The sequence below is a fragment of the Lynx rufus genome, unplaced genomic scaffold, assembly GCF_022079265.1.
Source record: "Lynx rufus isolate CCGP_SWC_20201006 ecotype Redwood Valley unplaced genomic scaffold, mLynRuf1.p SCAF_21, whole genome shotgun sequence".
NCBI classification, from domain to species: Eukaryota; Metazoa; Chordata; class Mammalia; order Carnivora; family Felidae; genus Lynx; species Lynx rufus.
In genome coordinates, this window is record NW_025814836.1 from 26,865,651 (window position 1) to 27,006,538 (window position 140,888).

General features: G+C 59.1%; 1 protein-coding gene across 2 annotated transcripts; it reads right to left on the bottom strand.

Moving 5' to 3' along the window:
* Positions 1-10,434: 10,434 nt before the first annotated feature.
* Positions 10,435-113,017, bottom strand: ARNT2 (aryl hydrocarbon receptor nuclear translocator 2). Of its 2 annotated transcripts, none has more exons than XM_047086501.1 (17): positions 112,766-113,017; positions 105,431-105,644; positions 101,907-102,120; positions 77,799-77,901; positions 74,190-74,255; positions 73,858-73,943; positions 42,123-42,199; positions 40,798-40,932; positions 38,317-38,391; positions 33,369-33,520; positions 26,123-26,195; positions 25,228-25,351; positions 22,064-22,163; positions 18,446-18,584; positions 17,960-18,110; positions 12,152-12,288; positions 10,435-10,800 (listed from the first exon to the last, which is right to left on the bottom strand). In XM_047086501.1, the coding sequence occupies exons 1-17, from the start codon at positions 112,810-112,812 to the stop codon at positions 10,702-10,704; spliced, it is 1,992 nt and encodes a 663-aa protein (XP_046942457.1). In that variant the 5' UTR covers positions 112,813-113,017; the 3' UTR covers positions 10,435-10,701. The 2 variants fall into 2 exon arrangements, with proteins under 2 accessions (XP_046942457.1, XP_046942456.1); XM_047086500.1 differs by having other exon boundaries at positions 17,960-18,125; positions 112,766-113,011.
* Positions 113,018-140,888: the final 27,871 nt, after the last annotated feature.

The following is a 140,888-nucleotide window of genomic DNA, read 5'->3' on the forward strand; positions in this document are numbered from 1 at the left end:
GGGGCAGGATGTGACTCTTGATCTCAGGGTTGTGGGTTGAAGCCCCACGTTGGGTGTAGACGTGACCTAAAAAAGTAAAATCTTAAAAAACCAAAACAATGTGTGTCTGGACATTCAAGGAATGATTGCTGCTGAGTTGCTGGGGGCGTAGAGAACCCCTCCCGCCAACTCCTCGCGGGATCTGTGTGGGGCCGGTGCTTGACCTCGGTCATCCCCACAAGCCATGGCCCAGAAGAGCATTCTTCTGTTGCTAAGGCTTCTGGGAAACAAAGCAAGATCCACGTGAACTCCTGGACCCCCTTTCCCTGCCTGTTACCTAAGAATGCAGCTCTGGGCTTCGGGTTATCACGGAAATCCCGTCCGATTTGAGCCATCCGCGGCCTTACGAAATCCTGCCGAGGTCTTCCTTCCTGCCAATGGGCTCTGCCTTCACGGCCAGCAAATGTTGGGGTCCCGGGTGGGTGAGCATGTGGCCTCGTTTTGTTTGCTTTCGGGATGTGGGACTTTCACGGCTACCACGGGGAAAGTCCCGGGTCAACTGGGATGAGCTACTTTCCTGGGGGAAAATTTGGGATCTTTGAGGGCATCATGCTGTCCCATGTCTGGTACCAAAGATCACTGATGATATCCACTTGTTCTCATTGACAGGTAAAGGCTCATTTTTTTTGTATGTATAGCTCTTTTTTTCCTAATGTTTAATTTATTTTTAAGAGACAGAGAGACAGAGCGTGAGCAGGGGAGGGGCAGAGAGAGAGAGACACAGAATCGGAAGCAGGCTCCAGGCTCCGAGCTGTCAGCACAGAGCCCGACGCGGGGCTCGAACCCACGAACCACGAGATCCTGACCTGAGCCCCCCAGGCCCCTGGTACGCATAGCTCTTTAAAAGGCACCTTCTTTGTATGTCGTTTCTGCTAGAACGATGAGGGGTTCACATGTTCTTAATTCTTTGTTTTGCTCCATTCAGGGTGTGAGGTGCTGAGGTTGGCTTTTTTGGAAGCAGAACCTAAGAAAAACGTTCCTGTGACAGTGACTCGAGTGCTGGCAGGGCGGAGCCCGGTGGCCGAGGACAGTCCTAACAGAGACGGAGTCAGAGAGAGCCGGAGAGAGACAGCGGGCAGGGGGGCCGCCCGGTGGCTTGTCCACCAGCGGGATGGAGGTCAGGGGCGCCCGCGGTCTCCTCGGAGGGGTGGCGCCCTCCCAACCCAGCCTGTGTCCTGTGACCTCCTTGTCACCTTCTCCTGTCATCCTGAGGCCCGGTTCTCTGGGAGCCGGGCCGGCCCAGGGTCCTCGGGGACCAGCATTCCCATCGGGGCCCCGGCCACACAGCCTCCTCGCCTGTCTTTCTCTTGCAACTTCAGATTTTCTGTCCCAGGTGCTCCACTGCTCGGCCACTGGCCCAGGCACCGAGGAGCTGTCTTGTCCGGTGACAAGAACGGCCTACACGCTTGGGCGTCCCTGCAGGTCCCTCCCTGGGACAGACTGTGGATCTGGCTCCGGTAGATGCCTTCTCCTCCCCACATACACGACAAGGGAAAACAGATACACGGGGGCAAAGCTCGGAGGTCCCAGAGAGGGGGCGCTTGTGCCCACGACCTCCAGAGCCCGGCCTCTCCCCGGCCTCCCCGGCCTCCCCGGCCACAGGCACATGTGTGCACCCCAACTCCTGCGGCCTTCCCCCGCCCCGTGTCCCAGAACCACGGCCCGCGGAGTCGGGGCTGACCCCTCCCGGAAACCTCTTCTGAGCCCCCACTGGCCACCGTGAACTCACGGGGACAGGGACAGTTTCCGGGGCTGCCTGGCCTGCTGTGGCCCATGCTTGTGGCTCTGCGGCCCAGCTTCCGCTCAGCCACGGCCACAGCGATGACGTGGCAGCCGGATGGCGTGTGGAGGGCCCCGAGACAAGTGAGTGGACGTGGCTCGTGCTGTCGGGAGCTCTCACGCCTCCACGCTGCCACGGGGCAGTGCCGTGTCCCTGCTCGCCAGCCCGGCCCGTGTCCTCTGAGGGCGGCAGACCCGCTCAGGACTTTTAAGGGTCTTGGGCTTGGAGATGAGAACCCATTGTTTCCTGAAAAGGCCGAGCCCACAAGCTGCGATCCCAGCGGGGAGGCTCCCCGGCTGATGGGTCCCCCGTCTGGGCCCTGTTGGTTCGGTCAAGGTCAAGGTCAAGCGAGGCACACCCTTCCATGCTGTTCAGCCCTTCGTGCCAGCTCCGTCTCCCGGTCGGGCGTTGGTGTGGGATGGGGGCCTCTGCCTGAACCCTTAGCACGTTCTGGAATGTCCTATCTGTTTGCTCGTCTCTCTCCCCTAGGACTGGGCTTTCTACGGACAGGGCGCGTCTTCCCCGGGCAGCCCCAGCCCCGTGTCTCGCAGGTGGCCGTTGTCACAAAGGCGTTTACCGAGAACACGCTGGAGAGAGTTTGTGGGAAAACGGTGTCACAACTGTTGGGCCGAAAGTGGTGTTGTTTGCATACGGAGGTGACGCCATTTGTATGTCATGGGAAAGTGTTCCCCAGCTGGGCCATCCATTCGTCTGTCGGGGGCCCTGCCTCCATCTACCACTTTTCTCCCACTGCGAAATACTGTGCCATAAGCGTTCTCACACACACACTTGAGTGTTTCAAGGCTTTTATTTCACCAGGAAGGATGTCGAGAATGGAGACAGCCGGGTCAAAGATGGGTCGATTTTCAAGTAAAGGACACTGTCACTCGGGGTGCCTGGGTGGCTCCGTCGGTTAGGCGTCCGACTTCCGCTCAGGTCATGATCTCCCATGGTTCATGGGTTCGAGCCCCGCGTCGGGCTCTGTGCTGATGCCTCAGAGCCTGGAGCCTGCTTCGGATTCTGTGTCTCCCTCTCCCCCTGCCCCTTCCTTGCTCCCACTCTGTCCCCGCCTCTCTCTCTCCCTCAAAAGCAAACAAACATTAAAAAATATAAAAGACACTGCCACAGTAAGTTGTAAAAACACGTACATTTCTACCAAAAATATGTCAGAAAATTCTTTCCGTGCCTCTGTGCCTGCCACAAGGACGGGTGTTAAGTGTTCTTTTGTGCTTTGGTGGATGCAGCTGGGGCTGAGAAATGCCGTCACGTTGTTACTTTAATTTGCATTTTCCTGAGATGAAGTAGCTGTTTTCACGCTTCCTGATTTATTTGCAATTATTAAATATTTCCATAACACAGCAACTCTGAGAAAAGGGTAACACTGTCCCCCACGCTCAGTGCCAAGACGACACCAGCTGTTGAACAGTTGGCCATAATCCTTCAGATCCTTCTTCCCTTTATTTCTGATCCACGCCACCCTCTCTTTTCTTAATCTGTGTGAAGACGAACTCAACCGTGCAAACTCCACAGTCCCACCAGCTCCTCGCCCTCTCCATCCAGAGTTGCCCCCATCGGTCGGTCCATGAGACTTTTTTTTTTTAAACTCTTTAACTACTTCTCTATTTATGCATAAAACACGCGATGGCCCTGAGTTATAAAAATGTGAATTCAGTGCCCTGTTTGCAAGGAGACCACGTGATGGGCCGAAGCGTATTCCTTTGTGTGACCGAGTGTCCCCCCTGCTCCTCCGAAATACGGTTAGACTGCCTCATTTTTCACCGTCACACACAGCCCCACGGTCTCCTTTTCCCTGTCCTCTCGCGCTGGTGCCGAAGGCTTGGAGTTGGGGTCGCCGACTCGGAGGTCTCCTGCATCTTTGACCTGCAGAGACACTGCCTAACAGTCTCCTGGGCAGCCGCCCCGTCTCCCACCAACAAGGGAAGGCCCCCTCTCCCCCCACGTCCTCAATAACGACTGTGTTGATCAGACTTCGTAAATCTGAGGACGTAACGATCTTGCTTTAATCTCGTGTTTCCCTCAGTTACTAGGGAGGCTCAACTTCTTCTGATGTATTTAATGCCATTTGAGTTTTATGAACGGACAGTTCAAACCTTTTGCTCATGTGCCCGTTGTGTTTTTCTTATCGATTTTAATAAATCCTTCATATATTCTGAATACTCTGCCCAATTACCACTCTGTTGGGCATATAAAATATAAATGGCACGCATTTTCTATAAGTTTATTGGCTGTCTTTTACATTTCTTTAAATGCTTATTTACTTATTTATTTATTTTTATTTTTATTTTTTGAGAGACAGAGCATGAGTAGGGGAGGGGCAGAGACAGAGGGAGACACAGAATCGGAAGCAGGCTCCAGCCTCCGAGCCATCAGCAGAGAGCCTGACGTGGGGCTCGAACCCACGAACCTCGAGATTCTGACCTGAGTAGAAGTCGGACGCCCAACTGACTGAGCCCCCCAGCACCCCTGCATACATCGCCTTCCACCATTCAGGTATTGTCATCCCCGTGGGATTTGTTCTCTGCGAACCGGATTTTGTACGTAGTGAAACACGAGGATAAAATGTCTGCTTCCTGCGGGTTTCCTGCCAGTGTTCCCTGGGAGTCTGCCCGGCCCCCGTGACTCTCCCAAACCACAACCCCCTTCTGAACGTTCTTCCTGATCTGGCCTTCTGTATCCGAGCCAAAGCCACACTTTTCATTATGAAGCCTCCAGGTGGCTGGAAGGCAGAATGCTCTGTTTTCCTCCTCCTCCTCCTCCTCTCCTGCCCTTCTTCAAATGTCTCATTCCTCTCTCAAAAACAAAGAAAATATTTTAAAAAATGAAAAAAAAAAGGGGCGCCTGGGTGGCTCAGTCGGTTAAGCGTCCGACTTCGGCTCAGGTCGTGATCTCACGGTCCGTGAGTTCGAGCCCTGCATCGGGCTCTGTGCTGATGGCTCGGAGCCTGGAGTCTGCTTCAGATTCTGTGCCTCCCTCTCTCTCTGCCCGTCCCCTGCTCACGCTCTGTCTCTGTCTCTCTAAAGAATAAATAAAACATTAAAAAAATAATAATAAATGTCAATGAGATTTATTGGCTATTATTTCTTTTTTTCTTCCGTAGGAAATCTGGGACCACCTTGTCAGATTACACAAAAAACCTCTCCCGCGATTATTTTTATACTAACTTAGACATAACTATACACAACGTAATGAAAGCACCCACCTTCGGTGAAGAGTGAAGGTTTCGTGAGCTGCATAGACCTTTGCGGCCACCGGTCCAATCTAGCGCCTCCCGGTCACCTCCTCTCTTCCTCCCCAGCCCCCCTCCCAGCCCCAGAACCACCGGCCTGCTTCCTGTCCCGTGGAGGAGCCTCTCCCAGAATTTCATATACATGGAATCACGCGGTACATTTGCACCTGGCTTCTTTCACTCCGCGTGCTGTTGACGCGGGTCTCCGTGGTTGCTCGTACCAACACTTCGCTCTGTTTCGTCGCTGGGTAGCGTGCTGCCGTGTGGACATACTCACCCCCACTGGACATCAAGCGGGGTTGTTTTTGGTTCTTAGTACACATACAGCTGCGGTGAAAATTCCTACTGACGTCTCTGTGCGGAAACGTGTTTTCACGTCCCCTAGGCAAGTAAGGACCTAGATGTGGCAAGACCAGGTCATGTGGTGCACGTGTGCGTTAGCTTTATACAAGACTGCCAAACTGTTGTGCAAAGGGGCCGTGGCGCTCGGCACGCATGTGGGGGTGTCTCGGGGCTCCACGCACTGGACGCTTGCTGTCATCAGTCTGTTTAAATTTTAACCATTCTAACGGCCCGGGGGATTGGGATGGCATTTCCCGGATGACTAATGACCCTCGCCATTATTTAGGTTTTTATTTCCCCCCACGTATCTCCTTTGGTGACGTGTCTGTTCAAATTTATTGCCTGTTTTGCACTGACTTGTTTAATTAGTCGTAAGCGTTCTTTACACAGTTGGGATACAAATCCTTTGTCAGATACAGGGCTGGCTTGCACACGTTTCCTCCCCGTCAATGGAGGATCTTTTCACGCTGCCAACAGTGTCCTTGAAAAGCAAAGGTTTTGAATTTTTTATGAAGTCCACTTTATAATTTTATTCTTTTATAGATCGTGCTTTTTAGGTGCGGTATCTAAGAAATCCATGCCTAACTCAAGATCACCAAATCTTCTCCCATTTAGGCCATAAACACATGCAGTTTATTTTGTTATCAATAATCGTTCAATAAAGTTGTAAAAAAAATGGGAACGCTGGATGTCTGATGGAAAAGTTTTAAATGATTTCAGGCTGCCATTTTGCTAGACCCCACACAGTCGTCTCTCAGCAGAGAAAGGTTAGAATGTGTAAGTATTTACTAGAGGCTTGGGTATATTAAAATACTAAAGTTTGGGAGAATTTTATTTTGTTTTTTTTTTAATTTTTTTTTTTCAACGTTTATTTATTTTTGGGACAGAGAGACAGAGCATGAACGGGGGAGGGGCAGAGAGAGAGGGAGACACAGAATCAGAAACAGGCTCCAGGCTCCGAGCCATCAGCCCAGAGCCTGACGCGGGGCTCGAACTCACGGACCGCGAGATCGTGACCTGGCTGAAGTCGGACGCTTAACCGACTGAGCCACCCAGGCGCCCCAAGTTTGGGAGAATTTTAAAAAGCAATAGTGAGTGTCTGGAGAGGACAACGTGTCCAGGGCTCGGAGTGGGGCCTGTGAAATCCTGGGTTTGTCATTTCTTCCCTCGGGTTCTCAGGTACGTCACGTGACTGCTGTCAGCCCAGTTCTGCAATCCACAAACTGGGAGTAATAACCACACAGCACAGGTTTGTAACGAGGAACAAATACACCACTTGCAGACAGGCTTCTAGAAAGCCTCGTCTAACAGGCAAGGAGAGTGGTTCTTTTCCCCTCCTCTCCTAGGTAGCTAAGGCCCCAGGAAGGGTCCCTCCGTAGCACAAAGCTCTCCGGCCCTGTGCCGGCTGTGACACAAACACACCCCTAAGGAAGAGGCGTGACCCCAGGCACGTCCCAACGTCCACGGGAAGGTTCCGCGAACTGCGCAATCACAAAGTTGGCCTGCGCTGTTCACGGTTCAGAGCAAAGTCATTTTTATTGTGATGAAATTTTAAAAGGCAGTTACATTAGTTATACATATACACAACCAACTCAATAACCGTTAGTCATAGAGAACATTCAAGAAATACAAACGATGATTTATCCACAGCACGGCTCACATCCATAAGAAGAAAGGCTACAAGAGAAACGATTAAGTGCTCGACTTGTCCACGGACGCCCGTCTGAGAAGCCCTCGTCTATGAAGGAAAGGCCTGGCCCAGCGAGCCCTGGTCTTCACGGTCGGTGCTATCCACACGGGCTCTGGCCGGTGGCCAGACCGCCGAACCAGCCTTGGCCACCAGACCCAGGCACTCTAGAAGCGGACAGGTGCCTGCCCCGCGGTGCGCTGCCTCTCCACGTTGTCCCAGACCCCCGGCCGTCGATAACAGGTGGACAGCCAGGTGGCTCGTGGCCCCCCAGTACACGAGGCGGGGCGGGGATGTGGCGGAGGGAGGAGACAACGGGCCCCCTTGGCAAGTACTGACCAAACTCGTAGTTTCCGGCACTTCTGTCCTGACTCGTGACTCGCTAGAGCGTCCGCGAGGCAGCAGGCTCGGTCTTGCTCGGAGACGGGTCACAACCATCAGGGAGCAGGCGGGCCAGGGGAGTGGCTGTCGCGGTCCCTGCCCCCAGGTGCTGATGCGCTCGGGGACCGGCACTCACTTTCCTGGGACCTGCCCCATCCCTTGTGTCACATGTGGCTAAATGGGGGAGACACTGTCTCTTTACTGGAGTCCACGCTCCCTGATGTAAGTTCCGACTAAGAGAACCGCCCCCCGCCCCGCCCCCGCCAACTCTCTGCAAGGTATTCACGAAACAGCAAAGTGGCTGGATTGAATACATCGGGAAGTAGAGGAGGAACGTGACGTTTGTGACGGCTCTGTCACTCCCTGACGCCATAGCTAGAAACAAAACCAGCTCCCTAGTGACACATCCATAGTGTTCTAGAACCTCCCTAGCCACGGCCACAGCCACCAGCCAAGTCCCGGTTGAGCCTCGACGTGGCTGCTTCGTGTCCTCCCGCAAGACGCGGGCAGCCACGGCCCGGCCCGCTCCGTGGGTGAGCCCGGGAAGGTCTCACAGGGGAGAGGAGGTGCGAGCGGCAGAGCGAGTCACGGCCGAAGCCCCAGCCCAGGCTGGGCCGCGTCTGCCGCGGGAGAGGCGTCTGGGCCGGGGCCTCGCAGGGTCCCCTGCTGGCTGGGCGGGCCTGTTCCCAAGCGGGACAGTGAGGCCCTGTAGGGCTCCAACTCTTACCCTGGCCGGCCTCAAGAGTCCTTGGGGGAAGAGTCTCTGGGGCACGAGATCCTTCCAGTCCTGTTTTCCCACTGGCCACATGATGGCTTCCAAGAATCACAACCAGAAAGCGGGAGGTGGAGGAGAGAGGACGCAGAGCTCAGGCCGGCCCATCGGACCGCAGTCAGGCTCCCTGTGGGCACCCCTGGGACGATGTGGGATGGGGGGTCGGGGGCGGGGGAGGCCGTGCCTCCTGAGTCATGACATTTTGCATGACACTGGCTTTCAGGCCCCTCTGGCCTTGCCTGCCGGGACCCGGACCGCGGCGGTCTGCAACCCAGGCCCTGGTGTGGGGACAGAAGAGGACGGAAGGCCGCCGGGGCAAGGCTGCTCTGCCTCTCCTGTGTCCCCTCCGCATCCCCTCCGCGTCCAGCGTGGCCCCAGGTCACAGCTGGCGTGCCCCCCTGACGTGCGCAGCCCAGAGAATCCCCTAGTTCCCTCCAGAAAACAGAAGGAACAAATACGAAATTCCCGATTCTGCCAAACTCACAGGCTAAAGGCCACAAAAAAGTCTGTTTTCGTTTCACAGAGCAACCGCTCTTGGATCCAAAAGCCCTTTTTGTGCCTTTCTCAGAAAACATTACACACACACGGCTCGGGGTCGGCTCAGGCTTGGAGGCAGAGGTGGCCCCGGGCAGAGTGAGCCCTGGGAAGCCCCCCACTCCAGTCTGGCACCTGCCCCCCCCCCGAGGTCTGGCACCTGTCCCCATCTCTGGGTCTGGCACGGTGAGGGTGTGTGGAGGGTAAAATGACCCCGGTGTGCCTAAACCCGGCACTCAATCATCAATCACCGCCATACACAAAGGGTTAAAGCTGCTCTAGAAACTGCTGAGTGTGAACCCAGAGTCCAGGAACCAGGATCACCCAGAGTTCGCCAAAGGCATTCTACCCACATCGGACGGTTACAGGTGGAGCTCTCCAAGCAAGACAGGCCACGCGGATCCCCGGCGGACACCGGGCGGGGCTGGCATTTAATGCCCAGCTCGCAGAGGTCAGCACAGACGCTGCTCCCGGCCCCGTCCTGCACGCTGGGCCCACTCTGCTCTCAGGCAGCTGAGACCCTGCTCCACTCGGCCTGGCCTTCCGGAATCCCAGGGGAGGGACACGTGGGTTGTGTCCGAGGCAGATGCCTGAGCAGGGCTGCCTGAGGGACCCTGGGAGGGACGCAGGGCCTTCCCGGGGGCGGGAGTCAGGGGGCCCATGGGACGGCGGGGCCGGGCGTGGCTGTCACGAAGAGGACAGGAGAGGCTCAGAGAGCCTGCCTCTGTGCGCACAGGGCGTGGGAGGGGGCGAGGTCAGTGAAGACGGGGAAACGCAGCCAGCCAGGGACCACGGCTCAGTCAGCCAGCAGAAGTTTCCAGAAGTGGGCTCTTCTTCGCGTCCTGAGACCACCTGAGGAATTCGGGGCCCCGGGGCGAGTGTGGCAGAATCGGAGCGGGAGCCCCAGCCTCCTGCCTCACAGACCTGCACCCCGTCCCTCCCCAGACACCGCGGCCCCCCAGCCGGCCGAGGAGAGAAGGCTCAGGGGCCTGGTGGGACGCGTTCCTGCCCCCGTGGGGGTCCGCACCTGAGCCCCCTCCAGGTCACTGATGCAACGTGGCCGCCAGGGCCGGTCCTGGGGGAGCAGGCCTGCACGGCAGGACACCGGACGAGGGGGCCTGGACGTCCCGCCTCCCCGCTCGCTCCTCCACACAAGGCCCAGGGCTCTGCAGCCCCGGAGGCGCTGGCCTGGAGGGGGGGGACGAGGGCGTGCGCTCACCAGGCAGCCAGGTCCTCGGGGCCTCCTGGAAGAGGAGGGGGCCGCTTCCTCTCAGAAGCCCGGCGCATTAAAGCCAGTGGGCTCCCGGCCAGGACTCCTGGCGAGGCTGTGGAACCGCAGCCGGGCACCGGGACCCCGGGCCAAGCTCGCTCCAGTCGGGGCGCCGCTGAGCTGGGGGCAGGGGAGCTGGCGTCCGGCCCTGGGTCCCCGCCTGCTAGGCCCCAGCGCGGAGAACACAGGCCAGGCGTCCTGCTGGCCTCCCTTCCCCGCACCCGAGTCCGCCCACCCACGGAGGTTAAAGGCGGGAAGAAACCCAATTCCTGAGGCCTGGGCAGGCCCCGGACACTCACTCTGGACTACAGGTGAACGTTTTATAGGCGAAAACCGTCTACTAGGAGATTATTCACAACCAGACTCCCGGCGCCCAGTCGGCTCGCCTCCCAAGCACACACAGATAAAGTACAATAAATACAACGGGCCCCCCGACGGCTACCGGGGCTCCTGGTCGGTGGCCCCGGGCTGGGGGCCAGAGCGGAGAGGCGCTGTGCAGGGGAGGAGCACGGGGGTGAGACGCTTTCTGCTGGGGGGGACCGTGGCGGGGCGGGCGGGGCAAGCAGGGTGCGGGGGGGCCCCGCCCGCGTGGGTGGCGCGGTCACGACAGGAGCCACGCCGCCCAGCGCCAGCCGCACTCTGCCCGCCGCTACTCGGAGAAGGGCGGGAACATGCCCAGGTCCGCGAAGTCCTCGATGTTATAGTTGCCGGTCCCCTGGGTCGGGTCTCCGGGCATGGGCAGCATGTCCTGCGGGAGGGGAGAAGAGAAGGCCGAGGGCGGTCAGCTCACCCTCCTGGGCACCTGCGTGTCCCAGGAGCCCAGCCTGCCGCTCCCCCTCACGCTCACCTTCCTTGGGGCAGCCCAGGGGTCTCAGGGGGGCCTCAGATGTCCACACCCGGAAGCCGCTACCCCCTGGGGGGGTGGGGTCATCCCAGCAGGTAAACCGAGCCTCAGGACATAACCCGCGTTTATGTAAAGCCAGGACGCAGGGCGCACAGGAGCCCATCGGTGGGGTGAACCTATCAGGGCCCGGAGCAAGGCTGTGCGTGTTCCGGGGGCGGGGCCAAATGCCTGCGTCCTGAAGCTTCACTTGTAACAGGCCCTTCAAGTTCGGCCGGCCTCAGAGCGCCCATCCAGACAACGGGCATAGCCAGTATTTCAATCCCCTGTGGAAAATTTCCCAAGGCGTGTTCTCTCAAATTCTTGGCCCGTGAGACACTCTGGGAGAAAAGGACTGTGTGGACGAGCGGTTGTGGGGAACAAGGCATACGCACTCCGCCTACCGCCTAAAATAGCCTCAGTCTTCATTAATATAATAAAAGCCTCTGATAAGTCAAGAAACCGCACAACTTTGCTTAACCCGCGTTTCACGCGCTTATTCGACCAAGAATTCTTTTTAGCCTCGTGACCACGAAGAGCCGGGTTGGGGAGTTGTGCGCCACGCGGCTGCTGTGCGGCGTAAGGACGGAGGAAGGAGGTCAGAACGCTGCCCCTCTGGAGACCTAGAGGGACATCTGGGTTCTAGACCCCTGTCTGCGAAGGTGTCGCTCGGCTAGGTGGGAGAGGCGCTGGGGACGAGGAGAGAGCCCCCTCGGGAGGGGGGTTACGGGCCGGGGGGGGGCCTCAAGTCCCTCCCCCCACGTGCTTCCTGCACATCCGTGCTCTGCAGGGCGGACCTGGAGCTCCGGGCACAACGGAAGGTGCCTCGGTGCTTGTCCCTCGTGCGGGCCCCGTGGGATGGGCCGAGCACTGGGCTCAGGGGGAGTCAATCAGCTCACGCCTCCATCTGGAACCTTCCTCCCGGGGAGACTTGTGGCCGAAGATGGACCCAGAAAAACCCCAAGGGGGCAGAGCACTGGCGCGCGGGGCTAGGGGACGAGGCGTGGCCGGGAGCGTCTCCCACAACGGACGGCCACGTGATGCCCGGGTGTCCCCGACCAGAGAGGGCAGCGGAGGCCCGGGCTCCCGGCCCCCGTCCCCGGGGCTGGGCCAGAACTCAGGTCTCTACGGAGCAGGCGGGGCTGTGGCAGGGGGCAGGGGAAAGGAAGCAGAGAGAAGGTGCCGGTACCTACGACAAGGCGGTGCTCGCTCGATTTACCTGGAACACTTCAGTCTGACCGGGCTGCTGGTGGGGGTGCTGCTCACCGCTCTGCTGCCCGTGGTGCTGGCTCTGCCACTGGGACCAGACCTCCGAGGGCCGCCCTTGGAACTGCCCGCCGCTCTGTCCGCTCTCAGCTGAAAGAGCCCACGCACAGGACACCGCCTTCAGGGCCGAGCCGCGGCTCCGCCGGACCTGCCACGGCCCAGAGGCCCCCGCGTCTGGAAGGCACGCTCCGTCCAGAGCCGGCCGCCGTCCCCTTCCGGCTCGCACCGACCCACGGGTAGCAAGTCAATGCCAACCGCCGGCACTCGGTGCAGGGGGCGGGTCCCCGCGGAGCGCACCGGCAGGGGCACCGGGGGCTCGGTCCTGGAGCCCTCCGTGCCCTCTGGAGCTTTGGTGGGGGGCTTGTCTGCGGGGTCCGGGCCCCCCCCCACCCCGGGCCGCCCCCCTGCAGCCCCGAGAAGGGAGAAGCCATCTCTGCTGCTGCAGCCCCCGGGCTGTTCTCTGAAAAGTCTGGTTCTGCCCGAGGGAGAGTTTCGGCTCAGCGTGCCCTGCCTTCCGCCAACCTCACCGCGCTGAAGCCGCAAGGGCCTTCCACGGGGTCCCCGAGCCACGGCCCCGCTGGCTCGTCCCTGAGTGTTTCCAGGTGGCGTGTGAGCAAAGGCACTGGGGCGCGGCTCAGACCCGGAGATGGGCCTCTTTGCAGGAATCGGCACGTTAATTTGTGTGGAGAGCAGCTTGTCTCCGCCTACACTTTACAACAAACACCCAATGGAAAAACCAAGCAGGAAAAATGAGCAGAAGTCGGTCTAAAATATTTTGAAGATTCAACCTAAGAGGATCAGTTTATCTGGGAGCACGCTAAAAAAAAAAAAAAAACACCTCGAACTTTCTCTCTTGTAAACCATTCGGTGCCGTGTTGCAGGCAATGAGCTCTCCGTCAGGCTCTGGGTAGCAGGACAGGCCCCATCCTGCCCTTTCCAGCGGCCACACTGACCACAGGCGACCCCACAAAGTGTTCAGGGGGGAGGGACCGCGGTTTGGGGGGCCGCAGGACTTTGCCACCACAGTGAGTCCTTGCTGGGGTTCTGCCCGCCGTGAATCAATTCCTTCCACCTTTCCTTCCGGCTACGGCCTTCACCTTGCCCCCCCCACCCCCCATATGCTGGTCCTGAGCTCCTGCCCTGACCCTGGCTCCCTGCAGGTAGGCCCAGGCCAGGAAGCCGGCCCCTCCTGGAGGAGCTCACGGCAGGGCAGGGAGGGGACAGAAAGGCAGGGCCACGCAGTCGGGGGCTGCCGTGACAGGTGCGACAGTGACAAAGCCAGCTCTCGGAGGGCACCTGACCCGTCCCCGCATGCAGGACAAGCTCCCAGGGGCAGGAGCTGGCGGCACAGAGCTCGGAGGCCGAAGAGCGTCCCCGACGCAGGGATCCGTCTGTGCAAAGACGTGGATGTGAGGAGGGCGTGTTGTGCCCGGGGACCCAGTGGCGGCTCTGGGGATAAGGGCCTGAGTGTGACCAGCGGAGGGCAGGCCCAGGCTCGGGTCCCCCGCTGTGCAGGTGGCAGGGAGCCGCGGGGGTTCGCAGGCAGGGAGCGGCCGCACAGCCCCGTGCATCCGGGAGCGCCACCGCCCAGGGCGAGCGCACAGAGAGCAGAGGAGCCCAGATACGAGGCGGCCGCCGTGGCAACGGGTGCACGACGTGAGGGCGCCTGGAGGCGGACGCGGGGCGGAGGGGGCGCAGGCGGAGGCCGCGGGCGGTCAGGACGCCACCCCTGCGTCCGGTGGGTGGACGCGCACAGCCCTGCTTCTCTGGGCTGCGGGATCACCTGCCCGGCCTGGGGGCCACGTCTAAGTCTCCGAGGGGTGCCTCGGGCTCCCTGTGCGAGAATCCAGCTTCTCTCCCCCTCAGAGCCCCCAGGCGGGGAAGGCTCGGCTGTGGGCTCTCTCCTCCGGCTCACGTCCACTCCCCTGCGCCGTCTCCCTGAACGCAGCGCCCGATCGGATGCCAGCCTGCCTGTGGCCTCACGTCACCTCCTGGCGGGGCCGCCACTACGCTGACCCAGCCCCAGGTCACGCGTCACCGAGGGTCCCCCCAGTTCTCGATACTGGAGACTTCCGGACGTATTTGCGGAGGGAAAGAAGAACGGAAAGGAGCGGAAAGAGGGCCGAACCTCCCGTCACCCTCTCCTCCTCCTCCCATTTGAAGCTTCCCGACCACCGTCAGCTTGTGATGAAACCCATGCGCGTTCCTGCGTCAGCCCCGTGACGCCCCGCGGCGGGCCAGGCGGCAGGGGCTGAAGGCTGCAGGACGGTCGGCGTAGTTCTGCTGATGACAGACGCGGGGTTTCAGAATAAACATCCTTAAACTGCCGGGAAGGGAAATGCTCCTTCTTAAACGTTCGCCACAGGAAAAGTCGCTTCGTGTCACTTACTCTTCCCTCTGACCCTAAGACACGGGCCCGTTTCCCGCCTTTGCCACACAAGGAAACCGAGGCTCTAAGGCGCCAGGGAACGAACTGGCCCGACTCATCCGGCTTGTGAATGCCGGAGCCCCGTTCTGACGCGGACGCCCCGTGCATTCGCTTGGTAAACTGAGCGTTTGTATCCAATGCCCACCGTGCACCTGCCGCTGAGCGGAGTGCTGGGGCCACGGTGGTGACCAAGACTGGCCAGTGCCCTGGGGAGGACAGATGAGCGACCAGGCCGCCAGGACCGCCGACAGCTGCAAGGGGAGCCAGGCGGCGTCGGGGGGACGCGGAAGCCGGACCTCCCGTTGCGGGGTCTTCCCGGGGGAGGTCCCTCCCAGGCAGTGACCTGCAGGAGGGACTCACTGCCGTCCGCCAGGAGGCCCGGGGGGAGGACCTTCTTCCAGCCTCTGCCACTGAGACACCGTTTCCCGAGCCGCGCGGGTGACGGGCAGACTCCACGATGCGCCGTGACTACAAGGTGACCCCTCCCGGGTGACGCGGCGCTGGCCGCTCCCAGCCCGCCGGTCCCGCGGTCCAAGGAGAGCGTGCTACGGGCTGCTGCCATCCGGGCAAACGGGTGGGCTTCCAGACCAAACTTCACAACCTTGAGAAGCGCGTGGATTCCTGGGTCGTAGGAGCAACCCGCTTCTCTGAGCGGGAAGCTGGCGCCCACGTTCGCCGCACCTTGTCTTCCTCAGGCCGCGTCTCTCACCGCCTCCTCTTAGTTAAGGATCTTTACACCGAGCGTCCCGGTTCCCGTGGCTGGTGTGGTTTCTGCGTCCTGCCTGGACCCGGACCGCGCCCCTCCCGCTTAGCTCCACAGGGAGGCGACGCTCGCACCTGTCAGCCCCCAGGAAGTGGCTCCAGTTCCGCGTCTGGACCTCCTCGTCGGGCGGGGTGAGACCCAGGCTGAGCAGAAGCTGAAACCAGTTCTGGAAATGCAAACGCATCGGCAGCGCAGCTCAGGGCGCGTCACCAGGCCTGCCAGGGCGGGAGCGCTTTGGGCAGACGCCGGGAAACCCGGGGAGCAAATGAGCATGTGGTTCATAGAAGGTGCCAGAACCCAGAAGGGCCGCTTTCCCGTTCAAGGTCGGAGCTCGGTCCACAGGCTACCCTGAGGAGCCCACTGGAGCGCTGGCCTGTTTGTGCCAGACCTTGGTCATGCCGGCCGCCAGGGGCGCCGGCCGTCAGCTCGCCTGCTCCCGCCGGTGACACAGGGCAGTCGGGACCCCGGTATCTGCTGGCCCCGGGCAACCAGCTGAGCCGGGTACTGTGGGCAGGGGGGCTGCGGGCCTGCGAACCCTCCAGGCCCAACCAGCAGGCCCCGCGCATGGCCGTCCGGCCTGCGCCCTCAGAGGGGGCCCGGGAGCCACTCGGGTCGCACACGGGGCCCGGGAGAGCGTCCACTGCACGGCTAGACGCGGCTGGTTTGTAGTCCTGGGTTCATTCGATGACTGCTGAGTCTGACCTTAGTGGGGGCTGCTCTGTCCCTTCTCCCGCTCTCTTCCCTGCACCCCTCCCACCGTGCTCGGGACCACCCATCCTTGTTCACCAGCCCCTTGAACACCCTCTTCTCTCTGACCCTGCCCGAAGCCCGTCCCCACGGACCCCGTGTCCCCGAAGCCCCTGGAGCACAGCTATGGGTCTCTGACACGTTGCACATTCCCCATCCCCGCCCCGCCCCGCCTGCCCCCAGCCCCCCACACCTGTGCTGGGGCCTCCTGCCCACACCAGCCGCTGGCCGGCCCCTGCGAGCGCCTCGTCTGGATGGTGCTGGCACCCCCCCTCAAGACCAACCCCTGTCCCAAGCTCCCCCTCAGCTTCCTGTCCCCCTCCCCAGGGCCTGGCTTCCAAGCCCGCCACGGCCCCCTCGCTGGCTCACCGTCAGCAAAGGAGGGACAGAGGGAAGGCCACGGGAAACCGCTCTCCACGCACCCGGCCACGGGGGTCCCGGCCCTCTCGTTAACACAGACCAAGAGACCTCTGCAGGGACGCCGATCCCCACCCGATACTAAGGCGCCCTGAACAGCGGATGGGAAGACGCTGGCGAGCAGAGCCCGAGGGGACCTCACCGCGCCTCAGTGTACTTCTCTGTGAAATGGGAGCGATCAGGCATGTCCCCCCTTAGGGCTTCCGGCAGCACTGAAGGATTCTCGCGTGCCGAGTGCCGGGCAGACAGAGCGTCCAGAGTCAGCCGCGGCCGTGACTCCCACTGGGATCGCCGAGGGCAGGAGAGCGTGAGCGCAATGCAGAGGCGCCTGCTGAGCCCGGAGCCCCGTCTGTGTGGGGCTGCTCTTGGCCGTCGAGTCGTGCAGGGGCCTCAGCCCGGGGCCTGTGTCCCTCCCGTGTCTCATCTACGTCTACAGCTCAGAGCCCGCATTTGCCAGGTGGAGATCAGAGCCCAGATCGCCAGGGCAGCACAGGGGCCCCCACTGTTTTTGCTGTGGCCTTGCCAGGACGAGCACCCACTCTCCCCTGACCCTCCAGACCCGGCGGCCCCCCGGGCCTGTGTCACACCGAGGCTGCTGTCCCCAGAGAGCTGCCCTGCCCGTCTCCCGGTGCCCATGCGTCTCCCGGCCTCGATGCCGCACCGAGGGCCAGGCCTCCCGTCTCCCAGGAAGCACCGGGTGCCTGCACGCCTGGTCTGCCCCGGCCCCTTCAGGGCGAGGCGGGTGGACCGCTCCCCAGGGGCCGGAGCCGGAGGCAGAGACCGCCGGGAGGTGAGGGTGAGGGGACCAGGGCCCCTCCCCAGCCCCTCCCGATGTGAAGCGGAGCCCCGGCCCACGCCAGCCACACAAGCCACACAGCAGGAGCAAAGGCCCCCGGGACTTGCACCAGAAGGAGCGGCCACTTAACCCTTTACGGCCTGAGGAGCTGGGAGAGGTGTTCTCACGTGGGAGGGGGCCCCTCTTTGCATATTAACAAGAGAGAGAACGTCACAGTGCCTCTTATTCACACACGACGTCTTTATACAATTGGCCATCCTCACGACTGTTCCCTGGCTGTTGGAAACCAAGGTTATGGTGTTTTTGACGCGGGGCACCTGAATGTCCTTGCCAAGGACCGCAAAGGGCTGAAACAGCGCTCAGAACGCAGCGGCACACAGGAGTATAGTCCCAGGGCCTTGGAAATGCCAGTCACCCCACAAAGCCAAGACCCAAGCAGCCAGTGTCTTAGGAATACCACCGGACCCCCAGAGCTGGACAGGAGGCGCTTGGAAACCTCCAGACCTGCTCCCAGGGCTCTGGGAGCTGGGCGCTCGGTCCCCCGAACTCGGGATGTGCAGAAAGCACTCTGCGGCTCCCCCGGGAACTCCCGCCCTCACGCCCCACCTACCGAACCCCGGAGTCCTGCTGGCGAGACTGGAGTAGGCGTTCCCGCTGGGCGAGGACGTAGCTGGGCTGGAGAGAGGGCTGTAGGAAGAGGGGTCTGCTGGGTACGTGTGGCTCGTTCCGATCCCAAAGGGAGACGACTGAGTCTTGCCGGACTGGGAAGGGATTTGCTACGATCAGGACAAAGCAGAGAGGAGGGCGGTGTCACCAGCAGGCCCCAGGTGGGTCGCTGCCACCCCGGTGGCCGACGGTGACTCCCCGTGGCCCTCCTGGCCAACTGGGCACGAGCCTGGGATCGGGCCAGCGTGCGTGGGCCCAGGGACTGCAGGACTTGGGCCCCGCAGTGAGCGGGGCTCTCGGGGCGCTGGGCTCGGCAGACTCCACAGCGGACACCCGCCTCATGGCGACTCCCGGGGGGCTGGGCGTGTCCCAGGGCCGGGGGCTCCCAGCAGCCTGGCACCCGGGGCAGCGCCCTCACTGAGGCCCGTACCTGTCCGGGAAAGGGCGGCCGGCTCCCTGCCCACGCCACCTGACTCTGGTTCAGCTGTCGGGAGATTTGGGACATGTTCTGGCCCGTTGACGAGGAGGACTGGATGTCATTCACGCCAGGCACGTGGACCACGGAAGAGCTACGAGAGACGAAGTCGCTTTTGTCCCCGGGAGGCCCCTGGCCCGCGGCGCGGGTCCCTGGGCCCTCCTGTTCAACCCCACGTGCGGCCTCTGTCCGTCCGTCCGTCTCTCCAGGGCAGCACGTCACGGGACAAAAAGGCCCCCAGCCCGTCGCCGCTGCACTCTGCCTCTTTGGCCCCGGCAGGGCCCGCTCTCTCTTCCCCGCGGCCCAGACCCCACCCGTGTGTCTCTTGCTCCCCGCAGAAGATTCTGAGGGGGCAGCTCCTTAGAACGAAAATCAGCCTGGCGGCGTGGATGGCTGCTCTGTGCTCTGGTTAATGTGTCCCTTAGGGGACGCCCACGGGGCCGAGGATTCAGCAAACGGGCCACAGGCTGTCGGCTGGTTCCCGTGGAACAGACGAGAGAGAATGTGAGTGAAAGCTTGCGGGGGGGGGGGGGGGGGCTCGCCCAGCCCCCAGAGCACACTTCCCCGCCGCCCCCCTCACTCCTCACGACCCCCCACGCCTGCTGTGTGCGTGTCACAGGGGGCGCATCCCCACGGCCCCAGGGCCCCTGCAGGCAGACGCTGCTGCCCAGAGCTTTTTCCAGCCACACCGATTATACCATAAGCTCATTAAAGACCGGAGGGTGGCCAGAGACTGTTGCCTCCCTTCAGGCCCTTCCTCCTGGCTCCGCTGGGGCCAGAGCGCTGGGGGCCCAGGGGGGAGTCGGGGGAGGGGGACGGGGCTAACCACGGAAGGCTCTGGTGGGTTTTGAAGAAAGGCAGTTTATAGACCAGTAGAGAAGCGAGGGGACAATGTCACTCATGAGTTACAGCCTTTCTTCTATGCCATCCGGTTCCCCTCCGGCCAGGGAGGCCCGGAGAACATCAGAGCCCTCCGGTCCTGGCCGTGACGAGGGGACATCGTTCCCGTCCCCCCAAAAACACTTCGTCACTTCACACACAAGGCGCCTTTCCCAGTCGGCCTCAGAAGGCCTTTTCTGATCACGGTCCTTTACAGGGGCCTCTCCCCCACCCCGCCACCCCCGGGAGGGCGCTGGCAGAGGAGGGCCGGCCCCGCGCCCGGCCCTCCCCAGGGGCCCCTGTCTCGGAACACACGGGCCGGGGCCAAGGCCGGCAGCACCACGGCAGGACTCAGGGTGAGGACACGCTTGGGCATGTGCAACAAGGCCACTGTGCTAGGGCTCAGGGCCACCTCTGACTGCCATTCGCCCCACACTCTTCCCCCTCAAACGAGCGCGGGCCCCTTAGATTTACAGCAAATTCAGCCCATTCCACAGGGTTAAGGCCTCATGAGCACCCATCCAACCCTCCCTCCCTCCCTTCCTCCATCCATCATCCCTCCTTCCCCCCTCCCTCCCTCCTTTCCCTCCCTTCCTCCCTCTATCCATCATCCCTCCCTCCCTCCTTCCCTCCCTCCCTCTCTCCCTCCATCCATCATCCCTTCTTCCCCCCTCCCTCCCTCCTTTCCCTCCCTCCCTCCCTCTATCCATCATCCCTCCACCCCTCCTTCCCTCCCTCCCTCTCCCTCCATCCATCATCCCTCCTTCCCCCCCCTCCTTTCCCTCCCTTCCTCCCTCCCTCCATCCATCATCCCTCCCTCCCTCCTTCCCTCCCTCCCTCTCCCTCCATCCATCATCCCTCCTTCCCCCCCTCCTTTCCCTCCCTTCCTCCCTCCCTCCCTCTATCCATCATCCCTCCATCCCTCCTTCCCTCCCTCCCTCTCCCTCCATCCATCATCCCTCCTTCCCCCCTCCTTTCCCTCCCTTCCTCCCTCCCTCCCTCTATCCATCATCCCTCCATCCCTCCTTCCCTCCCTCCCTCCTTCCCTTCCTCCCTCTCCCTCCATCCATCATCCCTCCACCCCTCCCTCTTTCCCTCCCCCCCTCCATCCATCATCCCTCCATCTCTCCCTCCCTCCCTCCTTCCCTTCCTCTCTCCCTCCATCATCCCTCCCTCCCTCCTTCTTTCCCTTCCTCCCTCCCTCCCTCCCTCCCTCCCTCCCTCCCTCCATCCACCATCCCTCCATCCCTCCTTCCCTCCCTCCCTCTATCCCTTCTTCATCCACCCATCCATCCACTCCATAGATGAGCAGTGAGCAAATGCCTCCCGATGCCAGGCTCTGCACAGGGGCTGGCGCCTTCCCCTGACTCCTTCCCCACACCGCCAGCCTGCCTCTCCTCTGTAACTGCCCTCCAACTTCTGCTTCTATGACAACAGCCTCAGCCTAGCTCAGCGTCTCAAGCTGGACCATCTGTCCTAAGAACCATCTCCAGCCTCACTTTCCGCTCTCCCCCAACACACCGCCCCCGACTTTCTCCCAGACCCATTTCCCCAAGTCTCTCCCCTCCGGCTCCCTAGCATGGTATTCAAGGCCTCCGCGGTCCCCTCCTGTGTCCCCCAGACTCGGAGCCTCTCCCGCCACCCAGGCTTTGCTCGGCACATTCCCGAGGCCCGCGTGCCCCATCACCCCACTGAGTGACAAGCTGACCTCGGCTTCCAGGCTCGGCTCAGGAGCCGGCCGGGCCTTCCCCGGATGTGCTACCTAGGCCTGGCCACTCCTCACCTCTGGCCTCTGCTCCCTCCCCACCGCCCCTTGTACAGAGGGACAGGCAAGTGTCGCCAGGACGCGGTGAGCGCCCGCCCGGGCTGGGAGTGGTGCAGAGCCTGGCACGGAACCGTGGCCGTGTGCCGAGAGCAGGGGGGGCACGTAACCCCGCGGCAGGAGAGGGGTCTGGAGCCTCCTTCACTGTGCCGCGGGGAGGGGCGGCCGGCGCTGACGAGGGCTCAAGAGCAGCTGGCCCGGCCGCCTTCTTGTCCGGACCGGGGAGCTGCTCCCCAGAGCCCCGGAGCGGGCTGCATCCAGAACACCCCGCTGAAGGGCGGGCCGCGGCCACCGCGGGATCTCAGCCTGCTACCCTGGGCTCGGCTCCGAGCTGCTTCTCCAGGTCCGTCCGCGGCCCAGTGGGGAAGCGTGAGCCTGCGCCTCCTTCGTGAGGGCAGGTTCCTGGCAGGGCCCCCTCCCCCGGGGCGGTCAGTCCCACCTGCCCGGTCCCGGTCCCTGCCTGCAGCTGACGCTCCCTTAGGCTCTGGCCAAGTCACCGGTGGCCGGGCTGTACGGGGACCTCTGCCCGCCTGGGCTGGGGCCTGGGACCGTTCTCCTCGAGAGCTGGATGTTTGGTGGGTGCACGTAGGACCCACACACCCTCCTGCGGGCAGCCCGTCTCTCCTCTGGCCGTTCTTCCCAGTCCCCGACCCTCCTTCCCCAGCCGGCGATAGCAACGCATCTGATAGCAACACGTTGGGCGCTCCCGGGGCGGGACCAGAGCCACCAGAACCCCGGCCCGGCCCAGGGCCCAGAGGGCAGCAGCCCCTAACCGGTGTTTGCAGCATTCGCCGCGCACGGGGCCGAGCTCTGAGACCCAGGGCTTCCCTGGTGAGGGGCATCCCCCGCCCCGGCTCCCTCCCAGCACGTACCTGAAGGCCTTCCCCGAGTGCCCGGGGGGGAACGGGCTTCCCTGGGAGTAGATCTGCTGGGTTCCCGCCGCAGAGGCTGAGGTCATCATCTTCTTCTCCGCTAGGAAAGGCAGGGCAAGGTCACGGTCAAGGGCTCCCTGCCCTCCAGACTATGGGAGGCGGGGGGCAGCCGGGGAGCAGGCGAAGGACGGGTGTCCTCGAGCAGGACGCATCCCGGCCGTCCGGCCGCACGCGCCTTCTCTGCGCACGAGGGCACGGGCCGTCCTCCAACACCCGGGCTGGGCCACACGCTGCCAGAGGGCAGGCCCTTCCCGAGGGTCGGGATGATGGAAAGAACCAACAGAAGGAAGCTCCTCCTCGGACACGGTTTCCTCCCAAGCCCACGGAGGAAGCGCGGGGCAGTGGCCCCAACCCCCTGAGCGTGGACCCCAGCGCCGCCCTGCTTGTCACGGGCGTGGCCTTGCACCTGTGACTGAGGGGCTCCTTTCCCTGCAGTCTCGAAACTCCCACACGTGTTATTTCCACACACCTGCCGGCCCACCCACGAGACACCGGGATAAGGGAGGTTAAAGTTAGTTACAGGGCAATTATTTCGTGCCTCGACAGACCCTTCGCCTGTACCCATCTGTGGCCTGGGAGGTGGGGGGGACACGCAGAGTTGGGGGGGTCCCCCACTGGGCGGTCATGAGCAGGGATGGACACGCGGGCTCGTGGACTTGGGGCGGAGAGGGCGAGCTTCCTTGACCACGCGCCGACTACCTCTGTGACGGGCCGATAAACCGAGGCACTGGGCAGCCTCTGGGTCCGTTTCCTTGGCTGCAGCGAAAACCCCACAGCACGGAGGGGCTTGGACTCCTACGTGTGTGCTTCTGACCGGTCCGCAGGCGGAGAGGGGCTAAAGGTTTCAGGAGACAGGTGCCCCAGGGACTTGTGACCATCCACGCAACGTAAGCTGTTATTTTCTTAGGCACTTAGGGGTTTGGGTGGTTTGGGTAAATGAGAAACGCATTTTTTTCCTAAGCGCTCTAAGACATTTGTGGGGTACGAGACTATACGTGGACACAGGTACGTAAAAACGTTCGGTTTTATCATTCAGTCTTCTGCGTCCTTTTTCGCTCTACGGCTTTGACCTGCTTGACCGCTGCAAAATCTGGCTCTGTCAGGACTTTCTCGCGTTCCTACCTATTTTGGTTTTCCCGTGTTCCGAGGCTCATGACACACGTACCTTCGCCTTCGGGTCCCGCTCGTACCTGCGTCGTATCTGTAGAAGTTAACCATCTCAGCGGGGCGCCTGGCTGGCCCCGTCGGTTAGGCATCCGACTTGGTGTCGGCTCAGGTCATGACCTCACGGTTCGTGAGATTGAGCCCCGCGCGGGGCTCTGCGGGGACAGCGTGGAGCCTGCTTGGGATTCTCTGTCTCCCTCTCCCGCCCCCGCGCCCCCAGTCTCTCTCTCTCTTAAAATAAATAAACTTAAAAAAAAGATAACCATATTGGCCCACGGCTCTTAGCTGCCTCCGAGGGCACCACGCCCCCACTCCTCCGGGTTAAAGGGTTTCACGTCATGTCGTTTGGGCTACGGCGTATTTCGGCAGCACGTCAATCAGCAGTTGCTGGTCAGGGGCCCCTGAACACCAGCTTAGTTTACCGCTCGTGATATTCACGCTTCCTTACCAGTTCGCTTTTTTTCTGAGTATCTTGCAATTTGCTAAAAACGTCCTCGTCTTTTGTGAGACTTCCTTCCTGCTTCTCCTTTTCTCCTTTCAAGAGTGGCTATCTTTAGACCCACGGGAAGCTGGGTTTCTCCATTAACGTCAGAGAAAAAAACCCAGCACGTGCCGATGGGAAACGTCTGTGTAGGGCCCCCAACCCAGGACGCACCTAGATCTTTGCTGAACGGGTTCGATTCGGGTTTTTATTTATCCTTTGCGTCTTTTGCACCTTCCGACAATCTTTGCGCCGACTCTCGGCGTGCCTCGTCCTTCACACTCCTGCTTTTTCAACCTGCCGCTTCCGTTCCGGTCTTCTGCATTTCGATTCATGTCGCGAACAAGTGTAGTGTCTGGAAGCCGTCTTCTCGGAAGCCTAGGCAGACGGCCCGTGTCTGAGGAGTCCTTCTGCGGCTTCCGGCTGTGAGCGCAGCCTGGTGGGGGGAGCACTGCATTTCCTGCTTTCCTTCCTTCCCTTTCCTTTTTCCCAGGGGCTCGTGTCCCCCGTTCTGTCATCCTGGTGGGAAGGTGTCCGTGTTTGGGTAACATCACAACCTCACACGGATTCCCTAGGAATATCGTGGGGATCCGGTCAAACATTCCGGCTCCTCGGAGAGGAAGGGGGGCCCTTTGAGACGTGCCGTCTCTGCTCTCGTCCGCGGACGTGGAGAGACAGGGGTGGACGCAGCCGGCGCGTCTGGATGGCCCGCGGGAGCCAACAGCGGAGAGCCTCCTGGTGATGCTAACGGGCGTGCTCTGTGCTGGAGACCGGAGGCCACGCCCCACCCGTGGGTGGTGCTCCGGGGAGGCGGCTCGGGCACCTCCCTGTTCCTTCACGTTTGGTCCACGGCCCAGCGGGAGGACGGCAGGGTCTCCACAGGTGTCGGCGTCCGGAGGACTGGGATTTGCGCGAACGGCCCCGGCTCCTCAGTCCCGTAGGACGCTGTGGGGTCCCTTCCGATGAGCGTTCCCATGCTTCCTTTGGGTGGGCCGGCGGGTTTCTCCCCTCGATGGACCCCAACTGTACTGAATCTTGCAGGAAGTCCTTGACCACAAGAAAATGGGATCCTTTTTCTGAAGTTTGGAATGACGGAGATGTTTCCAGGCTGCTCATCTTAGTGGAAATCTGCCTGGGGGGCGGGGGCGGGAAGCCGAGAATGGCACCCTTCCGTCCGGGAGCGAGGCGGACACAGGCGGGCCCCTGCTGGCCGCCACCGGGTGAACCGTGGACATCCGTGTGCACGTCTATTCCAAACCCTCGAATTCAGCAGATGAGGGGTCCAGGGCCCCAGGCGGCAGGTGAACGAGAGGCAAGGCCAGAAGTCGAGGGGTTCCACTCGGACTCCTGTACTCGGCGCTCATCCACACCCGCTCCCTCGGGATGGCCGCCCCTTGACGGCCCGACGGCGGCCACACGCCCCACAGCCTCGGCACGTAAGCGCTGTTCGGGAACTTACACGCACTGATTCCCGCAAACATCTCAGCAAACCGGGGGTCTCTCTCCTGGGAGAAGATGGCATCGGCCTTCTCCACGGACTTCCCCGCCTCGTGAACGCCGGCCGGGAGGTTGGGGACAGGAACCTGTTGGCACGTGAAAACACAACCACATCCAGAGTGTGAGACACGGAGCACGTGTCTGCAGTCCCGTCGGGTCCCCTCCCCCCCACTCGCTGGCAGTTCAGGCTGTGTGGTTTTACTGAGGTGGGGGGCTCGTCTGGAGACCGGGAGGTGCGGTGTGGGCCGGGGACCGCAGAGTGGCACGGATCCCTTACAGAGAGATAACCGATAATCAACCATCCTAAACACCAGAAGCGTGGACTTGAAGTCAACGTGGGTGACAGGCCCAGCCCCGAGGCACCTTGTGATTTCTCTACACGGCCGTCGGAAGCAGCGGGAGAAAGGCAGAAGGAAGAGGAGGGACAGAGGGGAAGGGAGGAGGGAGGGAGGCTGCGTGGACAGAGTGGGGACCCGGTGCAGGGCAGGACAGACGGCCGGGAAGGGGACGGGTGACACGGCTCAGAACTGCCTCTGTCGGCTTCCGCGTCTGCTGGTCCGGTCCTTGGGCTCACGTAGAGCCCCCGCAGCTCCCAGTCGCCCCCGGACACTCCCCATACGGGCAGCTCGGGCCCTACTCGGCCGCCCGGTCCTCACGTGTCCTCTACCCTCCATGGCCCAGCCCTGCAGGAGGGTCCCAGGACACCCCCGGGTGGGACCTGCGTCTCTGCACTCGGTGGGTGGACAGAGCACCAGCACCTGCTGGGCTGAGGGCGTCAAGCTAAGGGTTGAACTTAGCCCCCCCGACCCTTGGCCCGGAGACAGCTCCAACTGGGAAAGAACCTTCCAGAAGTTCACCTGCGACAGGTCGTATGACGACAGCCCATCTCTCTGGTGCACCTCCAACTCTGCCTGCTGCTGCTGGAGCTGCCTGTGGAACGAGAGGTCAACAGAGTCATGATGAGGTCATGACGTGGTGGCCGCGGGGCCGGACTAGAACCTTCCCCCAACCCAGAGGGACGGTGGGTGGCACCCAATGGGCCTCTAAGTGGTTTTCAATTTTTACTTGTTTTAGTTTACGACTTTTTAAAGTTTATTTTGAGAGCATGAGCAGGGGAGGGGCAGAGAGAGAGAGAGAGGGAGAGAAGGAGAGAGTCCCACGCAGGCTCCATGGGGTCAGCACAGAGGCTGACGCGGGGCTGGAACCCAAAAACTGTGAGATCGTGACCTCAGCCGATAACAAGAGTCGGACGCTTGACCAACTGACCCTCCCAGGCGCCCCTTGTGATTATTTTTTAATGCCCCAAATCAAGACTCCAAGCCCTGTATTTTAAGTTTAGGTTGCCAACGTTTAGGAAACGCATCTTGGTTAACGATTTCATGTCATGCAGGGTAAGAAGACACCACGTGAAAACAAACAGTTACGGCAAAGTTCCGATCAACACGGAAAGAAGAAACCCTTGGCCTGACAACCTGTAAGCTGGATGGGGGGGGGGGGCGTGACCTCATGTCCCCCCCTCCAGCCCTCACGCTGGACTCTCACAGCGTTACCTGACCTCACGCCCAGTACAAAGAGGCTTCCCGGGTGGTGGCCTCGCGGCCAGGACCTGACCTGATGCCCCGGTCCCCGCTCTGTGCTCTGCAGGCCCCCCCACCCCGCCCCGTTCGGGACAGAAAACGACTCCTTACAGGAAATGGCTGCTTTACAAAGTTTCAGAAGGTGGAAACTGGGTCACATTCCCGGGACAGTGAGCCCCACAGCTCAGAGCCTAACGATGGGGCAGGATGAGAGCATCTTTTTCCAGTCCACACACGGGCAAGAACGCCAGGCAAACGTGGTTAGACTGCTGACCCGAACCACACGCCCAGGAGTCAGCCTAAGGGACACGGACAATTCAGGCACAAACGTACGCGTGACACGCACAGCACATGTACGTTCACAGTAAGCAGGGAAACGCTTTCAGCCTTAAATAAACAGAGTGAGTGCAAATTAGGACGAACCTGGAGGGCAATCAATTCTTCGACTATGCAGTGGGTAACAACACAGCACGGCGGCTTGCGCAGAAAGTTCCAGCGCGGGGGAGATGCCCACGGCAGAGTTCCACACGGAGGACGCCGGTGCCCTCCGCGCGCCCCAGGCCCCTGCGCTCACTGCGACCCACGCCGGGCTCACAAAGGGAGCCGCTACTGCTCCAAGTGGGTGGTTTCTGAACTCCCTTCACGGCGGAGCGCGCCGAGGCCCCGAGACGCCAGGCGTCTGCAGAAGAGAGACCGTGCCCTGGGGAGCGGGTGACGAAAGAGGGTTTGGGGCAGGGGCTATTTCACAGCGTTAGGGACACCCACCTGGGAAGGCCTGGGCCACTGCAGGTGACCGGACCCAGTGGGTGAGGCCCGCCAGGAGCCCGGCCTCAGAGCCCAGTTGCCACCCCAGAGCAGGGGGGTGTCACTGAAGTCTTGCCCTGCGGCCCCCCACCAGTCCCTCTACTGGCCCCCCAGCTGGAAGCTTGAGAGCAAGGAGCTCATGCTGTCCTGTCCACGGAGGCGAACGTCGGCCCGTCCCTGGCAAACAGGCCGGGCCACCAGACTGGCGGGCGGTGTAGACGGAGCGTGGCTAGGGTGCCTCGGTCCACGTGCAGGCTGTTTGGGTCACACTGACCAAGACCCCCCCCTCCCCCCGCTCACTGACCACTTCCGCTCCTGGGGGCAGAGTCAGCAGAGGCGGTGTGGTCCACAGCCCCCCACCAAGACAGGGACGGCACAGGTCGCTGCCGGTCTCTGTTCCCCCTTTTCTCTTTTTTAGAGAGAGAGAGAGAGAGAGAGAGAGAGAGCGAGCGCAAGGGAGGGGCAGAGGGAGGAGGGGAGAGAATCCCACGCGGGCTCTGGGCTCAGCGCAGAGCCTGATGCCGGGCTCAAGCCCGTGGCTCTGGGATCATGACCCGAGCCGAAGTCAAGCGTCGACGCTCAGCCGACTGAGCCGCCGGGCGCCCTCTCTGCTGGGGACCCGCCGCTTCTCCAGGCAGCCTGCTCCATCGCGGAGGGAAGCAATCACAACAAGTCTGTCCCCGAGACAGCCCAGACCTACTTCCTTCCAAGTCCCATTTTGAGTTCCCATCCTGCGGCCCAAGAAACGGGACAAACTGAATTCTTCTCAGCAGCCAGAGAGATGCACGTCTGAACCCCACTCACCTGCGGCCGTGCCCTTCACGTGGGCCTGGGCGTGTGTCCCCACCCCCCAACCGCCAAGGGAAGACCACGTAGAAGAGAGCCCCGTTGGGGGACCAGCGACCAGCTTATTGAGAAGCCAGCCCAGACCGGCCCCGTCCCAGGAAGCGTCCTGGACCGTCTCCACCAGGCTCCGTGCTAGATCCGGGGAATGACGGGGCCAGCCCCACGGGGTCTGGGTGGTCACGGTGTGGACATTCTCCACGGGAGGACAGAGGAGTCCGCAAGCCCAGGGTGCTGACGTCAGAGACAGGACGCGGGAAGAAAGAACCCGCGGCTGGTCTCCAGATCCGGGTGCGAGAGCCCAGGGGAAAGGTGAGCCATAAAACGTGGGATTTCCCCCCAGGAGTCTGTACCTGCACCCACAACACCGGGAAACAGCAGCACTAAAATCAGGTTTTTAAACAATTGCTATTTCAAAACATGGAAAAAGAATCAATCTAACGATCCGCAGAAACACCCTAACTGTCCGTATCGCCCTACTCGTCTCTTACGGCTCTGCCAATTCGCCTGCACCCTGCGGGCCCCTGGGCAGCCGGGGCCTCTCCCTGCCTGCGCTGCGGTGCCCCTGCGGTCTCCCCATTTCACAGACGCACACAGAGCCTCAAGGTCTGCGTGGCCTCCCTGCGCCAGGGATGTCGGGATGCCGTCGATCCACGTGGGACACTCCCCGGACAGAGCAAGCGAGCGGCCACGAGGGGGGCCGTCGGACCTCTGGGAGAGCCGGGATCTGGTGAGGAGGCACGGGGGCTCCACGGGCTCGGCCGACCCGGGTGGGGCTACCAGTGCCCCCCACGGGCGGAGTGCCGTCTGCATGCCCGTGGGGAAGGACTCCGAACGCCCCTCACGGGGTCCGCGGCTGCCTCCGTCCAGAAGCAGGGGCGTGCTCTACGGAGAGGGCTCCTCGGGGCGGGACGGAAGGCAGGGGGAGCTGCTCGGAAAGAGGAGGGACGTCCCCTGAGACTGGGCGGCGGCCTCATCAGGGCACAGGGGAAGAGGCAGGGAGGGAGGACATGAGTCCCAGGAGAGACGCTGTGGGGCCCTCTTCTCCACCAGGCTGTCTGCAGCAGGGGCGCGGGAGGGCGGGACGCAGGACGAGCCCCAGGCCGGGGCCTGCTGACCGAGCCTCACCCCTCCCGGGCCCTAAGCTCTGCAGAGGCGAGGTCGGCCCCTTGCTCTCGCTCCCCACTCCCGCCCCCACTCCTGCCCCCGGGACACAGGGCGGTTAAGGACCTTTCCGCGGAGTCTGCCGCTGCTGGCCGAGTCCAGCCAGAGGCAGGAACGCGGGGAGGGCCGGAGGGCTGGCGGTCGTCACTGCCCTCTGCTGCCCACGGCGAACAGCTCCCGCCGTCCCCGCCCAGGGAGGGCCGCTGTCCCCTTGGCTGTCAGCTCCTCCCGCCGGCGGTCTCCTCCCCGCTGCCCCCAAAGGGCTGTCAAGAGCAACACGTGGGGCCACACCCCGCAGGGAACGTGCGTCCTGTCGTGTCGGACAGCCGGACTCAGACCCAGAGATCACACGTCTGCGGGGGAGGGAGGGAGTCAAAAGCCCTCAACGTGACCAAGTTTACCCTATTGCAACTAGACCGTCTCAGATACGGGAGAGAATAAGGGAGCGTGCTGTTTCTGCAGCACAGATCGACTCCCGTTTGCAAGCAAGAGGTCACACGGCCTGGGGTCAGAGGGCAGGAGGTCACACGACCCGGGGACAGAGGGCAGGAGGTCACACGACCCGGGGACAGAGGGCAGGAGGCCACGCAGCCCGGGGACAGAGGGCAGGAGGCCACGTGGCCCGGGGACAGAGGGCAGGAGGCCACATAGCCTGGGGACAGAGAACAGGAGGTCACACGGCCCGGGGACAGAGGGCAGGAGTCCACACGGCCCGGGGACAGAGAACAGGAGGTCACACGGCCCGGGGACAGAGGGCAGGAGGCCACACGGCCCGGGGACAGAGAACAGGAGGTCACACGGCCTGGGGTCAGAGGGCAGGAGGCCACACGGCCTGGGAACAGAGGGCAGGAGGTCACATGGCCCGGGGACAGAGGGCAGGAGGCCACACGGCCCGGGGACAGAGAACAGGAGGTCACACGGCCCGGGGACAGAGGGCAGGAGTCCACACGGCCCGGGGACAGAGAACAGGAGGTCACACGGCCTGGGGTCAGAGGGCAGGAGGCCACACGGCCTGGGAACAGAGGGCAGGAGGTCACACGGTCCGGGGACAGAGAGCAGGAGGTCATATGGCCCGGGGACAGAGAACAGTAGGTCACACGGCCCAGGGACAGAAGACAGGAGGCCACACAGCCCGGGGTCAGAGAGCAGGAAGTCACACGGCCCAGGGACAGAGAGCAGGAGGTCACACGGCCCGGGGACAGAGAACAGGAGGTCACACGGCCTGGGGTCAGAGAGCAGGAGGTCACACGGCCCGGGGACAGAGAGCAGGAGGCCACGCGGCCCGGGGACAGAGGGCAGGAGGCCACGCGGCCCGGGGACAGAGGGCAGGAGGTCACACGACCCGGGGACAGAGGGCAGGAGGCCACGCGGCCCGGGGACAGAGGGCAGGAGGCCACACGGCCCGGGGACAGAGGGCAGGAGGCCACACGGCCCGGGGACAGAGGGCAGGAGGTCACACGGCCTGGGGTCAGAGGGCAGGAGGCCACGTGGCCCGGGGACAGAGGGCAGGAGGCCACGTGGCCCGGGGACAGAGGGCAGGAGGCCACGTGGCCCGGGGACAGAGGGCAGGAGGCCACACGGCCCGGGGACAGAGAACAGGAGGTCACACGGTCCGGGGACAGAGAGCAGGAGGTCATATGGCCCGGGGACAGAGAACAGTAGGTCACACGGCCCAGGGACAGAAGACAGGAGGCCACACAGCCCGGGGTCAGAGAGCAGGAAGTCACACGGCCCAGGGACAGAGAGCAGGAGGTCACACGGCCCGGGGACAGAGAACAGGAGGTCACACGGCCTGGGGTCAGAGAGCAGGAGGTCACACGGCCCGGGGACAGAGAGCAGGAGGCCACGCGGCCCGGGGACAGAGGGCAGGAGGCCACGCGGCCCGGGGACAGAGGGCAGGAGGTCACACGACCCGGGGACAGAGGGCAGGAGGCCACGCGGCCCGGGGACAGAGGGCAGGAGGTCACTCGGCCTGGGGATAGAGGGCAGGAGGCCACGCAGCCCGGGGACAGAAAGCATTGAGAGCGAGTTGCTGACACCAGTCCCCCCCCCATCCCCCCCCCCCCGTCCCCGTGGCTGCAGAGAAAGGCAGACAGAAGTGGGAGCAAATGCCAGGCTGTGAGGGGTTACGACGGGATGGACGGCCGAGGGGGGCTCCCGACAGAGAGCTGGGCAGAGAAAGTTCTGGAAGACCAGAAAGCCCGGGGTCTTCAATGTTCAGGAAGCGGGTGCCCGTCCGAGAGTCTCAGGAAGAGCCCGTGGCAGGGGTGGACAAGGAGTGTGGCCCACGGGAGACGGAGGATGCGCTGGGAGGGCCCCGGAGGGGGAAGGAGCGGGAGGAGAGGAGGGGACGCTGAGCCCCCCGGTCCCTCCGACGGGAGGAGGTTCGTGCACGGGCGCTGCTTCTCGGTTCACCGCCAGGCAGGAAGCGGCCGGGAGGAGCCAGCAGGACGGCTCACGCCAGGGCCCCAGAGCGGACGGCGGGCAGGTGGCAGAGGGGATCCCGCGGCCCCAACACCGTCTGCGGCAACTGAGGCGGACCCCACCCCACCGACCGGCCCGCTCCGGCTCGCTGTCCCGCCCGCCTGCTTCACACACGCCGGCTGCACGCGGGACCCGAGGTCACCTGACAGACGTGCCGGGCGGGGGCCACGCGGAAACCCAGGTCAGCCGCCGGGAGGGACCTCGAGCGGGTGGCCCGGCCCGGCCGGCTCCGTGCCTTGTGGGCGAGGAGCAGGGCTGAGGCTGAGGCACAGGGTGGGGCTTCCCAGAAGGACGCCCTGAGGGGGGCTCCAAGGGGAACGCCCCAATCCAGGTAGCGGGCAGGGGACACAATGGGGCCAGAGCACCGAGCGAGCGAGCCAGGAGGCCACGGCCGCTGCCTGGGGGCGGCATCGCCGGGACGGCCGTCGGGAGCTGGAAGGGGGAGCAGACCCCACCAGCTCAGTGCGGAGCCGGGGAAAACGGGACAGGGGTGCCACTGGCCAGCGCGGGCACTCAGGGACTGTTCCCCCCCTGCCAGCTCACCCCGCGCCTCTGCCGTAGTGCCCGCAGACGCTGGGACCGCCCTGGCCTTTGTTCACGCTGCTTCTTTGACCTTGCATTTCCTCGAGAATAACAGGGAGGAGGCATGACCTGGTCCCGGCCGGGAGCCCGGCCCCACTCACTCCCCGCAGCAACCCAGGGGAGAGGCCTTATCGCCCCATTGCGCAAACGGGAAAGCGAGGGCTGTGGAGTAACGAGACACGCAACTCGAGGTACAGGAAGCCGGGTGTCCAGACCGGGGCCCAGGTGTGCGTGCCCAGGCGCGTGGGGTACAGGGTGAAGCCGGGGGTGGTCCGGGGACTGCGGAGCCTTGAGCAGGAGGGACATGTCCAGGGAAACCGTGTGTCCCTGCAGCGCCACCCCCAGCCCCCTGCCCCGGGGCCCTGGAGCTGCCAGGGCCTTAGCCTCGCTCCCCTGCCCGGCTTCAGAAGGGCCCGGAAACCAGGCACAGGCGGCCGGCGCACCAGGCAGGGAACCAGGGAGGCCTGGGGAGAGAAGGGGGACGGAAGCATGGGGGGGGCAGAGGACGCAGCGAGGGGCCCACAGGGACCGACCGCCAGCTGCAGGGGTGGAGAGCCTATGGGGGGAAAGGGCCCGGGGTAAGGTCACCAGCCCTCGACTCGGGGAGGGCACCCGGACCCAGCAGGGCTGGGGCGAGGCGAGCACGTACTTGACGTTGGTGTTGGTGCAGATGACGTACTCTATCTCGTCGGAGTAGGGGTTCTGGAACGTGAAGCTGCTGGTGCGGATCAACAGCCACTCTCGGTTCTTGGTGCGGAGCCGGTACATGACCGACAGCACCTGGCCCTTCAGTTTGACCACCTGAGGAAACAATCGGAGGAGGAAGGGAGTCAGGGGGAGGCAGGGCTCAGAACGGAGCGCCGCGGCAAAGACACCCCGAGGGGACGGCCAGAGAGCAAGGCTGGGCCGAGGGGGCCTCTCCCCCTGAAGCAGGCACTGTCCTCTGTCACGTTCTCTGAAACACCTGTTTTCTACCAGGACTTCTCAGCTCTTCCAAATCGGGCCACAAAACTCTATAAGCCAAGTGTTTCCCTTTTCGCCGGGGCTGCTAGGGTACTCTGGGTTTGCAACTAGTGCCCCGTCCCCGCCCCCCCCCCCAAGAAATGATCTCACTCGGGTGTAGAGTTACATCATAGCAGTGGATTTATTGCTTCCCACGTCGCATTACAAAAATCCTTAAGCTCCGTTTAACGCTGCTAATCGGGTCACGTACGCTCTCCGGGAGGAAGGGTAACGAAATGATAAATTCATGTGCGTTATCTGTGCGCGCGCGGATCTGTTACTGCTTTTACGCTGCGGTACGGCTTCCAAACTACCTCCAAACGCACGTCCTCACAGGAGGCTGGTAAGGTGGGTCTCACTCTGGGTAGCGCTTTAATACCGAGTCTCGGACAAGTTAAGTAAGCTGCCGGAGATCAGACGACTCTGGGGGGAAAAGCTCGGCCGGGAAGCAAGGTCTCACTGCCAAACCACGAGTGCCCGCTCCTGTGCTCCGTGTACACGCACAATGTGTGCACAAGCAGAGACACAGAGCTGTGAGCGTGCTCACACGGCCCTCGCGACCAGCTCCCGCGGCTACGGCATAAACAGGAGAAAGCCCAGGAACAAAGCCAGGCGGACGGCATGCCTCTCCGCAGGCCTGTGTCCCCAGATCCTGGGGCTGGTCGGGGCAGAGAAGGCTCTGGACCCGGGGAAGCCGGCCTGGCTTGACCACGAGACCAGAGTGTGATCAGAGATGAGAACGGGGACCTGGTCCCAGGGTCGCGGAGGGCCCGGCCCCTCTTCCTTACCTGCCCCCACTTGTACTTTGTTCCTGGTTGGATGTCTGTGCACAGCCTGGGGACAGGGACCTCTTGGTGACCTGAGTCCCGCCCCCCCGCCCCGCCCTCGCACAGAGCAGGCACATCATCTGAACTTCCTTGATGGGTCTGTTGGCCCCACGCCCTGGGCTGACGCGCCTGAGCGACCACCCCTGGGGAACCCAGACGAATGAAACCTGAGAGGGCTGGACGCCCTGGTGGGAAACCCTGAGTGATCCAGAAACCAGAACAATGTCCAGGGGGGCGGTGACCCTTCCTGGCACCGAGCTCGAGGAGGCAGACGCGGGGTCAGGCAAGACCCCGACCCTCAGGGGTCACTGCCCGTCAGCGGGTCCCAGCAGCAAGCTGGCTCTTTCCCCACAGGACCACAGGTCAAGGCCTCGTGCCCCGGAGGCCGGCACGCTGAGGGGGTCCCGTGGGAGACTCTCTGAATCTGCACAGAACACAGGGAAGAGGGCAGCCACCTCCCACATGTTGAGCCCCGGGTCGTGGCTCCCTGAGGCAGCTGCTGTGCGTCTCTGAACCGAATGCCCGAGATGGGGGGAGAGGTTTTGGCTCCACGGAACAAACACCGGCCAAGGCACCGCCCGGGTGCGAAGCCGGAGAAGGAGCGGAGGGAGGGCGCCGGCAGCCCCCGCCCTCCCCGGGGCCAAGTTCCTGGCTCGGCCTGTGACACCAGCCACCTCGCGTGGCCCTCACGACAGCACCGCGTGGATCTGGAAAGTGAGCCCCAAAGGAGTTAAACATCCCGCCACGGCCTGACGGAGCAGCGCGGAGGCAGGAGGGGGTCCCGGATCCCCCGGCCCCCACCGCCCACTGTGTCTTCATGAACCTCCGAGGCCGAGGCAGAGCCCCTGTCCCAGGACAGGTACGTCAGCGGCGGTAACCAGACCCAGCAGGCCGTGTCGCGTCTCAAAACCGTAGGCTTAGGAGGCACGGGGTCGCCAGGACGCCGTGGGGTCCGCAGAGGGTTCCTGGACGGAGACAGGGCTGGGCTCCCGGACGTACAGCATCGACGTGCACGCTGAGTCCGGCTGCCAGGCTCGCACGGACCACGCAGGCCGGCCACAGCCCCGCCACCCCACACTCGGTGCTCCACCGTGCACGGCGGGCAAGCAGACAGCAGAGGGGGCCGGGGTCCTGGCCCCGGGTCTCTCGGGGTCCCACACTTCCGCCTGACCTCTGGGGGACCTGTAACCCGGCGAGGGTCCGAGAGCAGAGCCGAGGGCAGATGCAGTTGGGGGCCCCTGCGTCGGGCCCCCCAAACCCAAACCGCTCAGGAACCTGGCGGCCCCCTGAGGTCTCACGTCCGGGCCGCTCACACACTTCGGTTTAAATCCAGAGTTCCAGGGCGGACCGTGGGCCGACACAGCCCCCTCTGCGCTTCTGGAAAAACCAGCCGCTTCCTTTGATCAACCTCTGTCCCCCAGCCCGGCCGCCGGTGGCCGGAGCCCAAAGAACATATTCGAGGGGCCGAGGCCAGCGCTCCAGGACGTCCCCGTGGCCACCCGGCTGTGGCCTGCCGAGCGGTGACCGCAGGGCCGCCGGCCCTCAGGCGTGGCTCGGGCTTCGCCTCCTGCCCGCAGGGTGAGCTGGTCGCTCCCGGGGCGAGGGGTCCGTAAGCAGGTGCCGCGCGGGGTCGGGTGTTACGTTCCTCCTGTTTCCGCCCCCAAACCACCGGCTTCCGGCAGCATCCGCGGGGTCACGTCAGCCTGCTGTCGGACGGAGAGGCCTGGGTGCGGTGTGGCGACAGGCAGGACGGGCCGGCAACGGCGTTCTCACCCCCCGGTTAGCGCCGTGCTGTGTGACTTGGGGCCGGCGGCCGAAGCTCTCTGAGTCCTGGCGTCCGCCCTGAAAAGTGGGGCTGCCTACAGACCCCCGTGGGCTGACGATTACCTTAGCCTCTCCTCTCACGTGTTCCCGGAATGAAAGTCACTTGCCACGGGTCGCGGTCCATTCAGACTCTATCAAGAGCCACCCACCCAGGAGGAAGCTCCAGCTCCGCGGTGGACGTGATGGTGACACGCACAGACGTGGAGCCCGACTACAGAAAGCTTATGTTTCAGAGAGGGAATGGGGGGAAGGCAATCAGGGGACAAATAGATAAAACAATTACCAACCGGATCAGCTGTTGTGGAGGAAAAACGAGGGCAGAGGAGGAGGGTGGGGGCTTTCTTGGGTGGCATGGTGGCCATTGACCACACCTCTGAGAGGACAGGAGTTAAAGCCTGATCAGTAAGAAGACCTCGGTCCTGGGAAGAGCGCGGGAACAGCATTCTAGTCGGAGGGAGCATGTGCAAAGGCCCTGAGGTGGGGAACAGCACCCGAAGACCCGTGTGACCGCGTGGCGTGAGCCCGTGAGGATAAGACACGTGGGGCGAGGGCCACGCCGAGCCTGCGGCTGTGGTGCGGAGCTCGGATCTGATTCTGGGTGTGCTGGAAAGCCACCGGCACGGGTAAATAAGGCCACGGCAAAGCCCGATTTGCGTCTTCAGCGGTGTGGAGCGGGCGGGAGTAGAGCGGGGAGACCGGCAAGGCTGCGGCCACAATGGAGAAAGTGAGAGCGGGTGGGGAGGGGGGTGCTGGCCGAGGCGGGCAGGAAGGAGCGGAGGGAGAGGGGACGGCTGTGCACACGTCCCGGGGGGAACAGGACGTGAGCGCCGGGTGTGGCAGCAAAGCCGGAGCAGGGAGGACGCTGTCTGGGCTCCTGGCCTGTGCGGGCGGGGCCGCGGCGGTGCAGGGGGGCGGGCTCGGAGAGCTGAGGGCTGTGGGCGCGGCGCAGGGGCGTGCGAGGTGCCTGGGCGCCCACGGTCGGCGCTGTCGCCTGGACAAAGTCGCTGGGGAGACGCTACGGGGACAGCAAGAGGGAAGGGAGGCAAGGGCCCAGCTCTTGGAGAAGCAGGACCCGGGGGCGTTTGCGAGGAGTGGGGGGGGGGGAGCCGAGACCCGCCCGGCGGCGACACGGGGCGTGAATGGAGCGGTGTCGCAGCCGTGGACGCGGCGAGCGGCCATCCCCCCTAAAGAAGGAACTCGAAGGCCCTCATCCTGGAAAACCCGCGGTTTCCCTTCCTGGGCCGGGACGCCCGCGGCCTGGGAGCAGGAACCTCTTCCCGGCCGCCACGGCTGAGCGCTGGGACACCTGACTCCCACGCATCCACCCTGTGCTCTTAGGAGCCCCTGCTCCCGAGTGGCCCTCTCCTGTCCCCAGATGTGGCCACGCGACGCGCCCGCGACTGTGCAGAAGCGGCCAGCAAGTTGAGCGCGCAGGTCTCCCGCGGAGCCCGGGCCCCACCGGAGCAGGTGCTCAGCCCCAGGCAGCGGACGGCGGGGCCGCGAGATCGTGTGCGACGAGGGCTCCCAGGCTCCCAGAGCGTCCTGAGTCTGTCTCCCCCGCCCTGCCCCTCCCGGGGCGTCCAGAGGCCCCTCCCCACCTGGCACCCCTCACCTGGATGTCCGGCTCCCAGGGCGCCCCCTCCAGGCAGGTGCCCCCACGTTTGCCTTCCTTGCACCCCGGCCGCCAAAACCGTCTCGACTATGCTGCCCCGCGTGCACTCTCGTCGCGGACTCGGGCGGGGGCGGGGGCCTGAACGCCTCACGTGGCCTCGGCAGCCTTCACCCCGGCCCCCCGCCTCCCTGCACATTATTAGCCTCTCTGTCCCCTGCCCTTCTGCCAGTCACGGCTCCCGGCTGGGTCCGCCCTCCCCGCTGGACCTGCCCGACAGGTGCGGGGGCGAACGGGTACCCGGGGCCCATGTCAGCAGCCGGCTCTGGTGGTACCTGCTGGAAGCTCTCGCGCAGGTGGCTCTGATCCTCCGAGTGGCAGAATTCCAAAATGTCCTTTCCGAGGAGATCCTGAATAAAGAGACAAGCTTGAAGAACCCCCGCCCCCCACGAGTGACGCACGACTGCAGAAGCATCTGTCTGCATCCCCCTCCGCCCTGTCCCTCCGCTCACCGCGTCGTAAGGGGGACAGCGGACGCGGGGTGTCCCCCCCGTGCCCACCTCTGTCCCTCTGCACGCTCGGCACCCCTTCTGCATCTGGCTCAGGCCCTCCGTCAGCAGCCCCAGTGCGATTTTACTGGTCCGCCTTGGAGGGGCAAACTGTAATAAACACACTTTAGAACGTTTAAAAATGTTTTAAAAACTTGAGGGACGTCTGCGTGGCTCAGTCGGTGAAGCGTCCGACTTCGGCCCAGGTCGTGATCTCGCGGTTCGTGGGTTCGAGCCCCGCGTCGGGCTGTGTGCTGACGGCTCGGAGCCTGGAGCCTGCTTCCGGATTCCGTGCCTCCCTCTCTCTCTGCCCCTCCCCTGCTCGCGATCTCTCTCTCTCTCTCTCTCTCTCTCTCAAAAATAAATGTTTAAAAAAAGCATGAAAAGAAAGCAAATGGCAGGGCAAGGACGGATGCGCTGCCTATGGAAACCGGAACTGTTTTGGTGCGGACAGCGGCACTCTCTTGTGGCCGCACGCACGCTGGAGTGTGAGATAACTGCACTTGTGAAGGCTGTTTACCGTCTACCTTCACCGTCTGCCTTGTATCCAAAGCACCCAGCACTAACCCGAGACCAAAGCGTGTTTTGCCGCAAAACCCGCCGGTGGAAGACGAGCCGTCACGAGGCAGCTCCTGCGCGTTGTGGGAAAGTGGTCCAGCTGGACGTGGGACGTGTCGTGGGCGGCAAAGGATGGAAGCTAATCCACTGATTGGAACCCGAAGCAGCAAGCGGCCTCAGCGGGAGCTGGCGGGGGGGAGGAAGTCCGCTCTGCGTGCCAAGAAGCATCGAGGTGCTCCTGGAAGGTGCCGGCGGGTGCACGGGTCTGGCTAGGCACATGCCGCCGTCTGAGGTCATGGTGAATTTGGGGACCAGTCAATTTCCTCCCTCGATTCCACCCAAGAACCTCAGGTCTGCAAGAATCTAGAGATGGAAGCTTGTCCGAATGGTTCCAGTATTTCGATTTGGTTTGTGGTTCTAAAATCACAGGTAAGCGAAAGACCCACACCAGCGTACCCCAAATTTCGCTCCTGGAACAGAGGTCTTCTTCGTTCTTTTTTTAAATGCTTTTTATTTCGGAAGACATTAAAATCTATAGAAAAGTCCTTTACCTAGATTGTCACGTCTGCGGTTTTCACTTTCTCTTGCACGTATGGAAACATAAATGCACGAATGAGAAATATGAAAACATGTGTAACGAAACATCTTTCATACCTACACACACACCCTGAAAAAGTTCTTATTAAATCATCTGGAAGCAGCAGACGGAATGACACCTGTCCTAAAGTATGTATCTCAGAAAATGACATCTGACAAAAAAATGAATATTCCGTATGACACCTAAAAACCCCACCGATACTCCACACATATTAATATTTCTTCAATTATCTCCCAGACGTCTTTCTGGCTACGTGTCTCCAGCCTGGGGCCCCACGGAAGGCCTTCCCGCTGCAGACTGTGACGTTTTGTATTTGGTTTCTCTTAATCTAGAATAACTTCTCTTGCCTTTCTGTGTCTCTCATGATGCTGATATTTCTTAAAAAAGGTCTGGGACAAAGACCGGACAATACGCTCCTGTAACAAAAGGTCCCGAATACATTTCAGTAACAAGGGATTAGGCAAAATTAGGTGAACGTCTCTCCTCAAGGCTTCTCCGTCTTGACACTGAGAACATGTTTTTTTTAAGTTCCCAAGAAGATGTCCTGTTTCGTGATCATCCAAGTTAACGGATCCGAGAGCCCCTTTTCCCCAGAGCATCTTGACTCTGGTTTGTGAAAACTCAGCCAGATGGACGGGATGGCGAGGGCCAGAAGCGAAGGGTTAATTTTAAGCCGTGCAGCCGGCCGTGTGCAACGCCTTCCTTGCTTTGGAAGGACATCCCTCTCTCCCGGCAGGAATATGGATTTCTATGCCGTGTTCCCTACACCGTCGTCCTGCTGAATCTCGAACAAAGGACAGAAGGGCTTTTCTTTTTTTTTTTTTTTTTTTTTTAATTTTTTTTTTTTCAACGTTTATTTATTTTTGGGACAGAGAGAGACAGAGCATGAACGGGGGAGGGGCAGAGAGAGAGGGAGACACAGAATCGGAAACAGGCTCCAGGCTCTGAGCCATCAGCCCAGAGCCTGACGCGGGGCTCGAACCCACGGACCGCGAGATCGTGACCTGGCTGAAGTCGGACGCCTAACCGACTGCGCCACCCAGGCGCCCCCAGAAGGGCTTTTCAAGTAAAGGTAAACTTATAACAACCCGCCAGGGCCCCGAGCTACGTACCTGGGGTTGGTAGCCAACCACGCTGATGCACCGGGGGTCCACGAACGTGATGACCCCATCAGAGCTGTGTCGGGATAAGAACTCCGTGGGCACCGACACCCCGCTCATGTCCATGCACACGGGAGAGCTGGTCACCTGCAAGGAGGGATCCGCACTGAGGTGGTCTTGACAGAGACAGGGACAGGGGCGGGAGAGGCAGAGACTGGGAACAACCCACGGGGAGTTAATGTCACAGACGCTTCTGTGTCATCGGTACAGCGGGTCTGAAACGTTCAAAGGGGCGCCTGGGCGGCTCAGTCGGCTGAACGTCCGACTTTGGCTCAGGTCACGATCTCATGGTCTGTGAGTTCGAGCCCCATGTCGGGCTCTGTGCTGACAGCTCAGAGCCTGGAGCCTGCTTCAGATTCTGGGTCTCCCTCTCTCTCTCTCTCTGCCCCTCCCTTGCTCATGCTCTGTCTCTCTTTCTCTCTCAAAAATAAGTGTTAAAAAAAATTTTTTTTTTTTGGATCTCATGTCTTTGCCCCTTCCTCTAAAAAGGAAAATTCTAGGGGCTCCTGGGTGGCTCAGTCGGTTGAGCGGCCGGCTTCGGCTCAGGTCACGATCTCACGGTCCGTGAGTTTGAGCCCCGCGTCGGGCTCTGTGCTGACAGCTTGGAGCCTGGAGCCTGCTTTGGATTCTGGGTCTCCCTCTCTCTCTGCCCCTCCCCCACTCATGCTCTGTCTGTCTCTCTCTCTCAAAAATAAATAAACATTAAAAAAAATTTAACATTCAAAGCGTCCTGGCCTCGCCTTTGACTAATTGTACGCTTGGGCCACCTCACGTTCTGAGCCTCAGTTTCCCCACCGGCCAGTGGGAACAACGAACCCCCTGCGATCTCACAGGGTATGCAGCTGGTGCTCAGAGGTGTTCCTACTCTTCCCTTCCCCACCTTCCCCTGACTCAGGATGGCAAATGGCTGTACGGGACGGGTCAGATGTCTGGAGAGTAGACGCTTGTGGAGCGAATGTTTGCAAGGCTTCACTCTCCACCCCCCCCCGCCTTCCGTGAGGAATAAGCAATGCTTATCACACGTGGATACATGAATGATGCGTCTCAACCACGTGTCTGAAGGCGGTGAGACCTGGGAGCCAGGAGCGCGACAGGCTAGCGTCCCCCGAGCCACGTCTACCGTGGCCCGCGGTCACCGGCAAGGGCTGGCGTCCTGCCGTCCCTGCTCTCTCCCACATCCAGCCTCCGCCCTGCCCGGCGAGGGGCCCGAGCCCTGAGGACGCTCGGCTCGCAGGGCTGGGGGCAGTCACCCACCCGCTCCCGCTGTCCTCCCTCACCTGGAGTCTTCCGATGGCCACGAGGCAGTACTTGCTGCCCTGCCCCACGTCCGCGTCCTCCTCGGGTATAGTCATCCCTGAAACGAGACAAGCGGGCTCGTCCACGCCTGCCCAAGGCGGATGGGAAAGGGCAGAAGCGCCCAGGCACGTACGAGTGCAGCGAAAACCACAGGTGCACGCGGACCACCCAGGGTCTGGGGAGGCGGCGGTGAAGGGACCCGCCCGGCCGGCGTCTCCGGTGGCCTCCCGGGGCCTCCCCCCTGCGTCTGTGGATGGCACGCAAGATCGTGAGGAAGATGAAGGGCAAAGTACCCGTTTGGACATTTGCAAACTTGGCCAGGACGTCCAGCTATAAAAGAAACCTCGGGAAGAAGCGCAAGTGGGCATTTCTGGTGCCGTAAACGTTTCATTTGCACGGACTCGAAAGGAGAAAAGGGGGTGGTTACCGAGCGCTGAGAACCAGAGCTCTCTGGGGCGCCCGGCCGGCTCAGTCGCCAGGGCATCATTAGACTCCGGATCTCGGGGCTGCGAGTTCGAGCCCCACGTTGGGCGCGGGGATCGCCTAAAAATAAAACCTTAAACAACAAACAAAACCCCGGTGCTCTGGAGAGGCAGGACCTGGTGAAAACAACCCTCGTTGTTCTCAGGTCGGAAAAGAGTCTTCTGCCCCGTCCGGCGGGGGTCTGGCAATGAGCGTCGCTCGTGGTGCAAGGTTCCCGCCTTAGCGAAGCAAGCAAGCGTCTCTTACGCCGCGCAACTTATCATAAATACCGCCACACTGGTCACCCCAAAGCTTGCGGGGACGCAACCCCACAAGTACGGGGACAGCCCCTCGCCGCCGACCGCGGCTCTGAGAGCCACAGAAGCGTCGCTCCGTTCCCAGCGCACCGTCCCGTCCGCTCCCGCAGGTAGCCGCTCTCTGAAGTTTCTGCTTCACCCCTGCTGTGTTTCTCTCCTACCCAAAGGAGCAGGTACACGCGTCATTTTCTTACCTCCTCTCCTTTGGACCGGGAAGAGGAGCGCACCTTAGACACCCCCGGGCTTTCGCTCACCTCACCGGACAGCAGGTCCCGGAACGCACGCCCTCGTTATTCCCAGATCGCAGGTACCGGGGCTCATCGACCACTTGCCCGTGTGCGAACGTGCAGGTGTTTCTGACGCTGGGCAATGTCAACGCCTCAGAGAACCACCTTGTGCTCGTGCGTCTTCCAGCAACTGGAAGGAGTGAGCCTGTAGATTCACCCAGAGGACACCCGTCCCAGGGACTGCCGGGTGCAGGCCAGGTGCCGTCCTAGGTTCGGGTGTTGCCAAATTTCCCCCGGGAGGGGCGTGCCGACGAGCGTTCCCACAACGTGTCCGAGAGGCCTGCGTCCCCCCAGTCTCGGCCAGCGGAGTGTGCCGTCACGTACGTGTGAGGACCAGTTTTGGATCCTGCCCTTCCGTGAATTATCTGTTCCGTCTCTTCCCCATTTTCCTCCTGGGATTTTGGTCCTTTGACTCTCAATTTTCTCTTGAATGTTTATTTATTTTGGAGAGAGAGAGAGAGAGAGAGAGAGAGAGTCCAAGCAGGGGAGGGGCAGAGAGGGAGAGAGAGACAGAATCCGAAGCGGGATCCAGGCTCCGAGCTGTCAGCACAGAGCCCGACACGGGGCTCGAACTCACGCACGGCGAGATCATGACCTGAGCCGAAGTCGGTCGCTTAACCTACTGAGCTTCCCAGGCGCCCTTCTGCCTCTCAATACTCAAGAGTTCGTCACATATTAAGGGATTAAGTCCTTGTTGTGAATATGGTCTCCTGGTTGGTGCCGTCTTCTGGCTTTGCGTATGGCGACTGAACAACTTTAGTTTTTATGGAGTCAGATTCATCAATCTTTTCTTTCACCACCATCGTTCTTAAAATACCAGCAAGCTCTTTTATGAAGTTCCGGAAAGCCATTTCCTACACCAAAACTCACCCGTGTTTTCCCCTGATGTATTCATGCTTTCACTTCCCACATTTAGATCCCTAACCTACTGGAAACTATTCTTGTGTGGGGCGTGAGCCACGGGATCTGATCTTATCTCTGTCCGAATGGCTGTCTGTTTGTCCATCCACGTTTATTAACAGTGCAGTGATCTAAGATGTTGCCTTTATCCTACGATAAATTCCCATACACCTTTGGCTCTAATTCTGGGCTTTCTCTTCTGTTCTACTGGCCAGCGGTCTATTAAGCATCAGTCCTGTGTGATTTTAATTATAGAGGCGTTATTGCAGGGTTTAGTATCTGGTAAAGGCTGTTCCTCTTACACTTTTTCAGTGTTTTCTAGGCTATTCTCAGGTATTTACATGAAGCTTAGTACCAACTTACTTCACTCCACAAAATAGCTTGCTGGTTTTCTTATCTGGCCTGCATTAAATGTATCAATTAACTTCACGAGAACAGACATCTTTGTAATGCGGAGTCATCTTCCCCAAGAACGGGGGGCATTTTCCAATTTGTTTGAGCCTGCTTTTGTGTCTTTGGGGGGTGTTTAAAATTTTCCTCACATGTACCTGTACTCTGTACACTTACTAAAGTTATTCCTAAGTCTTTAATCGTCTTCCGTTGCTATTTAAAGGGGGTTCGCTCTACCGTTACGACTTCCGTTTATTATTTACGTATACGGGGACGATTGATTTTGTATGTTAGCACCGCGGTGTGCCATTTCACTGAATTGTGCTACTGTTTCAGTTAGCTTTGTGACTGGCCCACTGGGCTTTTGCAGGTGAACTATCCCAGAATTTAAAAGACGTCATTTTTCCTTCTTCACACATTTAGTTGCCTCTGATTCATCTAAGGGAACGGGCTGGTATCTCTTACGACGCTGAAGAGTGGTAGAGAGATTGGGAAGTCCTGCCTTGTTTCTGATCTTACTGGAAATGCCGGAGATTTCTCGATCACATAAGATACCTTCTTAAAAGAGAAGTTATCCCTGAATCACTTTGGTATTCTTGAAAATCTATCAAATGCCTTCATAGGAGACATCTGGATTCTAACATCTGTTACGCACACAGTCGATTACAACATATTGTTTTACTTGAGGTATGTGAAGAAAATGTGCCCTCACACAGACAGGTAGCCGGAGGAGGGAGAAGTTTTTCTCAGATCATTGTGGATGTTAATCTTTGATGCTTTCCTAAATCTTGACAAGTGGCTGTTTCTCCTTTTTTTTTTTTTTTAATGTTTATTTATTTTTGAGACATAGAGTGTGAGCAGGGAGGGGGGAGCAGAGAGAGAGAGAGAGGGAGACAGAATCGGAAGCAGGCTCCAGGCTCTGAGCCATCAGCACAGAGCCCGACACGGGGCTCGAACCCACGAACCACGAGATCATGACCTGAGCCGAAGTCGGACACTTAACCAACTGAGCCACCCAGGCGCCCTGACAAGTGGTTGTTTCTTTAAGGTCAACTGCAATGTAAAAATAAAAACTGTATCAATGAGTATTTCAGCATTCTGTTACATTATAACAGATTGGCCTAACACTTTGAATGGGCCTTTTACTGATATATGACTGGAACACAATGTATTCATCACTAGGGAAATACTGGTCCATCAAATCACACAGATCTAAATGTTGCCGCATTAGAATACACGATATTTTAAAAATCTGACTTGCTAGTTAATACCATGGCGTATTTCATCAGAAACATTTCTAGGTATTGGTCAAGACCATGGTGGTGGACACAAGTTTCCCAAATTCACATTCTTACTAGAAAGCTTTAATTGTATCACTGACAGCAAATACTATCATTTTCATTGAAGTGACAGGTTCATTTTAATTTTTTACAAAAATATCTGCCGAATACACAAATTTATTTACTTATTTTAACGTTTGTTTTGAGAGAGAGAGAGAGAGTGTGCGCACGCGTGCATGAAAGCCGGGGGGGGGGGGGGGTGGACAGAAAGAGGGAGACAGAGGATCCCAAGCAGCCTGATGTGGGGCTTGAACTCACAAATCAAGAGATCATGATCCGAGCTGAAGTCAGACACTTCACTGACTGAGCCCCCCAAATATGCAAGTTTAAATAAAAACCACAGTTTGTCAGTCATTCTTTCAAGCAAAAAATGGCGTTTCATAAAAAAAGCAACCTGTTGGGCTCACAACTCAAACAACTGCACATGTGCTTCTCCCGGACACAACCGCTATGCTTGGATATGCAGCACAAGTGGCTGTGTGCGTCCTTCCCGTTTCAGGGTCCCATCCGGTCAGTGCTTTTTACAGCCTCATCAAGGACATGCTTACGCGCAACCAGCATTAAAAAAATGTTACACTGTCTTTCACTGCAAGCGTGTGGTGACCACGACGGCGGGTTGGTGGCACTGCCTTGACGCACGCTGAGGCTCCACAAGTGTCTACCCGCCACTGCCGACGCACCACCCGCGCAAAGCGGACGCAGTTTAAAGGTCCAACCACGTCTCAGTGCCCCGGGGAAAGCGTCTCAACTCTGCGCGCCTCTGAGCCGGTCTCCGGACGCCCGGGGTCCACGGAGCAGCCCTGACAGCCGCCACCGCACGTGCTGTCACCCCCCCCCCCCCAAGCCTGGGCCTCCCGGCCTCGTCTCCGCTGATCCTCTCCCCCTGCCTCCACTTCTAGCCACACAGTAACCGGACCCGAGACCGTCCCGACTCGCTTTGCCTCTGGAGCTCCAGGCCCTGACTCCACCTGCCTCCTGGGAAGATTCACCCCTGTCTCACGCCGCCGTCAGACTCAACCCTGCCCCAAATCCTCCTGCCAACGCCCGTTCCCCTGGTCTGCTCTCCTGCAGAGGAAGGCTGGTGACCTCTCCCCCTTCCGCGTCTGTCCCCTCCCCCTTCCGCGTACGTGTACGTCCCCTCCCCCTTCCGCATACACGTACGTCCCCTCCCCCTTCCTCCTGCTTACGCATAGTCCCCTCCCCCTTCCACGCAGGCGTACGTCCCCTCCCCCTCCCACGTACGTCCCCCTCCCCCTTCCATATACACGTACGTCCCCTCCCCCTTCCTCCTGCTTACGCATAGTCCCCTCCCCCTTCCATGCAGGCGTACGTCCCCTCCCCCTCCCGCGTACGTGTACGTCCCCTCCCCCTTCCGTATACACGTACGTCCCCTCCCCCTTCCACGCAGGCGTACGTCCCCTCCCCCTCCCGCGTACGTGTACGTCCCCTCCCCCTTCCGTATACACGTACGTCCCCTCCCCCTTTCTCCTGCTTACGCATAGTCCCCTCCCCCTTCCACGCAGGCGTACGTCCCCTCCCCCTCCCGCGTACGTCCCCTCCCCCTTCCGTATACACGTACATCCCCTCCCCCTTCCTCGTGCTTACGCATAGTCCCCTCCCCCTTCCACACAGGCATACGTCCCCTCCCCCTCCCGCGTACGTGTACGTCCCCTCCCCCTTCCGTATACACGTACGTCCCCTCCCCCTTCCTCCTGCTTACGCATAGTCCCCTCCCCCTTCCACACAGGCGTACGTCCCCTCCCCCTTCCGTATACACGTACGTCCCCTCCCCCTTCCTCCTGTTACGCATAGTCCCCTCCCCCTCCCTCGTATGCATACGTCCCCTCCCCCTCCCGCGTACGTTCCCGCCCCCTTCGTCCCGCGTACGCGTACATCCGCTCCCCCTTCCGTGCCGGCAGAACGCAGGTTTGTTCACAGGGGGCTGTGTCCACCCCGTTGGAGGTGGCGGCGGTCAGGGACGCAGCTCTGGCCTGTGAGGCGTGAGCGGAAGCCCCAAAAAGAGCCTCCTTTTGGGGAGCCCTCGCAGCCATCCTGAATGCAGGAAGCCACGGTCACGTGACAAGGCCTCCAGAGATGGGATGGTCACCGCGTACCTAATGACTGTCTCTTGACTTTTCACCTGCAGGCCCTCGACCTGTCTGCACTCGCCCTTCCGACAGGTAAAGGGTACGCGTTCCCCCAAGTCGGCCAAACATCCTTTTGCTTCAATTTGACCGTTCTTCCTTCAAAAATGGCTCAAGTCTCCCTTCCTCCTTGTCACTCCTCTGAATATGCTTCTGGCCGGGGCATTCCCCTGGAAACGGTTTCCCAGGATGCTCTAGGTATGACCTCGCTTCGTTTATTCTGGACACTACGGAACATGGGTCCCTGGCACAGAAGGCGGGGCACGCAAGGTGTGAGTCACGCTGACAGCCATCCACAATACGCATGCCCACGACTTACACTTCCAGCCGATTTACCTTCCTGCAAGAAACAGCCGGAAACAAACAGATCTAAGAAACAACGGTTTTGGGGACACGTGGGTGGCTTGGTCGGTTCAACGTCTGCCTCTTGATTTCGGCTCAGGTCATGATCTCGCAGTTTGTGGGTTTGGGGCCCGTGTTGGGCTTTGCACTGACAGCATGGAGCCTGCTTGGGATTCATTCTCTCTCTCTCTCCCTCTCCCTCTCTGCCCCTCCCCTGTTCACTCTCTCTCAAAAATAAGTATTAAAAAAAAAAAACAATGATGTTCAAGACACTGTATATGAGACAATAAACAAGAATCATCTGTGAGGTATGGAAAACAAATGTGCCCGACGATCGCCCCAACTTCTCGCCTTAAGAGTCTCCAAGCCGGCAGCTTAAATTTCACAATGTCTACCATCAGATAAAAAATTACCAGGCCTATGGGGCGCCTGGGTGGTGCAGTCGGTTAAGCGTCCGACTTCAGCCAGGTCACGATCTCGCGGTCCGGGAGTTCGAGCCCCGCGTCGGGCTCTGGGCTGATGGCCCAGAGCCTGGAGCCTGTTTCCGATTCTGTGTCTCCCTCGCTCTCTGCCCCTCCCCCGTTCATGCTCTGTCTCTGTCCCAAAAATAAATAAATGTTGAAAAAAAAAAATTACCAGGCCTGGAACGAACCAGGAAAATATAACCTATAAATAAGGGAAAAGATCAACCAGGCAGAACAGACCCAGAAGTGACACAGATCTTAGAATTAGCAAACACACTGAAACTGTTTTTATAACTGCATTCCGTATGTTCAAATAGTTAAGTCGAGCCAAGGGAGATATTTTAAAAAGACCAAAATCAAATTCCTGGAGATGGAAACTATAATGTGTGAGATGAAACGTGTCCTGGATGTATTAATGGCAAAGGAGGGATGTGCTTCAAAGGCACAGCACTGGAAACGATCCCACATTAGAAACAAAATGATCTTTTAGAGAAATGCACACCAGTACGTGAGCCATGGAAACCTCAAGTGCCCTGATACGTGCACCTGGGGTCTCCAAAGAAGGAGAAGGGAGACAGGAAGGATATTTGAACAACTAATGGCTAAACACTTTTAAAATTTACTACAAACTATGAATCTACAGATGCTAGAAGCCTGGCGAACCCCAAGCACAGGAACTATGACAATTTCAGCAGCACACAGCATCACTCGTCGAAAACCAGTGACAAAATCTTCCAAGCATCCAGGGGAAAGGGACACGTTGACCTACAGACAACGAAGATGCGTTTTAGAAGAGTCGATTTTTTTTTTTAATTTTTTTTCAACGTTTATTTATTTTTGGGACAGAGAGAGACAGAGCATGAACAGGCGAGGGGCAGAGAGAGAGGGAGACACAGAATCGGAAACAGGCTCCAGGCTCCGAGCCATCAGCCCAGAGCCCGACGCGGGGCTCGAACTCACGGACCGTGAGATCGTGACCTGGCTGAAGTCGGACGCTTAACCGACTGCGCCACCCAGGCGCCCCGGGAGTGATTTTTTTTTTTTTAACGTTTATTTATTTTTGGGACAGAGAGAGACAGAGCATGAATGGGGGAGGGGCAGAGAGAGAGGGAGACACAGAATCGGAAACAGGCTCCAGGCTCTGGGCCATCAGCCCAGAGCCCGACGCGGGGCTCGAACTCATGGACCGCGAGATCGTGACCTGGCTGAAGTCGGACGCTTAACTGACTGCGCCACTCAGGCGCCCCTAGAAGAGTCGATTTCTTGACAGAAACAATGCAACTGCGTGTATTTTAAAGTATTGAGAGAGAGGGAAAAAAAAACCTGTCTACCTAGAAATCTTTACCAAGTGGAAAGGTCTTTCAGGGCGCCTGGGTGGCTCAGTCGGTTAAGCGTCGGACTTTGGCTCAGGTCATGATCTCGTGGTTCATGGGTTCGAGCCCCCGTGTCGGCTCTGTGTTGACGGCTCGGAGCCTGCTTTGGATTCTGTGTCTCCCTCCCTCTCTGCCCCTCCCCTGCTCATGCTATCTCTCTCTCTCTCTCAAAAAATAAACATTAAAAACTAAAAAAAGAAAGAAAAAAGAAAAGGTCTTTCAAGCTCGAACTATATGCTGCTTAGAAGAAATATATGTTAAGTATAAAGACCTAAGTTCAGGCTTGTTTGAGTCTCATGATGGTTAAACCCTCTTGGGACCCAAGTTCAGGCTTGTTTGAGTCTCATGATGGGTTAAACCCTCTTGGGACCCAAGTTCAGGCTTGTTTGAGTCTCATGATGGTTAAACCCTCTTGGTAGCAAGATCTATATTCTTGGGTTTCACTTCATGGACAGTCTTCTAGAAGTATGTGCCAGTGACAGAACCTGGCACAGAAGCGAAGGCCACGGGGCCACGCGGGACCTTCATCTTAGCCCGAGTCACATCCGATCCGTGTGAGGCCATGACACGCGGCCGGGGAGAGGCCGCCGCACGCCGCGGTGCTCATGAGGGGCACGGCGCCGACTGTCGAGGACGAGTTCCAAAACTTACTCGCAAGGATTCACGTCTTCAGTCGCCGATTGCTCAGGCACGCCTTGACCCACAGCCTCACTTGAGCGCGCGCAGTAAGAGGTGCAGGGGCCGTGGGGTTGTCCCGTGCGCCCTTTAGCCCCCGCTCTCCCGCACCCCCATCGTCTTCCATCGGTTTCGGCCATCAGTGGCGAAGGCTCCGGGGCCGTGTGACGCACGCCGTTCTTCAGGTGTCCCGGACTCAACGCGGTCCCAACCCTAGTTTTTCCCGCAACTGGCCAAGTGAGCATCTTGGTGAGGTTTGTCCCAAATCAGCGCCTGAGGCCAGGACCTCGGTGCGGACGGTTCCTGTGGGAGGCAAGCCGAGGAGGAGGGCGCGAGGAAGGGAGGGGTGTGGCAGAGGGGGAGGCCAGGCGAGGGTTAGCGCCTCCAGGCTCCGGGCTCTGCTGGCGACTGTGCGAGGCGCCATCGCTTCGGGGAAGCCGCTGGTGCGGAAAGTGCTAAGATGCCACACCTCGATGCGGGGCGCTGGCAGCCCGGGCCGGGTCTCCGCTCCCCAGGACCCGTCTGCCGCGGCTGGGGCTGAGACCAGGGCTGGGCGCCCGGGGTGTCCGCGGGAGCGACCCAACGTGACCCTCGGTTCCCGACAGGCGAAAGGGGCGAACGAGCCCCCCTGGCGGGGACGTTGTGAGGGCCGAAGGAGGCCACGTGCGTGAAGCTCCCAGCCCGGGGCCTGGGTCCCGGCCGCCTTCTCTCTTCTCTGCCCTCGCTCTCCAGCTGCTGGGAATCGGTGGGCTTGTGGGCAAGGAAGGCAGTGGGCACAGGCGCGTGTCCGCCACACGTGGGGATCAGGACACAGCGCCACTGGCCGGGGGGGAGCGGAGGGGCCTGTGCGAAGGGCGCTGTGGTGTGGCCGGCGTGAAGGGAAGTGGCTTCAGTTCCAGCCTCTGGGGGGACCCCGCAGGGTCAGGCTCTCCCTGGCCGATACCCGACACCGTCTACGAGAGGTGCTACAATTCGTTGGAGAGTCCGTTCTTCGTCTGACAGGCGCTGACGGAGAACTTTCGCAGAGAAAAAAAATAGCCACAAATTCTCTTCCATGTCCCTTCCGCCGAGGGCTGAAGTTGGCTTCCCTTGTGACGACTCTGACCAATAAAACACAGTGGAAGTGATGCCAGACGGCGGCCCCACGCTCAGTGGGGCGGAGGAAAGCTGTGCTTACCGCACCGCGTCTAAGGTCCTCCCCCACACGCTCCGCGAGCATGAGAACATGCTGGTGGTTCTATGCCAACCAAGGAAAGGAAACGAGTCCTGGTCAGAAGGGGCGTCAGCCTAGACGGGCAGAGGAGGACGTGGGACGGGCCCGAGACACCGGTCCGGGACGCACGCGGAAAGGCGCGCCTGGGAGAATGTCTTTTGGCCAACCAGGTAAAGTCACGCTGAAATAATTCCTTGGCTTTGCAGAAGTGCAGTGCAACCTGCTGCATGAACGGTTTGGGTCTCAATGCGGGCAAGTCGCGGAGGGAATGGGATCCAACGGTGCGTCTGTGAGATTTCCGGAAAGTCTTCAATAACGCCAACCTTCCTGAAGGGACCAGGTTCTTTAGGGGCCTAGGTCTGAAGGATCTCTCAGGACCCTGGGCTCGGCTCCCCCAGGAAAGGGGCAGCAGCGAGGCCGGCGGACCAAACGCTTGTCCGGGCGGCCCTGCCACAGCCCCCACGAGCCCGGGTCTGCCCGCCGGTGCACCTGCAGCCACCCCTCCGGTGACTGGGGCCCAGCGGCTGCGGGTGCCCGCGGGAGGCGGGGCGGCTTCAGGGTGGCCCTCTGTTCCGACGCACCTCGGACACGGCGGTCCTGGGCCATCCTCGGGTTACCCTCCGCGTATCTGGATGGTCTCCGTTTTCCCAGTGTTGCTTCTGCACCGTCCTCAGGTCCCACGGGATCTCGAAGCACGGCTTTCACTCAGTTCCCAGCAATAGAGAGACACGTATTCCCCACTGAAAACGAGCAAGGGGTCTGACGGTTACTCCAAACAAGAAGACGCCCGAGTGAGTAATGAGCACAAGGCACGGCGCTGCCCATCGTGAGCCATTCGGGAAATGCAAGTCAAAACCACCTCGCACCTAGCACGATGACTACAGCTTCGAAAAATGCAATGACAAGTGCTGGTGAAGCTGCGGGGAGATGGGAGCCTCCCACGCCGCCGGCCGGAACGCGAATCGGTGCCAGTGCCTCGGAAAACAGTCTGGCAGCTTCCTCACGAGGCTCAGCACCGAGCTACCATGGGACCGGCGCTCCACGTCTAGGGACACGTCCAAGAGCCATGACACAAGCACTTGTGCGCGAACGGTCGGTCAGAACAGCACTCCTCACGGGGCCCCCACGAGTGTTACCAGCCCTAACACCTAGCACCTGCTGAGGGCACACACGGAAGGGGGCGAATGCAGACAATGCAATCTTACAACAAAGAGGAAGCCGTGACTCGCGCTGTAGCGTGAACCTCGACAACTGTCGGGCTGAGGGAAAGAAGCCAGACACGGGCATCACGTATGGCACGGGTCTGTGGGAAGCGTCCAGAATCGGGAAGCCCGTGGATCTAGAAAGCGGGTGCCTAGAACTGGGGGGACAGGGGGGCTGGCTGTCATCGCGTATGGAATGTCTTGCCGCGGTGGTGAAAATATCCTCAAATTCGCGGTGGGGACAGTTGCAAAACTACGCGAATGCACCAAAATCCAAGAGACTGTACGCTTTAAATGGGTGAATTTTATGATACCTGCATGATATCTCAATCAAGCTGGTGTATAAAAAAAAAAAAAAAAGATTTTGAAACACAAAGAGGTGGAGCTGAAGGGAATAAAAAGCCACTCAAAAGTGCCACCAAAACAGGGGCGCCTGGTGGCTCAGTCGGTTAAGCGTCCGACTTGGGCTCAGGTCACGATCTCGCGGTCCGTGAGTTCGAGCCCCGCGTCGGGCTCTGTGCTGACAGCTCGGAGCCTGGAACCTGCTTCGGATTCTGTGTCTCCCTCTCTCTCTGCCCCTTCCCCACTCATGCTCTGTCTCTCTTTCTCTCTCAAAAATAAATAAACATTAAAAAAAAAAAAACAGTCCCACCAAAGCCAAAAAATATCAAAGGTGACAATTTGGTATACTTTTGTCTTCGTGGGGCATATTTAGAAACGATAGAAAAATAAAAGATAAACGTTAAAATTACCCATAATTACGGGAATAGTCTTTATGCCCTTTACTGTGTATATAATAAAAGGTCTTTTTTTTTTTTCTTTCTTTTTCCCTCAAACTGTTTTGTAACCTGCTTTGGAAACTTCAGAACTCACTGGGAAAACCTCTCGATGTGCTGAAACATCTGTTTGTCGTTTTCCCTTTGTACGGACGGACGGTGATTCGTCGGACCCGAACCCTTCGGTCCTTAGCCATTTGGTGGTCCGGCTTTTTGCTCACTCGATGCTCCCCGCCCCCCGCATCCTTGCAGACAAAGGCTTCCAGCAGATCGAGGACTTCTTTCCTATAGAAGTTCCTAGAAGCGAAACTGCCGGCCCAGAGAACGTAAACGGTACTTCGCTATTGGTTGTATTTGCTGTTCTTTTATTTCATTTGAAAATATATTTATTTTCCATTTGTTCTTTAGGGGACAGCCTGTGCAGACTCTCTGATACCAAAGAGCTCTTGGGGATCTCTTTTTTTTCACGGATTTCCAAATTCTCATTACATGCTAAGAATACACAGGGCTCATACAAGTTACTTTTTAAGTTTATTTTCTAAAGAGTATATTTTTTCTTTTTCTTTTAAATGTTGATGTTTACTTACTTTTGAGAGAGAGAGACAGAGCGTGAGCAGGGGAGGGGCAGAGAGAGGGAGACGCAGAATCTGAAGCAGGCTCCTGGCTCCGAGCCGTCAGCACAGGGACCGACTCAGGGCTCAAACCCATGAGCTGTGAAATCATGACCTGAGCCGAAGTCGGACGCTGAACCTACTGAGCCACCCAGGTGCCCCTTGACTAACTCTATTTTAATGATTAAGTCCATTCTGTTAAGTAAATGCACATGGGAAATATCCCACGTATGGCTCCAATTCAGATCCTGGAGTCTCCACTTGTCTGGTTAGGTTGTTGGTCTGAAGGCTTTCAAGATTCTCTGCAGAGGAAGAAAATGGTCCTGCTTCCTTCTTAGCATTTAGTGTCGATCCTTCTTCCCTAATTAGGAAAAATCTGACGTCTTGCAGAAATGATTGATTCAGTGTATGGCCCCAGAAGATCAAGAAGTTAAATTGAGAATCGCAGGGTCATTTCTAAAGGAAAAGGAATATCTCATTTTGGGTTTAGAGAAATGCACACTGTCCTCTGGACATCGTGAAAATGTCACTTTTTAGACCCCTCTGGCTTTGTTTTTTTTATTTAATGTTTATATTTATTTTTGAGAGAGACAGAGCATGAGTGGGGGAGGGGCAGAGAGAGAGGGGGACACAGAATCCGAAGCAGGCTCCAGGCTCTGAGCTGTCAGCACAGGGCCTGATGCAGGGCTCGAACCCACGAACCGTGAGATCATGACCTGAAATGAAGTCGGACGCTTAACCGACTGAGCCACCCAGGCACCCCAAAAGTATTTTCTTACTGTTCGCACAGAATATCATTAAAGAATAGATGATCAGAATGGTCAGTCTTTACCCTGTAATTTTGGCCTTTGGGGTTCATTCTCTGAAATGACCCCTACCAGGGGCGCCTGGGTGGCTCAGTCGGTTGAGCATCAGACTTCAGCCAGGTCACGATCTCGCGGTCCGTGGGTTCAAGCCCCGCGTCGGGCTCTGTGCTGACAGCTGGGAGCCTGGAGCCTGCTTTGGATTCTGTGTCTCCCTCTCTCTCTGCCCCTCCCCTGCTCGTGCTCTCTCTGTCTCCCCAAAATAAATAAACATTAAAACAAAATTTTTGAAATGACCTCTACCCTAAGGTTATGGAAAATATTTACCTATATTTTCATAGAGTACTTTCAAATTTCGTATTTTGTCTTTAATAAATCTGAAACTTATTTTTGATATGCTTGACATCATGTTTTTCCAAATGATTAGTCAGTTGTCCTCAAACTATGTACTGACCAATTTTTTCCTTTTTCCACTAGCCGAAATGCTTCCCCTCATCACATAGCCCATTTCTAAAAATACTTGGGTCTCTTTTGGGTCTTTTTCTTCAATAACTTGATTTGTACTTTCGTGGCACATTTTAACTATTCAGGTTTTAACACACATATTTTCATATTTGGTACAGAAATTACTCCCCAGCAGTGTATTGAGATTTTATTAGCTATTTTAATATTTATTGGCCTGTATGAATTTGAGAATTAATTTTCATTTACAAGGAATCTCAATGGGGCAACTATTGGGACTGTATCAAATCTCTACACTGGTTTGGAACTAACTGAAATCTTTATAATGCTAAACCTTTGTCTCAAAGACTATGCAGGATGTTCTACTTAGCTAGGTCATTTGTGTCCCTCAGTATTATTTGGTAGTTTAATCCCACGCATTTCTTTTTTTAATGTTTATTTTTATTTATTTTGAGAGAGAAAGAGGGGAGGGACAGAGAAGGAGAGAGAGAATCCCAAGAAGGCCTGTTCTGTCAGTGCAGAGCCCAATGCGGGGCTTGAACCCACAAACTGCGAGGTCATGATCTCAGCTGAAGTCAGACACTTAACTGACTGAGCCCCCCAGGTGTCTCAGTACTCTTACACAGGTCATGTTAATATTTTTAACATGTGTGCTGTAATGTCGCTATCTTCATAAATGGGTATTTTTCATATTGTATTTTTCTAACTGGTACTGATTTTTTTTTTTCCTAGAATTTCCTAAATGGCTCTGTACTCAATCTCCTAAAACATTTTCCGTAGGTTAGATTTGGTTTTTCTGGGAGATCATCACATCCTCTGCAAGTGATGTTAATTTCATCTTACTTTTCTTTCTTTCCTTCCTTTCAAGCAGTAATTGTGCCTTCTTTCCTCTTCTCACGTGATTGCTGGGGGTGGGGGTCTCACAGCAATGCTGTGTGAGGGGGCCGGGGAGCACTGGTCCCTGCAGTGAAGGCCCCGGACCCTTCACTGGGGATGCTTCCGCATCCCGTAAGGTGTTGACGACCGTTTCGTCCATGTTAAGGAAATATGGTTCTTTCATTAGTTTGTAAAGATATCTATTTTTAATATTTGCTAACTGAAATGAATTTCTGTCATACAGCTTTTGTCTTCTGGATAATTAATGACATGAACAGATTTTCTAATGTTAAACCACTCAAGCAACCTTGCAATCATGCATTTGATTTGCTGACCCTTGTATTTAGTGTCTTATATTTACAAATGAAATTGCATTCATACATTTTTTTTTTTAATATGCCCTTACCAGTTTTGTATCAAAGTCGTGCTAACTTTAAAAAACAAAGCGAGCAGTGCACTTTCTATCTCTTCCTATACTCTGGAAGTGTTTAATAATTTGCCCATAAAACCTCCAGGCCTGGTACCATTTAGGGAGCAATTCTTTGTCAGTTTTTTCAATGTCTTGCCTGGCTTTGATCTTTTCTCCCTTCTTAATTCAAATTTAGTTATATATTTTCCCAGAAATTAGCTTTCTTCCTAAAGATTTTAACATGCATCAATCTAAATCACACATGCTATATGTTTATAAGTTTTAACCTTTTTCTGATACATTTCTCCATTCTTAACATCAATTTATTTCCATTCTTTTTATAAAACTAGAATTAGGCTTTCAGAGTTTTTCTCTTCTACACATCTTCACAAAGACCTGTTTATCAATAAGACAATAGTTCTGTTTTCAGATTTAATTTTTTTCATTTTTATTTCATTACTTCCATCTTCTTACTTAGCTCATGGTAATTTGTTATCTTTTCCTTGTTCACAGGTTAAATAAATTCTATTTTCATAAGTTAAATTCCTAGTTTTCCCACATCTGATAATAAAAGCATTTCGAGTCACAGCTTTATTTTTTTAAGATTTTATTTTTAAGTAATCTCTACACCCAACGTGGGGCTCGAACCCACAACCCTGAGATCAAGAGTCACATGCGCTAATGGGGCGCCTGGGTGGCTCAGTCGGTTGGGCGTCCGACTTCGGATCAGGTCATGATCTCACGGGTCGTGAGTTCGAGCCCCGCGTCGGGCTCTGTGCTGACAGCTCAGAGCCTGGAGCTGCTTCGGATTCTGTGTCTCCCTCTCTCTCTCTCTCTCTCTCCCCTGCTCATGCTCTGTCTCTGTCTCAAAAATAATAAACGTTAAAAAAATTTTTTTTTAAAGTGGGCTTTCAAATAAAACCTATCTGCCGTTGCTGTTTTCGTACTTAGTGTTTTATTGTAAAGTTGCATAAATTCTTTCAGTAGCACTGATTAAAGATTTTAAATAGTGACAGCGGTAAATCTGGGTACCTCCTGGATAGAAACTGCGGGGTGTGTAACTGGGAGATGCAGAGAGAGACTCAGGCACCAAACATTCACCAGGCTTCCCGCCGTGTCCGAAGCCCCGTGCTCTGCAGCTTAAATAACACAGAAATGCGCGTGATGTGGCCCCTGCTCTCCAGGAGCAGCACGTACGCGGGGAAAGCAGATGCGAACAAGCTGTCATAACAAGGACAACACGACACAAATAAAGTGGCTTGGAAGTTGTTGGCGGAACGCTGGGGGAGGCTTTAGGGACAAGGGTCTGTGAGAATTGGGTGGGTCAGTGGCGGGACTGGTGGGCACCGCGGACGGAAGGGTCTGGAATGGCGCTGGGGGGAGGGTGCGGCGTGGTGCCACGGAAGTCTGGCACAGTTACACACACGTCCAGGCCCTGTGCCCCCAGGCGACAGGGGGTCCCTCATGCAAGGCGGAAGCCTGCAAAAGCACCTCATCCATCTGGGAAGTACCCGTTATCATCTCGGCAGCCAGAACGACGTTTCCCCGCTCCCCTCACGGATGTTCCAAAGACCATTCGGTATAGTCTATGCGCTCTGCTCTCAGGAAAGGCTGCCAGTCCCCAACTCACAGCCTATTTGATTTCCTCTCACCTGGGATACCAGCAAGTTGGGCTGTTTGATTGCCTCGACCATGAAGGATGACAAACAGCGATTTGTGTCCCCAGATGGGGACAGGATGAAAACAGGCACATGCAAGGGAACAAGCGTCAGCCACCAGCAGGTGGATTTGAGGACAGTGGATCCTATGGAGCGTAAAAGGAAACAACCACCGAAACAAACCGCCAATAAAACAACAGCCACAGGGGAGGCAGCAGTGGGCTGAAAAGCCCTGAGGACATCTTTGAATTGTCACGTGAATTCCTGTCCAGCACTAGAACTCTGTCACAAGAGCTCCGAATCAGCAGAGAGAGATGAGAGTACGTTCTGTGTGCCTCATCCATTCTGTGCGTGAAAAACAATAAATCGGAAGCTAAACATCAGGCTAGAAGAAAATATCTGCAACATACAATAAACAGAGGATTAATATTTATAATGTTATAAAGACCCTCTCTAAGTAAACGAGGAAAACACATCCCCCGACAGGAAACTGGGCGTACGTCATGAACAAGCAACTCACAGGCAAATGCAGATAGATAGTCAATGCACCAAGGAAAGATGCTCAACTTCGCTAATGAAGAAAACTCAATTTAAAATATGTCCTTTCCCCCCAAACCTATCAGACTGGCAAAACTTACCAGAGCATGGAAACATTCTTGGTAAGAGTGTGGAAAAACGGACACACTGGCCTCCAGCTTCGTAAGGTGAACTTGGTAGTATCTACGAAAAGGGGCTTGGATCATCACTCTACCAACGCGGAGACTTCCCTGCAGAAACCCACACTCAAGGGTAAAGAATCGCATACAAGGTCATCCCTCGGCCAGAGCCCTAACCTAGAAACGATCTCAGTGCTGTCATTTGAGGAATGGCCGATGAAATCTGATGCAGCCACTTAAAAGAATGAAAAGAATGGACTAGTGGTGTATGTACCAGCTTGGTAACGTATTCATGAAATCCGTGACCCATTAAAACGTGAGCTGTGTCATAAAATATATAACATGACCTCTGACCGTTTTCTTACATAGAAAAAGACCTAGAAGATGAAGCACGGGGGTGTTCCCAGTTGGTTCTCAGGCATAGGACCAGGGTACGAAGGGAGACTTATTTGTAGGCTTTTAAAACCTTTTAAAAATTAAAAAAAAAATGGATTTGTGGGTGAATTTGACTATATTTTTCAAGATTTTATAGACTTTTTAAATTTCTTTAATGAAGATGGGCTGTTTTTGCGATAGGTGTTTAAAAACTAAGGACAACAGGATAAAAAAAAAGGCAAGCACGTGGTGTCCGATACTTAAAATGGTGGGTTTCACCCACTTGGGAAGTTTTCTTAGGTGGTACCTAAGAGCCAGGACCATGGGTGCCGTGTGCTTAAATCCAGACATCAGAACTCTACCCCGTGGGCGCCTGGGGGCTCAGTCGGTTAAACATCCGACTTCGGCTCAGGTCATGATCTCACAGTTCGTGGGTCCGAGCCCCGCGTTGGGCGCTATGCTGATAACTCAGAGCGGAGCCTGCTTCGAATTCTGTGTCTCCCTCTCTCTCTAACCCTCCCCTGCTCATGCTCTGTCTCTCAAAACTAAAAAACACTAAAAACTAAAATAAAATAAGGACTCTACCCTTTGATCCCCAAATTGAGGGAAAATGCACCCGAGATGGTAGGAGTTTAGTTCGAAAACATCTGGCGGAGATGGAACACCCCTTTTCCAAATTAACTGCCCCTGAATCATGAAAATTAACATACATCTTCTTTCGCCTAAAAGCCAAGTTGTGAACGAGTATTTTCTGTATAAACTTGGACCGAGAGCTTTCTTTCCAATAAATCATAGCCTGTAAACAAAGCACCGGCCGGTAAGGGGCTGTGACACTAACGCCCCACGGAGGTGCAGCGGGGACATCGGGAGGAGGGAGTCGGGGGCACATCGGCCACCCCTCTCCAGGCCTCCACCTCACCACAGGCCTCCCGGGCCCCCGGCCACGTGAGGCCGAGTCCCTGTCACTTTCCCTGACAGGGAGGGGTTTCCACGGACAGCAGTGGGCTGTTTTCCAAGGGAAGAACAGGAACACTGAACCCCCGGTCCTCCGCACGCCCGCGCAGGGGGGACTTCACTGCGATTTTCAGCTCTCGGTTGTGACAAGTTCACAGATAGAGGCACACGTCCCACTAGCTGGCTTCTAGAATCGAAACCCCCAGTGGCGCAGAAGGGGGCTATGGCCGGCAGTCTGTCTGTCCCTGTGCCTGCCTAGGGCTGTGCTCTCACTGCCTCCCCAAAGCACTGCTGCCTTGGGCACCCGAGGGCCCCCCGCCACGGCCGTGACCTGCCCCCCCGGCCGGCTGTCACCCTCCACCCACCACTTCCTGCTCCGTATTCTTCCCCCACGAACGTCAGGCCCCGTTGCCTCCGCTCACCTTCTCGAACTGAGCTCCTTCCACTCAGTCCTTAGAAATGATTCTTTGCCACCCAAGCCCGTGTCCACCTGCCTCTGGCAGGCTCTGTGACCCGGCCGCCTCCAGGACCCTCCGCCCCGTGACCACCGCCCCAGCAGGGGCTGCTCCTTCCTCCAATGGCCCCTGACTGTGGACATCCCCCCCCACCCAGCTGCCCCCCCACAACCGTCCTCCTGCCGCAGCTCTGCAGCCCTCTGCCCACATCCACGCCCGCCCCTCCCCTGCCACCCATCCTGGCCGTGCTCCGCCCTGCACCCCCTGAAAGCGCGGCCCCCACTCGATGTCAAGCCCCCCTTCAAAACACCTACAAGACCCCCCAACTTGGGGGCCATTCGCTCCACCTGTGGGAGCGCATCTCCAAACTGGTTCCGGCAGCTCGCACCCGGAAAACCTGGCCCGTGGGAAGGGGGGGGATGATGCGAAGGGCAGATACTCGAGACAGAAGGACAAAGAACTTTCCGCCCCAGGCTGGCTGAGCTCCACGGTCTCTCCTCACCCTTCGGAGGGCGGCCCGTGGCCTGCCCGTGGCGCAGAAGGCACGTGTGTCCTTCCGGGGGCATATTTCAGGGGGCGGCGGCTGAGCACTGGGGTCACCCCTGGACACGGGGAGGCACGCGTTCTCTTTGTACCCAGAATGCTGGTGACAAGGATGTCAGCCTCCCAGCGAGGGCACCGAGCGGCAAACCTGGCCCCGGGAAAGAAGGCCTTCAAGGGAGCGTGGTCACCATGGCTGACACCAGCTTCGACAGGAGACAAGTCTTGGGAACACAGTGGTCTTGCTGGGGACAAAGGCCCCCCAGCGGCGGTGACAGGAGTCCTGACTTGGGAATCTGAGGTCCACCCCGTACTGACTGCAAAGCGCCTAGCCTCTCAGAGCCTCAGAAGACGGGACCATGACAGTTGTGATCTGTACAATGGGAAGTGCAGGGGCACAGGGCGACGAAGCGTGAAGGGGGCATGGGGCAACGCAGTATGTATTAAGCATCTGGCACAGTGCCCAGCATGGGCAACTGGACACAACCGGCTCTCACCCTCACTGTGACACGGGAAGTGCCATCCCTAGACTGGTCACAGAGGTGCCCTCATGCGGTGGCTGGGCTCTGCCCGGCTGCAGGCGTCCCTCTGGAGCGCCTGGGCTGCGGTTAAGGGCAGGGGAGAGACACCGGGGTCAGCGGAGACACGGCCTTGCGGGGCTTCCTCTGCAGAGAGGGCTGGCCCGAGGTGAGCTCAAGGTTCTCCTTGGCTCTGACATTCCAGGGGTCCAAACGCCAGGTCGCAGTTCAGCCACGCAGTCAGCCAGGTTCAACGCACTGTCTGAGCTGGTCCTCAGCGCCCGGACTCCCCTGGGGGTTTAGCGGCGCGTGAGGCCCGGCTCCCGCCCTCAAGGAGCCGCCTGGCTGGTGGGGGGCACAGAGAGCCAGAGCACCGCACAGAGAGGGGCACAGGGCTGCGAGGAGGCCAGAGGCCAGGACTGGAGGAAGGGTGTCGGGAAGGGACGCCTCCTGGCAGGACCCACAGCGCTGAGCAAAGTGGGTTTTAATAGGAACAGGATAACTCCAACCATTTTAACAGATTTCAGTAGTTCCCTACTCGGTTTCACAAACTCAGCTTGCCTTACGATCGATCACCTCTCTTTCGGAAACCCGCTTCGCTAATGCCAGGTCTAAATAAATCCCTACTAATACAAACAACAGCATGAATGACACGTAACTGGAAACTTCTGCTTGGGGTAAAACTCAGCAGCGGCCAGAAATGTGTGTTCATTTCTTACCCGGTTGCACTGACCCCGCGCAGATGCTCATGGAAAGTTGGCCTGTTTTTCGGTAACGCTGGGTGGAGTCTGTCCTGGGACCCACATCCTCACATGTGAATTAAGACATAGTTCTGCACCCTGCCAAACGCAGGGGGAGAAAACAACCACCTTCTGCTGCAAGCAATTCAGGCCACTTGTTCGCAGCACACTTCCCAAATACTCCCCGAGGAATACTAATAAGTTTTAGGCAAAAAAAAAAAAAAAAAGTTTCCCTGGCCAAACACATTTGGGAAGCATAGTTTAAACAGAGATAAAGGCGTTTCATCAGGGCTTCTCAGAGACTTCGGTTTGCACCTCTGGGATATGCTTCCCTACGAGGGAAAAACAGGACGTGAAATTTCCCAAGTCACTGACCACAGAGCGTTTTCTTCACGGAGCCTCTCTGGGGACACATGATCTCGGAAGATACTTGGGAAAATGCTGAATGTCAGCGTTCCTGCTGGTGACTCTGAAGAAATGGGCCCTCCGCTTCGCAAAGCGGAGCTCTGAAGCTCAAAAGCGGAAACTGAGACCACCTGACTAACCACCCCGGCCTCCCAAATCACCGTGGAAAGGACCAGAACCTGAGCCGGGAGAAGCGTGCGTCAGCATCAGAAAGCAGCAGGGTTCCCATGAGCAGACGGGCAAGCGTGAGCAGACCTGTGTGTGGGTGGTTTGGGCAAGACCACCAAGGGGGGAGCTGAGCAAGACACAAGTCCCCGTACAGGAAGGTTAAGGTCACCCGGGGTGCCCGATACGGCCAACCTACAAGCTTCGAGCTATGGCGGCCGGAGACAAGTGTGGAATGGGGGAAGTCATGAGGGAGAGCCAGCCTTGAACCCACACCTCCCAGAAGGCATCAGGGCGCCCCCTCTGGGCTGTTTGTGACTTCAGTCTCCTTCTGTCCCCACCCTGTCGTCGGGTGCAAACGGACCCCCGGTCAGGTATTGGCAAAGGGAAGCCCTGCTCGTCTGCCCTGGTCGGGCCTGACAGGCCATCCCGGAACCCACACGGTCAGTGATGGAACCGGCCTCCGGCCTCGACAGTGGACGCCCGCCTAGCGGCCTCTGGAAGGAGAGCCCCGTGGGAAAATCACAAGCATGTAAGAAAGAGGGGACTGAGTGAAGGAATCACAGCTCACGTTCCCACTAAAGAAAAAAGTTAGTTTAAAAAAAAGGGGGGGGGGAATCCCCTAAATTTACCGTATTTACAAAAAAGACACAGCTTTAATTCAACAAGCATTGAGCTCACGTAAAATGTACCACAAAAGAGTTTTTGCAAAATTAAATGGGAATCACAGAGAGGGGATTAGGACTGAGAAACTCCGCCAGAATGTGGAAGAAGGGATAAAGAAACCAGTGGAGGCGGGAGGGGGCAGACGCGGGAGATCGACGTGGCCGCAGGTGTGAGCGGGGCAGGCCGGGAAGCAGCGGCGACCTGGAAAATCTAGACGAGCCCCCCACGGTGAAGACAGAGTGGGGGGGGGGGGTTGTCAGCCAGGAGGGCCCATGCAGCACCAGTTCCAATTAATGAAAACAGACTGAGTGAAAGTCTTGAATTGCAGGGATAACTACAGATGTCACAGCGGGAGAAAAGGGAAGCAGGCCGCCCAGAACAGAAGCGCGTCTCGGGCCCCTTCAGGCAGGGAGCCCGGCGACCCGCGAGTTCCCAGGAGCAGCCGCGTCGAGGGCTTGTGAATGGTGCCCCCACTGCCCCTTCTCGAAGAGGCCTGGTAAGGGTCACCGTCGCACTGAGGCAGGACATGCAGTAACGGGGGGAACCCGGTCTGGGGGGGGGACGAGGGTGAGCAGAGCAGTCACGGGGGGCCGAGCAAGGGTGGGCGACCGTCCTGAGAGACGATGACGCAAGACGACCACCGAGTACCTGAACTCTGCGCTATGGATCTGCGCCCACGTAAGGGGAGCCAACCTCGCGTGACCCTGGAACCCGCGGACTCTGGAGTCGGTCCTGGGCCGGAGCCCGAGCCCCACCAGCCGTGCGGCCAGCCCGCACCTGCCTTCCCGGCACCCCCGACCCCTTGCCATCAGCACGGCCTGGCTCCGACTCAGGCATCCCTGTGGCTCCCTGGGTGAGTCTCCTCCGGTCCCCAGGCCTCCGGGCCCATCCCCGCTCCCCCTCCACCTGGCTTCAACACGCACAACGATCTTTAACAACCGGCAGCGGCCCCAGTGACGCTCAGTGTAGAGCAGGCTCCAAACCCCGGCCTGGTCCCCGGACGGGACCCCTCCTGCCCACGCAGCGTCTCCCCCACCGGTCGCGGAGAACTGCACGTGGCTGCCGGCACAGCACCCCTCCCACCGGCAGAAAGCAGGGCGCCGCGGCAAGGGCATCCGCAAGCCCAGCGCTCCCACTTGCCCGCCGGCAACGGCACCGTGCGTGTCCTCCGGTGTCCCGTCTGTGCCGCGGGGATGCCGACGGGGCCAGCACCTCCGGAGGGCGTCGTGAAAGCTAAGCAGCCTAAAGCACACAGGGGACCTTTCCTAGAGCCTCGCTCATGGCGAGCACGCACCGAGGGAGCTGCGGTCGCTGTTCAACCTGCAGCCCCCATCCGTGCTCTCCCTACACCTGCCAGGCTTTTTCTCAATGAGGAAATCCCTGTCTCCCTCCTGTCGACATTCCTGCTCGACTGTGACTTTCTGCCTGCCGGCGAGGCTTTCGGGGAGGGTCGCCAGAGCGAGCAGGAGGGCACTCCCGGCAGACGGGCTCTCCCCTCTGTGCCCCCATTGCCACCCTTGACCCCGGGCTCTGCCGTGACCCGCACGCCTACCTGCCCCCTCCACTGGACCGGGACCTGCAGGGGCAGGAACTGGGCCCGACCAGCCTGAGGGTCCCCAGGGCCCAGCCAAGTGCCCGGCCCATGGTGGGAACAGAAGGGCGGCTTTGCCCCGAAAGGCCTCGCGGACCACAGCTCTGGGTCTCAAAGCAAAGGTCACGGCTCTGCTGTCTGACCGGGGCTTCAGACCGAGGGGCTGAGCAGGAGACCGAGGCTTGATGTGCAGACGCAGGACAGGGTGGCCGCGGGTAAGAGACAGCAGGGAGCCTGCCGCCGCCCCGTGGGCCGGTGGCCTCGATTCAGACAAAGCAGCTTTTGGAGATTTTCAACCGGAGGCACATCGTGTTCAACGAGCAAAGCACAAAAGCGTGGGGCTGCCAGAGGTGAGCGGGCGCAGGGGCGGAGCCGTCTGGCGAAGGGACAGCACCAGCCTGGCCACCACGGACTCTAGCTGAGACCCCAAAACACCTCGGCCTCTGGCACGCCGTGGCCGAGGCTCCCTGACCGGCCGGCAGCAAAGTGAAGGCCGGAACCAGCCTCACTGCCGGGAAGGCATGCGGGCACCGACAGCGACCCCCGTCCTGACCTCGCGGTCCAGGCGGGAGCAGCTGGACCCTGCTCGGGCTCCCCCTCCCCCGGGCCGACCGCTGCTGCTCTGTGTGGACACAGTGCCCCTTCACCAGAGGTCTCCCACGGGTTGCCAGGTGACGACCCAGGCAGGTCAGAGGACGGTCACCGGAACAGAGGCTCAACTCTGGACGTCCGTCTGAAATGCAAGGCCACAGGGCGATGACGGCCCGGTGGGGGCCACAAATAACGTCTTCCCAAGGTCAAAGTCTCCTTCGGGCTCTGAACACACCTCACGAGATACAAAACGCAACCCGTTCTGGGAGCTTCTTCACCTGCTCATTCTGTCGAGCACAGCCCGCGTCTTCAGACTAAGCAGCTGCGGGATTCGGCAAGGGGACGGTCTTTGGAACCCCGCCTTTCCTCCCTGTCGCACCCCAAACACTTCAGCTGAAACCCACGCGGTACACAACGCAGCGAGGCGAATCACGAAGGCCTCTGGACACGCCGAAGTGCGTTGTGCTGTCCCTGTGTAGTGTGGGGTCGGCGGCCCCAGGCAGGCCTCTGAGCGCACACCCAGCAGGCTCGCGGGGACGCGCACGTGCTGCACGCGGCTTCCCCAGGGTCCTTCCCGAGCCCCCCGTCTGCTCCGTGAGGTCCGCGTCTTTGCACCTTGAGAGACTGCCAAGGTCAGCAACTTTGGTGCTCGGGAAATCTTCATCCTTTCTAAGCACGTCGTTGTTTGCGACTAAGGAGCTCGGGGCCGGCGGGGACACGACTCCTGGAGAACGTTCACCAGGCTCCGTGCAAGCGGAGAGGGAGCTCCTCCTCCCGGCCTCCGGCCCCGTGACCTGATTCTAGGGTGAGTGTGCCAATGACCTCACTCCAGCCACCTCATCCAGGGCAGATGACTCCTTCTTCCATCTGAAGAGATTTCTGGAAAAGCAGGTCCTAGAAACGCCTTTGGAAGTTCTGGCAAGAAATTCTTTCCCACGTCCACTCCCTAGGTCAACTACTCTCGTCTCGTTCATCCTTTTCACTCCTTCTTTCTTTTCATCCATCCGTCCGTCCAGTCTTCTTGAAATATACCCTCCGAGTCCGGTCCGGGCTAAGTCCTGGGGCAGGAGAAGGATGCAGCCTGAGCTCGGTCTCGAGTCTCAGGGGGAGGCACGAAGTGTCACAGGCGCTAAGAATGTAGTTATCCACCAAGGAACGAGCAGCACAGCCTCAGGCTGGTTTGACGCAGGCTTGTTTTCCAGAAGCTCTGCGTTCCTAGGGGCCAGTAGTCGAATGATACACCGTGAGACCAAACCAAAAAGCAAACAGAAAGGCACCATTTCTGAACTCAGTACGAACCACTCGCTCCGACTGTCCGCAGCGTGCGTTAGAAAAGTCACAGAGACTTCTTTAAAACGCCATTGTCTCTGATTACGAAAGTCACGTGGTAACTGGGCAAACGTAGGAGCGAAGAGGAAAGAAGAAAGTAACCAGCGCTCCGCTCCCCGGGAGTAACAATGGCTCACGCCGCATGCACGCCTCGTCAACGCACAGATGACACGACTCATTCACACCTGAAAGGTACACGTGGGTCACGACGGTTATTCTGTAGAAGCTGCTGGCCTGACACTTCGCAGCTCGCCGCTGCGTCCTTCAGCGTCCTTCGAAAGCAGGCCTGCTCTGCGGCCGTCCGGTACTCCACCAAATGGATGTTCCGTGCTGTTTTTTAAGCCCTTCTCTACCACTGAGATCTGGGCCAAGTCGAAGCTTCCACGGTTACAGACGATGCTTAAACGTGCCACACACATCTCTCTGATTGACTCCCTGGAGTCAATGCCTAGAAGCACGAGCCCTGTATGTTGAGGAATGCGCTTTCTAAAGCATTTGGTGATACGGCCAACTTCCTCCTCGGAAGGTTGGCGCTGATTTATAATATTCCCACCAGCGGTATATCCAAGTGTCCATTTTCCTGAACCTTACCAATGAGGTGTATTCTGTCTTTTTTCTTTTTTTCAATGTTTTTAAAAATTTTTGAGAGAGAGAGAGAGAGAGAGTGAGCGGGGCAGGGGCAGAGAGAGAGGGAAACACGGAATCGGAAGCAGGCTCCGGGCTCCGAGCTGTCGGCACAGCCCGACATTTTTTTGTCTTTTTGACTTTTTTGCCACTCGATAGGTAAGAGGAGACAGTATGAAATTATTTTAATTTGCAGCTCTGACCAGAAACTAAATTTTCCCCATTTGTTGAGCGTGGAACGTATTCGTATTTAGAGCTATTTTTATTGTCCTGCTCGGTCCTTTGCTCATTTCTCCCTATTGAGTTAAAAATCTGCCTTTTGGTAATTTTCCTCTTTTGGTCCAAATTGTGCCTTCTGGAACTATCCTTAGATTAATTCCTCCTTCATATGACACCCCCTCAAATACTTAGAGACAGAAATCATGTCTCGCTTTCTCCAAGATAAACACCCCCGGCTCCTTCAACCCCTTCGCACATGGTGCGGTTCCAAGGGCGGTCACTGAAGGCTTCATGCCAAGTCCTACTGGCCCCGTGACCCCGGGCACACAAACACTCGCAGGCACGGACCCACACGCGGCTCCAGAAGGGCCTGCCCTGAGTCACCTCTGTGGGCTCTGGGTACAGTCACCTGCCTGCACCCCGGGCCTCAGACTCCTCTCTCCTGCTCACCCACAAGGACTCTGCGTTAGACTCACCATGACCATGGCAGTTCTCGTGATGTTGTAGGCGTGGAGCCCAAATACGGTGGTCAGAAGGAGGGCACTCTGAGGCCAGAAACAGGACGGGGAATTTGCCTGGTATCGTAAGAGTGACGAGTTCAGGAGAGGAACTCAGGAACGAGATGGTCTCCTGGAACAGGGGTCCCAAGGGCCGGACTTGGTGGTACCGACCCACACTGTGAGGAGCCTCCTCTGGGAAGCTCTCCTGTCCCCGGGGGGCATGAGGCCCCCCCACCATCCCCGGGGCTGGCCGTCTCCCCACACCCTCCTGCATCATCTGTGCGCGTGCTGGCCCCCCAGCCACACGGCTCCGTGCTCCCCGAGGGACGGGCCCGTGTCTGGTGCTCAGCAGCGGGCACAGGTCAGGCCGTCGCGTGTGCTCCCTGAGCCACGCTGCCGCGCAAAGTCTCTCTCCAGGCTGTCCACGCCTCTCCTCTGGTTTGCCTCTCGTCAAACAACCTTCCGACGCAAATCTGGCCTCACAGCAGCCTCAGAACCTCACGGGATCCCCGGACGACGGGCGTGAGCATCCCCGTCAGAGACGGGGAAGCCCCGCGGCATTATGGGTCACACCTGGTTAAGACATCAGCCTGCAAGGACTCCCACCTTCGCCGGGGCTGGTCCGGTCTCGGGCCCCATCAGGACTGTTTCTAGATCTACAGAGCTGAGGTCTGGGCTCGGGACACCTGTGAAGGCAGCTCGCTCAAAGTCTTGAATCTAACTGGGGCCCTTCAGGCAAGCAGCACCCTGACAATTATGTGCATTATGACTTATACAGGAAAGAAAAGTCTATATATAAAAAATACACAATTTAAAAGTATATAACACATGCACGTCTATATGTCGAACTGATATATATGTGTATATATATATATGGCAAACATTAAACACATCCGACTCCTGGAATAATTCAATTAAACTTCTATGACCTGTTTACCTCCGTTGGTATCACCTGACGCGTCACATCTGGATTCCAATAAAGATTTACAAGGCATGCTAAATGGCAAGAAAAAACACGGCCTGAGGAGACAAAGTCAGCATCTTAACCAGACTCCACTATGACACAGACTGAAATTGCTGGACAGGGAATTTAAAATAACTGTAATTAATATGCTAAGAGCTCTAAGCAGACAGTAGCAAAACCGGACGGGTAACACGAGTGGAGGGGTAGAAACTCCAGGAGGAAACCGAAAGGAGATGCTAGAAATAAAAAACACCGTCGGAGACTCTTGGTTTCGGCTCAGGTCATGTTCTCACCGCTCGTGAGTTCGAGCCCCACATCGGGCTCTGCACCGACAGCGTGGAACCTGCCTGGGATTGGCTCTGTCTCCCTCTCTGTCCCTCCCCGGCTCTCTCACAAAATAAATAAATAAACTTTTTAAAAAATTCAAACAAAAAACACTGTTGGAGAAACGAGCAGTGCCTTCGACAGACTCATCAGCAGACTGGACGTCGACAAGCAAAGAATCAGTGAGCATGAAGATCTGTCGACTGACACTCCCAAAACTAGAATGCAAAGAGGAGAAAAGAGTGAAAAGATCCAGAACAGAAGACGCCCGAGTCGCAACACAATTTCGCACGCGACATAATACGCGGGGAGTCGCAATCCCAGGAGGAAGAGAAAGGAGACGGAACAAAAGAAACATGTGAAGACACAGCGTTCAAAAATTTCTCCTTTTTTTAAAAAGTTTATTCATTCTGAGAGACAGCATGAGCGGGGGAGGGGCAGAGAGGGAGAGAAAGAGAGGAAGAGAGAGAGAGAGAGAGAGAGAGAGAATCCCAAGTGGGCTCCATGCTGTCACAGGGCTTGAACTCACGAACTGTGGATCACGATCTGAGCGGAAGTTGAGAGTCAGGTGTTTTAGCCAGCTGCACCACCCAGACGCCCCCACGAATTTTTCAAAAGTAAGGACACCAAACCACAGACACAGGAAGCTCAGAAATTACCAAGCGGTATAAATAACCAAAAACCAAAATAAAACGAGCTTCTGAGGCATGTAATATTAGAACTGAAGAAAAGCAAAGACAAAGAGAAAAAACCTTGAAAGAAGCCAGAAAAAAAAAAAAAGTCCCACACGGGCTACAGGAAAACAAAGGTACCAGTTCCGTGAACTTCTCGTCAGAAACCACAGGAACAAGGAAGGCGAGGAGATCTGAAGTGCTGGGGGAAAATCAGGCCAACCTAAAACCTTAAACCCAGCAGAATTATCCTTTGAGAGTGAGGGAGAAATAATGACCCTGGGAAAAACAAAAATAGAGACTTCACCCCCCGGGCAGAGCCGTCCTGCCGTAAATGTTAAAAGAGGTTCTTCAGGAAGGAGGAGACAATATGGGTTAGAAACTCAGATACACATAAAGGAATAAATTAAGGGGAAATACACTTTTTTATTTTCATTACTTTTGTTTCAACCTAATTTTTAAGTTTACTTATTTCTTTTGAGAGAGAATGGGGTGAGGGGCAGACAGAGAGGGAGAGAGACAGAATTCCAAGCGGGTTCCATGCCATCAGTGCAGAGCCCGCCTGGGGGCTCGAACCCATGAAGGGTGAGATCATGACCTGAGCCAGGATCGAGAGTCGGATGCTTAACCGACTGAGCCACCCAGGTGCGCTTTTCTTCTTAATTGAGCTAATATATTTCCGTGTGTTCCCGGCAACAACAGTAACAATGTGCTCATGGGTAAGTGTAGCCCATGAGAGCGGTGTTGTGGGAGAGGGAGGGAGGAAGGGAAGCTGAGTCCAGGGATCCTCGCACTACCCACAAAAGCAGTACGGTATTATTTGGAAGTGGATTTACATTAGTTGTAAATATATATTTCAAACTCAGGGCAAACAACAAAGATATTTTTAAGGAAATATTACTGACATGCTAGGAGAGACTATGAGATCCTACAGAACGTTCAGTGGAAACCAGGGAATGCACAGAGAGGGGAGAAGAAAGAACAAATACACGGAATAGAAAACACGGTAGGTATTGAGTAAACTATATGAATAATCCCATTAAACGTGAACGGTTTAAATACACCAATTAAAAGTTGTATGGTCGGAGTGGGTAAAAACACTGGGCCCAGCAACACATCTATAAGAAGCTCACTTTAAATATAATGACACAGGTTAGGGGCGCCTGGGTGGCTCAGTCAGTTAAGCCTCCGACTTTGGCTCAGGTCACGATCTCGTGGTCTGTGGGTTCGAGCCCCGTGCTGGGCTCTGTGCTGACAGCTCAGAGCCTGGAGCCTGCTTCGGATTCTGTGTCTCCGTCTCTCTCTGCCCCTTCCCTGCTTGCGCTCTCTTTCTGTCTCTCAAAACTGAATAAATGTTAAAAAAAAAAAAATTTTTTTAATTATGACACAGGTTAAAATAAAAAATGGAGAAAAACACACCATGCTTACGCCAGTCCAAAGAAAGCTGGAGTCGCTGTATTATTTTCAGACAAAGCAGAATTCGGAGCAGGGAAACTTATCAGGAATAAGGAAGGGCATCACACAATGACAAAAGGGTCACTTCTCCAAGAAGACATAAAAACCCGTAGCGTGTATGGACCATACAACAGAGCATCAAGACATGAGAGGCAGACGTGGGCAAAAGTGCGGAAGGAACAGGCAAGCCCTCTCTCTGTTACAGTTGGAGACTTCAACACGCCTCCCTCAGCGATCAATCTATCGAGCAGGTGAATAATCAATAAGGACACAGTCGTCCTTCACAGCATTATCGATCAACCTGACCTCGCGGACACTTAAATACTCCATCCGATACTAGCAGAGTCGCAACATTCTCCAGCAGACCGGGAACGTCCCCAGAGCCAGACCACGTCCGGAGCCATCAAGGGGACGCGGATGGTCAACCCCACGTATATTCCTTTGCTTAATAACAGATTGATTAATAACTCACACGCCATAAAACCCGCCATCTTCAAGGGCACAAGGCAGTGGTTTTCAGATCTGCAGACTTGTGCAACCGTCACCCCATCTGATTTCAGGATTTGTGTCATCTAGAAAAGAAACGCTGTACCCGGGACAGCCACGCCCCCCTTCGTCCCGCCGCCCAGCACCTGGAAACCACACATCTACTTTCTTCCTGGAGGGATCTACCTTCTCTGGATATTACACATAAATGAAATCCTATCACGGGTCACCTTGGGTGTCTGGCTTCTTCCGCTTAGCGTGACGCTTTCAAGGTGCACGGATATTGCAGCACGAATCACTTGCCCGCTTCCCCTGTTGGAAGTTCCTTGGCGGACAAACGCTTTCGGTTCTCCCGCGTGCCCCTGGGAGTGGGGCGGCCAGGACCGGCCCTCCGGTTTCCAGAAGCAGCCGCACTGGTTTACCGTGCCTCCTGCGCGACCTGAGGGCTGCCAGGGCTCCGGCTCCTCGCCGATGCCTGCTGCCGTCCGTGGCACCGTCCCGGTGAGAGTGACAGCTGTCATTTCAGAGGCCACCGCGACCTCACACAGGGCTCCGGGTGACAGACCGCAGGAAGCGGCGGAGGCTCTAAGCACCCGCGCAGGATCACTCTTTCCAGAAACCTTTGCTCCCGGAAGCGGCACTTGCCCCAGTGACAGAGATCATTTCGTTCTAAGCACAAAGAACGACGAGCGCATCTCTCTGCCTCTTTGTGGCACACGCTCCCGACGGGAAGGCACAGTCGGGTGAGGGCACCCAGCCCCCCCCGGAAGAACGCACGGCTTACCTGCGGGGGGCCACGCCTTGATGTAACCCGTGCAGTGCACCACGGCGTACTGGGCCTCCCCGTCTTTCACGGGGCCAAGGCCGTTCCTGAAGAAAGAGCATCCGTGAGACGGCTTTCCGCACGAGGCGGGAGGCAGGGACGCCGGGGTCATGCGTGCCTCGGGCGCTTGAATTTCGCCCTCCCGGCACCCTGAGGTCCCTCCTCCCCCGGCAGGTGCACCCAGCCCCCCCCCCCGGCACCCCCGCCCGGCCTCGCTGCCCACCCCGCTCAGGGCACTCATCACGCCCTCCCCCCCGCGCGGCCCCCGTCACGCGTCGCCAAGGCTCACTGACCTGAACCTTTTCCTCATGGTGGTTATTCTGTTCAGCGGCAGGTGGTCCAAAGGAGCGTTCCCACACCTAGGATTCGGTAAACGCTGAGGATGAGTAAAGCCCGAAGCAGTTGTACAGGACGGCCCTGCGGTCAGAGAGCCGCTCCGATCGATGCTGGCGCTCTGACGCGGGCTCGCGCACCTCCGGTCCCCGGCTGTCACCGCGGCCGGGGGAGCGTGACCCACCTGGCGATGCAGAGCCCCCCCCCCCCGCCGCAGGCCGGACCCCTAAGAAAGACTCCAGGGGCTCCCGGTCATGTTCGGGGTCACGCAAGCAGGGTGGTGGAGTCTCTTAGGGCCTCAGCAGAGCCATCAACGCAAGACGCGCGTTGCCCGCTGACGGAAGGACGCATGTTCCCAGGCTGCGGCTGCGGCCGTGGGGACCCTCCCTGCCCTTGCCCCTCCCGTCACTGGGAGCGACGTAACCGCCTCAGCCCGCTGACGGCAAAGGGCAGAGTGGGGGCGATGGAGGCCCTTCTCCGGGAGGCGGGGGCCGGGAGGCGACCTTCTCCGCCGCTCCTCTCAATCCCCCCCAGGCTCTGAACATCGAGGGTCGCCCTGCCACCAGGGTCCGGCCGGTGCTGTGTGCACCCATCCTTCCGTGTGCTTCCGCGTCCCGACTCCAGGGCAGGTAACGCTCTGGACATCTTCACGCTCCGTAGGGCACAGAGGAGAGGCCAGCTGTGCTCTGAGACGGGGGACGGCCACCCGCAGGTGCGTGTCCCCCAGCAGGGACGACCCGGGACCGCGCCGCCTGGCCGGCTGGCATCCTCCCAGAACGAACCCGCTTTATTGGGAGGACGAGGTCAGGCGCTCGGCAGACAGCAGAACTGCCCGCCTCAGGGGGCAGTCACGTCCCCCAGAGGGCACCGGGGCAGGGCGGGGGCTGCCCGACGTGGCCTGCAGGCAGAGTGACGATGGCACGGAGACGCAGGACCGGGTGTGGTGACGTCCCCGGGGAAGGCGTTCCGCAGGGGCCGTGTGGTGCTGGACTCAGAATCCGGCAGGTGCTGCCCCCGCGCCGGGGTGGGCGTGCTCTGCTGACGGGGCGCTGTCCGCGGTTCTGTCCCCGGGACGGCGTTCTGTCCCCAGTGGCCTCCGGCACACGGACACCCTGCCGTCCCCGTGCCTGTCAGCGGACTGAGAGCACTCATCCACACAGGCTAATATGAACTCAGATGCAGCGATCGTGTTTTCCGTCGCCCGAATGCCGTCGTGTGACCTGAGGCAGGTGTCGAAGGGAGTTCCGTCCCGTCTTCTGCAAGAACGGAGAGGCGCTGCCTCGGAGGACGGGTCTCCTCTCCGCACGGACGGCCCTGACGAGTCACAGGTCCGGCAGCAAATGGGAGGAGAGCGACATCTGTGCTGAGCTCCCCTGAGCCAGCCTGGGGCTGTCGCACAGCTCGGCAGAAGCTCAGAGAAGGCAGGAGACGGCCGGGCTCGATCAAGGTCGGTGTGGGGTCCCAGGGACTCGAGGACAGCCTGGGAGACCCCGAGCCGGGCAGCGGGGACAGGCTCCCGTGCCAGGGAAGAGAGGGCGGCGGCCGCCCTGCCACCTGCCTGCAGCTGGGGCTCCCGAGGTTTCTCCTTCTGCGGCGGGGATGCCCCGGCCCTCGTGTTCAGGACCCTCAGGAGTCTCTGCAGGGAGCACGCCTTCCTTGCAGGAACGTCCTTCACCCCCCTTCCCTGCCAACCGGCCTGCATTTCCGTCTCGGGCTTGTTGGCCCCTCCTCGCCTCCCTGCCACAGGAGTGGCCCGGGGGCTGAGGCCTGACCTCTCCTCCAGCCCCGCCCACCTCCCGGTGACCTCATTCAGTCTCCAGGCTTCAGGGTGCATCTGGGTGACGGCGGTCCCCAAGTCCGTACCTTCGGCCCAACCTCTCCCTTGCATTCCAGAATCCCGCGTCCAGCCGCCTCCTCGCTTGCACCCTTGTTCGTCCCCCCTGCGGGTTTGTCCCCCACACACAGGCAGAGTGAATTATTTAACGTGATTCAGAGCGTGTCATTCTTACGAGAAAACTCCAGCGGTCTCCCGCCTCATTCAGAGTAAAAGCTGTAAGTTACCCAACATCCCCACCTTACTTTAATTTTTTTTAATGTTTATTTCTGAGAGAGAGAGACAGACAGACAGACAGAATGCAAGCTGGGGAGGGGCAGAGAGAGAGGGAAACACAGAATCCAAAGCAGGCTCCAGGCTCCGAGCTGTCAGCACAGAGCCTGACACGGGGCTCGAACTCACGAACCACAAGATCATGACCTGAGTCAAAGTCGGATGCTTAACCGACTGAGCCACCCAGGCACCCCCAGCCCAACCTTACTGATGACCATTCTGCCCACCACGGCCACTCACCCTGTTCCTCGGATAGTAACCTTATTGTTACTTAAACACAAGAACATCCCTGCCCCAGGGCCTTTAGACTTGCGGTTCCCTCCACTTGGTATTTTCTTTCCCCAGATAGTCCCAGGTCTCCTGGGACATCTCCAAAATGCCACCTTATCATTGAGACCCCCCACCCCCACCCAACCTATGTAACACGTGAACTAGCCACTCCTCCTCCTTCTTAAATTTGTTTTATTTTCCTCAAGAGCACTTACCACTATCTGACATTCCCTGTGTCTACTTGGTACTTTTGCTCATCCTAGATCTCCCTTACCAAAGTGACATTCTACAAGCTCAGGGATTTTGTTTGCTTTATTCAGGGCTGAACCCCGGCCTGGCGCAGGCAGGCCCTCGATAGATGTCTGAATGAATGAATGAATGAATGAATGAATGAATGAATGAGGGGCACTGCCTCGTCTTACAGTCTCTGCAATTCCACGTCCTGGCAGATTCGACTCACCAGGCACCCCCGCCCCACCCCTACAGGGCCTCGGGGCTGAGGGTACAGGGACTCTGAAGCCTTGTTCTTTCTTCCTCGGGGACAGAAAATTCTCTAATTACCCCCCAGTTCAGTCACTCCTGCATTTCCTCCACACCACGCGTTAACCACGTACACGCTCGGGATAGATCGCGGGCGGCTCAGAGAAGGTAACGCCAAGCCCCTGTCCTCAGGGCAACCGTTGCTGACTCACGGAGCCCAGACATTTCCACCTGAAGCATCAGGCGACAATCTAATAATTAAACGCTAATGAAAACGTGTGCTTTGGCACAGGAAATACAAAAGCGAGTACAAAATCGACCCATCTTGCATAAAACGTGTTGACCGATATGGTGCCTGGAGGGGTTGGAGTTCAGAAGGGTCCTGAAGGACCGGGAGAAAGTTGGGACCCAGCCGACAGGGGAAGCCAACCCAGGAGTGGGCAGGGACGGGCAGGAAGTCAGACAAGGTGGGTGGGAGGAAGGGGACGCGGCGTCCGAGGCGGACCACGGGGTCTGCGGGCTCACGTGCTGCAGCCGGGACCACGGGGTTTCACCTCGGCAGAGCCCGTCAAGGCTCCTACTGGTGGAGCCGAAGGAGCAGCCGCCCGCCGCCCGCCGCCCGCCGCCCCGCACACACCTCATCTACCCGCCGCCCGCCGCCCCGCACACACCTCATCTACCCGCCGCCCGCCGCCCGCCGCCCCGCACACACCTCATCCTGCAAATGAAGGACCTCCGCGAGCCCATGCACATCCTCATGGAGGACTGCTGTCCCTCTTTCTTCACCGTCCCCGTCTTCAGGTCCAGGATCCGGCCTAAGCGAGAGAGGGACACGTGTGAGCCTCTGCCTCGGACGAGGGCGTAGGGCGGGGAGAGCTCTCTCCAAACGCTCTGCAAATGAGGGCAAACGGGGCTGCACGGATCGTTTCTTGGATCCCCAACATTCTCTGGCTGGGAACACGCAGGGTCACAAAACCCGTACGATTCTAAGTGCCTCGTCTTCTTCCGAGGACAGTCTGCCCCTGCTGTCCCTGCTCTGTCCTATGACACCACCTGGAGTCATTCCGACTCGGTTTCTCCCCCATCACTTCACGGACACACGTTCGCCACAGTCCCCAGCTGCCAACCCCAGCAGCCGCTGCCCGTGGTCCCCTCTCCTCTCCGAGGAGACCCCAGCTGGGCCATCTTCTCTCCTCCCGCCGCGCACCCCTACCGGCTTCGTCCACGGCCGGGACAACGCCTCTGCACCCCACGCCTCCCAGCACCAGCCCCTGCAGCCCCTCCGCCCCAGCCCGAGACCACCCAGCACCACCCACTCCTCCCCGACGTCAGCCAATGCACCACCGTCAGCGTGGAAATCCAGGTCAGAATTCCAGACGCTATGTGGGAGTCCTTCCCGCCCTCCCCTCCTGCACCCCCATCGGTCTCTCCACCTCCTCCCCCTGCCTGCCTTCCCTCAACTGACACCCGCCGGCTCCCAACCTCTAGCATCCTTTCTGTCAGTGCCCCTGTCCCACGGCCGCCAGCTGTGTAGACAGCACACATCTGACTGCCCGCCTGGGCTCCAAACCGCATCGCTCACGGGAGCCCCCGACAGAGCGTCTCGGCACGCGGCCCTGCCCGCCACCCTGCCCGAGAGAGATGTTGTGGGAACCACCTGTCTAGTTCGACGCGTTCTAGAAGGCACATTTCTTGAAAAGTTAACAAATAGGCGAAGTCGCTTTCAGTAATAGATCTGGAGTATTACCATTTCACCGTGTAGAACACTAATGGGCGATGTCTCATTTTTTTCTTTTTCTTTTTTTTTTTTTTTTGAGAGAGAGAGCGCACACGTGCACGTGCGTGACCAAGGGAGGGGCAGAGAGAGGGAGAGAGAGAATCCCGACACAGGGCTCGATCCCACGACGCTCGGATCGTGACCGGAGCCCAGATCAAGTCAGACGCTTAACCGACTGAGCCCCCGGGGAGCCCCTCATTCTTTCTCTGGGTCTTTGCAAGGGATGTGTCTTTCACACGCGGGGCACATCTCCGCTCCAACGAGCCTGTTCCGGGTGCGTGGCGAGCACACGTGGTCGGTGACCCCCGGACAGGGTGTGAGAACGGCTCCAGACACGGTGCCCCCGCGTGCGCATCTCCGGGACCTCGCGCCTCACACGTGTGCACGCGCAGGCCTTTCTGCCAGCTCCCGCCCCGTTCCAACGTGAACTGTCATCCTGGTGAACGGCTGCTCGTTGTCCAGGGCCAGCTCGGGTGTCACGACCCCGGGGAGTCTGTCCCCGACCCCCGGGCAGGGCCCCCCGTCCACGTCTTCATCCGCCCGCTCGCCCGCTCGGTGTGCATCCGATGGCTTTGCCGCGCCCGGCATCTCGTGAGGCTCCGGGACCCACGTGGCTGCGAGCACGGTCACCCTACCTTCACGTCCCGTGGAGGAAACCCGTCTGTGACACCCGTCACGTTGGACGGCGAGGACTTACCCGCCCTGCGCTTGAGCTCTGTGCCTCGCGGGCCGGGACCAAGTGCGAAACGTCCCAACGCGGCTGACGGCGCCTGGATCACCATACTTGCCGGTTGAACTGAAACTGTTTGTATGCGTCCGGAAAGGGCTTTTGCCCAAAGCGGGCACGAAGGAACCAGCCAGAACGAACGGCTTCCTACCCGTTTCCCTGATCCCACAGCACAGCACTCACGAAGAGACACGCATCCATCACCCGCCTTGCTCCCTTCGCGGAAGAAATGCCGCGTCCCCGCCCTCAGCGGGCCCTGTTTTGCGACCAGGCACCTGCCTCCCGGACGCTCCTCCTCCTCTTCCTCCTCTTCCTCCGTCCGGCACTCAGACACCCTCACATCTCCGTCATGGTGGCGGGGGAGGGGGCAAACAGAAATGGTCCCTGTCCCCAGCACGTCCCTCTTGGACGTTTCTCCCCCAGGGTGCCTCTGTCTCCTGCCTCTCCTTTGCTGGTTCTCGGCCCTGGGGGGCTCCTCCCCCCCCAGTCCTCCCCCTTTGGGCCGGGACCCTTCTCCCTCGCTCTCCGCAGGACCTTCAGGGGCTCTTTCGGCTGCACCACACCTTGCGTGCCGATGACACCAAGGCGGCCTCCCCAGCAGGACCTCTCTGGGAGGCTCGTACGCGTCCACCTGCCGTCGGGGCCTCTCAGACACTTGGCGCTCCGCGGGTCCAAAAGCAAACCCGCGTTCCTGTGCAGGGCGCCCAGACCTTCCCTGCCTCCCGCAGGCCCCATCACGGTCACCAGCCCACCGCTACCCAGCCGCTAAAGCCAGACGTCCAGTGCCAGGTGCACAGACCTGCTTCGATCCCGCCTCCTTCTCTTCCCGCGCGACCCTGGGCGTGTGACCTGATGGGTCTGCGCTCCAGCGTCTTCACCTGTAAAATGAGGGTCGCAAGAGTGTCGCCCTCCGACGCTGTCGTGACCAGTAAACCCGCGGACGCTACAGAGGGACCAACACCGTGTGTGGCTCAGAGAGTGCTCTAGAAACGCTTACTGAATACAGAACACGGAGCGCTCACGGCACATCTGAGGAGCTGCCAACACTCTGTCCTTCCTGCCCCCCCACCCCCCGCACACCTTCCCGCGTCCGCGTCCCGACGCCCTCAGCCCCCTGCTCATCTGCGTGGGCAGCTGACCCGCCCGGCCTCACCCCCTTCCACCCGTCGTCCGCATCCCTCAGAAGCCTCCACTTCCAACGCGGAACGGCCGGGCTCGATCACTAGGGTGACCCTGGCGCTCAGCTTTGCTGCTCTACGCTTGCTTGGTTTGCTTTCCCTTTTCCGCCAACGGAGGCTTAAGACCCGCACTCAGGACACACACAAGGAACGCACGAAGCACGAGGTTCCTGGCAAACTCAAAACAAACGATCGCGTCCCGCTCCTTTCGTGCTCCCCGCTACGGATCCCCAAAACACTCCAAGACCTGCAGCCCTCTGTGAAGGGGCCCCCAGATCTGGCCTCTGCTCGCCTCTCTGGCTGCACCTGCTGCACCCCTGCGTGCCCCCCCCCCATCCCGCCCGGCTCAGAGCAACTCGCTGTCCCCGTCCGTCCCCGTGCGCCACTCCGGGTCCTGAGGCCCTGGCCTCCCCAGCAGCTCCTCCTTCCCTTTGCCTGATGACCTCCCATTTCTTGTCACAACTTACCCAGGCGTCACCTTGCCATCGTTTAATAAATGTTTACTAAATGCCTCCAGTATGCCAGGCACCGATAAAAGCACAAAGAGTTACACAGGCAGAAGCCATTATATAATCTCGAGGGTGAACAGACAGCAAAACCCGAAGAAGAGAAAACAGGGGAGGGAAGAGACCGCTGTCAGGTGGCGATAAATGCACCAAACAAAAAGAAACCAGAGAAAGGGTAAACGTGACCAGAGACCCGCCCCTTTGCGATAAACAGTTGAATGGATTTCTATCACTTGAAACCCAAAGGGCTGGGCTCACCGCTCCCAACAGAGAGGAGGGAGTAGAGAGCATGTACAACACAGGGTGGTCACCTCCCATCCCCCCCGCCACCCAGCACCTGGGGGCCCCGTCTCCCGGGACCAGAGCCAGCTGGCACTCAGGGCTGGAGCAGGTGCCTCGCCGGCCGGCCCTCCCAGCACCCTCAGCGGCAGGGACGCTCCAGCCTCTGCTTCCCAGGGGACCGGCTCTGCAGGGTGAACGGCCCCTATGGACACCAGCACTCCGGGCGCTGCTGGCCCTGCACCTGCGGGCAGGACGTGTCCACCAGGATTCGGCCCCAGCGAGAGGCCCGCCCCCCAGGCTGCCGGGAGCCCCTGCCCCGGTTTGACACCTGTCTGTCTCACTCACAGACGGCTTCTTTTTTGCGGCTGTTTTCGTTGTAAATTGTCACTTGCTTTATCATCGACCAAATGGCACACGGTTTCAGCTGTGAAGCGGGCCAGCGTGAGAGTCTGTCAAATTCCAAAGTGGGCTCTGAAAATAAATCACAGCTGCGCAACACATGAGCCGCGGAATACGAGGAAATGAAAAAACACATTTCCATGATCTGCTGTCGTGACCCCGAGAGGCAACCACTCCCACGTTTATTTCTCTGTGTGCTTCTCCGGTTTCTGTGGGCACGATGAGCCCCCTTCCCGGGCCCCTCGGGAGGAAAACGTGCTCAACTTCGTACAGTGGGTGTTCCTGAAAAGCTGTCCGGAAAACCGGAGTTTTGACAAATTTGAAAGCAGCGGGGACGTATGGAGGCAAGCGGCCCCTCGGAGCGGAATCCAGGCCGAGGCCGGCGCCTTCCAGGGTCCAACCTGCTCCCCGGGGGTCGGAGGGCCCACTCTGCAAAGCCACTGCGGGGCCGGTCCACCACGAACCCCGGCCCGCCCCGCCGTGGCCGCTGCTGAACTAGAGACACGAGGCCACCTCTCGTCCCCGCACCCCTCGCCCACGCCCCGTGCCCCTGCTCCCCTCCCGCCCTCTCTCCTCCACGGTGACCTCTGGAAAGCGCACCCCTACATCCTCAGCACCGTACGGAAGCGATGACTCCCCCCGGGGCGTGGGTCCATTCTCAGAGCAGGCAGCGCCCATGTGACTCTGTGGCCAGGGTGCCAAAGAGGCCCCGGCCACCTCCACACAACCAGCAGCTGCGGAAGCATATACTTCTCTGGATTTGGCGCACAGAGGGGAACCATCTGGGACCCAATGGCGTGGCCCGTTCCGGAAGGAAGGGGCAGCAGGGCCCGGAGGCTCGGCCCCCGCCCGTGGGGGTTGTGGGGGACGAGCGGCCTGCTTGGCGTCCCCTCCGTGGGAACACGAGACCAGACATGCCTACTCTGAAGGTCACGTGAACACCCGAAGACGTACACATGCAAGGTCAGCCAACCCCCTTCAGGAACCAGAGCGTAAGAGCCTGACGGGTCCAGGAGGCACTTGCGTGAGCCCCAAGATGGCAGCGTCCTGGCCTGGAGCCCCACGGTCGGGGAGCCTCCCCTGGTCGGCCCGGCCCCTGCCTCTTGGCTTTCTCTGAGGGAAGAGGGCATTCTGGAAGGTTCTAGAATACAGCCCAGAACACCATCTCAGGCTAAAGGGTTGCAGAACTACTTGTTTTCCTCTTGAAATGCTTTTATTGTAAATCTAAAGCGATCTCTTGGAAAAATCAAATACACGCATACATACACACACACAGTAAAAACCCCAATCTTCCTGTCCAGAGAAAGAGACTATTGACATCTGGGCCTATTTCCCGTCAAACTTTTCGTGTGCATGTCTGCTCTTTCTTTTAATTAATTGAGGCTTCATGGTCTTTATTTTTCCACCTTATGTCACAACAGAAACTCATCAAATGTAATCATAAACATTATTTGAAAGGCTCTATAGCATCACTTTGAGTAGACAATTTACTTTCGGACATGAAGCCATTCCCAGGGCTTCCACACGGCAAATAATGCCGTGGCGAGCAACTGGGAAGAAAAATACATCCACACCATGTCAGGGTAGGTTCCCAAGAATGGAAATCCCGCCTCCAGTGACAACAGGCTGTCCGTACCAACACCCAGTCTGCTCCAGGCTCCGAGTGAACCACGGACGGTCCTGCACGGAGAGTGTTTCCACTCTATGAAACGGACAGAATTATGGCACATCTCAGGCTTTTCGACGATAATTTTTCTAAGTCTAAAGCATCTAGGGTTTAGAACAGGACTCAGCAATCTACGTTGTGACATCTGACCCCAAAGGGGCTCGCTGTTATTTAAATATTTATTGGATCACGGCCACAGCCGTCACGGCTCCTCTCGTGCTACAATGGCAGAGCTGAGTGCGTGTGAAAGACACTGTAAGACTCACAAAGCCGACTACCTGGCCCTCAACAAAAAACCATTTGCCAGCTCCTACTTTTAGAAGAATGATCACAGATGCCAACACAGAGCACTGTCCTCTACGGGCAAAGGGTCCTTCTGTAACTGTTTTCAGTAAGCTGATTTTTAAGTATTATTTAGATCAGCAGTAACTTTGTAAAAAAAAAAAAAAAAAAAAAAGAAGAATCAGAAGTTTGTGTTGGATAAGATCACAAAAGAAAGCTCTGTGCTCATAAAACAGCTCCCCAGGCTACAGCAGAAATACAAATAGAAATGAGAATTATTTCATCAAAAGAATCCTTAAGAAAACTGGAAACATCTTATCTTGGTTTAGAAAGAAGAAACCCCAAGATAGCAAAGGAGGAAAACATGGGAAAATTATTAGGAACAAAGGCAAAGCGGTGGCCCCGGATGGACACTATTTGATGCCGTTCCAGAGACGTGTGGCCCCCGGGATGGGGACCAGAGGCTGGACGGGACTTTGGTTGCTGTTCCAGTGACAGCGTGTTCTTGTTCTCAGAGGCTGGCCCCGGCCACGTTAGCAGCTGTGCACACAGGAACAAACACCCCCCGGCACGTGGGATCTGCTCCAGACCGCGAGCCCCATCGACGGAGCCTCCTGCGAGGGAGCTCGGGTGTGTTTCCCTCGTATTTCGTCCTGGCTGGCAGGTGTCTGGGCACGACCGAGGGCACAGCTACACCAATGCTCAAGTGGTGGCCAGAACGGTTTTCTTCTCGCACCAGATGAAGGGGCTCTGGGTGGGCAGGACACCCGTCGCCCCAAGCACCGGGGCCTCCCCCAGCACAGTGCTCTCCTGCTATTTCTTTATTGTGACTGTCACAGCATTTGCCACCTTCTTGTCTGAGCCCGCCTCCCCGGCCATGATGATTGGTTGAGGGCTGGGCCCCTGGCACACGCCGGACCGATCACAGCACCTCGTTCCTCCTCTGTCCATAGTGACCGGTCCCCAAACTCGGAAAGGATCCAGCCAGGCCAGTCAGGGTCCCCTACGGGCCAAATGTGAGCATTCCCACCTGTCCTCTCTCTACCCTTTTCTTTAGGAACCTGAGCTCAGCCTCACGGAGGACCGGACCGACGGCAACGAGAGGGACTCTAAGAAAGCAGTGAAGGTGCTGCCTGGTGAGAGTGCCATCACGGTGTTCAGATCCTTGGTGCCACCAACCCCCGCCCCCTCCCCACCTTGAACACCCGCTTCTGTCACTTGCAAGCAAACAGCCCAGACGAATGCAACCCTCTTCGGCCTTTGACAGAAGGAAGGACAAGGGACTGAGGGCTACTGAGGCTTTTCCTAAGGGCGGGGCATGACGCAACAGTTTGTGCGCGTGACCCCGTGAGACCCCATCACAGCCCCAGAAGTGGGGTCACGGTGACGCCAACAGGCAGGAGGAGAAGGGCACTGACTGGGAGGGGCCGGCCTCCCGGGGAGAAACCCTGTCTGTGGCGCCCAGACGTCCGGGAACTACGGGCACATGGAGATAATAAGACGCAGACCGACTTAGGGGAGGCTCCGCTGTTGTTCCTAAATTCTCCGTGCGCAGTGCAGCCTCTCACTGTGGCGCCCCGGGCACAGACACCCCACGACCCCCCTGCTCGCGGGACCCGGCCGTCTGGTCCCCAAGGCAAACTGAAGCCCAGAGACACCAGAAAACTCAGCCAAGACTGGCCTCCTCGTGGGGATCTGAGGAAGGGTCCTTGCTCCCGGGGCAGCAGCTGCTCGGGGACTTGCAGCCCACCGCCCCCCCCCCGCCCCAACCAGCGGAGAGCAGGGTGGGCGGGGGACAGGGGACAGCCACTGCAGGGGTAGATCCCAGGGTGGTGGTTTTCCCTCTTTTGTAATTCGTGTGTTTATTGCTTTTCCGGTTTTGCCTGCATTTTGGTAGGAGCCTTTAGGTTACGCCATCCCCGGGACACTCCTGAGGGGTCTGCACCCACTGTGGGTGCAGTGACAGGGCCTCAGCACCCCCGGGGCAGGCACAGTCAGTGACCAGGCTGGCGGGGCTGGCCGGGGGCGGTCCTGGCTTTGCCCGCTGTCCCAGCAGTTACTAGGAGAGCGGTCACCCCCCCAGAGGCAGGCCGGCCAGGGACTCCCGACGCTTCTGAGGCCCAGCGGTCCCCTGACGTCGTCGGTGGGCAATGCTCTGAGTGTGCTTCGCGAGGGCCGCCCCACCCTGTAAAGGCAGAACCGTCTGGGGAAATTCGGATGATTTGTATTTTAAAGGTAAGACTATCAATAATTTAGATTTTAGAAGCAAATGCTTGTAAGCCTAGCATTAATACTTAATGCCGCCCATCTCTGAGAGAGCGAGAGAGAGACGCCCGGCCTGGGGGACTGAGCGTCCTAGTCAGTCTGCGGGGAAGGAAGCTGGGAGAAGTGACCACTGGCAGCGGTGATCATGTCACCGAGCAGAACAGCCCAGAGAGGGAAGCGTTTCCAGGGAGCAGGACAGGCTCGCAGGGAACCATCCCTCCTCTGGGTTAGGACTTAGCCCATGGCCCTCGAATAGCAAAAGAAACACAAAGGGACCCACAACTAGAGCCGGTGACAGGGGCCGAGGCCCCACAGACGCTCACGAGGAGCCCTTCTGCCCGGTGGTCTGGCTTGTGCGCGAGCCCGCCCTGCCCCCCCGGGAAGGCGGTGGGGAGCCTCTGGCTGGGCAAGGGGCCGGCGGCCGGGCCATCGTGCGCAGAGCGTCACGGAGGTGATGTCCTGCACGCTGACAAGGGCAGGATGGACGCGGGGGTAGGCAGAGACCCTCGGTGGGGGACGGCCACACTGCCTCTGCCGTGGACAACCGGGCTCCCGCGGCCTCCCAACAGCCCCCGGCTTGGAACTTTCTCCGGCGGACACATTCCGGGCCTGACGCCAACCACCCGAGCGCCACCCGCGGCTCCAGCGTTCATTCCAAACCCGCCCCCCGCCCCCCACCCTGTCCCTCCCCCGCCGTGGCCCCCCCTGGCCCCCCCTGGCCCCCCCGCACCTCTTCTGCTATTTAATCTGCAGAAACAGTACAAGTGCTTCGTCCTGTTTAGAACATGCTGGGCTGCGCTTTAAAGAAACACATTCCTCTCGGGGTATCATGCTACAAAAATGCCAGAAATGCAGGCCTGAGGCTTTCATTGTAACGGTAAACGATGAAGCGTCCTCTCCATCCTTGGCTGCGGAAAGGCCGCCCGGCGCGTAGAAGGAGCCCGGGCTGACACACTGTGTTCCAGAAGGCAGTTTCAGGTCATGCCTTGCCTCCCCTGCACACTGCTAACAAGACTATCAAGAAAACACAAAAATAGCCACAGAAATCCGTATCCGTGCGGAAACGCGGCGAGAAGGGCCTCGAACAGATCCGAAACACGGAGGGATTTGTGCAGGAACGGGGCACGTGCGGCCTGTGGTTCAACAAAGACAGAGGAAGGGACCGTCTGGGAAGCAAATAACAGGTTCCCCTAAGGGGAGCCTCCAAATGCACAAGCAGCAGAAAGACCAGGGAGTCTTCCAGCACACACGCCACCCCCCGCCAACCCCGGCTGGCGGCAGCCTCCCAGCCCCGCCCCCCACAACCCAGCCCCAGTCTAGAAAAATTGACTTTCAAAGAAATACACACAGACCCAAACCATTTCAGCTCTTTGTACACGTTAGGGTCCAAGGATGAATGAAAAGGCGAAGGAGGCGAGCGTAACGCATGGGAAGATTCAACACGGCAAGAAGGATGTGACTGCAAAGTCACACCAAGTACCCCCCCCACCCCCACCCCACGAAACGCATCCCAGGGACGCGGGCCACACCGAAACACCCGATCTCAGTGGTACGCACAAGATCCTTCATAAACAGAAAGGCAGTGACCTGAGTCCGGGAAAGATTGCTTTTGGGTGAAAAACGTGATTTCAGGATCAAAGCCCAAATGAGAGCAGCTCAACCAGGAAACTAGAAGAACCTCCGAGAACTAGTCCTGGAGCCACAGAACAGAGCCCACAGCGGGGGACACGGGGGACAGGGGACACACTACAGGGACTTCTGCTCCCAGGCCAGACAGAGCAAGGGGGCCCAGGTTCACCTTCCCTCTGAACCCATCAAACAACCGACAAAACACATAGAACAACAGTAAACAGGCGAGGCGAGGCCACGGGTCCCCCAGGGACCGCCTGGAGAGCACCCCCAGGCCGCAGCTCAGGGGACAGGGCCCAGACTGAGCCAGCTAGTGGAGGATGTGCACCTGGGAGACTAGGACAGAGAACCAGGGTGGGAGGTGCACACAGGGGACCCCAGAGTTCTGCAGGGGTCCCCCGGAGCCAGTACCAGGCTACCGATCGGCTGGTGCGTGTGAGGAAACCACCTGAGGCCAAAGAAAGTGCCCGCGGGAAGGTTAGAAAGAAGGAAGAGCTGAGAACTGAAATTCTGGACCTGAAAACCGCTGTCTCCAATGGAAAACACACAAGATGGGATGAAAGGCAGATGAGATGTTTCAGAAAAAGAGATTAGTGAACTTGAACACACAGAAAAAAATATTCAAAATGAAATATACAGAGATCAAAAGGATTTAAGGAAATGAAAAGAGCATCCGTGAACCGTGGGAGAAGTCTCGCCGTCTAATATATGTGTAATTGGTGTCCCAGAAACAGGAGGGAAAGACGGGAACAGGGAAAAAACATGTGCGGAATGAAAAGCTGGTACTTCTTATAAATATGATGAAAACCGTAAGCCCAAAGATGAAAGTCACTAAATGAACACCAAGTACAATAAACACAAGGAAGCCATACTAAGGCGAGCCATAATCCCATGTTCAACACCAGTTACAAAGAGAAAAACCTTAAAGCCAGCCGGATAAAAAGAGGTATTTTGTACCTAGGGCAGAGTTGAGAACGGCACGGAGTTTCTCGCGGGAGTCAACGCCAACGAGAAGACGCTGGATTCACAACAGCAAAGGAAACCACAGGCCCACGCCCGTCACCAGCACCGCAGAAGAACCCTGACACAGAACGTTAGCAAGTCAAATCCGACCACGTCCTGCCCCAAGTGCGGTTCATCTCAGGAACCAAAGACCTGCTTCGCTTTGAAAAACTCAACAATGCAATTCACTACAAGAACTAGAAAGGAAATGCCACACTGTCATCACGGTAGAGGCCATCTCCCCCAGCCACACCCCTCCCCCAGCTCCACCACGGACGGGGACCGCGTCCGCTTTGCCCACCCACGTGCCTCCCGTATCGGGCGCAGTCACGCGTGCTGCACGAGCAACGAGGGGATGGCCTCACGACGCGCCACCCGCCTCCGTCAAGCGCTTCCCCTCGTCCGCAAAGACCCGCTGGCCAAGCCCTGGGAGCCGGCAGTCCCGGAGAAGAGGGCCCGTGGGGGGTCCTGTCTCAGCCCCGGAGCCTCAGCTGCTCCCAGGGGCCAGCCTGGGGGTCACCACGGGCTGCCTTCCGTCCTTCCAGGGCCACCAGGGCCACTGCTGACCCCCAGTCGCATCCCCCCGGCGCTCGGACCCACCCGACGGGCACGGCCCCGCCCCAGCTGCTGATGGCGCCTCAGCTGACGGCTCCCTCGGGCACCTTCTCATAAAGCCACACGGCTTGAGGATGCCTGGGAGTCTCACCCGCCCCTCCAGGCGACAGCCCGCCCTCTTGCCTCCAGCGCGTCCTTTCCTCCCGAGCCCCCTGGGCCATCAGGCTGAGGCGAGACCTTCCTGAGCCGCGTCTTGGCCTGGCCCCTCCTGTCACCTGCACTGCTCCCCCGTTAGGGCCCCCCCAGGGGTGTCTCTCTCCGAGCGTGTGCGCAGATCCCCATCCAGGCTTGCTGTCCAGGCACTCGGCCCGAGACAGAGGCTGCCTGCACGAGGAAAGCACCAACCGAGCTCACAGGGCACGGTCTTGGGTGCCACTCACACCGTCCTCGTGCCGGTGGGGACCCGGGCACCCAGGGAGAACCCGTACCTTGTTCACGACTGCCTAAATGGTCTGGGGTAAACCCGGGACCCAAACCCATGGCGGACTATGGCTCCCAGACCCGCACTCTTAGCTCCCCCACCCCGGGCACAGGTGAGTGTGCACGGGGACAAACTGTGAGGCACGTGCACTTTCCCGGCCCCGTCCCATAGTGTCAGCCGGGCTGCTGAGGACAGAGGCAGGGCGACCAAGGGGGCTTCGAACTGAGCATAAGCACGTACATTCCACCGCGGCCGGGCTGTCTCCTGACACGGCCAGGGGCTCCCGGGCAGGGTGCGTTCCAGAAGGAGCCAGAGCTGGCCTGTATGAGGGCTGAGGTCCCCACGGCACGGAGCTCTTCTGATTCTGGGCCCTCAGAATACGTGCACTTGATTCAAGGTTAAAGAATGACATTGTAAATAGCTCATTTGAGACTAATTTGTGTCATCACCAGAAAGGGGAAAACTGAAACCCATCCGTCGTCGGATCACTGCCTGAGTAAACGGCTGGCAGGCGAGGCTCTGCGCTGGTGCATAAGAAAAGAATCTACAAAAATAAAAGGAAAAGTGAACGCAGATGTTCGTCTCAATTAGCTTCTACTGGGAGAGCAATAAACAGGAAAGATCACTGCTGTGCGTGCATTTTTATTTAACCGTTTGGTGTGAGTCATGACATCTCAGAAGGAAACGTGTCTCTTTTTTTAGTGAAGCTAAAGGAAACTATTTTAATTTTCTTGATCCTGCTGGAGTGTTTGCAATCGAGTTATTTTTAACCAAAGCATTACAAAATACGGCCGCCACGTGAGGCTCTTACTAAAACCTGCATCCTAACAGGAGGAAGCAATGATTCCGTTGGTCTCGTCACTTGTCCTAAAGTAACTCGAAAGAATTCTATCTGCCTAAAAACAATACGACTCATAGGTTATTTTTGTTCCGGTTTCCCATTATAGATGGAGAAATCAAGTCTTTGTCTATTTACTGGTTGAGCCTCAGAGCTAGGACCAGAGATACTTGGTTAAGAATTCCAGGCTTGCAAAGAGGACTTCAGGGCTCCTGCTGTTTACTGTCAATTATGTTGCTGACAGATGACATTGTTAACATTTTGTTTCTTCTTTATTTTGATCCTGCTGACATGTTTCTCCTGCTAAAAAACAGATCCGGGCTGTATTCTTTCATTTTTATGGGTGTTTTTTTGTTTGTTTGTTGTTTTGGTGAGGGACATACTGGGCGAGTCCGGACGCCTGGCCTTTACCACGACAGGGTCAAAGGCAGAGAAACGGGTTGCAGTGCCAGCCTCGGAAGCCTGAAAAGAGCCAGTAAAATTCAGATGTGCACGGACATTGAGGACCGCTGTTTTAGGGGCTGGGGATTTTCAAAAGTTACTAACAAAGCTGCTGTTCTGCAAGCACTACTTGGATGTTCCATTTCAGGAAAAGCCAGGCTACAGAAATGGAAACGCACAGAACAGACCTTGAGGTTCGTAGCATCACAAAGGAACGCGGCGACGCTCCACTGAGGTGGTGACGTCTCCCCGTGGATTTAGAGCAACATCGAGGGTTCCCAAGCGCCACGCACACGCATTTGTAAGGGGCTGGGAGATACGAAGATGGGCCCGCTCGAGAGAACCTAACCTCGTCGCCGCTTTATCTCGACTCGCCCACGTGCGGGGCGCAGGGGACACAGGGCTCCCAGCCATGGCTGCCTCCCTTGTGTCCCTGGCTGCCTTCCTGCCTCCCTGCAACCCCTTCGTGAAGAGGGCCGTGCACACCTGTCACTTCTCCCACGGATGTGGGCTCTGGGACCGATGCAAAAGCCCGTCATTCGGTGCCACCAGTATTCAGCCTGGCAAAGCCCAGCATGCTTTGGTTTTAGGCCCCATTCCCAAACAAGCGGTTACTCTGGAGCTGTTACTCTGGACCACACCAGGTAGGGCCTGGGGCGTGGGAGGCAAGGACAGGAAGAAAAAGGAGTCTGGGCCCGGTGATGGGGACAGGGTGCCACGCCACAAAGGACGCCTCGGGAAACCTGGGCACAGGGCCCGGCACCGGCCGGCCTGCATCCACTAGTAAGTGCTGCTTCCGGAAACTACTCTGTACCCTGAAGACTGGCAGAGCCGGGCCTGAGCGGGCCGGGTCCTTGTCACGGCAGAACCCGTCCCGGGCTGGAGGCCTAACTGCCCCTCACCCATCAGCTGTCCACTGCTTGCCCCCACCTCCCCGCCTCGGGCGTCCCTGCACCACTGCCTCCCTCTGGCTCACCCCCCGACCCCCTCCTCCGGCCATGGTGACCTTCTACTGGTCTCTGGAGAAGAGGGCCTTGGTCCCGGCCACGCTTCTGTCCATGAAGACCTTGCCAAGTGGCAGGTCTGGCCCGAGGCAGGACCCAGGCACCAGGCAGTGAGTTGAGTCGGAAGGCGGGCGAGGGGCTGGAGCGAGGAGATCCCAGGGGAGGGGCACTGCTGAGAGATCGCACAGCACCACGGGGCCGGGCGGGTGACCGCTCCAGGCCCCGGCAGATCTGAGAGACGCGGAGAAGCAGGGAGAGAGTGTGCTCTCTGTGCCCCCTCGGGCGGGCCTCCCCCCCCCCCCCCGGTCCAGGGAGGAAGACAGTGCCAGCAGGTGCAGCTGGGGGGGGGGAGGTGGGGAAGCGGGGGCAGGAGAGTGACATGGCGTGGTTCGCCTCCAGGACGCTCACACCTGGATGAGCAGGTGCAAGGGCGGGGAGGGGCTGGAGGACCGCTCCTGGCTCCTGGCGGCTCGCGGCACACACAACAAACCCGAGCGTGGGCACGCAGAGCGCCTCCCACACCCGAGCCACGTCGGTCGGTGAAGAGGGACCGATGGGCCCACGGGGACCCGGCAGTTAACACAAACGCGTCCGTGGAAGGCGTGGGTTCTGTGGCCCGATTCAACACGGCAAGCTGGGGCCACCGACGAGGTGCCTCCTGCTGTCCCCAGCCAAACTCCCTTCCGGCCGAAGAGATGGGGCAGTGACAACACGGGGCAGCGAGAAAGGGTCACCAAGGTCCCCCGATAATCAGCTCTCTTAACGTTATCTGGGTGGAGAAAGAACGAGAGCGAGTGGACAACACGCCCTGCTGGTTGTGCTCCCGGAGAGCCCACGTCCCCACCATCGCTGCGCCGACGCGGGTCTGCCTGGAACCGGTGGGCGTGGCCTCGCGCGGAGACAGGTGAGATGAGGCCGAACTGGGTGAGGGATGGGAGCGGACGGGAGAAGGAAACTCTGGACAGAGACACGGGGAGAACGCTGTGTGTGACCGGGGCAGAGACGGGAGGGACGCCTACAGCCGGGAGGGCTCAGGACCGCTGGCCGCCAGCAGAAGCCGGGAAGGAGGCGCGGAACAGTCTCTCCCACGGAGCCCACGGAAGGAACAGCCGTGCTGACATCCTGATTTCGGACCTCCCAGCTCCGGAGCCATGAGAGAGGACATCCCTGAGGTTTTCGGCGGCCTGGTGCGTGCTGGTGGCAGAGACGGACAGCACCCAACCCCGCCCCGCGGTCTCCCCTGCGCCCCGTCGGCACCCTCGCCAGCTCGTCCCCCGGCTGGTCTGCCCCCCCCTCCCCACGACACGCTCCCCGCTCTGCACTTGGATCACGGGACTCCTCTGGGCAAACGCCTGTAGGGGTCTGGCGTCTCCCGCCCTGGGGACGGGCACCCACCCCCTCCCCCCCCCACCATCTCCTCCCCAGACCTTCCCGGGCCTCACGTGCTCCCGAGAGCCCTGCCCAACCCACAGACAGGCCTGGTGACAGGTGACATCGACAGGTTCTCAACGCCCCACCGACTTTTCCTGCTCAACACTCATCGTGATGCGCGATGGCCGTTCCATGTGATTATGTCGCTGATGTCTCTCTCCACCCCTAGCCCGCAGACTCCCCGAGAGCCAGACCACATCAGTGTTGTTTCTCAGTACACCCTCCACAGTCAGCACAGCGTCTCACGGTGTGGCGCGTTCATGGACGAGGAGACGGAGACCTGGGGCGGTAAAGTCCGCCACCCAAAGTAAAGGGCCGTGAACCGTGACTGGCACCAGGGGATCCTTCCTTCCACTGCCCCCCAGCTGCCTCCCCTACAGCCCAAGCCCACACCAGCCTCACCCATAGCCACCCAGGAGAGCACGCACACGGGCAGGGACGCGGCCCTCCAGCCGGGGTCCGTGATGGGTACACAGACCTTGCACTTGACTCCCTTATCTGCCGGGACACCAGAGCGATAACGAACCCAGCCGCCTGAGTTGGAAACCTGTCCAGATTCATGAAACATCTTTCCACATAAAATAGAGAAAACACAAGCGGCTTTAGCACGCTAGGTACGGAGGGAAGGGGACCGAGGCGGGTCGTACCAATATTTAACCTTGGGAGGAAAGAACTGAGCCAGCACCAAAGTGCATCTGGGATAACGGATCCGAGGGGGCTGCGGTTTCCAGCGGGAACGTCGCTGAGAAGGACGAGAAGTAACCAGCCCGTGGTTCTCAGCTGCACTCTCTCGTGGGCTCACGGAGCACCTGCCCGCAGATGCTTCCTCCGGGGCCGGCGTGTGGACTACATCGCTGGGGCCTAAGTCAAATAAACATGCTCCTCTCGCCACTAAAACACTTTATTTCTATTTCAAACACAGAAACCCAGTAACACTGTTAATCGCTGACTCAGACAAAATCGGGAGTTTTTTTTTTCTTTGCCATGTTTATCTGTTCCCCTCATAAGGCAAGAAACAGGCTGCCGAGCCGTGTTTTGGATCTCGGGTTCTGGCACCAGTCCGAGGGCGAAGCCTGGGTATCGCAAAGAAAATAAGCCACGTATTTGCAAGTGTGGTTTTAATGAAGTTACCTTCATGATGGACACATGGGAAGAGGCCGTCCTTTTCCAGAACTGATACAGCGGCGGGGAGAAGGGCTCCACAGCTCACAGAGCCCCTGTGGGGCCGTGACCTGACGGTCCTGCACAGGAGGACTGCACGGCCGCGGCCACGCGGTTTTGCCCTCACCCTCTTCACAAAGTGTCCCTGAGAAGGCCCGGCTATCTTGGAGGGGCTGGGCCTCAGTGCTGACAGCCGCCGGCCACTGTCCCAGCCACGGTCCGTGACACGTGTCTGTGTATCACGCGGAGGTGGGGTGCTTTCTGCTCCGGCCCGGGTCGTCCGGGGCGCCAGTGTGGGCACGCCCTCGGTTCCTCGCTGTGTCCCTGAGCCGCGGTGGAGGATGCCGGCCGGCTGAATATACGGCAGCCCCTGCTGACCCCGCTGTCCGTGTGGAGGGCAGACTTGCAGAGTGATGTCCCCCCCTGCTGCTGCGTCCCCAGGCCCCGGGGGGGGGGGTGGGGGGGACACAAACCCCAGACACTGTTCTCCCGGCTCTGCCCCAAGGCCCGGCCCTGCCCGAGACCCCCTGGCCATGGCCGCAGCCGCAGGAGGCCCCCAGCCACACCCTGCTGATGTTTTTTGACGCACAGCTTCTCAGACGTGAATATGCATATACATTAAAAATGAAAATGCAGGTGCTGAGTCAGCCCCTGCCCCCCCCCCGACCGGATGATGGGGCCTGTGAATCTGCATTTCTAATTTCTAGGAGGTTCCCAGGGGCTGCAGGTGGTGCAAACCCACAGAGCACAGGTACCGATCTCACCGGGGTTTACCATCCAACACAAATCAATGTCTGCCTTGAGGGTCACAGCTAACGTGACAGTCCCCACCTTAGGTTAAAGTCAGAGATGAGACGACCGGACGAGGTCAAACAGAGGTGGACCCAACCCAGGGGACATGGTGTCGCGTCCCCGGATGCGGGCACCAAGCCAGGCCTTGTCAAACTGCGAGCAGCACCACCGGGAATGCACGTTCCCGGGCCCTCCATGCTCCCGCCTCAGGAGGTCTGGGTTCCGGCGGAGTTGCCTCCCCGACAAGTTCACAGGTGACGCTCAAGCAGCGGGACCAGAGGCCACACCGTGAGAGCCTACACGTGACCACGCAGGACCCCGGAGGCCCCTGTGTCTGGGGCCCCACTGACCGCTGCCCGCCTGCCCCCTGGGGCAGGGGCCCCCACTGACTCCTGCCCGCCTGCCCCTGGCGCAGGGGCCCCAAAGCCCTGTGTTGAGCACTTTGTCTGGACCGGCCACACGAGGCCAGCCTTCTGAGGCTTCTTTGTACCCAGATGTCCCCAAAGGCACGAAGGCTCCGCCCTCACAGACGAGCTCCGCTTTGCAGCACCTGTTTGGCCCCGGCCGTGTGGCCCCCAGAACCTCTCCGTGACTCCAAGCGTCTCTCTCCTCACCTGTGATCCGGGGTCCATACCAAACCCCCCATCACCCCCAAATCCCAGGCAGGCATGCCTGTCACATGTCCCCAGGTGATGAGTTCTCGGCCCGGGTTGAGAACCACTAAGTGGGTTAAAAACAAAAAGAAAAGAAAAGGTGCTATAAAAATGTAAGAGAGCTCACCGCAACGTTACTTTTTCGCCGTGAAAGCACGATGCGCCGAGCGCGCCGCAGATGCCTCCTCTCCCTGACAGGCCCATACCATCTTGAATGTCACACAAACCCGAGGAGAGGTCGATGACCCAACAGGGGTCCCCGGAGGCCCGCTCTCCCGAGCTGCTCTCTGGGCCCAGACCAGCGCCGGCCAAATCCTGTGAGCCAAGGCCGAAAGCATCTCTGGACCGCAGCGGGGCTCCCGGGAGACGTGGGGTGGGGGTGGGGGTGGGGGCTTAATCGCAGCTGATTGTGACTCGTGGCGCTCGTGCACAAGGGGCTTTCTGGCCACAGCCCTCAGGGACCGACCCGGCCCGCGCTCTCCCCAGATTATCACAACAGCTAGGAAACGGGGTCCATTCATTCGCCAGCAGCTGGGAACCCCACGCACACAGGTACCTGCTGAATGCAGGAGCTTACGGACAAAGAAAGGGGGGGGAGGGAGGGGAGGGAGGGGCGAGAGGGTGGGGAGGGCAGGGGTGGAGGCAGGGAGGGAGAATTAATTCTGCTTTGGCTCACATCCGTCTCCACCACCGCACTGCCCCAACCGCTGCCAACTTTTCCCTGTATTGAGCCAAAATGCTGGCCCGATTCTCCGGACAAAGGAAGAAGGAGTCAGACGGAGGGGATGGGCCACGCCAACCTCGCTCTGTCGGGGCCACGGGTTACCCGTTTCCACACCCGCGTCCCAGGCGGGGCGGCTGGGCACTTCCTACGCGGCACGGCGCCTGAGGTCACCGATGAGACGACTCCAGCTTCTGCTCCCGGGATCGAGGCCGGCCAGAGCTTCGCGGCCACGGACGGGGTGGAGGGGAAGTTGGGAAAGGCCACGGACGCAGAGAAGGACGCGCTCCCTCTGTGCTCCCTCACTGTGCTGCCTGCCCTCCGAACCCCGGCCCGTGGGGCAGCCTCAGTCACCCTCAGAGGCTCTGGGATCACCTGGGAAGCCCCGGGCCTGTCCTCAGCTCCCCCCTCCCCCCAGCGGGCTGCAGCTGAGGTCACTCAGATGTCCTCGGTACGTGTCTCTGGAGCACGCCCCCCACGCCCGCCGACTTTTATCTGACCCCTGCCACCATCCTCGCCTCTGCCAGGAGCTTCCCCTCCGTCTCAAGCCCGGAACGCAAACATGCCAGCGTTCCCCCGGCAATCAAGATGTGCCCCCGCCCTTCCCCGAAAGGACCACCGCTAACACCACGGAGGCCAGCTTTCCCAGCCGGCCGGTGCAAACCTCCCTCCCTGTGGCGACTGCGCCCCATTTCCACGGGGAATCACCCCTCCCTGACTTGCCGGCTTCACCCCCCGGGCCCAGACTCCTTGGCCCCCCCCGAAGTGGGCAGGGCAGGTCCTGGGCTCTCTGCGGGGACGCCCGGAGAAGGCGGATTCTGCTGGTTCTGCCGAGCGGTCCACGGGGCCCGCGGCTGCTAACACACACCTCCGTTACGTGAGGAGAGCCCGCCTGAGAATGCGCCCCGCGCAGGAGCAACCCCCCTCCCGGGTCCCGCGCAGACCCCAAAGAACCAAAAACCGGACCTCAAAGAGGCGTCTGCACACCACGTTCGCTGCCGCGTTATTCACAGCAGCCAAGATACAGAAGGAAGCCCAAAGCCCAGCGACAGAGAGACGGACACAGAAGAGGTGGTACACACGCCCTGAAGTATCACTCGGCCTGAAAAAGGCGGTGGGGGAGGGGGGAGCTTATCCTCTGCAGCACGATGGATGAATTGAGAGGCCAGCATGCTAAGTGACGTGAGCCCGTCACAGGACAACTGCTGCATGGCTCCCCTTCCGTGAGAAATCTACAGGAGTCAACTCAGAAGCAGAGAACACGAGAGTGGCTTGAAACGGGGAGCTGGGGCGTAACGGGCGCAACATTTCAATTGCGTGGGGTGAATGAGTTCTGGAGTCAGCCGGCTAACACTGTGTCTGCAGCTAATACAGAGAGCGTGCTTTAAAAACACCTATTTTATTTGTTCATTTCATAGGGGGGCGGGGAGGAGCAGAGAGAGAGGGGGAGAGACGGAATCCCAAGCAGGTTCCGCGCTGTCAACGCAGAGCCCCACACGGGGCTTGATCCCACAACTGTGAGATCGTGACCTGAGCTGAAATCAAGAGTCAGATGCTCAAGACTGAGCCGCCCCGTCGCCCCCAGGGGTGGGCGCTTTGAAACCGTTAAGAAGGGAGAGCTCATATCCAGTGTTCTTAGCACAAAAAGGAGAGAAAGGAAGAGAGAGAGAAGGAAAAGGAAAAAGCCACAAAGGAGCACAGGAAATTTCTGGAGGCGACGGATGTGCTTAGTACCCCAACGGTGGCAATGGTAGCCCCGGGTGTGTGCGGATGACCAGACTCACGAAAACATACACATTAAACACGCTCGGCTGCTCGCGTATGGGCGTACCTACAGAAGCGAAGCCAGGAGATGGAGAAAACCACGCCCAGCCAGCGTAGTTACGTTTTACGAAGTCACTGCAAACACCAACTAGTGGGTACTGGACCGCTGCTCCAAGACAACAGCTCCCGGAAAGCCTCCGCGCGCAGCACCGTCGTCATCCGGGATTCGGAACCGCGTCTCAGGTGCATTTCTGCTCCGAGACCCCTCATTCGGTATCGCCGACTCGGTAACCCTGCACTGCCGGCCACCAGCCCCGTGACTCGCGCCCGCGAGAAGCTGACCCACACACGAGGGTCTCCCCCGTGAGGCACACGGCGGCCCGCCCTCGCGGACCCCGGCCGGCACATCAGCCTTCGCTCCGGGGTCATCTTCGACAGCAAGATCTCCGACAAAAACACGAACGTGCAAAACCAAACAGAGCAACACCACCCAGGGCAGCACAAAGGGCTGGAGGCAAGGGCAGCGACCATCCTGTGTGACCTTAGCCAGAAACGCAGGCCCCAGCGACTCAGATTTTCTCCCCTCTGAGTACGTCCGCGTCTGCCTGCAAATGCATTTTGGGGTTACAACTGAGTTCTGCCAAGAGGCAGATTTGCAAGTGCAGACTCCCGAGTGACGAGGGAGGAGCGTGGTTCCGTTTCCAGCGTGTGATCACTGTCTGCGCCTGAAGCCGGCAGGCCCTTGCCGTCCAGCAGCGATAGTCCCTGTGTCACTCAAGCCAGTCGGGGCTGGTTTTCTGTCACTTGAACCCGGGCTGGCTGCATAGCCACTTTTCTGTAAGCGCAGAGGTCTCTGGGAGGAAGGCGGGCCCACCGTCCCGTGACGGCGCACGTTCAATGCCCCCCCCAAGCGCCCCCCACGTGGTACAAGCCCACCCTGCGGGTCCCACGGCTGAGGCATGGACTGTGCAACGGAGAGGCCCAGAGGCCAGGCTGAGCGCCACCCCCCCTCGCCACTCCCAGCGACCTGCCCGGGCCCCTGCCCCTCACCCTCCCACGCTGACCCCCGCCAGGGGGGCCACGACCTTGCTCGCCACGCCGGAAATGAAGGGACGGGAGGGCTTGAGACCCCAGCCCAGTGGCCAAAGGCCCCAAATCACTCCCGAGGTTTATTACGTGTCCACCCGGGTCTGGTGAGTCAGCTAGACCCACGGCCAGAGCCTGACCTCCCCCTGACCATCACCCCCTCTGCCATCTGCCCCAGGCGGGGCTCCTGACTGGGTTTCCAAAAGCCACATCCTGTGGTCAGACCCAGAAGTCTAGGGAAAGTAGGGAAAGACAGACGGCTCTTTCCGGAAAAGGTGACTCCAGCTGTCAACACTTCCTGGTTGATTTACTGTCCTTCTCGAGTCCCTCTGGAATGCCGAACTTTATAAAGTGTCTCCCTTGGAAGTGCTACGTGGGGCTCTCTGATCTGGCTCGAGGCTGCGACTGCAGAGTCTGTTTTAGCATCATTTCTCAGCCTGTGCGTGGAGCTCCCTGACCGGCCAGGCGTCACCGTTATAGGCCACGCGGAGGCGAGCACAGCACAGGCCCCGTCCCCATAACTCCCCACCCCCCCCTTACATGTCACTGACACCAACACCGAGACCATTACCAGTATCGTCCAGAAACAGCTGTACTTCTATTACTTCTGACCGCGTCCGCCTCAGTCTTATCTAAGTGTTAGGGGCCGGCCTGTGTCCCCCCAAAATGAGTATGGTGGAGCCCTAACCCCCAGAACCTCAGAATGTGACTATATGTGGAGGCAGGGCCTTTAAGGAGATAATGTTAAATAGAGTCATGAGAGTGGGGCCCTAATCTGACCAATGTTCTCACAGGAAGAGAGACATCGGGGGCGCCTGGGCACAGAGCAGACCACGTGAGGACACGGCGGGCAGGTGCCAGGGACAAGCCGGTGAGAGAGGCTTCAGGAGAAGCACAGTCTACCAAGGCCTGGGTCTTGGACTTCCGGAGTGTTCCGGAGTGTTCCGGAGTGCAAGAGCACGAGAAAATAAATTTCTGCTGTGCCAGCCGCCAGTCTCTGGTATTTTTTACGGCGGCCCTAGCAAACGGACACAACGGGCAAAGCGTTCACACCCCCCGCCCCCCCGCATTCACCAGGCTTCTGCTGAGGACACACACGTAGACGGAGACCCCACGGCTCTCGGTGCAGCAGGGAACTGAGGGCACAGACGTGTCTACCACCCAGCACAACACAAACACGACGGCCCAGTGGCTTGTTCTGAAAATGCAAATTTGTTCCAACGCGACTGAGCTGCTGGGGAACAATCCGAGTACGATGTGAGCTCTGTGTGCGCTTATGCGTGCTTCTGTCCACAAGGAACGCTGCGTGAACACAGAGAAGCGCACCCAGCTGAACGGAAGCACGCGGCTCACACACGCACGCGCTTCAGAACCTGCCGGGTCCCCCAGGCTGTCGCGCGTCACGAGCCACCTGTATCCGCCGTCACGACCACCTTTCGACTTCTAACATCACGTGACTATCCTCGCACAAAAGCACGCAAGTGGCGACCCTTCCAGGACCCACCTGTACGAGTAAATTTCACGTCAGTCTCAGGGCCTGGTGCCACGTTCACGTTTATGAATTTCTTAACCGTTTAATGTGCAAAATTATGCTCCCATTTTTACCAGATTCCTATTCCTGTTTTTTATCTGTCAGTGATTCGTTCTTGAGTGTTGTGCTCCTAACCCGTCTCTTCCCGCTGCAGCTTTTATCTCCAGAGTCTGCATACCGCAGTGACTTCCAGGAATGCGCATGTTGTGTTATAGCAGAACTGACTTTATTTAGACGTTACAATAAGGAACTTCATTGCAAGGAACTAAGTAAGGCCTAGGTAATAAATGCCTACGATCAGAATCACCATAATTAAGCTCTGAGAGGTGTAAACCTCATCACAGAACATGTGGTTCCGGCTAAGGTAGCAACATCGCCTCCTAGTGACAACATCCCTTAATTGCAGGTAAAATATAGAGACAGGGGAAAAAAAACCCTTATGTATTAAAATCGAATTGTTTAAATGTTACAAGGTAAATGAAGTCATCGCACAAGCCAAGTCAAATAGATCCCCTCACCTTTAGGCAGCTTTTTCTGACCTCCAGCTTCACCTTTAGGCAGCTTTTTCTGACCTCCAGCTTCCTGATCTGTTTACTGAAAGACATCCTTCTCCAGGCTCAAACAGCCTCCAGGAGGGGGCAGCACTAACCTGTCATGGAGTTTTCGGAGGTGCACAGCTGCTCTCTCAGCTTCTCCACATCGTCGGGGTGCACCTGCTCATACAGGGTGCTCCCAAACCATTCTGACTGGGGCTGGTTCAGCACAGGGGTGACGGAGTCAGACACGTAAATGACCCGTCCCGTCTCTGCCGCCACTACAAACAGAAAGCCATCGGCTGCTTCCAGGATGAGGTGCTTCAGCTCCTGGGAAGAGAAGATCGAGGTTAGGACAGAACACTGACAAACGCAGCCTCATTAAGTTGTCCTATCAGCAACCTTTGACTTTTGTTCCCTCACTGGGATACACAGTTTTAGAAACTTTGATTGCTTTTTTCTTATTGAAAACTAAGCTAAAAAATGCACAGAGCTTGTCCTAGCTCTGAGATACAGCTACTCCAAAGACTTCTGGCCCTGCCTAAACCAGCCCTCTCTTAGGGAGAGAAGGAAATCCTTGCCCAGGGCAGGGGCTGGAAAGCAAGGAGTGATCACCAGAATGTGCTGGGCTGCCGTAGGTGTGAATAGCCTCGCCTACATATTCAAGCTGCAGTCCTGTTGCTGGGGCACAAGAAGGGCCCGGGGCACAGGGCTCAGTACAAAACGTGCTGCCGCTGGAAGGGAGGGGAGGGCAAGAGAAAGGGGACAGTGAGGAGGGCAGTGTCCCAGCCACCGCTCCCGCATGGCTGGCGTGCACTTCCTCCCCTTCCTGCGCTCTGAGCGCAATGCCGGCAGTGGATACGGGAGTATCTCCTCATATTCGGGCACCCGTCGAACTTCCAGAACTCCTCGACAGACGCTCCGGGCAGCATCGGGAGGCAGGGCACACAGCATCGCCCACATCGCTTTATGGCGAGACGAAAGGTTAGCTGCGCCAGCCCTGGGGTCGCGCTGACTCACGGGGCTCGTGACGGTCAGCGCGGGCAGGAAGGAAGCTGCGTGGAATCCGTGAACGGGCAGCGGGCAGCCCCGCCGTCATCCCAAGAGGGGCGTGAACGGAGCAGGGTCAACTCTGTTGGGATGTCTCTTCTTTGCCTGAAGGTGGCCCAAGCGTAGCCTACCTACCCGTGTCATTTTCGCATCAAGTCCGATGCAACGTGCTCTGCCCCTCTGGGGGTTGAGGAGCTAACTCTCCCTCATGCCCCGCGCCCACACGTGCGCCTCCAAACACCCCATGCGCTCAGCAGGCTCCCGCCACAAAGGGCCACTTTCTGCTGGGAATCCTCGGTTCGGATGTCGCCCCACTGTAACACCGATTGAGCGCCCACAGCACACGTGGGAATCTGACGCATGGGGCCCAGCCCCAGGGTGCTCCGAGGACCCAAAGAAACGCGGGTCTGCTGGTGAGCAGAATCTGGGGAGCTCTGAGCTCTTGGCTGGGTCAGAACTTGAACATCCTCGGCCTGGGAACCTAGGGCGGAAGCGGACTACACGGGATTTTCTAAGAAAAAGTTTGTTTTGTCCACTTCCCTTGCTTCGTCCTTCAGCTGATCTGTGCCTCCCCGCCGCTTCCTTAGCTCAGAGAATGGGACGACACCTTCACGTTCAGGACCGCAAGAGCTCACGACCGGTAGGACCGTAAGAGGTGAGCAGGATGTCTGCGAAACAGCGGATCCCATGCGCCGGCGGACGGGGCGGAGGCTGAAGGCTGCGGGAAGGTCTAGGGGTCGGAGCCTCACCCTGGTCACGGCCCCTCTGTCTACCCCTCCGCGGTTTTGTCTTCCAGGAGCACGTGATTCCTAATCAAGGTCACGGGCTTCCGAGCTCCAGTTAAACCAACAGGAAGGCCGGCGAGCACGGGTTCTGGAGGGAAAGACGTGCCTCTCAACCCACGCAGCTGTGTGCCTCCGGGCACGGTACCGTCCTCAGCCTCCGTCTCTCCACACGGGTTTTTCCGGTGGGATTTTGTGACGCTGAACGAGCTCTTGCGTGTGGACACTCAGGAAGGGCTTGGCATACAGCCGGCGCCCCATAGATGCAGCTATCGTCACCATCGACCGCGGAATGGGCCGGACTCGTGGAAGCAGAGCACCCGCCTCCCTCCTCACCTTCCCCATCCTCAGTCACTTAAGGATGAGGATCAACTTCAAAGGCGGACCCGGCAAGACTGTCGTGAGTTAAAGGGACCCGTAGAGAAAGCGTTGTTCTTGCCCTGGCGGCTGGTGGGCACGTAACACGTTTCTGCCCCGTCACCTGCCAGGGGTTCCCCCTCCCGTTACCGGCCAGGCCCCGTGGGAAGCAGAGCCTTGGCGGGCGGAGCTACCCTACGGAGGGGAGACGGGGCTGGCGGCCAGGCCCCTACCGCCAGGCTCTGGGTCCTCCGGGTCACGGTCGTGGCAAGGCCACAGCCTCCTCACACGTGCGAGGTCAGGCGCCAGGACGCCAGGAAAGGGCAGGTGAGATCCTGTGGCCACAGAGCGGAAGTCACCCGCGTCTGCCCCTCTTCCTCGTCCTTTTTCGGAACCTCGCTCCCCTGACCTGACACAGCCCGGCCCCACCAGAGCAGACGGTCTGTCTCTAGTCACGCCTTTCGCTCCCGCCCCCGCGGCCCCACGCCCACGACCTCTTCCTGTCAAGCGCCCCGTCCCCGGCTCTCCGGGTGCACTCTGGGCCCCCCCCCACCCCGTGGCCCCGCACTGCTGGGCTCCTCAAAGTCTCCCTTGCTTCAGTCCCGCCCACATTCTCCCACGGCCACCTCACCTTGCCTGTCCCACGCCCACCACCCTGGACCAAGTCCTTCCAGACCCACCGGCCCATGTGTCCTGCAAAAGCGTTCGGGGTCAGGGACGCAAAAAGCCTCCGTTCATTCCAGAGTCGAGCAAACTGAAGCTTGCAGCGTTTGAGGACCTGCCTCTGACGGGCACACAGGCCAGGGCTGAGAGTGGGACACGGGCCTTCCCATTGACGCAGGGGTTTGTAAACTTGGTAAAACACTATCCCGCCAACCACTCCGCGTGCGAGCTCTTCGTCACGGATGGAAAGCACGGCTTTGGGGTCCGGCCAACCTGTGCCAGGCCCCGGCTCTGCCTCTGAGCGGTGGCCGGACCCTTTGTGAGCCACGACGCCCTCGTCTACACAGCAGGGACCAACACTAGCGGCCCCTCCCCCGGCTAGAATGAGGAGGAAGCGCGAAAACGGGCAGAGAGCTGGCAGCCGGCGGTGATGACGCCGCGATTATCACCACGACCGCTCCCGGGCTGCCACCGCGATGGTATCGCCACCAATCGCTGGCACGGCGGCACGTGGCTTACACAGACATGGTCCCACGTCCGCACACTCAGCCCGGGGTGTTCTCGGAGAGATGCCTCACTGAGGTTTACGGGAAACGCAAAAGCAAAGGACACAGAGATGGACAAACACCGCCGCGAAGAAAGGAGTACAACTTCCTGGTTCTACCCACCCCTCAACCTTTAACCCCTTTCCCCGCGTAGCTGGTGTCACCCCGGTGACGGTGACTTCGTCCCCTCCCCAAGTGACTCCGTGAGGACGTGCGGGCCCACGGACGGGCCACGGACGGTACCTGCTCCGTCAGGAACGACGGCTTGTAGGCGCCGTCTGTGGACTTGTTCCCTGTGCCCCTCATGGACTTCATGTGCGACACGGCCATGCGGAGGATGGTCAGCTTGTCCGGCTTCCGGGCCAGCGCGCTGCACGTGGGCACCATGTCCGACAGCTCCGTGATGTACTGGGTCATCTTGTTCCTGCGCCGCCGCTCGATCTCGCTGTGGTTCTCTCTTCCCGAGAGCGCGACAACAGGGCGGGGGAAAGACAAGCGTCAGACCAGCGGTCGCCGTCTAACAGGACCGAGCGGCGCGTCCGCTAACACCGACCCGGAACGGCTGCCGCTTCAAACGCAGACCCCTTGCGGCCTTCCGGGGGGTGGGGCACAGGCTTCCGCAGGGCCCCGTCTCACCTCCAAGGGCGTCCTGAGCCCTTGTCATTGTTCCCACGCACCCGGCTAGTTTCCACTAAGCACAGAGGATGGAGACCTGATCCCTCAGCCGCGGGAAGCAAAGCCAACGTGTGCGCGCGCCTGAATCTGCACGTGGGTGCACGCCCGCCCGCCCGCTGCTCGGAGCTGTGGTCCACGTGGATGTGTGTCTCCTGAGGCCCTACAGTGAGAAGCACCGTGTGGCCTCGCCATCCCCAGGGCCACAGACGGACGAGACCGTGGACAGACCTCTCCTGTAGGCCCGGCAGGGTTTCTACGGCCCAGGATAGGACAGGTGCGCTCCTGGCTTATTAAACAGCCAATGGCCCGTTGGTTAAAAAGAACTGTGAGGGGTTGCTGGAATCGGTCTCCATGATGCGTGCAGAGAAAACCCAGCAGAAGGGATGGTTGGGCGCTCCCACCTCGGGATTATTACCTTTAGGGTGAAGTAGAGTAACAGCCCAGCGCCACCTGGGCCCGGGACCCCCCACCTGGGCCCGGGACCCCCGACCTGGGCCCGGGACCCCCCCAACCTGGGCCCGGCACCGTGCACCTGTCACGGGAGGCAGGATGGGGGGCACTGGCCCCGGGACCCTCTCCACCTGTGCCGGCACCATGCACCTGTCACAGGAGGCGGGATGGGACACACCTGGCCCCAGGACCCCCCCCCCAACCTGTGCCCGGCACTGTGCACCTGTCACAGGAGGCGGGGTGGGGGGGTGCTGGCCCCGGGACTCTGGGAAAGGCTGGGTGAGCTTGCTCAGGGTGGTGTCCTCGCCCCACCCCCTACCCCCCAGGCCAGCCTGCACCTTGTCAAAGCAGACAATTGGGGAGACGGTGTGCAGAGAATGCTGTCTGGGGCTGCCAAAGGGGGTACGACATCGGGCAGGAACTCTGGCCGCTCAGGGACAGCAGCTGTGATGCAGGATGCAGCCTGTCCCCACCCACGCCTGCACTCCTGATGGGAACCCTGGATGAGCTTCCCTCCCGTCTCCTGCCCAAAGGCACTCCTAACGGCAGACGCGCATCCTCCTCCTGACAGCAGGAAGGGAGGCTGTATCTTGCTGGGCGTTCAGGGAACACCCTTCCTGTCCCGGCCAGCCCTTCCTGGGCAGCAGGGCAGAACGTCTGGAGAGCCGAGGAAGCCTAAGAAAAGCCACTCTGTGCAGCCCCATAATGAGGCCGGGGCTGGCCAGGCCCTCTGGGGGATCCGCAGAGCCACATCCAGCCGGAACACTCCCTGGCGTCTGAGGCTTCTCCAGAAGGGGAAGGGACGCTCCTTCCCTGGGAAGCGGGCGGGTGCCCCGCCCCCCGGAGCCATACAAGGCAGATTCTTCCAGGCGAAAGGCAGCCACACGTCCAGGCTGAAGATAAGGTCCCCATGAAGCACAGAGAGGTGGGGACTGAGAAGGGCGACCCTCCCAAGAAGGGGCCAGGCCCAGCCTCTGGTCATCCCCGTCCCTGGCAGGACACACAGCCTCCTCGTGTACATAGCGCCTTCCGGCTCGCCAAGGCCTCGACAGCCACATCGGACGCTCCCCACACCCTCTGTGGCAGAGTGGCCCACGGCTCAGAGGTACTGACTTAGCAGGAACTGAGCCAGGCCTCCCCAGTGCGCTCACCGGTCCCGGATCCAGAGCTGGAACGCCCCTGCCTTGACAGGCGTCATGGGGGAGGAAATGCCCGGCGGCTTCCAAGGGACACAGCTCGGGACTACATGTGACCCCAGAAATGATTTCCTCCCCGCTCCCCACAAAGTCCCGCTGTTCTCCGGGCACTGTCACCGCAAGTCACGGTTAATTCATCTCTGCAGGACGGAAACGGAGGAGGGGGGCAGCCGAACAAGGTAAGAAGGACATCAAAACCACGTCAATCAGGTGGGCACCAAACATCTCATACGAAGGGAAGACCGGCCCACGTGGGCCTGATGTTAGAGACCCTGCTCCCCGGAAAACGGATCTCATTGCGAAGCGTTTTAACCCAGATCCTAACCCCAAACCGCTGAGCCTGCAAGAACCCCCAACTCAACGCCCTGGTCACCCAGTGGCCCTGCCGAGGTCCGCCCCGCTTATCTGGGTCGTGAGCTCCAAGGACGCCGAGGCGTAGAGCGTCGGGAAAGTCTGGAAACGTCCACCTTGGGTCTTTGCTCTGGAGCCAGGAAGGCTGAGCTGGACTTCTCCCTGCCGTAAAGAGCGCTCCCGGGGCCAATGCACGTGTCCCACACCAGGCGGCAGGTCGGCGGGTGGAGGGGAACCCCTCCTCCTTCCTGGCCACCCTCTCTGCGTCAGGAGGGCGAGGAGTGTCCTCCCACCTGGAAACACACTGCCCGGCTTCCCAAGGATGCGCAGGCAAAGGGTTCTGGGAACCAACCGCCCTCCGCTTTCTCCGCCGGGGAAGGTCTCTGCAGGACACATCTGCCGCACGGATTTTTCCCCGGACCAACGGGGTTTTAGTCGTCATACGTATAAACGAGACAGGTGGCAAATTCACAGGGAAAGATGAGAACTAAAGCATCATCACCACCTATCAAACCAAGAACGTGCTCTTGAGCGTAAATACCGCACAGAAATCACGAGGAAAGTATCAGAACAGGTGCGATGAAGGATAAAAGGCGGACTCAGTGGAAACTTTCCTCTAACGAATAGCTTTCCTTTTAGATAATGCTAGAGGTTCCTTGGCGAGGCTCCTACAGCTACAAGCAGTGGCTGGAGACCAGTGCAGCCGGGTGCCCTACGCGTCCCAGGAAAAAGACACGTCAGAGACGGGGTGGGGCCTCAGGAAGGTCACTTAGACCCATTCGTTGAAGGGGGAGAGAGCCTCGTAAAGCCTCCAGAGGGGGTTGATTCCAGGCTTACAGGACACCCCACGCACTGTGGCCGGGTTCACAGAACAGGTGTGAGAAAGCCGGCAAGGTCTGGGGTGTTTAGAGCCGGGGTCCAGAGTGAGTCCGAATACGGCAGAAAACCAGGTTGATAACATGCAGGGGCAGGAATGAAAGGTTGGGAGGGAAGTTGTAAATCGAACGTCAAAAGGGTTTGTTTGACTTGGCCACGTTTCCCTTCCTTTCTTTTCATGAACCAGTATGCGTGGGCACACGTGTGTGCACACACACACACGTGCAAATCACGCGAAGAGCACCGCGTCTAGGTCTGACGGTTGATGGCGGCTCTGGGGCGTCAGGTGTCCCTGCAGCGACATTCGAGCCAGCACCCACTGCTGGTGGCCGAGCCCGGCCGCAGGTGCACGCGGAAAGGAACCCCGGACCCACCAGAAAATGCACCACGGGGCAGCGGCAGGGGTGGGGGAGGAAGAGGCGTGGGGAGGAGGCTTGGGGTTGCAGGCCCTGCTGGGGGCGGGGGCAGGACAGGTGCTCACCTCCCAGGTGGGCCAAGACCACCCACACAGGCGGGGGGTGGGGACGGGGCTCGCGGTGGCCTCCCGGAAAGAGGGCCTGCCCCACTCCCGGCTGCCGGGGAGACTCATGTTTGCAGAAACGCTTTCTGGAGCGTGATCGGTTCCCCCGGGTCCCTGACTGACACGGGAACTCGCGGGGCGGCTGTGCGGTCAGGCTCCGTGCTCTCGACAGAGGCTGTCCTCCCCAGACCCGGCCCCGGAAGCAAGGTCACTCTGTACCCCTGCTTCTCTTGCCTCTTTGGCAAAAATTGCGCCTCCTGTGACGCTCAGGCCGCCCGTCTCTATCGCCCTCGAGGCCCTAGTCACGGTCACCCATCGGCTGCACATGCAGACACGGCACGGTGTGGGGCCCAGTGGCACGTAGCCCACCTCCTGTCCCCTCCCCCTCCCGCAGGCCGCGGCCAGCCCCTCCCATGGCTGCACCCCCACCGTTGGAACACAGCCCCCACCCCCCGCCCGCATCAGCTCTCAGGTGCCCGTGGAACCTGCACCGTTCTTCCAATGCACGCCCACCCTGCCCTGCCTCCGGCCCCCTCATTGTCCGGGGGCCGGCAGAGGCGACACGGCGTGCCCGAGACAAGTCTGGGGTGACCCGGGCTGGCTCCCACGGATGCCAACAGAGAAGGGCGTGGAAAACCTTAGAGCCCACTCCACACCGCAGACCGCAGACCGAGGAGGCTCCGTCCTGAGAATGGAGACTTGGTCCTCATCCGTCCCGGCCCTGGCCTCACCCCACCCCCTCCGAGCCGGGCCCCTGCCCCCGCTTCGTGCACCTGCCTCACCCCTGACCCTGCATCCGTGGCAAATCCGCATCCTCCTACCCAAACAGCTGGCTGTCCCTCTAAGAAAACGGCCATGACTTACCTCCTATGTGACAGTGACCATAGTTCCCAAATAAGAAACTGAGACATGAGGTCTGATGATGGGTTTGACTTTCGGACCACCCTGGAGAAAGCCTGGGAAAGCTGGCTGAGCAAACATCAGGGGCCGGAAGCCGTGGCTCAGCACCCCAGCCGGATTCTGAGTCACAAATCTGCACTGGGTGCGGGGCGGCACCTGGCCACCCTCTCTTCCAGGGCCTCCCTGGGGGGCTTCTCCCGGCTGACCGTGAGCAGAGGGGCGGGACGCCGAGAGACCCCAGGCGTGCCGCACACACGGCCGCCAGGGGCCACCCGAAGCGGCCTCCCCAGCCCGCTCCGCATGGCACCCTGGCCGCCGGCTGCGTGAGGGCTGGGGATGGTCTCTGCCGGCTGGCCCAGCTCCGAGCGGCCGGGATGCACCCGCCGGCTGCCCGGTCCGTGGACCACCCCCCACCCTGTGACACGGTGGTGCGGCCCCGACTCCTGCTGAAACACGTCCCGTCTTTCCCCCTCGTTTCTCAAGTGTGGAAGGAAGGACACGGCCTGCAGAGGCCTCGCTGTGAACTCTGGCCGTGGAAAAACTGACTTGCGGACGGGCGGGCTGATGAGATAGCTGCCCAGAATCTAAGGTTTGTTCTTAAAGATGGGCCTTCATACAATGAGCTCTTTGTAGCCTGCGCTGTGATTTCATCCCTGACTCAGATCCTCAATGTCAGGCAAATGTCACTCGGTACCTCTCCTCCTCTCTGTCCTGAGGCCCCGGGGATCACGGTCCCCTGAGCTCGACACGGTGCGCAATGTCGTCTCAAGGGGGATTCTGACCGGAGAAACCCGGGGGGCGGGGGAGGGGGTCGCTGTCTCCTTACGAAGGGAGGCTGGGTAAGGCGCCCGTGGACCAGGACAAAGGAGCCATGTGCCCTTACGTCCAAGGGCTACTCCCATTTCGGGAACAAAGCACTCCCTGCAATTAAAGCTGTTCCCTAGGGGCGCCTGGGGGCTCAGTCGGTTAAGCGTCCGACTTCAGCTCAGGTCATGATCTCCCAGTTCGTGGGTTCGAGCCCCGCGTCGGGCTCTGTGCTGACAGCTCAGAGCCCAGAGCCTGCTTCCGATTCTGCGTCTCCCTCGCTCTCTGCCCCTCGCCCAGTTGTGCTCTGTCTCTCTCTGTCTCTCAAAAATAAATAAACGTTAAAAAAATTTTTTTCTAAATGTAAAGCTGTTCCCAAGAAACAAGTGGGCGTCCAAGCTGGAGCTCTGTCCACACCGAGGGAAAACACTACATGCTTCTGTGACTCAAACTCACGTCTTGTTTCAATTAGAAAACTCCAGGGTCATTAGAGAGCACAGTATTCTCCGTCTCCTCTCTGTGGTCTCCCCCGGAGCCACATTGAGGACGGGAGGACCAGGTTGGGGAGGACAGTGCCTCCAGGAGGTATGTTTACTATATGCAGACGCCAGGAGGCCCCGAATAGTAACGGGACGTGTGTTCCTCTCCATTTGGGGTGACATGTGCTCAATTCACAGCCACGACGTGGGCGAAAAGAACCGTGACCGAAAATAACTGCTGTGGGGGCCAGCAAACGGGGGAGGTCAGTGGGCCTGGGGCTCCCCACGGACATCATCCTTCTAAAAACCTAGAAAAAAATCACCAAGGCCGTCAACGTAAACTGTGGAGTGCAGACGCCAGAAGAAGGCACCCGTCACCCGGGGCCAGATTTCAAGTCCCTCCACAAGCGAGAATCAGGGATGGGGCAGGCACTTTCGCCAAGAGGATCGAGCGATCCGTGCCTCTCTCTCCACAAAGCCAAACCGCCTAGTGTAACGCACACAAAACAACGCAAAAAAAGAGAGGAAAAAGAAAAGACAAAGAGGGACGGGCTGAGGGGCTGCGCCTGCCTTACCCTTCCTGTAAGCGATAGTTGACCACCTGCATCCGCGGCCCCGCCCTTCTGGGAGGCGGTCTGCACTCAGGACGGCCCCTGAGCCCCGTTAACCACGCTGTCAACGTGCCCGGTGAGGAACACGGCCCCCAGGACCTCACAGTGCCGCGTCCCGGCCACCCGCTGCCTTCCTTTCCCCTTCTTGTCCGTGCTAGGAGAGGCCGAATCTTTTCTCTAAACCTGAGCTCTAGGTCTTTTAAAAAGGAGTCCAGGGGCCTGTGTGGCTGGGTTCAGTCCGTTAAGCGTCCGACTCTGGGTTTCGGCCCAGGTCATCATGTCAGGGTTGTGAGATCAAGACCCACATCGGGCTCAGTGCTGACAGCGTGGACCCTGCTTGGGATCCTCTCTCTCTGCCCCTCCCCCACACGTGTGTGCTTTCTCGTTCTCAAAAATAGACTTTAAAAATATTTCTAAGAAGAGATTTAAAAAGGAGCCCGTAACACTCGGCAATCGTTTAAAGAGCTAACTGCACTTTTGAGACCAACAATCCTGCCCCGGTGACCGGACTCCGCGATCTGGCCGGCGTGCGGGCAGGGCTACCGCCAGCTGCCTGTCACTGGGTCAAACACGGGCCCGGGATGAGGGACAAGCAAGGGGCCCGACTACAGGCAACGGCTTGCCCAGCGACAACAGCCACTCCCTCCCTGGGTGTCCCGGTACGGTGACGGCCGGCTGTGGCTTCTTGGAATCCGAGGGGCATAAAGCAAACTCACCTGGAAAATTTGCTGGGTCCTTCTCCGTCTTCGTCGTCAAAGTCCATCCTGAAAAGTCAAGAGCACGAGGAGACTCGTTACACGCAGGACACATCACTGGTGACCCGAGCTGCTGGCACCGAGGGGGCTCCGTGCAGGGGGACAAATGCCCCACCCTCCCAAGCCCCAGCTGTTTGGTAAACGCTTGGATGCGGTCAGCCAACGGGTTCGGTACAGGAAAGGGCAAAAGGAAGGGCGTGCATATATGCGCCATTCGTTACGTGGTCGGGGACTTGTGCAAAGGGGCCCCCACGGGCCGCCGGCGGCTTGCAAACGCTGCCCTGCAAAGGTCCACGGTGCCTGATGTCACCCCCGCCCCCCCGCAGCTCTGGGGCCCCTGCTCCCCGCCACGTGGTTTGTTCCACGACAACTGCATCCTGCACTGTTCCCTGGCGTATCACCGGCAGGCCACAAACGCCCCAGGGGCCCTAAGACAGGAAGCTTTAAGGACGATAAAGGGACCCGCACAGGCCGTGCTGCCTGAGAATGTGGCCGCTCTGGAGGGAGTCCGAGTGAAAGGGGCGTTGAAGGCCGCTATCCCCTACGGTCCAAACCCAAACAAACGCATGCAGAGGAGAAACCTGGGGACTGAGCTGCTCAAAGAACTTGTCTGCCTGTTGAAACCCACCGAATCCTCAGGACCCCACCTCCCTGGGCCTCTCCGTACACACATAAAACAGTCCTGATAGGCATTCGTTTAACTGATATCCCAAACTCCCCTGAGAACACCAATCCCCTCCAACAGCAATTAACGCGGCTCCTCAAGATGCTGGGGCAGTTAATTCGGATAAACTGCGCCCAGAATCTGCCAGGAGCAAAATGAGAAATCGTATGGATGTCCTGGCCATTCGGGCCAAGGGGGGCTCCTTGGGGAAAGCCTGAGCCACTGCACTGCCCACCCCGTTCCCAGTGGGACTGAGGGGCCAGTGAGGTGCAGTCCCGTGGGCTCCACGCAGAGGACGGCCAGCCGCCCGGCCGCCGGTGCCGAGAAGCCCCCGCTGGAGCCGCTGGGCCCAGGGGTGGAAGGTGGGCCGGCCTCGTGGAGAACACGATCCCCCACCTCCAGCCCCAGGTGGGCAGCGGTGACTCGGGGAAGGTACAGGACGCCCCGGCCACCAGGAAAGGCCAGGTGCACAGGCAGGGCCATCCCCAGGCACGCGCGCACACACACACACACACACACACGCACACACACGCACGAGAGAGGCCCCTCATGAGATAAATCGTATTGGCTTCGGGGTAACTTGGGGGACTCTGGGACTGGACTTAGGGCAAAGGACTATTTTCTTCTTAAAATGGGATCATTTGGTTGTTTTCGTTTTGCTTTCCGTGCGGTGTGGCCAGAGTCCTAATCTGCTGCCCTGATGATGGGATCCAATGCCGGTTTGGAATCCCTTATGTCCGGACGCCCGGGCCACACTAGCTGCCGGGGACAGAACAGAAGGCGCGAGGCAAGAGTAGGGACACGGCAGTGACGACAAACACCCCCAGGCACGAAGGGCAGGCGCGGCGGGGAAGAAAAGTGCTGAGGAAGGGAAAGGAGAGTTGAAGGGCCACGTACGCACCACTGCAGAGACAGACCTGCAGCCCCCTGTGACGCCTGGGTGACAGGGTGCCAGGCGCCAGCCACAGGCTCGCCTGCGTGGTGGGCAAATGGGGGCCGAACGCGTGGCTCTCCAAATGGCGCAAAGCCATCGTTACGCCGCACCGTCACGAAGCCGGCTCCCCACCCTCACCAGGAATTACATCCGGAGAGCCACCAAAAATGCCGCCACCAAATCCCCCCCACCGTCCTCTGCGGAGCCACAGAGCGACGCTGCCCCCTAGTGCTCCCCGCGGGACAGCGCAACTGAGCGGTCCGCACAAAGATGACCTAAGCCCCCGACTGCAAGAGACTCTGTGTCAAGGAAAAGACGCTGCATTTTCAAAATTTTCAGAATTCCTGAGGATTTAGGTAAGCACTTGGCCAAAACCTGCAGCGAGTGTGAGATGCTCTGTTATCTGCACGATGCCGGTCAGGGCACGCCGACAGGAGTGTGAGAATCGGGCTCCCGCAAGACGTCATGCGTTAGCCCCCCGTCCTCATGTTTGGGGTGACAAGACATCCCGACCTTCCCGGGCTGAGGGGGCTCCCAGGATGCCGGGCGCCAGTGCTAACACTGGGGACGTCCCGGGCCAGCCAGGACGCTTGGTCACCCTGGTTTTTGTGAAGACAGCTCCGATCTCTATGGGGACCTTGCTGGCGCAGACAGACGGGGATGTGAGCCATCCGGGTGGGGTACGCGGTCCCCGCTGGGGCCGGGTCAGCTGTGGCTCCGGCGAGAGAGCCAGGGGACGGGGAAGGGACGGCCCTGCTCTGGAGCCAGAGTTCCCTGGGGTCAGCGGGAGCTCGGGAACCAGGGTTTGTCCACAGACGATTAGAGACCACGAAACCGTGCCTCCCCTCGTGTGCACACGTGACCACACGTGTGCAGCGATGAGATTCGGTAACTCGGAAAAGCACGACACGGGGCTGAGCCCAGCAGATAAATCAGTGCACAGACAACGGGCCAGACCCCCAGGACAAGTCACCTGACCTCACGGGCCTCCCTGCTCAGCAGCACAGGAAACCTAGCTCCCGGGGACACGGCCACAACCAGGACGCTGCCTTTGGGTCTCTGTCACCCCTTCACACCCTGACTTTAAACACGACAATCACGAGGCTTGTTTCTTCCGCTGTAAAAGCTCTAAGTCAATGACGCTTGGCTTTGTGTCTTCCAAGTGCCTCTGTCACGAAGCCTCTGGATAACAACGGAGAGAACCAAAACGGGACTTCTGAGTCCTGCTGTGTTCACTTTCAAGAATTCGGTACAAAACGTTGGGCTGAAAACGCACTGCCTCACTTTCCTGCCAACGAGCAAGAACTCGTGCCTCAGTACGAGGCCAGGAAAGGCTGCTCTGGGCGCGCGAGTAGTTAAGAGCCGGCCGTGTGCGTCCCCGGGACAGACCGAGTCGCGACCACGACGCGAGCTCGCCCGTGCTCTGCAGGAGAGGGGGCAGCAGGGGAGGATGCTGGGCCAGCCCGAGGCCCCCGGCCACGACCAGAAGTGCGCCCCCCCCCACCACGGCCCGGAGATCGGGGTGGGGGGGGGATCTCGGCAAAGATGAACAAAGTGACTCACTTCAGCGCACCCCCCCCCCCCCACATGTGGAATCACTTTGCGAAGAATCTGAAACTCCTGAACCTTCACCTTGTGTCCCGGCGGCCAGCGGGGCGCTCGGCTTGCCCGCAGCTCCCGGGGAAGGCTGCCGGGGCAGGGCGAGGACATCCAAGCCCCGAGGGTCCTCGGGGACGGGCCAGGCAGGAGGCCAGGCGGGTCCAAGGCCTGCGAGGGGCCGGCTCTGTGGGGACGGCCGGGTGGCCGTCCCGGGATTCTGGACGCTTCCTCCACCAGAAAGCCCCGGACAGGGGCGGAGGACGGGCAGAGGGCCCCCGCCCGTTGCCGCTTCCTTTCCCCGTCACCCGGGCCCCTTCTCTCTTCTCCCTCCCCCCGGCCTGTGGCTCCCGGCTCACCCCCACATTCCGTGGATAAAGGCGTCTGTCCTGGGACAGAAGCAGGGCCCTGCCGTGGGGTCACCTGCGTGCTGATGAGCGTGACCTCCATCACGCTCTCCTTTGCGTTTGTCTCAGTGAGTGTTGAGGCTGCGGCCAGAGTGTTCGCAAGAGTAGAGCAGGGGCCTCGATCACACAGCTTCAGCACCGGTGAAAACACCAGGTGTGAGAAGCTCTCTGGACAGAGCCCTGTGGGAATGGTCACTTCCTTGCTTGGACACAGGGGCCGAGTCCCCAAGTCACTGGGGTTTTAGCAGAAGGAGCCGCGGTGTGCTCGCTCCCCCCCAGTGACGGGGAGAAGGAAGCCGGCACCTTCCTCACGAGGGAGGACCGCGGAGCACAGTCCTCCTGATCTGTGGCAAAGTGCTCATGCCTTGTCCACAGTCGGCCAGTGGTCAGCACCGTACCCCCTCCTGAACCTCTCCTTTCTTTTTTTTTTTTAATTTTTTTAACTTTTTTTTGTTGTTGTTGAGAGAGACAGACAGACAGAGCTTGAGCAGGAGAGGGGCAGAGAAAGAGAGGAAGACCCAGAATCCGAAGCAGGCTCCAGGCTCCAAGCTGTCAGCACAGAGCCCGATGCGGGGCTCAAACTCACAAACCGCAAGATCATGACCTGAGCTGAAGTCGGACGCTCAACCGACCGAGGCCCCCAGGCGCCCCTCCTTTCTTTTCCTGACATTGGACGTGCTGGGCAGGGGTGGTGCCGACCTCCAGGACGTGCTGTGTGTGGTCTGCTCGGGAAGGGAAGCTGGGCAACTTCTGCAGAGGAGACACTGACCACAACCCAACTGCCAGCCAGGGCCGGAAGCACAAGTCAGGGTCCAGATGTGGGCTGCGGGCCCATGTGGCCCAGCCCCGAGCGGGACGGGAAGGGGGGCAGGACTCCCGGAGGTTCAGCACCAGCCCCGGGTACCGAGGGGCTGATCACCCTGCAAACCACGGGCTGGGCCTGACCATCTGGCCTCTTGTTAGAAAGGACGAGGCCAGCCATGGGGCTCCGTCTCCAAGGGACGGAAGTGAGGGAGCCACACGTTTGAAATAATTTCAGGGACGTCTGGGTGACTCATTGGGTTAAGTGTCCGACAGGCACAGGTCATGATCTCGCCATTCTGGAGTTCAAAGCCCCGCGTCGGGCTCTGTGCCGACGGCTCGGAGCCTGGAGCCTGCGTTGGATTCTGCGTCTCCCTCTCTCTCCGCCCCTCCCCTGCTCATGCTCTGTCTCTCTCTCTCTCTCTCTCTCTCAAAAATAAACCAACATTAAAAACATTTTTTTAATAATTTCAGGGGCGCCTGGGTGGCTCAGTGGGTTGAGCATCCGCCTCTTGGTTTCAGCTCAGTCCCGATCTCAAAGATTCGTGGGTCTGAGCCCCGTGTCAGGCTCTGCACTGATGGGGCGGAGCCTGCTTGGGATGCTCTCTCTCCGTCTCTCTGCCCCTCCCCTCCTGGTGAGCTCTCTCTCTCAAAATAAATAAACATAAAAAAAATAATAAAGTAAGTTCAAAACACCTGGAATCTGTTAAAAAACAAGTCGGTTGAGGGGTGGACGGACCCGCACCCCTGCAGCGGCACGGCGGGGCCTCAGCCTCACCCCACGGCCAGTGTGGGGGTTCTGCTCCAGCACCCACTCTGCTCACCGCGGTCCTGCCGTGAGGACTGGCCCCCGTGGCTGTGGGGTCACTGCACCTGCACGCTGCGAGCGGCTGGGCATCGCGGGACAGCTGGGGCGGGCCCTGCGCTCGGCCTCTGCAACCCCCCCGACACACTTGGAAATCTCAGCCCCTCGCGTAAGGGCCACGCGGCACACCGTGACAGACTGATGTCCGTCGGGAGGAAGTCATCAGCCATTTCACTGGGGACAACACTGACCTGATGGGCAAAGGGCCGGGGGTCAGATGGGGTATGAAAATGTCCATCCCGTGTTCCCTGCAGGGATTGCTGTCAGCTGGCTCGTTCTTTAGACTGCGTCTGGGACCACAGGTGCTACGCTCATGACGAGATGTGGTTTTCCGTCCCCCCAGTTCAAGGGCCATGTCCGCCCGGCACCCCCCGCCCCCAGCCCTGGCCCGCACCCCTTCAGCAGCGTCATTAGCAGCACAGACAATGCAAACGCCTGGCCTTCAGCTGCCGGGCTGTAGCCAAGGTTTCGAAAGGAATTCCTACAAATTCCTGCACGGGACGGAGCAGAGGCAGAGCACCAGGGGGGTCCTCGCCACCCGCCCGGAGCTCAGGCCTGCAGCCTGCCCCACCCCGGCTAGCGTGCGGAGGCAGGGGGACGGAGGGGCGCCCCCTCCCAGAGATGGCCTGACCAGGGCCCAGGGGGCCGCGACCCACCTCCCCATCACAAGGACAAGCAAACAGAAGGTCCCAGCTGGGTGCAAATCACGCGCAGAGTTGGGGATCTTGCAAAATCTAAACAGCATGCAAACCGCTGAGCTTTGATTCTCCGGAGGGGGAGAGACACTATTGCCCTAACGGGTCGAGAGCGTTGCCCAACACGTATTAAGCCGGATTCCTGGAAACGCTGAGGGTGCTTACCCGGAACGCCGCTTTCCTCCACGGGCGGGCATGGCTCCCGCCATCCTCACCTGTCCCGTGGCCGCCATGGGGGCAACAGGCAATGTCACCGATCCAGGGATGTCTGAAGCCATTTCTGGAATGCAGACAAGAGAGGGTCTGTCAATGCCGCGAAAGGAACGAGCAAGAAAGTCACCCAGCAGTACCGGAAGAAGCCTCTAGGGGGTGCCCTTACGCAGAGCCAGGAGGTCAAAGAGGGCACAGATCTGCAGCTTTCATAGGGACACCTGGAGGGACACCTGGAGGCAGGCAAGACTTCCAGGGACGCAGCAGCGTGGCCAAAACCTGAGGGGAACGAGCACCACGGAAAGCAAAACCGCTCGGATGCAGCCAACCCACCGAGAGGCAGGAGTCAGCCCCCCGCGGCCCCTGCCACCTGGGCGTGCGTCCTCAGGGGCAAAGACTGTTCCCCATCCTGAATCTGGACTCAGAACCCTGGATATAGAGCCCTGCATGGCCCCGCCACTCACCACGAGGACACTGAGGCCCAGGGAGCCTCAAAGCATCACCACAGGCCGCGGGATGAGCCAGTGACAGGGCCCGTCCGATGCCCCAGCTCTCACGGGATCACGTTCCCCAGGATGAGCATTAGCGTAACGAACGAGAAGGTCTGAAAGATCCACCAGCTGGTGAATGAACAAGGAAGATGTGGAATCTACGGTGGAGTATTCCTCGGCGATCAAAAAGAATGAGGTTTTGCCAGTCGCAACAACGTGGCTGGAACTAGAGGGAACTATGCCAAGCGAAATTAGTCAGAGAAAGACCAATATCACAGGACTTCACTCCTTTGTGAAATCTGATGAACACAGGGGAAGGGAAGGAACACAGGGGAAGGGAAGGATGAACACAAGGGAAGGGAAGGAAAAATAAGATGAAAACGGAGAGGGAGGGGCGCCTGGGTGGCTCAGACGGTTGAGCGTCCGACTTCGGCTCAGGTCATGATCTCGCGGTCCGTGGGTTCGAGCCCCGCGTTGGGCTCTGTGCTGACTGCTCAGAGCCTGGAGCCTGCTTCGGATTCTGTGTCTCCCTCTCTCTCTGTCCCTCCCCCATTTGCGCTCTGTCTCTCTCTGCCTTTCAAAAATGAATAAATGTTAAAAAAAAAATTAAAAAGAAAAACAACAGAGAGGGAGACAAACCATAAGAGACTCAAATGCAGAGAACAAAGTGGGGGTTGATGGAGGAGTGGGTGGGGGGATGGGCATGGGGGATGGGCATTGGGGAGGGCGCTTGCTGGGATGAGCCCTGGGTGCTGTATGGAGGCGACGAATCCCTGGGGTCTGCCCCTGAAGCCATTATTACACAACATGTCAACCGACCTGAGTTTAAGTAAGGACATTTTTCAAAATGAGGAGAAGGTCTGGCATGACCTTTCCTGTACGTCACTCTCCCAACACCTCACTCCTAATGAGCGGGAGACTTCCGCAAGCGGGTTGAGGCCATCTCAGACATTCTCAATTTCAGGGAAACCACACGGCTGAATGGCTTCTCCTTCCTACTCTGTAGAGGGTTCCTGAACTCAGGCAGAGTGCTAAACGCCAAAGTAAATACTCGAGGAGGACCCTGCTTACTGTTCCGGAGATTGGGCCCCACACTTGCCCGGCCCGGCTCCTACCCTGGTCAGGAGGGAAGCCGCAGGCTTCCCAGATGTGCTTCGAGAAGGCAGGTCGGGATAAATACGGGAATTGGGGCCCTTGTCAGAGGAGCACGGGCACCCGGGGTCCGGAGGTGCTCAGATGGGGCGGGTTCCCGCGCCCCGCCTCCTTCCAGAAACCAGGCAGGCGTCCGACAGCTGCCCCACATTACTTCCAAAGACATCGAGTTTCATAAACACATTCTAAGGTCAACTCAAACGACTGTGCTCCAAACTTCTGAAGGAGAATTTTAGAATACTAACAAACAAAACCTTATTTAGCTGCTGGGCTCTGATCACAGAAATCCGAGAGCTGTCACAGTTGCTGGGTTTTTTTAAACGAAGGTACACACTGGGGGGGAAGTACTCTGGGGGGGAAAAACCCCTTTCTTAAGGTAATGCTCTCCCCTGTCAACAATTACTGTACTGGATTGGTGACAGCTGGACAGCGTGAACAGGGATGACCTTGTCACCGCAGCTGCTTCTGATAAGAAAGCCGTCCTTTTTCTGAAAGGGGGACTGAAACAGATGAAGTCCGTGAAGGCCCCAAAACGGAAGGCGAAATCCCTCTGCCAGCGCAAATACGGGTGAAAACGAAAGTCGCCACTTCCCAAAACAAACCGCACAGAGTCAGTCCCCTCAGATTCTCCGAGAAAAAGTTTTGCACGGTTAAGCAAGCTAGGAAAAGCCACACACCATTCGCCCTCCTTGGAGCGTCCTTTATTTTATTGTTTTTTTAGATTTTGTAACATTTATTTATTTTTGAGAGAGACACAGAGAGAGAGAGAGAGAGCGCGCGCGCACATGAGCGGGGGAGGGGCAGAGAGAGAGGGAGACACAGAATCCGAAGCACCTCCGGGCTCTGAACTGTCAGCACGGAGCCCGACGCGGGGCTCGAAGTCACGAACCACAAGATCATGACCTGAGCCAAAGTCGGACGCTTAATCGACTGAGCCACCCAGGCACCCCTGAGTGTCCTCTGAAAACATACTGAGAAGTCCTGTATCAGGAAGTCTGACTTTGATTAGAGCAGTATGTCATGAAAAGGGGGTAAACGGAAGGTAATGTGTAGTTAGGACAAAATGATACTCCTCCTATTTTTTATGGAAAGACAAAAATATTGGTTGTTTTTGTAATACAAGTTACAGAAAGCAAAGGTCCCCAAAACCTGACTAAGGGGCTCCCGCTGTCCAATCCTCTCCTCAGATGAATGAGGGGAGCAAGGATAAAGAGACTGGCTGCTTTGCACGAGTGCCCAGGCTTAGCCAGGGCAGGGCAGGCCCCGTCTTCGTGGCACGTCGGTACCCTGTCTGCCCCACTGGACGCTATGCACGGGTGGACCTCCTCTGCCTCCATCGGACCCCACTGAGCACACCCCCGAGCCCTCCGAGCCTGTGCAGGACACCGGGCGCGAGCCGACGGGGGGACGAAGATGTTAGAGCTTTGGGGCACCCGGGTGGCTCAGTCGGTTAAGCAACCGACTTCGGCTCAGGTCGTGATCTCTCGTTTCGTGAGTTCGAGCCCTGCGTCGCGCCCTGTGCTGACAGCCGGGAGCCTGGAATCTGCTTCGGATTCTGTGTCTCCCTCTCTCTCTCTGCCCCTGCCACCCCCGCTCTGTCTCTCTCTGCCTCTGAAAAATGAATAAACCTTAACAAAAAATAAAAACAAATAAATACACTTAAAAAGAAGACATAAACGTGGCCAAATTAAACACACAGACGCTAACAAAACCGGGAGTCATTTTCTTACTGTAAGGAATGAAGTTACTTCTAGGATTTTAGGTGCTGGGCCACAAAGGGGGGTACGGCCATACAGAGGGCCCTCCCGATCGCTCAGCGGCCCCCGCTCACGACAGCTCACCGAGTGATACGGGAGCAAAGGGCTGTGAGGGGGGAGCTCTTCTCCAGGGCCGACTTCATGCCTCCCTGCACAGTACCACCACTGCAGGTGGGGTCAGCAGACAGGCCCCGAGTGTGCCTCCACCCCTGTGCCGTCCCTGACCTCCCCGACCTCTGCCCTGCCCGTGCCCCCACGGGGCTTCACACACGGGCACACGCGGGAACACCGCCCTGACCCCAACGTGGACACGGCCTTCCGGCAGCGTCCCCGAGCAGGTGCACAGACATGGCCCCACACCCCTGCGCAAGGGCGGAGGCAGGCCAGCGGGGCCGGGGAGTCCTGGACCCCAGGCCCTTGGCGGCCCCAGCAGACGCTGGAAGGGGAGGCAAGGTCACGGTCCTCACCCGGACTTTCCCACGTAGTTGGGGCTGACCACACGAGAAAGGAGAAGCGTCTAGTGAGGCACAGAAACGTGAACGGTTTTACTGACAGATCACATAGCAAAATTCAAACCCATGGTACAAACAAATGAGGGACTTTCAACTGTACAAGGGACAGTCTGTCACGTGGTAAAGTAGTCTCCTGTCCCTTGTGGGTCACCCTGAGGCTTCGGGGCCTCCCGTGCAGCCCTCGGCACTCAGGCCTTTGTCCCCGTGCCCCCACCAGAGAGCTGCCCCCCCCTCGCCCACCTGGAGCGCCCTTCCCCGGGCTTCGAGGTGCCAGACGCCCCTCCCACTCACAGGCCCCGCCTCCTGGGTCTCCCTGCTCCCCTCCACCTCTCCTCTCCCCAGGGCATCTCATCCAGGCGCTTGGCCATGATCCCAAATGCACCATCAGGGCCTGCTGTTACCCCTGAAGGTCTCTCCAACCTCTGGGTTCCGCTGCAGACCTGCCTCAGGCCCCCCTCCGCTGGCCTCCTGCACCTACTCTCCCCCCCACGCATCGTCACGGGGGCCAGATCTGCCAAGACCAGCCTCGCTCATATCCTCCGGCGGCTTCTGTCCGCTCCCAGCACAAATGTGGAGCTCCCTGCCACATCCAGCCAGTCCCCGTGTGGTCAGGCTGCCACCCACCCATCTTGAGCTCTGGTCACACTGCTTGCTCTCTGTTTCTTGAACACGGCGTGCTCCCTCCCACCTCAGGGCCTTTGCACACGCTATGTCCTGTGGCAAGAACGCTCTCCTCCCTCTTCACCAAGCTAACTCCTAACAGTCATTCAGCTCAGCTCAAACATTACTTCTGCAGGAAGCTTGTCCCTGGCCGGTCCCTTCCCCGGCCTGGGCCCGGTCCCCCGTGGTTCATTCTTACCACACCTGTGCTGCTCCTGCTGCGAAGCAAGGAAGGTCACAGCCGTCCAGGTGGACGATGGCAGGGCCTGAGTGATGCAGCCGCGAAGAGGGCGTTCAGGAGGGAAGAGATGATGTCAACGCCCCAAAATACTCCATGTGTCACCGTCAGCACCCAGAAAGGGAAGATTCTAAAAAGCCTCGATCACCTGATCCTCCCACACGGAGACTATGGGGCAAAAAATTTCCGGAGGAGGAAGGAAAGTACGGTTGGGCCGGATGCGCATCTGCATCTGTGCACGCCACACACCTGACACACGGGGCCTCCGCAGCCGGGCGGGGCGCGAGCTCAGACCTCCCTCCGGCCTCTTACCCCGAGGGCCGTGTGCCAGCTCGGGGTCCTGGGCGCAGGCCTGGATTCCCCATCGCGCGACTCGGTTTCTCTACCTGTGCTCCAACCGGGAAATGGGATTAATCCGGACCCTGCTTCCTTTTGCAGAGGCCGCTGTAAGAAAACGGGGCCCCGTCGCGATCACAAACGGCCTTCGCGAAGCTCTGCTTTTGCGCCGGGAGCCTGGCAGAGGCTGGGTGGTCAGAGACGAGAGGACCCCTCCTGCCTCTGGTGGAGACGGGGCTGGGCAGGGCCCTCGCGAGGGCCGCGGGCTGCGCAGGTGGCCTGGCAGCACGTTGTGGGAATGCCCACGAGGGCCCAGGAAGGCTTCCTGGAGGAGGCCACGCCTATGCCATCCTGGCCGTGGAAACGCTCTGGGAGAAATGAAGCAGGATGCACGGAGTGCCCTCTTCCGAAATGTATTCCTCTGACTGCTGCAGAGCTGTTGACCGGATCCGCCCGGCCCGGCCCTTGGGGGCCGTGCCCCCTGGCTCCCGTGCCCTGGCGGTCCCCACCTCCTGCGACATCAACACTCCTCCCGCACCTCAAAGGCGGCCCTGGTGCACGGACCTGGGCGCGGGGTCCGGGGTCATAACCGACGGCAAATGCACAAACAGGCAGAATGATCTCTGTCCGCAGCGGTCTGACTCCAAACGCAGACGCCCCCCCACCCCCCACCTCGGGAAGCACCGACTCCCGTCACACACACACACACACACACACACACACACACACACACACACGCGGGCAAAGTGACTGCCTGCCTCGCGCAAAGTTGCAGTGAGCTTCTCGGCTCGTTTTAACATCAGTATGAGCTAAGGGCTCTGAGAGCCTCGCCACCACCCAGAGAACAGAGCTGGCTCGTGATGTAGCATCTAGCTCAAGACCGGCTCCCATTTCAGACGCAGACATATTGTGCCGGCACAGGCAGCGAGGACGCGGGGAGAAGGGAGCCCCGGGAGCATCACGGATGCCGGCGGCACGAGGAAGTGAGAAAACACCCCGGGCCCCCCCCACCCCGCTATTTCATGGAAATCGCAATAAGAAAAATATCCCTTGATCTTCATTCACAACATGGGGAGAAAAATTAATTACGTGCAAACTTTCACAAGACAACAACATGATGTTTTCACGACAATTCCAAGAATCGGAAGACCAGAAGGGGTCTCTCCGGGGGTCGGGGGTGCACAGAGGCAGCTAATAGGCAAAGAAAAATGTCCTCCCCGACAGCCATGTCTCTCAGAGCAATTCCTTTCACGGAAATCACACCCGCTATCACAGCCCTACCTTTTCAGAGGGATTAAACAAAGATCCTTCTTCCTGGTGTCCAACACCTTCTTGGGAGAATCTGTTATCCGTGTAGAAGTGCCAGGAGCCGCTGGGAGGAAATGAACGGCATTTGTATTCCACTCAGAAAATGTCATCACAGATCTGTTTACCTAAACTGTGGACCATGATTCAGCCGTGAAAACTGTCTTGCATACTGATCAATTTATTTGCAGCAAAATTTCTAACATTAACTGCTTAGGTTCTGAAAATTCGGCGACTTGGGTTTCTCACGCAGCCACGATATGCATTGAAAACATCTAGATTATTATTAACGCGTCCCGGGGGGGGGGGGGAGATCAGAAAGGATTCCTCCAGACCTGAGAGCAAGGGAGGGTCCCTTCCACTTCTGGAAGGAAGGCAGGACGCTCGATTCCCAAAGGCCCTCCGTGGGGTGGGATTTTTATAGCTCAACGTACAGAAAAGTCATCAGACCGAAGCCCGGGGCCTCGGACCCCAGGTCCCGGCTACGTTTTAAGCAGCCCTGTGTCCTCGGTAAGGCAGGCTCATCCCACAGGCAGGATGGGTCCCCGCAGCAGGGCGGAGGTGGTGGACGCGGGCGAGGCCAGGCCCTGCCTCCACCAGCCGGTGCCTCCAGCCTGGGCACGGGCCTCGGGGCATCGCCGTGTGCCTGAGCTCCCCCTCCCCGCCCCCACCGCCGGCAGGCAGGTTTTGGCTTTGGAGAACCAGAGTTGGTGCAAGGTGGCCTGGAAGAAGGGCGGGGAGACTTCCATCGAGATGATGACTCCGGAGCAGGACGTTGAGGGCAAGCTCCACGCTCAGCCCGGGCCCCCCCGCCCTCGGGGCTAGCCACGAGGGGACCCCCACCCGGCCTCTGTGTCACGCTCGGGGCAAACCCAACGGCCGAGGGACCGCCATCGGTGCTACAAATAGGGCGTGCTGTGTGAGCCTGTCGCCCGAGCCTGAACACTCACTTTCATATGTCAAGTGCGTTCTAGACGAACTAAGCTGAAGATCTCGTGTGCGGGATTCGTCCTCTCAATCAGACGGTTCACAAATATAGTGCGTTGTTGCAGGAGTAAACGTGTGATCGTCCACGGCCATATGGTGAAGGCCATTCATTTTACACGCGGCACCAACGATTGAGAACTTCCAAATACTTACACGTAAAGGGAAACGTGGGCGTTAACAGCAACACTGAGGGAGCGTGTTCGCTAACACCTGAAGCAAGGCCTCTCTGTCCTCTTTGAAAAGGGGTGGGAAGAGATCCGTAAGTGAAACTCCAAAGCAGGCGAAAGGCCATTACCACAGTGCATGGTGACCAGCACCTTTGTGGGTCTGTCCGGTATTCGGGCCTTGGTGATAACAAACGACTATGAGCGTTTATCAAAACGTTTGTTTCTGTTTAGGCCACGTATCTTTCAAGAAAAAGTCGTATTTGGACGCTTTCCCATCTTCGTAAGGATGAAGTGATACCCAACTGGGTCACCTTTGCCACCTCAAAAATGCACAAGGGTCGGGGGGGGCTTCAAAATCAGACATACCAGGGACACCTGGGGGGGCTCAGGAGGTTAAGCATCCGACTTCAGCTCTGGTCATGACCTTGCGGTCCGTGAGTTCGAGCCCCGTGTCGGGCTCTGTGCTGACAGCTCAGAGCCTGGAGCCTGCTTTAGAATCTGTGTCTTCCTCTCTCTCTGTCCCACGCCCACTCGCGTTCTGTCTCTGTCTCAAATATAAACACTAAATTTTTTTTAATTTAATTTTTTTTTAATTTACATCCGAATTAGTTAGCATATAGTGCAACAATGATTTCAGGAGTAGATTCCTTAATGCCCCTTCCCCATTTAGCCCAACACTAAAAATTCTTTTAAAAAATCAGACACGCCAAGACAATCTAAACAGCTCGTCGTCCGTCCAGACACAGCTAAGAAAACAAAGGGTCCGAGGAAAAGCAGCAGACGTTAGGGAACATCGAGCCCCCAGCACAGCACCTCTCCGCCAGCCCCCGCTGCAAACGGACGTGTTTAGTCCCATGAGCTGCAACGCCAGGCGGCCGGGCAGCCTGGCCACAGACGGAGCCTGGACAGACCGCTGGGGGCCGCTGTCACACGGGTCCGAAATGGCAGCACAGTAATGACCCGTTTTTGTTAAGATGTCAGGTCTCCATCAGGAAGGATCAGCCTTCGCTTCAGCCGGAATCACAACCAAACAGCCACCCTGCGTGACGTGCGCCGATTCCCTCCGCGCACCTCCGGTGGGTGTGCGAGCAGAGACTGTGTGTGTCCGTGGGTCTTAAGGCAAGCCCCCTGGGGGGGGGCACAGCCAACACCCACACGGGACTCTCATCCCCCACCTACCACTTCCTAGGGTATCTCGGGTGTGAACCCTCAGAATACAGAGCTCTCATGACCAGCATACAGTGCACGGGATTCCACGGAAAGTGAGCGAGCAGACCCAGGACGCCGGACTCCACGGCAGCCGCTGGGAGCTCGGACAGAGCTTGGGGAGTGGACAGAAGCTCTCCGTGAAATCCTGAAATCTGGGCCTTGTGCAGCCCAGCCCGGAGGGAGGGGAGAGGAGGAGAGACAAGGGGAAGGTGTGAGGAAGGGCTGAGGAGGGGATGGTAGGGCAGGGAGGGGTGGGAGGAGGAGGGGAAGGGAGGGGTAGGAAAGGGAGGGGGGACAAAGGAAAGGGGTGAGGGAGGGCTCCGGAGGGGATGGTAGGGCAGGGAGGGGGTGGGAGGAGGAGGGGGGATGGGAGGGGTAGGGAAGGGAAGGGAGGGGAGACAAAGGGAAGGGCTGCGGGAGGGCTGGGGAGGGGACGGTAGGACAGGAGGGGTGAGAGGAGGAGGGGAAGGGAGGGTTAGGAAAGGGGGGGACAAAGGGAAGGGGTGAGGGAGCGTTGGGGCGGGGATGGTAGGGCAGGGAGGGGTGGGAGGAGGAGGGGGGATGGGAGGGGTATGGAAGGGAAGGGAGGGGAGACAAAGGGAAGGGTTGAGGGAGGGCTGGGAGGGGATGGTAGGACAGGAGGGGTGAGAGGAGGAGGGGAAGGGAGGGTTAGGAAAGGGGGGGACAAAGGGAAGGGGTGAGGGAGGGTTGGGGCGGGGATGGTAGGGCAGGGAGGGGTGAGAGGAGGAGGGGGGATGAGAGGGGTAGGGAAGGGAGGGGGGACAAATGGAAGGGGTGAGGGAGGGTTGGGGCGGGGATGGTAGGGCAGGGAGGGGTGGGAGGAGGAGGGGGGATGGGAGGGGTAGGGAAGGGAGGGGAGACAAAAGGAAGGGGTGAGGGAGGGCTGGGAGGGGATGGTAGGGCAGGGAGGGGTGGGAGGAGGAGGGGGGATGAGAGGGGTAGGGAAGGGAGGGGGGACAAAGGGAAGGGGTGAGGGAGGGTTGGGGCGGGGATGGTAGGGCAGGGAGGGGTGAGAGGAGGAGGGGGGATGAGAGGGGTAGGGAAGGGAGGGGGGACAAAGGGAAGGGGTGAGGGAGGGCTGGGGAGAGCATGGAGGGACAAGGAATGGGTGGGAGGAGGAGAGAGGGGAGGTGTAGGGAGGAGGGGGAAGGGGTGAGGAGGGCAGGGCAAAGAAGGGGTGGGAGAGGGGAGGGGAGACAAAGGAAGGGGTGAGGGAGGGCTGGGAGGGGATGGTAGGGCAGGGAGGGGTGGGAGGAGGAGGGGGGATGAGAGGGGTAGGGAAGGGAGGGGAGACAAAAGGAAGGGGTGAGGGAGGGCTGGGAGGGGATGGTAGGGCAGGGAGGGGTGGGAGGTGGAGGGGGGATGGGAGGGGTAGGGAAGGGAGGGGAGACAAAGGAAAGGGGTGAGGGAGGGCTCCAGAGGGGATGGTAGGGCAGGGAGGGGGTGGGAGGAGGAGGGGGGATGGGAGGGGTAGGGAAGGGAAGGGAGGGGAGACAAAGGGAAGGGGTGAGGGAGGGCTGGGGCGGGGATGGTAGGGCAGGGAGGGGTGGGAGGAGGAGGGGGGATGGGAGGGGTAGGGAAGGGAGGGGAGACAAAAGGAAGGGGTGAGGGAGGGCTGGGAGGGGATGGTAGGGCAGGGAGGGGTGGGAGGAGGAGGGGGGATGAGAGGGGTAGGGAAGGGAGGGGGGACAAAGGGAAGGGGTGAGGGAGGGCTGGGGAGGGCATGGAGGGACAAGGAATGGGTGGGAGGAGGAGAGAGGGGAGGTGTAGGGAGGAGGGGGAAGGGGTGAGGAGGGCAGGGCAAAGAAGGGGTGGGAGAGGGGAGGGGAGACAAAGGAAGGGACGAGGGAGGGCTGGGGAAGGAGGGGTGGGGAGGGTTGACCAGGGGAAGGGGTGAGGGAAGGCAGGGGAGGAGATGGCAGGGAAGGGGTAGGGAGGGGAGATGTCGGCAGGGAAGGGGTGGGAGAGGGCAGGGCGGGGCCCACCCCGAGAGGAGGTGTCCTCGGAGCCCCACGAGGCTGCCAGGCACCGCAGGCTCCTTGGCCCTCCCGCAGGGCAGTGAGGCGGCGGCGTCATCCTGGCCTCCCCGGTGGGATAACGGTTATCGCTCGCAGTTAGCGCATCGGACCGGCGCCCAGTGAGCAACCTGAGACACACAGGAAAGTGCACGTGACGGAGACAAGGCTGCACGAGAGCAAAGAAGACAGGACGTGAGACACGAAGGGGAGGCTCCAGCGAAGACACGCGGGGAGTCGGTTGCTGGCGGCGGGAGGCCAGGCCACCGGCCCACAGGCGGGGACGAGGGGTCACAGCGGCCACGACACGCGGCCCCCCCGGCAGCGACCCCGCACCTGGCCTGGCCATCCCGGCTTCTCAGCGCCGGCGGGGGACGGACCGACGGCCTCCGCGGAGAGGGGCCGGCCGCTCCCCCTGGCCGTGAACCCGTCACTGCGCCTCAGGATCCGGGTGCGGCGCGAGGCCCCGGACGCACAGACGGGAAGGACGGAGCCACCGAGGTCGGGGAAGAAGGAGCGGCAGGCGGCCCAGGACGAGAGCGGCAGGTGCAGCCGCCGGGCCCGGCCGACCGCAGCCCGAGCCGCAGCACCCGTGGAGGGGCCGCGTCGCCGGAGGCGGGGAGCTGGCGGGTCGTGTGAGCCGTCTACCCAGGAACCAACGGAGTCCGACGGGGTCTGCTAGATCCTGTGGCCTCACCCTCTGTCATCCAAACAGGGACGCCTCCGGGGGACAGCGGCCCACACGCAGGATGGTGGTAGGTCTCCAACAAGGGGGCCGTGTCCCCGGAGCCAGGACCCCTCTAAACCACGAGTAAACCGCCGCCACGTTCAGGCTCCCCAGGCCACCCAGCGGCCGAGACCGCCCGCTCAACCCTACGGAGGTGGCACCGGGATGCGGACACGTGGCCGGACGAGGTGAAAGCCCATCATGTGGCCACGACGTGCCACTCGCCGGGTCACCGAGCCCCGAGGAAAGGTGAGGGCCCGGAGGGCGCAGTCTTTATTCCCGTATCTCGCGGCGTCACAACGTCCTTCGGTGGCGGCCGTGTTTCCCTTGTGGCCGCATCTGGGAAAACTGGGCCCCAGAACGGAGCTCTGATCGCCACACCCCTGCTCCGGCGTGCTTCTCCCACCGGCTGCGGTCCGCACGTTCGCAGCCCCCAAGACTCCTGGGTCCCCTCTAATCCCCTGTGGGATGGGACCGGGGGGGGATTTGGGCACGAGGGTGGAGCCTTCACTGGGACGAGCGTCCTTTTAAGCAGAGGCAGGAGACCTCGCCTCCCTCTCTCTGCCCCCGGCCACGTGAAGATACGTCCACAGGCGAGCCCTCACCAGACACGCGGCCGGCACCTTGACCTTGGACTTCCCGCCTCCAGGACTGGCAGAAGTAAGTGTCTGCGGGTTGAGCCGCCCAGTGTGTGGCACCCTTGTCACTACAGTCGCTCAAGCAGACTGAGACCGAGTCCCCGGGACACAGCGCCTGCAGTAAGACAGGGGGCCCCCACTGCGGCAGGCTCAGCCAGGCTACATGAGGCGTCGACCCGGGACCAGGAGCCCACACGGGGGTGGGGGGTGGGCTCTAACCGGAGGGGGCTGGGCAGGCACAGGGGGGTCAGAGGAAAGGACGAGACGGGTGCAGGCAGATGGACATCATTCATTCCCTGGTGTCCACGTGCCAAGCGTGGGAGCTGGGAGGTGCTGGCCCTCGACACAAGTGCTACATGAATGAATGAATGATTGAATGAGTGAAGAAATGAATGAGTGAATGAATGAATGGGTGAGTGAACGAGCGAATGAATGAACGAGTGAATGATTGAACGAGTGAATGAATGAACGAGTGAATGAATGAGTGGGTGAATGAATGAGTGGGTGAATGAACAAATGAATGAATGAGCGAATGAGTGCATGGATGAATGGATGGGTGAGTGAATGAGTGAGTGAATGAATGAATGAGTGAGTGAGTGAATGGGTGAGTGACTGAGTGAATGGGTGAGTGAATGAATGAATGGGTGAGTGAATGAACGAATGGGTGAGTGAATGAATGGGTGAGTGAAGGAATGAATGAATGCATGAGTGAGTGAATGGACTCCAAGTGTGGGTGCTACCTGACGAGGCACATCCAGGTTCGCAATTATTCACACACAAAATCAGTGGCAAGCCATCAACCGCAGTGTCAAAACCTCCTCGGGAGCCCACGAGCCACCCACGTCTGCCCCGGTAACGGCCTTGGCGGAGGGTACTCTCCCTATGGAGGGAGTGAGGGGAGGCCCCGGCCCCGAGACGGGGGGCTGTGGGACGAGGGGTGACACGGCCAGCGATGTGCACAGGGGGCTGGGTGGCTGGGAGGGAAGCGTGACAATGAGAAGGGCTGGGAAGGTGAGCACGGGGGCCCCCGGTGACAGGTGGCCAGTTCGCAGGGCCGACCGGCCTCAGCTCGGCAGCACCGGGCTTTGCTGACGCAGGAGCAGAACTAGATGGCAGCTCTCCTCAGGGGGGGTTACTGTGCCCTGAGAAGGCACACTCCCTACACTCCTCTGTCCCCTGTCCCCTCATCGCCCTCGCCCCTGTGCCCCCTTCTCCACCTGCCGGTGGTCCCCAGACCCCTCACTCCAGCCCTCACCTCCCGCTCGCACTGAGCTGTGACTCCCGATTCCTGCCAACGCCCCCCCCCAAACAGAAGTATACGTAAACTCGACATATGCCCACACCCCCGTTCTCCCTCTGAGGCCCCTCCGTCCTGGTTTTGTCTCTCTAGACCCAGCTTCCGGCCTCAACTTTTCAGGCCCAGTCACGCACTGCCATCTGACTCTACCTAAAGATCAATGCCAACGTGGTAGGGTTTGCACAGGACGCTGGAGAAGGCAACTTTCTTATTCTCGGGCCCACAGATGCCCAGGTCAGGAGGGACACTTCTCGGTCAAGAAATCTGTAAAACCCGGGCACCTGAGCCTGGGTGGCTGTCGGTGGGGTGGCCGACCTCAGCTCATCTCGCGGTCCGTGAGTTCGAGCCCCGCGTCGGGCTCTGGGCTGATGGCTCCGAGCCTGGCGCCTGCTTCCGATTCTATGTCTCCCTCTCTCTCTGCCCCTCCCCCGTTCATGCTCTCTCCCTCTCTGTCTCTCTCTCTCTCTCAAAAATAAACATTAAAAAATTAAAAAAAAAAAAGAAATCCGTAAAATCCTAACAAAAAGCTACGAACCCTTCCCATTCTTTACATACAACTCCTTCTATAAAAATGCCTTTCTGGAAAAGGAAAAAAATAAATGTGAGGATGCCCCCTTGTTTACACAACAAACCGATTAAGGAAATCACATATCCTTCCGTAGACACGGAATCCCCTTCCAAACGTTTTACGAAACAAAGTACTTTTCTCGAAACAAAGTAGTTTTCTCGTTGAATGTATTCCTTGATGAACGTACTCATCCATCACTTGACAAATAGGTCTTGTGTTCAATTTTAAACAGTGAATTAGTCTCTAACTATAAAATATTCAAAATACTAAAAGTGTTTGCACGCAAGGCGTTGTAATGTGTCTTTTCATTCTTGTGCTCTCTGGTGCCATGGACCAATGGGATCTGTCCTCAGTGGCCGGATCTCTGCCTGGGACCTAACGTCACAGGGACCAGCGGGTGGGCCCCTGGAGACAGAAGGCTGGGGCTCCCGGCCCCCTGGAAAGCCCGGGCGGCCGAGGCCCTCGGGGATCATGGGACACACCTCTGGCTTAGCAGACCTGGGCTCCCGGAGCTCATGGGAACACCATTCCTGTCCCAGAGGCTCTGGCCCAGCAGAAGGTCCTGTCAGTGTGGACCAGCTACGCCAGAGGCCAGCACACTTTCCTGTGGGGGTCAGGGAGCGGGTATCTTAGCTTCAGAGGCCACGGGGTCTCCGTGGCACCTACTCATCCACACAGGCATTACACAAAAGCAGCCCCAGATGCCACGAAATGAGTGGGCTCGGCTGTGCAGCAGCTCATGAACACTGAAATTAGAATCTCATACATGATCACATCACGAAATAGCGTTCCTTTATGCCCCCCCAATCATTTAAAAACATAAAAATAGGGGCACCTGGGTGGCTCAGTTGGTTAAGAGACCGACTTCAGCTCAGGTCATGATCTCGCGGTTCATGCGTTCGAGCCCCGCGTCGGGCTCTGTGCTAACAGCTCGGAGCCTGGAGCCTGCTTCGGATTCTGTGTCTCTCTCTCTCTCTCTGCCCCTCCACTGCTCATGCTCTGTGTCTCTCTGTCTCTCAACAATAAATAAACGTTAAAAAAAATTTTTAAAAAACGTAAAAATAATTCTAACTTGTGGGACACAGAAAAATAGGAGGCCGGACAGACGAGGCGCATCAGCCGTAACTGGCCGACCTCTGGCCTAAGCAAATAAGCAAATAAGCCCAGCAATCTGGGCCAAGAACCCGGGGGGGCTGGGGAGTCCCCTACCTCTAGCTCAGCTCAGCCGACCCGTGGGCAACGCACGGCCCTCCCACTGTGCCCGAGCCGCAGGGGAGCGGCAGGCCCCCGGGGGTGGCACGTCAGAGCCTGTCCGGGAGGCAGAGGTCCCCGGGCGCAGATGCGGGAGCGGCCGGGTCCCTTCGGAGAGGTGCCTTCACTGCTGGGCTACCTGCTCAGGGGGCGCTGCTCCCCCCAGGGCCACACAGGCTCGCCCGGCTCGGGGTGAGAGATGGGCCCCCTGCCAGGGATCTCTGAAGAAGCCCGGGGATGCAGGGCCCACCCCGGGCACCGGCAGGAGCCACCGACAGCCGACAGCCGAGCTGAAGGAACAGAGGCAAACGCAAGACGACAGCGTCTTGCCACAGGAGCAGGACGGGCCGGAGCGCCGGGGGAAGAGAGAGCACGGAGGGAGGACACGGGAGGAAGGAACCCGAGAGGGAGGTGGGCTGGCCGGGAAGGCGCCGTCCGCCCAGCGTGTCCCCACCACAGCCCCACGACGCGCCGGCCCCGGGACGGGCTCTGGGGTCAGCTGGCCTCGGACACCAGCGCGGCTCCGGGGCAGGGCCCCGAGAGGACGCTGGCACTGGGGAGCCGGCGTGGGGGTTCCAGCGGGAAGGGGAGAGCCTGCCCCGGCGCGGGGCTGGAGGGGCTGGCCCTGCCGTGACCGGACCCCGGGCAAGAGCAAGGCCGCAAGGGCCACCTCCAACCAGCCAGGGCCCCAGCGATCCCAAGCACCCACCTGCACGGAGGAGAGTGGGGCCCCCAGAAGACCACACAGAGGAGGCACAGGGCCCGCTGGTCACAATGCCCAAGGCTGCTGACCTCCCGGGGACAGTCTGAGGCACAGGGTTCCAGTTCTATGCTGACCTCCTGGGGACAGTCTGCGGCATGGGGTTCCGGTCCTGCTGACCTCCCGGCCACGATCTGGGGTGCGGGGCTCCAGTTCTATGCTGACCTCCCGGGGACAGTCTGGGGCGTGGGGTCCCCGTCCTGCTGACCTCCCGGCCACGATCTGGGGTGCGGGGTTCAGTTCTATTGTTGCCTTTCCTGGGGGGAGGGGTGTTGGTGGCAGGTGACTGGTTGGCTTTTCTGGACGATGTGTTGGTTCCCTGGACGATGCCCAGGGTCCCGTGGGAGGGACGATGATCGTGGACTCTGGTGAAGGGTATGAAGATGACCGGCAAGCCCCCCAGGACCCTGTCCGGGGAGGGGGACGTGTGACTCATCACTGCTCGCGCAGCGCCCAGAACAAGGGTAGCAGGGCAGGTGCGCGCCCATCCTGGGCGAGCTGAGGAAGGAGAGAGGAGGGGTCGTCCCCTGGCTCACGGCGGCCACGCGAGCCCGGGCAGGCCGCCCCACGGCTTTCTCGGTTCTGGGGGCGGGTAGGGAGGATGACGGCGCTTCCCCCCCCCCATTCGCGATTCTGATGGGTTCTCCGTGTCACGAAAGCAAAAGAGAAACCCCACGGCCACGACCCCAAGAAGCAGGACAGGCTTCCGACCTGAGACTTGGGGTCCTGAAGGAAGTGGCCGGCCTGGCCTGGGGGCCGGGCTCCCGGAGGGGCGGGTTGGGCCCGGGGAGCGGGGAAACCGTGCAGATCTCTGAGCCTGGACCACGCACGTGCAGCCACGGGGCCAGTGCACCTGTCACAGGGTGCCCGGGAAAGCCCTGTTTTCGGCGGTGCTATCGGGGCAGAAGGCCCAGGAGGCCCTGGCCGTCCCCGGAACAGCGGCCTTCGTCTGGGGGAGGGGGCCCAAAGTGCCCGGATGATGGCCGGAGGGTTGGGGGGGGGGATTGTGGGGGGCGGGGAATAACAGGCATGTGCCACCAAGGCTGCCCGGTCCGTATTTTCTCAGCATGACAACAATGTCCTGTGGGTGTGACCACAATGGGGGGCGGGGGGAGGACAGGAAGACTAAGGACATGCTGTCGGGGGCACATCCTACACCAGAAAGCTGCCCATGACCCCGCAGGTGAGGAGGAAGGGTCTGGCATCCCCTGGCTGGACGAAGGCTCTGTCACTGCACTGTGTCAGGCCACTGCGTGTCTCTGGTCCGAAAACTGCACCTGCCGACACCTGCTGTGTAGGTGCACGAGTCCGGGAGGGGGACACACAGCCCCGACCTCGTTTCTTCCAGCCCCTCCTCCGTGGGACCTCGGCCCTCCTTCAGCCCCCGTCTCTGCACTGACCGGTCGAGGACACTTCCGCAGACAGCGGCTTCCGGCCGGTGAGATCACCGCCACACCGCTCTGGTGTAAGGTTGAGTACGGGGACCGCGGCTGGGACACAGAAAGGCACCCATCTCCTGCCTCGCCCCCCCGTGAGACTGGCGGAGTCACGGTCGCATTCCACCCGTCTGCAAAGTACGCATCCCCCCACTCGCGCCTCGTGAGATAACGTCCGAGCCGCCAAGAGCAGGTCAAAGTGGCAACGCACAACGTGAGCACCGTCTGTTACGCCACCAGCATCTTCCCTCCAACACTCCGGGTCTACGCACAGACACGCTCAGCGTGCGTGATTCCACAGCACTGCCTGCTGCAGGATGGGAGAAGGGCACCCACGTCGCCGCGGGCCCACGAGGGACACCCCACCTGGTCACCAGCAGGTATAGTTTCTACGGTGCACGCACCTCACACCGGTGCCGCCCAAGCCAGTGCACTAAGCCCACAGGCGCCCACAGCAGACAGAGGCCGTCCCCGGCACTGGCAGGACAGGCAGGTGGGTGTGGGGGGGGCCCGACACCCGCGAGGCAGGGCTGGGGGTGAACAGGCACGGAGAAGTGAAGCCGCATGCGGACTGTGATCCCTCAGAGGTCAGAACAAAGGGCATTGTCAGGGAGGCAGGTCTGGAAGGGTAGCAGCGAACCTGCCGGGGCTGAGACTGTGTAAACGGAAAAGAAAAGCGCCCCCTCGGAGAGCGCAGCGGGCAAGCCCTGGGCGACACCAGGCCACGGCTTCCTTGCGGGGCTCCTGCTGTGACCGCGGGGCTGAGGCCAGCGACCTACACTTCCTCAGACGGCGGCTCTCTGACCTCCAACCGCGGGGCATAATGCGCTGAGGTTTCACAGACGACCTCAGTCTCTACATTCGAAACCAAACTCAGTGTCTCCTCCCCAAACCACGTGGCAGGCTGACTTCCATGCATGCTGCCAGCAGACCTCACTGAAGTCCCGAGGCTCTCAACTCCTGCCTGCCCCCCACGGAGGGTTTCTGGGCGCCCGTCCTGCATCAGGTACCCTCCCACAGACTATCCCCCCCACGAAGGGTTTCTGGGCGCCCGTCCTGCATCAGGTACCCTCCCACGGACTATCCCCCCCACGAAGGGTTTCTGGGCGCCCGTCCTGCATCAGGTACCCTCCCACGGACTATCCCCCCCCCCCCCACGAAGGGTTTCTGAGCGCCCGTCCTGCATCAGGTACCCTCCCAGTCACTGTCCTCAAGTCAGAATCGAGTGGATGGTCCACTGTGAGCTGTGAACCAAAAAATAATTCTACGATGTGGCTCGCAACACCCGCGCTCACGTCTTAACACAGCCGTGGCGGAGTCCCTCGACGTCACGGGTCAGCCACTCCTGCCGATCCCCCGCCCTGTGTCTGTTTCGTCTCCCCTTTCACACTCAGGTCCACAACCGCGTGGCCCCAAACGTGGCTCGCTGCGACCACATCCAACACAAATGTTGAGCGGGTGCTGCAGACCGACTCGTGCCCCCCTACGCCCCACTCCCCTGTTGACGCCCCAGCTCCTAACGTGGTGGCCTGGGGAGGCGGGGCCTGTGCGGGCTGACCAGGCTCAGATGAGGTCTCAAGGGTGAGGCCTCGCGCTGGGATCAGTGTCCTTGCCGGAGGAGGTGACGGACAGCAGGCTACCCCCTCCGCACCAGAGCAGACACGGCGACAAGGCGGCCATCAAGCCGGCAGGGGGGCTCCGGCCAGGAACCGAACCGTCCTGCACCTCGCTCTCCACCTTCCCGGACTCCAAACTGAAAACCTGAACTTCTGTTACTGAGGCCGCCGGGTCTACGGCCCCGCGTTACGGCGGCCCGAGCTGACCCGGGCGGTCGGTCAACGGCACCCAGTCAAAGAGGGTGTTTGTTTCTCACCTGTGAAACGCGTTCCTCCAAAGGAGATCATCTGACCTGGTCAGGAGCAGCGAAACGCCCTTCTCCCCCCGCACGGAGCCGGAGAGGGAACAGCCTCGTGACCGAGGCCCGTGACCTTGCACCAAGCCCGCCCTCCCTTCCCTTCGCCCGGTCCACCCCCACACGGCAGCCCCGGGGGAAAGGGCCATGGAGAGGCGGGGCTTCGCTGGACGGGCAGGAGGCCGACAGAGACCGAGTTCGGGAGGCAGCTGGGCTGCCGTGAGGGCCGTCACATCTAAGAGGACGGCACCCCAAAGCCGGCTCCGCTCCCGCAGCTTAGCTCCGAATAGAGAGTAGGCCGACCGGCACCACCCAGCTGTGGCTCTACGTAAGGGAGAAACAGCCCTCAACTACCGTCCAGCCCGGCCACAGAGGAACAGGGAACCTTTTCTCCTGTTTCCGTGCACCCCCTACATGCTGCTCTCTTCTCCCCTAACCGTCCAGTCCTGAGAGGTACCTAATTCGCCGGAGACTCACGGGCAGACGTGGGGACCCGAAATAGGGACCGTGGCCCCCGATGTCATCCAGTGGAAATGCCACCGGAATACCCACCTTCACAAAAGAGGGTGGGAGGGAAACACGCCCGTCAGGACTGCACGGAAACACGGCCGATTAGGGGGGACAGCAGTGTGGCACGCGTGGGCGTGTCAAGGGTGGCACAGCGCCTCGGGCTCCGGGGACGGCATTCCTGCCGGGAGGTGTTCAGAGATGGGTTCGAGTCCCTTGGCCCTCTTTGTCTTTGCTCCTTTCTGTTTTCACTACACTTGGTTTAGGTTTGCGTTTCTTTTCATTTTTCTCGCTTGCAATCTGCCGTAACTCCTGACTCCGAGGCTCGGGGCCTCTCGTTAGTTCTGGAAGGTGACCAGCCTCTTCTCCTGGATTCCGGCCGGCCCTGCACCCGTCTCTGCCCACGGCTCTAATGTACGTGCGTAAGTAGATTATGCACGGGGCTCTGACTCAGAGCCCCATGCTCCTGGGTCCTGACTCAGCCTCTGTGCTAAATGCTCCGTAATTCCTTCCATCCCACTTTCTAATTCATTAATTCTCTATTCATCTGTGTTTAGTAGCTATTAAATTCTTCCACTGATCCCCTAATCTTGTTTATTTTTCAACGCTGTAATTTCCCGACAGCCCACTTGGATTTAACGACAGCCGGCCAGCTGGCTGCCTTCACGTGCACCCTAAGGACCTGGGCAACGAGTGTCTCACAAAGAGTCACAATTGACAGAAGATCTGAGGCCCCTCTTCCAGTGCTCCTGGGCTACGTAAGGCCCAAAGCGTCCTAAATGACCCCAGGGAAAAGGTCACCTTCCCCAGGGAAAATGAGATAGGACGTCCCAACAGCCAAGCTGGAAAGGATGAGGCAGATTTAATTTGATGGGAAAAAATAATGCAGTAACATGGGGCTTGCATTCAAGGGTCCTGAGAAATTCCTGTCAGTTACAGAATGTTGTTTGGTGCATTAAGGTTCAAACCCAGTAAATTACAGGCTAAAAATGGCCTCCTTTGTACCATGAGATGTTTTGACATAATTTCCTTTTCACTGATTTTAAAATCGTGACCATGGTTTCTTTTCCTCTGCATTGGCCTGATAGACTACAGCCAAACCTTTTATTTTCAAACCCTTGAATCACTTTCTTCAAGTCGTAACTAGTATACGATGGTACACTTGGGCATCAGTCATTCTACTCAATTAGAGAATCTTGTTCTCTTAAAACAAAACAATTAACCTAAATGCTTTGAAAAGCCACCATTTTCCAGTGAAAGACGCCACACTGAACTCATACCCTGTCTCTCCTGAGTCCCGACATCCCATGAACGACAGTGAGGGCATTCCGTGAACCCCTGATGCCAAGAGACCGGAGTCTTCTCTGGGGAAAGAAATGAGAGATTTATTTTCTGAAGAAGTTTAAATCTCCCCAAAGTGATCGAGGAGTTGGGTCCTCCTGGAAGACCACTCCAGGAGGTCTATGTCCAACTACCAGGATTTCCAGAAGGACAGAATACAGAGAAAGAATTTAGTAGGTTGAAAGGGCCACTGAACACCCAGAACAGTAAATGAAACAAATCCCCACACCAAGGACCGACCTTCATTTTACAGATGAGAAGAAAGGAAAGCAGGGTCCCCAAGAGCCCAGAGCGAGCTCCGGGGCAGGGACACGGCTCTGGCCCCTCTCTCATGCTGCCCGACGCCCAGCTAACAACGTCAGTCACCTCTCCCAGGACAGCTCGCTCACGCACCCACTGCCTTCCTCTCGAAGCCACCCAGGAGAGCCAGGGTGACAGTGGAAAGAGAGTGCGCCTGGGATCAGAACAGCCTCACACTCACCAGCTGTGAAATGGGGCCATTAAGCCCCAAGCAGCAGGAAGATCCAATGAGTTCAAGGATCCTGAACCAGGTGGGTTGGGCAGCAGCGGGCACAGCGCTGGGCTTCGCGGCCTCTGCCTCGGGGGACCTCGGGGTGGTCCAGGA

Coding starts and splice junctions, on each gene's coding strand:
- ARNT2 (XM_047086500.1), bottom strand. CDS start 112,812: ATGGACTTTGACGACGAAGACGGAGAAGGACCCAGCAAATTTTCCAG. Junction 74,256..77,798: donor TCCTTCATTTGCAGGATGAG/GTGTGTGCGGGG, acceptor ACCGAATCCTAG/GTGTGGGAACGCTCCTTTGG. Junction 40,933..42,122: donor TGGCCATCGGAAGACTCCAG/GTGAGGGAGGAC, acceptor CCCTCCTTGCAG/GTGACCAGCTCTCCCGTGTG.